This window comes from Pongo abelii, chromosome 4 (assembly GCF_028885655.2).
Source record: "Pongo abelii isolate AG06213 chromosome 4, NHGRI_mPonAbe1-v2.0_pri, whole genome shotgun sequence".
Taxonomy (NCBI): Eukaryota; Metazoa; Chordata; class Mammalia; order Primates; family Hominidae; genus Pongo; species Pongo abelii.
The window spans coordinates 143,010,695-143,153,479 of NC_071989.2; the positions used below are offsets into that span (position 1 = coordinate 143,010,695).

The following is a 142,785-nucleotide window of genomic DNA, read 5'->3' on the forward strand; positions in this document are numbered from 1 at the left end:
TCAGCTCACTGTAACCTCTGCCTCCCAGGTTCAAGCAATTTTCCCTGCCTCAGCCTCCCAAATAGCTGGGATTACAGGCGCCCGCCACCATGCCTGCCTAATTTTTGTATTTTTAGTAGAGACAGAGTTTCATCATGTTGGCCAGGCTGCTCTCGAATGCCTGACCTCAAGTGATCCACCCACCTTGGCCTACCAAAGTGCTGGGAACACAGGCGTGAGCCACGGCGCCTGGCCAAGAGCAATTGTTATAATTGCTATCACCAATAATTTTTTCATATTTCTGTGGCCACACTTAAACGAGTCATCAAATGATTTGATATTGTGTGGATAATACTTAAGATGAAAACTTTTAAAATATGTTGTCCCATCTCAGTTACTTAAATTTACCTTCCTACTATCCCAAAGGTTAGGCAGATGACAAATGCTGTTTTTCTTCTGTCTCTCTCTCTATATATATACATGTATTCTGAGACAGGGTCTTACTCTGTTGCCTAGGCTGGAGTCCAGTAGCACAATCATGGCTTACTGCCGCCTCAACCTCCCAGGCTCAAGCGATCCTCCCACCTCAGTCTTCTGAGCAACTGGGACTACAGGCGTACGTCACCATGACCAGCTAATTTTTTGTATGTTTTTGTAGAGATGGAGTTTTGCCATATTCCTCAGGCTGTTCTCCAACTCCTGGGCTTAGGGGATCCACTTGCCTCAGCCTCCCAAAGTCCTGGGATTATAGGCGTGAGCCACGGTGCCCAGCTCTCCCCAATACCGTAGTGCTGATTACACCGAGAGTGTAAAAACCATTTGAAATACTTAATCATTGTTTTGAGGACACGAACAGTAACATAGCAACTTAGGGGTGGAACAAATTTTAGAAAAAGCATTGTTTACTTATTAGCAAATTATTTATGTTGATTTAACCTGATTTAACCAACTAGACTACTTTTTAAAATCCCTGGGGCCAGGCACAGTGGCTCAGGCCTGTAATCCCAGCACTTTGGGAGGCCAAGGCAGGTTGATCACCTGAAGTCATGAGTTCAAGACCAGCCTGGTCAACATGGTGAAACCCCGTCCCTAGTAAAAATACAAAAATTAGCTGGGCATGGTGACATGCGCCTGCCTGTAGTCCCAGCTACTCGGGAGGCTGAGGCAGGAGAATCACTTGAACCCGGGAGGCAGAGGTTGTAGTGAGCCGAGATTGCACCACTGCACTCCAGCCTGGCAACACAGCGACATTCTGTTTCAAAATAAATAAATAAATACATAAATAAATCTCTGAACACACAGATATTGCTTAAATATCTTGAACCCAGGAGGCAGAGGTTGCAGTGAGCCAAGGTCGCACCACTGCACTCCAGCCTGACCACAGAGCGAGATTCCGTCTCAAAAAAAAAAAAAAAAAAAAGATCTCTGAACACACAGATACTGCTTAAATAGCACAAAGTTCAAAGAAAGCTTGATTTAACCAAATCAAACCACTGTGCCAAGGTCAAAACAAATCAAGATCATTCAAAAGGAGCTGAATAAAAAGAGAGAATTAAACTAATGCAGGTTTGAGATCAGGTTATTTGCCTCTTTGAAGAGTGACCCTGATTTTATCTGACCTCAGAAAGGTTGTTTCTCTTTGAGCTCTATTTCCTCTTCAAAACATTGAGAGGCTTGTGTCTGTGCAATTTTAAAGTGTTTTTGGATCTATAATTTGGGATTTTGTTATAGTGGCTCCAAACTGTAAACAATTTGACCAAAAGTATCATCTTCATCTTAAAGAAGATTTTAACTGGGCGTGGCAGCTCAAACCTGTAATCTCATTTTGGAAGGATGAGGCAGGAGGATCTCTTGCAAGACCTTCTCTTTACAAAAACAAACAAACAAACAAATAAAAACCTAGCCAGGCATAATGGCACACACCTGTAGTCCCAGCTACTCAGGAGGCTGAGGCTGGAGGACTGCTTGAGCCCAGGAGGTTGAGGCAGCAGTGAGCTGTGACTGCACCACTGCACTCCAGCCTGGGCAACAGACTGTCTCAAAAAAAAAAAAAAAAAAAGATATTGTACTTGGATCTTGTACAAAGGAATTGAATTGTTAAATGCTACTTACAGCAAATATTTATTTATTTATTTTTATTTTTTATTTTTTGAGACAGTCTTGCTGTGTCGGCCAGGCTGGAGTGCAGTGGCACAATCTTGGCTCACTGCAACCTCGGTCTCCTGGGTTCAAGCAATTCTCCTGCCTCATCCTCCTGAGTAGCTGGGATTACAGGCATGTGCCACCACGCCCGGCTAATTTTTGTATTTTCAGTAGAGACGGGGTTTCACCATGTTGGCCAGGCTGGTTTTGAACTCCTGACCTCAGGTAATCCGCCCGCCTCGGCCTCCCAAAGTGCTGGGATTACAGTCGTAAGCTACCACGCCCGAGCAAATACATTTTTAGTAAAGTTCTGAGGCAAATGATGAAAACAGGGTTAGTATAAAATTTAGTATTTAGTTATTTGAATTTTTACTGACTGTTTTTAGGCCTGACACAGTGGTTTATTCTTTTTCTTTTCTTAGAGACAAGATCTCACTCTGTCACGCAGGCTGGAGTGCAGTGGTGAGATCATAGCTCACTGCAGTCTTGAACTCCTGGGCTCAGGTGATCCTCCCACCTCAGCCTCCTGAGTAGCTGGGACTACAGGGATGTGCCACCACACTGGCCACGTTTTTAAAATTTATTTAATTAAAAAAAATTGGCTGGGCATGGTGGCTCATGCCTGTAATCCCAGCACTTTGGGAGGCTGAGGTGGGTGGATCAACTGAGGCCAGGTGTTCAAGACCATGGTGAAACCCTGTCTCTACTAAAAATACAAAAATTAGCCAGGCATGGTGGCAGGAGCCTGTAATCCCAGCTACTCGGGAGGCTGAGGCAGGAGAATTGCTTGAACCCAGGAGGCGGAGGTTGCAGTGAGCAGAGATGGCGCCACTGCACTCCAGCCTGGGCAACAGACCAAGACTCCGTCTCAAAAATATATATATATATATATATTTTAAATAGCGATAAGGGAACTCTCCCTGTTGTCCAGACTGGTCTCAAACTCCTGGCGTCAAGTAATCCTTCTGTCTCAGCCTCCCAAAGTGTTTGGATTACAGGAGCGAGCCACCTTGCCCAGCCCGACACAGTGGTTTAGATCTGGCTTTTTTTTGTATGTAATATAACACTTCATAGCAGGCATTTGATATTAAATGAGTTAGGTAAGATGTACTTCACACTGAGGTTTCGAAACCGCGTGGCATGACATTTTAATCAACAGTACAAATCTGTAAAGAAGGGCTTTATCATCAGCACAGAGCAGGAAAAACCTAAATAGAATGAAGGCAGCTAAGATGATTACTCAGTCATTAATTAACTATGTTGTCTAATCACCGCAGTTTCGACCTCCCTTTGGCTTCAAAAGTCAAAAAAGTCTACTTGCAAAAAAAAAGGTCTACTTGCTCTGAAAGCAAGTTTGAGTTCTTTACCTTACTGTAAACTCTTAGAAGAGGAAACAAAACTGCCATTTAAATGTGCTAATGAACTTGAGCGTGACTATGCTGTGAATCAGCGAGTTTCAAAATTAAAATTCCTCTGAGTCCTCCAGTCAAAAGACAAAGGCCTCCTTCTTGGCTTGATCACACTATTAACATGTACACATATTTAACCACCTCTTTTTAAAACCCCTTATAATTTACATCTGAAACAAGAAGACGAAATGTGAATGAAATACTGCGATGAACATTAACCGTCCCAGCTACCAGTGGTGGTACGGTCTCAACAGAGGACGATGACTTCTATGGTCTCAGGTAATCTTCACAAAACCCGAGGAGAGGAACTGTCAGTCCCACCGCACGAAAGCGACTACTGAATCTCAGATTGCCCCACGATCCCGGCTCTGCGAGCGAGGTCACGTTCACAACGGCGGGAATTTCCGTAGCGGTGACACACGGCACTTCCGGCCGGCCGTGAGAGTCGGTGACGTGGCGGCGAGGCCGGGCACGGTCGTCGGGGTCTGGGCACCAGGAGCTGTCAGGTGGCCTCGGGGCAGCCCGGCTGGCAGAGGAGTTCGCCGGCGCGGCGGCGGCTGCGAGCCCGGAGCCGGAAGTGCCACGTGTCCTGATTGCGGCTGCGCGGCCGGCGGCTGACAGGCACTTCCGGCTAGGGCCTCCCTCCTTCTCTCTAGGTTTGGCTGCCGCCTTCTAGCCGGGCGTTCGCGGCCCCGCCGGCCCGACTCTCAAGCCTCAGCTCCCAGGCTAGGCCGTGGCCGCCGGTGGCCTGGGGAGAGTGCGGCGCCATGCCTCGGGCTTAATGCGCCTCCCTCTCTTCTCCCAGTCTTCAGTCTTAAGTCGTTAGCCTCCTCCCTCCACTTTCAGCAGTGGTCTTTCAGCTCTCTTCTTGTGCGCTGTTGTCGACCCCGACCAGCCCCTTCCAACCCAGTCGTCATGTCCCAGCCGGGAATACCGGCCTCCGGCGGCGCCCCAGCCAACCTGCAGGCCCAGAACGGAGCCGCGTTGGCCTCGGGGTCTCCCTACACCAACGGTGAGTGCTGTCCGGGGGAAGGGCGCAGCCTGGCCAGGGCTGACTGACCTTTGCGTGCCACTGCTGCTTGAGGCGACATAGATAGAGAGGGTGACCTCCTTACCGGGTTCTGGCGTGGACGGTGGTGGGAGGCTGGGCCAGGGGACCACGGCAATTGTGCATCTGTAGCCCCAGGCTCGTCCCAGTCTTTCACATTTATTTATTTAGTCGGTCACCAAAACAGCAAATGAGCACCTGCTGTATGCAACGCCCTGGGTGAAACACGGGGGAGAAAATGCCTCAAAACTCGAATATAAGGATCATAGTGTTTGTGTGCCTTCGCCTTCCTTGCCACCTCACCCGAGTCTCCTAGAGAGCAGGATTTGGGGTCTGATTCATCTGGGTTCCGCAGGCCCTGAAGTGGGGTGGGGGTCGTACTCAGTCTGAGTTTCTGGAGATGAATGCATGCTTTTGGCACACCCCTTTAGGGCCTACTCATCTCTCCCAGAACCTTCCCAGAATTGTACCTACCACAGCTGTTCAATGTTTCAGCTGTGGAAAAACCAAATAGAAGGGAGGATCTCCTGCTTGACTTGTAGATGTCTGTACAGCATTTGGAAAGTGGTTGGACACAACTCTCTGAATCTCTGACAGGAGTCTGCATGTACATTATAGTTTGTCATTTAGTGTGAGAATGTCTTATAATTTTATACCTCTTCTAGGATTCCTTAAATCGTCCTGCATTGTGATTTGCTAAGATTATTTCAGTTGTTACTATAGACAAAGACTTTCTGCCGACAGATTGCCTACTTACCAATTTACTTACAAATCTTTGGTTTACAGAAATAAGACTAGTAGAATAATGCTAAAGAACTGAAGTTGCCCATTAGAGTCTAAGATTTCTTGAAGTTGGAGAAAACAGACAGTGACTGAAATCGCTAATTTACATTGTTTTTAGAGAAGACCGCTGTTTTCTTTACAAAGATGGCTCTAAAAGACTTTTAAAAATGTCTGTGAGTAGGCAACTATGTGGGCAGAAGAAAGAATAAGTGGAGGAAAGGCACTGAAAGGGTACTGAGTTAACCATTCTTTCTCAGAATTATGGTAACGGATTATGTGCACTACATTTTATTCTAGAATATTTAGTAACATTTACACTGAGGATGAGAAAAAATATGTTACATGGCTATGGATTTTTCTTATAATCTATAAATTGCAGTTTTACATTAACTTTAAATGACATATCCTCAAATGTGCTTCAACGTTTATATATGAGTGTAGTTGTCATAATATTGAAATGTTAAAGGGATTTGGCCACTGTGGTATGCCGTATTAGAGATATTGTCACTATGTTGATTTGATACAGTCCAAAAGACATTTGTTCCACATCTTCTTTTTTTTTGAGATGGAGTCTTGTTCTGTCGCCCAGGCTGGAGTGCAGTGGTGTGATCTCAGCTCACTGCAACCTCTAATTCCTGGGTTCAAGTGATTCTCCTGCCTCCTTAGCCTTCCAAAGTGCTGTAATTACAGGCCTGAGCCACGGTACCCAGACCTTTTTTTAAAATATAATTTTCATAGTCTTTTTATAAGTTCCATTTCTACAGGGTTGTTTGTTTGTTTGTTTTTTGTTGTTGTTGTTGTTGTTTTTTGAGATGGAGTTTTGCTTTTGTCCCCCAGTCTGGAGTGCAATGGCGCTATCTCAGCTCACTGCAACCTCCTTCTCCCAGGTTCAAGCGATTCTCCTGCCTCAGCCTCAGAAGTAGCTGGGATTACAGGCACGTGTCACCACACCCAGCTAATTTTTATATTTTTAGTAGAGACGGGGTTTCACCATGCTGGTCAGGCTGATGTCAAACTCCTGACCTCCAGTGATCCACCCATCTTGGTCTCCCAAAGTGCTGGGATTACAGGTATGAGCCACTGTGCCTGGCCTCTGCAGGTTTTTTGTATTTTGCCTTTTTGTTTTTTTTTGAGAAAGGGTCTTACTTAAACTGTCCCTCAAGCTGGAGTGCAGTGGCAGGATTACAACTCACTGTCACTCCTGGGCTCAAGCAATCCTCACACCTCAGCCTCCCCAATAGCTAGAACTACAGGTGCATACCACCAGGCCCCATTTTTTATATAAATATATAATATATATTATATATATATAATGTATATATTTTATTATTATTTTTTGAGTCAGTTTCACTCTGTCGCCCAGGCTGGAGTACAATGGCTCGATCTCGGCTCACTGCAACCTCCACCTCCCAGGTTCAAGTGATTCTCGTGCCTCAGCCTCCCAAGGGATTACAGGCATATGCCACCACAACTGGCTAATTTTTGTATTTTTAGTAGAGATGGGGTTTCACCATGTTGGTCAGGCTGGTCTTGAACTCCAAACCTCATAATGATCCGCCCACCCTGGCATCCCAAAGTGCTGGGATTACAGGCATGAGCCACCATGCCCGGCCTAATATAAATATATATGTATATTATATATATAATGTTTTATATATATTTTGTAGAGACAGGTCTCTCTGTGTTGCCTAGGCTGGTCTGAAATTCCTGGCCTCAAGTGATCCTCCTGACTCAGTCTTCCAAAGTGCTGGGATTAGAGGCATGAGCTACCAAGCCTAGCCTGGGTTGTTTTATTGTTCGTCCTGCTAATAATACAGAGAGTAGGGATGTGGTATCAAGTTGGAGAAGAGGATATTTTTCAAGAAGGTGAGAAAATGTTTCAATGCTGGGATCTAGTTTTGCTTAACTATTCCAAAGCAGTAGTTGATGCTTGCATATTCTGTTGAAAACTCTTTTTTTTTTTTTTGGATGAAGTTTCACTTTTGTTGCCCAGGCTAGAGTTCAATGGCTCATTGCAACCTCTGCCTCACGGGTTCAAGCAATTCTCCTGCCTCAGCCTCCTGAGCAACTGGGATTAAAGGCGCATGCCACCACGCCTGGCTAATTTTTGTATTTTTAGTAGAGACAGGGTTTCATCACATTGGTCAGGCTGGTCTCAAACTCCTGACCTCAGGTGATCCGCCCGCCTTGGCCTCCCAAAGTGCTGGGATTACAGGCGTGAGCCACCGCGCCCGGCCGAAAAGTCTTAAGTATTTAATGAAGTTTGCTTAAATTATATATTACAGTATAATTAGATCTTCAGTTTGCTTTTGTTTTTTGTTTTTTAGATAGTCTTGCTTTATTGCCCAGGGCTGGGGTGCAGTGGCACGATGTTGGCTAACTGCAACCTCCGCCTCCTGGGTTCAAGCAATTCTGCCTCAGCCTCCTGAGCAACTGGGACTACAGGCATGCGCCACTATGTCCAGCTAATTTTTGTATATTTAGTAGAGATGGGGTTTCGCCACATTGCCCAGGCTGGTCTCGAACTCCCGAGCTCAGGTGATCCGCTCACCTCAGCCTACTAAAGTGCTGGGATTACAGGTGTGAGCCACTGTGCCTGGCCAGTTTGGTGTTTTTTGTTTTTGAGACGGAGTCTTGCTGTGTCGCCAGGCTGGAGTGCAGTGGTGCAATCTCAGCTCACTGCAACCTCCGCCTCCCAGGTTCAAGCGATTCTCCTGCCTCAGCCTCCTGAGTAGCTGGGATTACAGGTACCTGTAGCACATGCCACCATGCCTGGCTAATTTTTGTATTTTGTTTGTTTGTTTTGTTTTGTTTTTGTTTTTGTTTTTTTGAGACGGAGTCTCGCTCTGTCACCCAGGCTGGAGTTCAGTGGTGCGATCTTGGCTCACTGCAAGCTCCGCCTCCCGGGTTCATGCCATTCTCCTGCCTCAGCCTCCCGAGTAGCTGGGACAATGGGCGCCCGCCACCACGCCTGGCTAATTTTTTGTATTTTTTTTTTTTAGTAGAGACAGGGTTTCACCATGTTAGCTAGGATGGTCTCGATCTCCTGACCTCGTGATCTGCCCGCCTTGGCCTCCCAAAGTGCTGGGATTACAGGTATGAGCCACTGTGCTCGGCCTAATTTTTGTATTTTTAGTAGAGACGGGGTTTCACCACGTTGGCCAGGATGGCCTCTATCTCCTGACCTCATGATCCGCCTGCCTCAGCCTCCCAAAGTGCTGGGATTACAGGTGTCAGCCACCATACCCGTTCCAGTTTTGTTTGTTTGTTTTTTAAAGAGCCTGGGTCTTGCTCTGTCACCCAGGTTGAAGTGTAGTGACTTGATCATGGCTCACTGCAGCCTCGAACCTCTTGGCTGAAGTGATCCTCCCACCTCAGCCTCCTGTGAAGCTAGGACTACAGGCACATGCCCTGAAACCTGGCTAATTAAACAGGTTTTTTTAGAAAACAGAGCTGCACTCTGTTGCCCAGGATGGTCTTGAACTCCTGGACTCAAGTAATCCTCCTGCCTTGGCCTCCCAAAGAGCTAAGATTACAGGCATGAGCCACAACATCTAGCACAGATATTTTTTATATTATAGTCAAAAGACCTCACCAGGTGTGGTGGCTCACACCTGTAATCTCAACACCTCTGGAGGCCAAGGCACTAGGATTTTTTTAGCCCAAGAATTCAAGACCAGCCTGGGCAACATAGTGAGACCCTGTCTCTACAAAGATTTTTAAAAAAATAGGCATGGTGTGGGCCCAGTAGTCCCAGCTACTGGGGAGGCTGAGACAGGAAGATCACTTGACCCCAGGAGGTCAAGACTGCAGTGGGCTACAATTGCACAACTGCACTGCAACCTGGGTGACACAGCAGTATCTTGTCTCAAAAATAAATAAATAGGCTGGGTGCAGTGGCTCACACCTGTAATCCCAGCAATTTGGGAGGCCAAGGCAGGAGGGCTGCTTGAGCCTAGGAGTTCAGACCAGGGTGGGCAACATAGGAAGACCCCATATCTATAAAATTAAGAAAAATTAGTCCAGTGTAGTGGTGCCAGCCTGTGGTCCCAGCTACTCAGGAGGCTGAAGTAGGAGGATCACCTGTGTCCAGGAGGTTAAGGTTGCAGTGAGCCATGATCATGCCACTACCCTCTAGCCTGGGCAACAGAGTGAGAACCTGTCACAAAAATAAATTAATTAATAAAAAACAAAAGACCTAACAGTAGCCTTTTTCAAAAAAAAAAATTTTTTTTTTGAGACAGAGTCTCACTCTGTCACCCAGGCTGGAGTGCAGTGGTGCAGATCTTGGCTCACTGCAACCTCTGCCTCCTCGGTTCAAGGGATTCTCCTGCCTCAGCCTCCCGAGTAGCTGGGACTACAGGCGTGCACCACCATGCTCAGCTAATTTTTGTATATTTAGTAGAGACGGGGTGTCACCATGTTGGACAGGGTGGTCTCAATTTCCTGACCTCGTGATCTGCCTGCCTTGGCCTCCCAAAGTGTTGGGATTACAGGTGTGAGCCACTGCGCCCGGCTGACAGGTTTTTCTGAGTCTTTGTGTATACATATTTCCTTGGCAAAAATTGATAGCGAGACTACAAGACCTTAAACTAATGGATCTTAATCTGATTATCATGTAATAATGCTAAAGGCAAATAATGACTCCCACCATTAATTAGTGCCTTTATTGACTGAATCAACTTGCAAAGGCAGTTAGAAACTGCAGTTTTGTTTTGTTTTGGTTTGGTTTTTCAGAAATGGTCTCACTTTGTCCCCCAGGCTAGAGTACAGTGGTGCAGTCTTGGCTCACTGCAGCCTTAACCTCCAAGGTTCAAGCAATCCTCCTGCCTCAGCCCCTGAAGTAGCTGGGATTACAGGTGTGTGTCACCATGCTCATCTAATTTTTTGTATCTTTAGTAGAGATGGGTTTCACCATTTGGCCAGGCTGGTCTCAAACTCCTGACCTCGTGATCCTCCCACCTTGGCCTCCCAAAGTGCTAGGATTACAGGTGTGAACCACTGCGCCTGGCCCAGGCTTTCCTAAAGAAACTTACAGCTTTTTGGCCAGGCTGGTCTCAAAATCCTGACCTCAGGTGATCTGCCCGACTGAGCCAAAGTGCTGAGATTACAGGTGTGAGCCACCACACCCGGCCACATGAGATTTTTTACTAATGCAGATTCTGGGATCCTTTTGAATCCTATGAAATAGGATTTTACAAAGGTGGGACCTGGGATCTCAATTCGTACCATTATTATAGCAGGTTCCTCTGATTCTGAAGCTGCTGGTTAGGTGGGAAGCACTCATCTGCATTCATTCTTGCCTCTAACTTTCTAATTTAGCTTCTTTACTCACACATCCCAAAATTGTCCTTAATAAGGCCACAAAGCTGGGCGTGGTGGCTCATGCCTGTAATCCCAGCACTTTGGGAGGCCAAGGCAGGTGGATCACAAGGTCCAGAGTTCAAGACCAGCCTGGCCAACATGGTGAAACCTTGTCTCTACTAAAAATACAAAAATTAGCCGGGCGTGGTGGCGTGCGCCTGTAATCTCAGCTACTTAGGAGGCCTCAGCCTCCTGAGTGATTCTCAGCAGGAGAATCACTGGAACCCGACAGGTGGAGGTTGCAGTGAGCCAAGATCACGACATTGCACTGCAGCCTGGGCGACAGAGCAAGAATTCATCTCAAAATAAATAAATAAATAAATAAGGCCTCAAATGGCTTCCTGGTTATTAAGTAGAAAAATATTTTTCAGTCCTCATTTTCCGAGCTGCATTTGATACCTTTGGCTGTTATTTTGTTTTTACAACAATTGCTTTCTTTGGTTTCTAGGATGTCACCAGAAGGGTAGTTATGGTTTTCTTTCTTTTTTTTGGTTGCTATTTCTCAACAGCAGTATTCTCAATATTTCTTCCGTTTCTGATTGTTTTTTTCTCTCTCCTCCTTAAATATTGGTGTTCTTCAAGGTGACCTATTTTTCTTACTCTTATATGCTCCCTGGGTGTCTTTAATTCCCGTGGTTTTAAATCTTATGCATAGATCAATGACTCCCATAATTACATCTTAAGCTGAAACCTATCACTTTGGCTGCAGATAAATATCTTTTTTTTTTTTTTTTTAAGACGGAGTCTTGCTCTGTTGCCCAGGCTGGAGTGAGGTGGCATGATCTTGGCTCACTGCAACCTTTGCCTCCTGGGTTCAAGCGATTCTCCCTTCTCAGCCTCCGGAGTAGCTGGGACCACTGGCACGTGCCACCACACCCGGCAAATTTTTTGTATTTTTAGAAGAGATGGGGTTTCACCGTCTTAGTCAGGATGGTGTCGCTCTCCTGACCTCGTGATCTGCCCGCCTTGGCCTCCCAAAGTGCTGGGATTACAGGCCTGAGCCACCACGCCCAGCGCAGATAAATATCTTTATACTGGACATCTCCACTTAGATTTCTTGGTGGCACCTGAAAATTAGTGTGTTTAAAATAACTCTTCAGTCTCTCTTCCCTTTGCCATTCCCCACCTTTGTTTTTTTCAGACAGAGTCTTGCTCTGTCAACCAGGCTGGAGTGCAGTGGCATGATATCCGCTCATTGCAACCTCCGCCTCCCGGGTTCAAGCAATTCTCCTGCCTCAGCCTCTGAGTAGTTGGGACTATAGGCGTGTGCCACCATGCCTGGCTAATTTTTGTATTTTTAGTAGAGATGGGGTTTCACCATGTTGGTCAAGCTGGTCTCGAACTTCTGAGTTAAGGTGATCCACCCATCTCGGCCTCCCAAAGTGTTGGGATTACAGGCATGAGCCACTGCACCCGACTTTTTTTTTTTTTTTTTTTTTAAAGACAGCTCTCATTCTGTCGCCCTGGCCAGAATGCAATGATGCAATGATAGCTCACTGCAGCCATGAACTCCTGGGCTCAAGTGATCCTTGATCTTTGATCAAGTGGGTGGAGTGGTTCATGCTTGTAATCTTAGTACTTTGGGAGGCCGAGTCAAGAAGATCCCTTGAGCCCAGGAGTTCGAGACCAGCCTGGACAACTTAAGGAGACCCCATCTCTACAAAAAAATTAAAAAATTAGCCAGGCATAATGGTGCATGCCTGTAGGCCCAGCTACTCAAGAGGGGAGGTGGGAGGATCGCTTGAGCTTGGGAGGTCGAGACTGCAGTGAGCTGTGACACTTCAGCCTGGGTGGCAGAGTGAGACCTCATTTCTGAAACACACACACACACACACACACACACACACACACAACCAAAACATATTTTGTAGAGATAGGGACTTGCTATTGCCCAGGCTGGTCTCAAACTCCTGGACTCAAGTGATCCTCCCACCTTGACTTTCTAAAGTGCTGAGATTATAGGCATGAGCCACCGTGACTGGCCTACATTTCTATTCTTTTCTCTTTCTGTTCAAATGAATAAACACGGCCGTCCACCAGGTTGCTCAGGTCAGAAACCTAGGAGTCAACCTAGATTTTTTCCTCTCTTCATCACCCATATTCAATTCCACATAAAATCCCATGAATGCTGTTTACTCAAATCAGTTTTTTAAAAATTTGAGTAATGTATAGATACTAAATATTTCTCTGCCGTCCCAGTGTTAAATTATTTATTTATTTATTTTACTTTTGAGACAGGTTCTCACTCTGTTGCCCAGGCTGGAGTGCAGGGGCATGATCACAGCCCACTGCAGGCTTGATCTCTTGGGTTCAAGTGATCCTCCCGCCTCAGCCTCCCAAGTAGCTGGGACTGTAGGCACGTGCCACCACAACTGGCTAATTATTTATTTTTTTGTAGAGATGAGGTCTCACTATATTACCCAGGTTGTTCTTGAATTCCTGAGATCAAGCCGTGCTCCCACCTTGGCTTTTCAAAGTGCTCGGATTACAAGATCAAGCCAACATGCCTGGCAAAAATTATTTTTATTAAATGTGTATATGCAAACACAAAACTAGATGTAAACTTCATAGGCTTATAGCTATTGTACTGTAGTAAAACCAAACATTAAAAATATCAACAAATGGCTGGGCGTGGTGGCTCACGCCTGTAATCCCAGCACTTTGGGAGGCTGAGATGGCTAGATCACTTGAGGTCAGAAGTTCAAGAACAGCCTGGCCAACATGGTGAAATCCCGGCTCTACTAAAAATACAAAATTAGCCAGGCATGGTGGTGCACACCTGTAATCCCAGCTACTCGAGAGGCTGAATGAGGCAGGAGAATCGCCTGAACCCAGGAGGTGGAGGTTGCAGTGAGCCGAGATCGCACCACTGCACTTTAGCTTGGGCAACAGAGCGAGACTCCGTCTCAAAAAAAAATCAAAAGCAATATAATTCAATTTTAAAACATTAAACAATATGCTACATTTTGTTTGAAACCACAGTTGATTTGATTGTTTTAATTTTGAATATGTTGGAACATTACTTGGGTGACTACCATGCTCACTTTTTCCTTTTTGTTTTTGAGACACGTTCTCACTCTGTAGCCTAGGGTGGAATGCTTGATTATAGCTCACTGAAGTCAAACTCCTGGGCTCAAGCAGTTCTCTTGCCTCAGCCTCCTGAGAAGCTAGGTCTACAGGCATGTGCCACAACTCCTGGCTAATTTTTTAATTTTTAATTTTTTTGTGTGGAAATGGAGTCTCGCTATGTTGCCCAGGCTGGTCTCCTACTCCTGAGCTCAAGTAGTTCTGCTTTGGCCTCCCAGTGTGCTGGGATTACAGGCATGAGCCACCATGCCCAACCTCTACACGATTTTAATAGGGGAAGAGTGGGGTGGGGGAAAGGACATTTACTGGAAAACAGACGACTTATAGGAAGGATAAATGGGCTCTTAGAATAGATATGATTGTTTTGTGATGATATCTGTTTAGGTGTGGTGTGGAAATTTCTCATCTTAGGTCATGAGTCAGATTGACATCTTTCCTGGTTGCCCCTGGGAAGTAGATTATGACAATTGAGTTCTTTTGGAAGGCTCTGTTTTAGGCAGATAAGAGATTTTAGGAACTCAAATGCCTTCTGCTTAAAATAATTTTTATGCCATAGTAGCATATTCTGGACCCCTTCACCGTCACTGACCCATTTATTTTTATTTATTTATTTATTTATTTATTTATTGAGATGGAGTCTCGCTCTGTCATCCAGGCTGGAGTGCAGTGGTGCGATCTCGGCTCACTGCAAGCTCTGCCTCCTGGGTTCATGCCATTCTCCTGCCTCAGCCTCCCGAGTAGCTGGGACTACAGGCACCCGCCACCACGCTCCACTAATTTTTTGTATTTTTAGTAGAGATGGGGTTTCACTGTGTTAGCCAGGATGGTCTCGATCTCCTGACCTCGTGATCTGCCCGCCTTGGCCTCCCAAAGTGCTGGGATTACAGGCGTGAGCTACCGCGCCCAGCCTCACTGACCCATTATTTTGATGGGCTACTTAGTAATGACTTCAGAATTTTAAAAAATTATCCATTTAGTGAAGGTGTTATTATATATTTATTACTACACTTTTTGTGAACTACTTGTAATTGATCCATATACGATTTTCACATAGTGGGGAGGGAGGTCAGAAAAAAAAAATTTCATGTAATAGTTACTCACAATAGGTCTATGATGGTGACTACCACAAAACAAGTTCTTTTGTATGTCTTCCTGCCAGTTGGCCTTATGACCTCATATTCTTTTTTTTTTTTTTTTTTTTTGAGACAGGGTCTCACTTTGTCACAGAGGCTGGAGTGCAGTGGTGTGAACGCAGCTCCCTGTAGCCTTAACCTCCTGTGCTCAGTGATCCTCCTGCCTCAGCCCCAAGTAGCTGGGACTTATAGGCAGGCGCCACCACGCCCAACGAATTCTTACATTTTTTATAGAGACGAGGTCTTACTATTATGTCCAGGCTGGTCTCAAACTCCTGAGCTCAAGCTATCTGCCCGCCTTGGCCTCCCAAAATGTTGGGATTATAGGTGTGAGGCACCATTCCCGGCATCTTTTCATCTTTATTGACCTGTCAAATTTTTGCTTATTTTGTACATTTTGATGGTATTTGGCTTTCACTTGGCTGCACCTGGCTTGAAGGCACCTCTTTAGCGTATTAGCTTGTGATAAGATTGTAAATACAACCTGTTTGCTCACTCCTGTAATCCCAGCACTTATAGAGGCTGAGGCAGGAGGATTACTTGAGCTCAGGAATTTGAGACCAGCCTGGGCAACATAGTGAGTCTCTGTCTCTATAAAAAAAAAAAAAAAAATTAGGCAGGCATGGTGGCGCATGCCTGTAGTCCCAGCTTCTCAGGAGGCTTAGATGGGAGGATCACTTGAGCCCAGGAGGTCAGAGCTACAGTGAGCCATGATTGTGCCACTGTACTCCAGCTTGGACAACAGAGTAAAGTGCTGTCTCAATCAATCAATCCATAAGTAAGTAAATAAAATTGTAATACAAATATGAAACTAGGCCAGGACATCTTGTGGCAACATTGGGCTGTGAGATGGCCTATTTTTATCCAAGTGACCCAACATATGCTTATACATTAATTTTTTACAAATGTTTTCATTTATTGAGACATCTCTGTATTCCCTCTGTTACTTGCTACTGTTTAGTCCATCTTTTTTTTTTTTGTCACCCAGGCTGGAGTGCAATGGTGTGACCTCGGCTCACTGCAGCCTTGACCTCGTGGGTTCAAGTAATCCTCCTGCCTCAGCCCCCCAAGTAGCTAGGACTACAGGCGCATACCATCAAGGCTGGCTACTTTTTGTTTTTTTTATAGGCATGGGGTTTCACCATGTTGCCCAGGCTGGTCTTGAACTCCTGGGCTCAAGCTATCCACCTGCCTTGGCCTCCCAAAGTGCTGGGATTACAGATGTGAGCCACTGCGCTGGCCTTCATTGTGGTTTTGATTTGCATTCCTGTTATGACTAATGATGTTTGTATTTCTCTAATGACTGATGATGTTGAATGTTTTGGCATGTGCTTATTAGCTATCTTCTTTGGAAGTATATTTGAATGTCTATTTAAGTCCTTTGCTTATTTTTTAATTGAGTTATATGTTTTTATTGCTGACTGTAAGAATATATGTTTTACTTTATTTCTTAAAGTATTGCTATATTCGTTGGTAAGACTAATTTTTCCTCCTTTTATTGGAAGGTCCTGTCCAAAATGCATTGCTGTCTTCACAAGAGTCAGTGAGCCAAGGATACAATTTCCAGCTTCCAGGATCCTATCCTCATCCAATACCAGCAAAGACTTTAAATCCAGTCTCTGGACAGTCTAACTATGGTGGTTCTCAGGGATCTGGGCAGACTCTTAATAGACCACCTGTGGCCTCTAATCCAGTGACACCTTCACTTCATAGTGGTCCTGCTCCCCGAATGCCATTACCTGCTTCTCAGAACCCATCTACTACACCAATGCCTTCTGGTAGCTTTCTTCCTGGAGCCAACCTGCCGCCACCTTTGAATTGGCAATATAACTATCCATCCACAGCCTCACAAACAAACCATTGTCCTCGTGCATCATCCCAGCCAACTGTATCTGGAAATACAAGTTTAACCACAAATCATCAATATGTTTCTTCTGGATATCCTTCACTTCAAAATAGCTTCATAAAGTCAGGTAGTATTCTTATAGAAGTGCTTAAAATGTAGAAATGTGAAACTTTTGCTTATTTAGATGTTTGAAATAATACTTGAAACCTGAAAACCATATGGAAAATGTGACTTTTAAAATTATTAGTAGTTTTTTGTTTTTCGGCTTTCCAGCAAAAACCAGAAAGCCTGCTAGACAAATTAAGCAAGCTGTAACACTCATTAGTAGTTTTTTTTTTTCATTCTTTTTTCTTTTTTTTTTTTTTTTGAGATGGGGTCTTGCTCTGTCACCCAGGCTGGAAAGCAGTGGCACAATCTCAGCTCACTGCAACCTCTGCCTCCCAGGTTCAAGCGATTCTCCTGCCTCAGCCTCCAGAGTAGCTGGGATTATGGGATTACAGGCATGTGCCACTGCACCCAGCTAACTTTTTGTATTTTTAGTAGAGATGGGGTTTCACCATATTGGCCAGGCTGGTCTTGAACTCGCAACCTCAGGTAATCCGCCCACCTCAGCCTCCCAAAGTGCTAGGATTACAAGTGTGAGCCACCACACCTGGCCACATTTATTTTATTTATTTATTTATTATTTATTTATTTTTTTGAGACGGAGTCTCGCTCTGTCGCCCAGGCTGGAGTGCAGTGGCGTGATCTTGGCTCACTGCAAGCTCTGCCTCCCGGGTTCACGCCATTCTCCTGCCTCAGCCTCCCGAGTAGCTGGGACTACAGGTGCCTGCCACCACGCCCGGCTAATTTTTTGTGTTTTTAGTAGAGACGGGGTCTCACCGTGTTAGCCAGAATGGTCTCGATCTCCTGACCTTGTGATCCGCCCGCCTTGGCCTCCCAAAGTGCTGTGATTACAGGCGTGAGCCAGTATTTCTTTGAAAAGCATTTAAAATTCTGTATTGGGATCTGCAGGTTGATACTTCTCAGCAGACAGCCTCAAGTTTATGAACTAGTGTAGGCTTCCAAGTGAAATAGTAATATCAATAGTTACCTTTTTAACCTCATGTATGTTTATATGGCATATACTCCATCAGGCTTGTAAATTGTTAATGGCTGAAACTTTATTTTTCCAAGCCTTTGATCAGACATTGGCCCTGGTGAATGCATTTTGGCCTTGTAAAGATTAAAGCTGCTTCTAGAAACTTAAGTTTCTTTGTGGAAATCTTCTGACCTGCAATTACTAGAGCTAAAATCCTTCATGTTACTTTTGTTCTAATTCATTTGATACCATGAGTGAGCATCAGTCACTTGAAATGAATGAATATGGTGGCAAACATCAATCACTTGAATGCATGAATGTGTGGTCCCAGCTACCTGGGGGGCTGAGGTGGGAGAATTGCTTGAGCTCTGGCAGTTGAGGCTGCAGTGAGCTATGATTGTGCCACTGCACTCCGGCCTAGGTGACAGAGTGAGACTTTGTCTAAAAAAAAATTTAAGTGTTAAAAAAAAATGTTATCTATATTATTTTCCGGCTCTATCAAACTTTTATATCATTATCTGTTTTTCTGTTTTGCTTTTCATTTTTTAGAGATAGGCCATCTCTCTGTTTCCCAAGCTGGAGTGCAGTGGCGCAATCCTAGCTCACTGTGTCATCAAACTCCTGGGTTCAAGCTATCCTCCTGCCTCACCTCCCTGAGTAGGCGTGCCACAGTGCCTGGCTAATCTTTTGTTGTTTATTTTTTTGTATAGACAGGGTTTTACCCTGTCGCCCAGGGTAGAGTAGGGTAGCACGATCATAGCTCACTTAACAGCAACATAGCTCACTGTAACTGCTGAGCTCAAGCCATCCTGCTGCCTGGATTTCCTAAAGTTCTGGGATTACAGGTATGAGCCACCTAGCCAGGCCTGCATTATCTTGTTTAATCTTCATAACAGTCTCTTACAGATCTAAAGTATAAGACTTGAATAATTTGCCCAAAGCCACAATAAAATAGTTTGGGAAAACAGTTACTTAAAAACTATTTAAGGGCCAGGCGTGGTGGCTCACGCCTATAATCCTAGCACTTTGGGAGTCCAAGGCAGGAGGATCCACTTGAGGCCAGGAGACCAGGAGTTCAAGACTAGCCTGAGCAAAATAGCAAGACCCCATCTCTTTTATTTTAAATAATTTTATTTAAAAATAAATAAATACTAAGAGTAGGTGTAGCTTCTCTTAAAAAGGTACATTATCAATAATCTGAAATTTATTTAGCTATAATAGAAACCCTCAGAGTACCTTGTCTCCACTACAGATTTGGTGAGAGAGATGTAAATAAGTGCTGAGGCTGGGCATGGTGGCTCACGCCTGTAAGCCCAGCACTTTGGGAGGCTGAGTCGGGTGGATCACCTGAGGGCAGGAGTTCGAGACCAGCCTGGCCTACATGGTGAAAACCTCGTGTCTACTAAAAATACAAAAATTAGCCAAGTATAGTGGCACGTGCCTGTAATCCCAGCTACACAGTAGGCTGAGGCAGGAGAAGCGCTTGAAGCTGGGAGGCGGAGGTTGCAGTGAGCTGAGATTGCACCACTACCTCCAGTCTGGGCAACAAAGCAAGACTCCATTTCAAAAAAAAAAAAAAAAAGTGCTGAAACTTATGAAAGAAGGGGAAATAAAAACATATAAACTAATAAAATGAACCTAAAAAGTAACCTTCTTTTTTCTCATTTGAACCTTCAAAGAACCTTCAAATTCCTCATTTTTTTTCTGTTTTTCCAACTCATAACTGAGAGTTGGTACCTGATAGTCTGATATCAAAGCTGTATCTAGGTTATACTAAGTTTTTAGTTCATATATTAAATTTTCCTGAATTTTTTTAATAGGTCACCTTTAAGTATCATTATACTCATTTAGGGGCTGAGAGGACAGGCTCTGAAACTCTAGCTATCAGTGTTGTAAATAAGAATTATTCAACTTGAAAAAATGTTCATTTTATGAAATATATGATTATCTGTTCAAAAATAGTCTTCTAAAAGCTGTGAAAATCTCTATAAGTTTACTTTTATTCGTTAAACATTAGGTTGTAGGTTGTTACATCTTTGTGGCCAGATATATTTTACATTCTTGTTCATGCTGAGTTGGCAATGTACCTTGCCCCTTTGTTCCTTTGACTTGTCTATACTGCCATAGATATGTGTGACCACTTCTTTGATAAGGGAGTTACATGGCAATAATCTTTGTCTTCACTTTTGTCAACAAGGCACTGGTAGTGTTGTTAGCGGTTGTAAGGTTCAGTAATAGGCAATTTTTCTTTTTTTCTTGTTTTTTTTTTTTTTTTTTTTTTTTTTTTGAGACAGAGCCTTACTCTCACCCAGGCTAGAGTGCAGTGGCGCAATCTCGGCTCACTGCAACCTCTGCCTCCCAGGTTCAAGCAATTCTTCTGCCTCAGCCTCCCAAGTAGCTGGGATTACAGGCATGCGCCACCACACCTTGCTAATTTTTTTTGTATTTTTAGTAGAAACGGGGTTTCACCATATAGGCCAGGCTGGTCCCAAACTCCTGACCTTGTGATCCGCCTGTCTCAGCCTCCCAAAGTGCTGGGATTACAGGCGTGAGCCACTGTGCCCAGCCTAATAGGCAATTTTTCAACTTGATACTGGAGTATTTAACAGTATTGGTGAAACATTTTGAAAAATTTCAGGCTGAGCACGGTGGCTCACGCCTGTAATTCCAGCACTTTGAGAGGCCGAGACAGGTGGATTACGAGGTCAAGAGTTTGAGATCAGCCTCCAGCCTGGCCAATATGGTGAAACCCCGTCTCTACTAAAAATACAAAAATTAGCCAGGCATGGTGGCACGCACTTGTGGACCCAGCTGCTCCCGGAGGCTGAGGCAGGAGAATCGCTTGAACCCAGGAGGCAGAGGTTGCAGTGAGCTGAGATTGAGCCATTGCACTCCAGCCTGGGGGACAAGAGTGAGACTTTGTGTCAGAAAAAAAAAAAAAGTGTTCCTTCTGCCTCGGTCTCCCAAAGTCCTGGGATTATAGACATGAACCACTGCTCCTGGCCCCCCTATTTTTATTTTTATTTATTTATTTATTTATTTTGAGACAGAGTCTCGCTCTTGTTGCCCAGGCTGGAGTGCAGTGACGAGATCTCAGCTCATTGCAACCTCCACCTCCCAGGTTCAAGTGGTTCTCCTGCCTCAGCTTCCCAAGTAGCTGGGATTACAGGTGCCCACCACCACACCTGGCTAATTTTTTGTATCTTTAGTAAGATGGGGTTTCACCATGTTGGCCAGGCTTGTCTTGAACTTCTGACCACAGGTGATCCACTGTGCCTGGCCCAGCCCTCTATTTTTAGGCTTACTCTAAACTTAGTTGATGTTAATGGAACAGACTACGTTGGTAAACAAAATTAACAAAATATTACAAAATTAATAATATTGAAATTTTATTCATGTTAATTTGTACTAGAATATGACACATGGCCTATTGAATCTAATGATCAGTTAATGAAAAATTAATAAACAGGGCTGGCCAGCTACAGTGGCTCACGCCTGTAATCCCAGCACTTTGGGAGGCCAAGACAGGAGGATCACTGGAGCCCCGGAATTCAAGATCAGCCTGGGCAACAAAATGAGACCCCCGTCTCTATTTTATTAAAGTTTAAAATAATAATAATAAAAATAAACAGGGCAATGTATCTACTCTAGAAGTGATTTAATCCAAATTTTATATTTACTCTGCTTTAATAATTGACAGGTAAGAGGCCTGGTAGGGGAGAGTTAGAAATTTGTAAAATATGGTCTGGGCACAGTGGCTCACGCCTATAATCTATCTCAGCACTTTGGGAGGCCAAGGTGGGCGAATCACCTGAAGTCAGGAGTTCGAGACCAGCCTGGCCAACATGGTGAAACCCTGGCTCTACTAAAAATACAAAAAATTTGCCGGGCATGGTTTCATATGCCTATAGTCCCTGCTACTCAGGAGGCTGAGGCAGGGGAATCTCTTGAACCTGGGAGGTAGAGGTTGCAGTGAACTGAGATAGCGCTATTGCACTCCAGCCTGGGTGACAAGAAAGAAAGCAGGAAAGCAGGAAGGCAGGCAGGCAGGCAGGAGAAAAGAAAGAAAGAAAGAAAAAAGGAAGGAAGGGAGGGAGGGAGGGAGAGAAGGAAGAGAGAGAAATTTGTAAAATATGCATGTAGATTGAAAAATTGTAAATTTAGGAAGTTAACATGTTTCTGGTGACTCTTTGGTTATTATAATTTAAATGTAAGTTTGGAAGTTACTCAGCTTTAGTAAAAGGCTGATTTTGGCCATAGTCTTGAGTTCTTAAGTGATGTGTGAAAAACCACTGTTTCCATAGGTTCTTCTGTACCTCCCTTAGTGAATCCACCTCTGCCTACAACTTTTCAACCAGGAGCTCCTCATGGGCCCCCTCCAGCTGGAGGCCCACCCCCAATAAGGGCCCTCATGCCCCAGACATCATCATATAGAGATGTACCCCAGCCCTCACTTAATTCGGCTGTCAACCAAGAAGGTAAGTGAACCAAGAAACAAAGTCAAATCCTCAAGTTTTGACTTAGGGTAGAAAGATGAATATTAGCTGAATTCTGTGCATTAAAATCACATTTTTTCCAGAAAATCTAGTTTTGGTTAGGGATGGGCTACAGAAATTTACAATTTAAAGTTCCTCAGGAATTCCATTGCCATCCGCTGGGCTGTGACTACCATTGGGAAAAAAGCTCTTAGCGTTTTGTTACTTTTTTTGTTGCTATGCAGATTTTTAAAAAATCATGGCTATAAAGTCAGGTGGCTTTTGGGGGTGCATGCAAAAGGAGAATTACTACTTTTCTTGACATGATGTTAGAATGTTAGGAATATCCTTTTAAAATATTGACCCTTTTCATTCAAGATGTATTTTGAGCCAGGCGTGGTGGCTCACGCCTGTAATCCCAGCACTTCGGGAGGCTGAGGCGGGCGGATCATGAGGTCAGGAGATCGAGACCATCCTGGCTAACATGGTGAAACCCCGTCTCTACTAAAAATACAAAAAAATTAGCCGGGCATGGTGGCAGGCGATTGTAGTCCCAGCTACTCTGGAGGCTGAGGCAGGAGAATGGCGTGAACCTGGGAGGCGGAGCTTGCAGTGAGCCGAGATTGCGCCACTGCACTCCAGCCTGGGCAACAGAGCCAGACTCCATCTCAAAAAAAAAAAAAAGATGTATTTTGATTGCCACTATTATCGTAAATGTTAACACATACTTATGAAACTAAATAAAAGTCATTTATACAAGCAGTGGAAAAATACAAGCTTTTGAAATTTGATTTTCCCCTCCCTGGAATCAATGTCAGCTACATGCAGTTTTATATAAGTAAAATATTTTGAAGCATCATCTTGGGATGTAATGGAAATAAGAGTGTTCATTTAAATAAGATATTTTATAAAGTAAGAAATTTGATTTTAGGCTGGGCACAGTGGCTTACCCCTGTAATCTCAGAACTTTGGTAGGCTGAGGCAGGCGGATCACTTGAGGTCAGGAGTTTGAGACCAGCCTGGCCAACATGGTGAAACCCCATCTCTACTAAAAATACAAAAATTAGCCAGGTGTGCTGGCATGTGCCTGTAATCCCAGCTACTTGGGAGGCTGAGGCAGGAGAATTGCTTTTGATTTTAGCAGTAATATAATCGTTGCAGCAAGATGTAGAAAACAGATGAGGGGGTAAAAACATTGCCCATATTATACTACTGAATACAATCAATATTATCATTTTTGTGTTTTCTTCTAGCATTACATTAAGTATTATAAGTAGGGAAAAGAATAATGTTAGCAATGAATAACAAAGCTGTGTGTGGTGGCTCATGCCTTCAATCCTGACACTTTGGGAAGCCGAGGTGGGCAGGTCACCTTAGGTCAGGAGTTTGAGACCAGCCTTGCCAAGGTGGTGAAACCCCATCTCTACTAAAAATACAGAAATTAAGGCCAGGCGTGGTGGCTCACGCCTGTATTCCCAGCACTTTGGGAGGCCGAGGTGGGCGGATCACCTGAGGTCGGGAGTTCCAGACCAGTCTGGCCAACATGGCAAAACCCTGTCTCTACTAAAAATACAAAAATTAGCCGGGCATAGTGGTGGGCACCTGTAATCCCAGCTACTCAGGAGGCTGAGGCAGGAGAATTGCTTGAACTTGGGAGGCGGAGGTTGCAGTGAGCCAAGATGGCACGATTGCACTCCAGCCTGGGTGACAAGAGCAAAACTCCATCACAAAAAAAAACAAACAACAAATTAGCCAGGAGTGGTGGTGGGCACCTGTAATCCCAGCTACTCGGGAGGCTGAGATAGGAGAATTGCTTGAACCCGTAAGGCACTCCAGTGTTGCCCACTGCACTCTAGCCTGGGCAACAGAGCAAGACTCTGTCTCAAAAAAAATAAAAATAATAAAAAATAAAAATACAAAGATTAGCCGGGCGTGGTGGCATGTGCCTGTAATCCCAGCTACTTGGGAGACTGAGGCAGGAGAATTGCTTGAACCCGAGAGGTGGAGGTTGCAGTGAGCCAAGATCACACCACAGTACTCCAGCCTGGGTTACAGAGTAATACTCAGTCTCAAAAAAAAAAAAGAGTGTCAAAATGATGAGGCATTGTCTCATTGGTTGCCACAGTATTACTTTGAAAATCAAGTTACATTAAATATTTAAATAAGAAAATTTTTTTTTTTTTTTTCGAGAGGGAGTTTCACTCTTGTTGCCCAGGCTGGAGTGCAATGGCGCGATCTCGGCTCACCGCAACCTCCGCCTCCTGGGTTCAAGCGATTCTCCTGCCTCAGCTTCCCGAGTAGCTGGGATTACAGGCATGCACCACCCCACCCAGCTAATTTTGTATTTTTAGTAGAGATGGGGTTTCTCCATGTTGGTCAGGCTGGTCTGGAACTCCTGACCTCAGGTGATTTTCCCGCCTCAGCCTCCCAAAGTGCTGGGATTACAGGCATGAGCCACCGTGCCCGGCAGAAAAAAAATTTTATTTATTTATTTTTTTGAGATGGAGTCTCACTCTGTCTCCCAGGCTGGAGTGCAGTGGCGTGATCTTGGCTCACTGCAACCTCTGCTCCCGGCTTCACACCATTCTCCTGCCTCAGCCTCCTGAGTAGCTGGGACTACAGGCGCCTGCCACCACGCCCGGCTAATTTTTTTTGTATTTTTCGTAGAGATGGGGTTTCACTGTGTTAGCCAGGATGGTCTCGATCTCCTGACCTTGTGATCTGCCTGCCTTTCAGCCTCCCAAAGTGCTAGGATTACAGGCATGAGCCACTGCGCCCGGCCCCAGAAAAAAAAAACTTTTAAGAGATAGAGTTTACTCTGTCACACAGGCTGGAATGCAGAGGTGCAGGAGGCTACAGCTGCAGCCTCCTGGTCTGGAACTACAGGTGTGTACCACCACACCTGGCTAATATTTTATTTTATTTATTTTTGAGACATAAGTCTCACTCTTGCCGAGGCTGGAGTTCTGTTTTCCAGGCTGGAGTGCAGTGGAAGGATCTTGGTCCACTGCAGCTTCTGCCTCCCAGGTTCAAGCGATTCTTGTGCCTCAGTCTCCTGAGTAGCTGAGATTACAGGCATGTGCCACCACAACCGGCTAATTTTTGTATTTTCAGTAGAGGCAGGGTTTTCCCATGTTGCCCAGGCTGGTGTGAACTCCTGAGCTCAAGTGATCTGCCTGCCTTGGCCTCCCAAAGTGCTGGGATTACATGTGTAAGCGTCCACGCCTTGCCTACATTTTTTAACAACTAAAAATAATTCACAATATGCCCAGTGTTTTTGTTTCTCCTAAAAGTTTTATTGTGGTTTTCTGTTACAAATTCATGGCTAAAGTCATGTTGGTCTTGAGAACTGGTTAGAAGTTACTGTCTTTAAACCATTAAATTTATCTGCTTCGTGTTAATACAGCTATTGAAGTTAGCAGTTTTGTACTTAGGTGCTAGAGGTTAATGCTGTTCACTGAATTGTCTTCTATTCCTGAATTAGAGCTCATACTTAGTAGAGGTAACTAGAAATAAATATTTAGTTCTCATAAACAGATGTCCCTGGCATTTGTCTTTAATCCTGTATAATTTTGGGAGAAGAGATATTAAGATTTTAATTCTATTTTAGTGGTTGTCCTCTGGACTTAAAGCAGTTGTTCTAATTCATTTATATCATTTTCAAATTAATTTGGATTCCACTCTCTTTGTTAGATATTTTGAAAATAAGGGCTGGGCACGGTGGCTCATGCCTGTAATCCCAGCACTTTGGGAGGCTGAGGCACGCGGATCACGAGGCCAAGAGTTTGAGACCATCCTGGCCAACATGGTGAAACCCTGTCTCTACTAAAATACAAAACATTAGCCGGGCATGGTGACGGGCGCATGTAGTCCCAGCTACGTGGGAGGCTGAGGCAGGAGAATCCCTTGAACCCAGGAGGTGGAGGTTGCTGTGAGCTGAAATTGCGCCACTGCACTCCAGCCTGGGCAACAGAGTGAGACTCCATCTCAAAAAACAAAAAGAAAAGAAAGTAAGGTCTTTGTTCCTCATAATTTTACTTTCCTTTTTTGTTTGTTTTTTTGAGATGGAGTTTCGCTCTGTCGCCCAGGCTAGAGTGCAGTGGCACGATCTTGGCTCACAGCAACCTCTGCCTCTCAGGTTCAAGCAGTTCCCCGTCTCAGCCTCCCGAGTAGCTGATTACAGGCATGCGCTGATTACAGGCACGCGCCACCACGCCCAGCTAATTTTTTTTGTATTTTTAGTAGAGACGGGGTTTCCCCATGTTGGCCAGGCTGATCTCTAACTCCTGACCTCATGATCCGCCCGCCTTGGCCTCCCAAAGTGCTGGGATTACAGGCGTGAGCCACCGCACCTGGCCTCTTTCTTTAGGTAGTTTTGATTTTGATAATTTTTTTTCATTGTGTACTGCTCCTTAGAGGTTTTTAATGCAGCTCTCAAAACTGCTGAAATCTTTCAGATGGTATATAATTTTATAAACTTCATGAAGAACCATCTTTTGCTAGAAGTTATGTTGCTGGAGTAGGTTTTGAAAAAGCCTTGTTATTTGGGCCTTTGGCTTAGGTACAATGTAAGGTGAAAAAAGACTCCAAAGACTCATGTTTCCTTTCCCTGAAGTTGCAGCTAAATTACTTGAAACTATCGTATATGTAAAAACTTGGATTTTTGGTGTTTTTAATAGGCTGTGGTTTTAAATTATTTGTTGTTTAGAAAATTATCTAAAATTTTGGATATTGGTTCAAATCATACAGAGATTGTTATAATCATTCTAACTAAAATCTTGTTGATGAACTTTCTTCTTAGGTATTACATCAAATACCAATAACGGATCTATGGTGGTCCACAGTAGTTACGATGAGATTGAAGGAGGTGGCTTATTGGGTGAGATGCTATGAAAGTTTTTTTTTAATCTCTTTTTTCTGATTATAGAAATAATATGTGGTAATTGTACAAATATATAGGAAACTAAGAGGGAAACTTCATAATCATGTAGCCATACATACTATTAACTTATTTATTTATTTATTTGGACACAGGGTCTCACTCTCTTGCTCAGGCTGGAGTGCAGTGGTGCGATCATGGCTCACTGCAGCCTTAGTTTCCTGGGCTCAAGCAGTCCTCCCACCTCAGCCTCCTGAGTATCTGGGACTATAGACACATATCACCATGCCCAGCTTTTTGTTTTTGTTTTTGTTTTTTGAGACAGTCTCTCTCTGTTGCTTAGGCTGGAGTGCAGTGGCAAGATCTCGGTTCACAGCAGCCTCTGCCTCCTGGGTTCAAGTGATTCTCCCACTTAAGCCTCCCAGTTAGCTGGTATTAGAGGCACCCGCCACCACACCCTGCTAATTTTTGTATTTTTGGTAGAGACAGGGTTTCACCATGTTGGCCAGGCTGTTCTCTAACTCCTGACCTCAAGTGATCTGCCCGCCTTGGCCTCCCAAAGTGCTGGGATTATAGGCATGAGCCACCATGCCCAGGCCCTGGCTAATTTTTGTATTTTTTGTAGAGGCAGGGTTTCACCATGTTACCCAGGCTGGTCTTGAATTCCTGGGCTCAAGCGATCTGCCCATTTTGCCTCCCAAAGTGCTGGGATAATAGGCGTGTGCCACAACATCTGGCTCTATTATTTAACATTTTTTATTTCTATGCATTAGATTTTTTGTTAAGTTTTTCTTCTGTCAGAATTGGGATCATGGATTTATTATTATTATGTTTTGACTATAGAGTACTTTTAGGTGTTTTTTTTTTTTTTGAGACAGGGTCTCTGTTACCCAGGCTCAAGTGCAGTAGCACTGTTATAGCTCACTGCAGCCTCCAACTCCTGGGCTCGTGTGATCTTCCACCTCACCCTCCCTGAGTAGCAGGGACTATCGGCATATGGTACCATGCCAGGCTAGTTTTTTTATTTTTGTAGAGATGTGGGGGTGGGTCTCAGTATATTGCCTGGGCTGGTCTCAAACCCTTGGCTTGAAGAGATCCCTCCTGCCTTGGTTCCCCGATTTGCTGGGATTACAGGCGTGAACCACCTCACACGGCCCATTTAGGTTTTTTTTTTTTTTTTTTTTTTTCTGAGATGGATTCTTGCTCTGTCGCCCAGATTGGAGTGCAGTGGTGTGATCTTGGCTCACTGCAACCTCCAACTCCCTGGTTCAAGCGATTCTCCTGCCTCAGCCTCCCGAGTAGCTGGGATTATAGGCACGTGCCACCACACCCAGTTAATTTTTGTATTTTTAGTAGAGATGGGGTTTAACCACGCTGGCCAGGATAGTCTCTATCTCCTGACCTTGTGATCCACCTACCTTGGCCTCCCAAAGTGCTGGGATTACAGGTATGAGCCACCTCGCCCTGCCAGGATGTTTTAATTAAAGTTGTTTTGAATTAAAATTTTAGTCTGAATACAAAATTTAGTACATGATATGAAAGTAAATTAACTATTCTTTTGTTTTGTTGGTTTTGTTTTTGTTTTTGTTTTTGTTTTGAGACAGAGTTTCCCTCCGTCGTCCAGGCTGGAGTGCAGTGGGCACAATCTCGGCTCACCTCCACCTCCTGGATTCAAGCAGTTCTACCATCTCAGCCTCTCAAGTAGCTGGAGCTACAGGCACATGCCACCACACCCGGGTAATTTTTGTACTTTTTAGTAGTGATGGGATTTCACTATGTTGGCCAGGCTGGTCTCGAACCCCTGACCTCAAGTGATCCGCCCACCTCAGCCTCCCAAAGTGCTGGGATTATAGGCATGAGCCACCACACCCAGCCGATATGAAAGTAAATTAACTGTGCAAACTAGTTTTTGTGTCTACTACTATAGTATAAAATATTAACTAGTGTAAATCTATTAAGATTTTTGGCTGGGCACAGTGGCTCATGCCTGTAATCCCAGCACTTCGGGAGGCCAAGGCAGGCAGATCACCTGAGGTCAGGAGTTTGAGACCAGTCTGACCAACATAGTAAAACCCCATCTCTACTAAAAATACAAAAATTAGGTGGTGTGGTGGCACACGCCTGTAGTCCCAGCTACTCGAGAGGCTGAAGCAGGAGAATCACTTGAACCCGGGAGGTAGAGGTTGCAGTGAGCCGAGGTTGTGTCACTGCATTCCAGCCTGGGTGACAGAGTGAGACTCCATCTCGAAAAATAAAATGATAGGTAAAATGAAATAAATAGATTTTAACCATTGCTATTACTTTGTTACTGGTGTTTGTCTTATTTTACAAATTTGATAAATGAAAGTATTAAATTATCCAAAGAATTTTGGACTTATAATACCTATAACTTATTAGATTTATGTGTTGATTTAAAGCATTCTGGGCCAGGCGTGGTGGCTTACGCCTGTAATCCCAGCCTGGACAACATGGTGAAGTCCCGTCTCTACAAAACATACAAAAACATTAGCCAGGCATGATGGCACACACCAGTCATTCCAGCTACTTGGGAGGCTGACACAGGAGGATCACTTGAACCCAGGAGGTTAAGGCTGCAGTGAGGTGTGATTGCACCTCTGCACTGCAGCCTGGGCAATAGTGAGACCCTTTCTCCAAAAAAAATGTTTTTTTTAAATAAATAAATCAAGTATTCTGGAGTATAAAATAGAACTTAAAAGTTACCTTGTTTCTAGCAACACCACAGCTTACTAACAAGAATCCCAAAATGAGCCGAAGTGTTGGATATTCATATCCCTCCTTACCACCTGGTTATCAGAACACAACACCACCTGGTGCAACTGGAGTACCACCCTCTTCCTTGAATTACCCAAGTGGGCCACAAGCCTTTACTCAGGTAAACTTTTTGGGATTTTCTTTAACCTGTTCCTCCATTTGGTTTAAACTGTATACACATGAAGAAAGTTTTAGGAACATATATTATACATTTTTATAACCAATTAGAATAATAATGGATATTTCATAAAGCCTTTGTCTTTATACATTTTTCCAGAACCAAAAGATTGGCCAAGAAATCTAGATTACACTTTTGTTATTTACAGAGAAATTAACCACTTCCCTACACACTTAATAAAAGTTACTTACTTTAAAATTATGTATCTGTAGACTCCCTTAGGTGCTAATCATTTAACCACAAGCATGAGTGGATTAAGTCTACAACCAGAGGGTCTAAGAGTTGTCAATCTTCTTCAAGAAAGAAACATGCTTCCGTCAACACCTTTGAAGCCTCCGGTTCCAAATTTGCATGAAGACATCCAGAAACTCAACTGTAACCCAGAGTAAGGCTTCAGATGTGACATTATGCACGTTCGAAAAGTTTTCTAGCTTTTTGCAGGGGGCACATCAGGTGTTATGAATAAGCTGTACAAATTATTAATTTATGAAAGTTCTGGATACAGAAGATAGAACTCTTTTACTTGTTTACTTAATAGACATTTGAAAAGTCCTACGTCAAGAAATAGGGATGTAACTCCTGAACTGATTTGATCTTATCAGCTCTAATGAGATTATGATATTCATTATCATTATAGTGGTTACATTCTTTCTTCAAAATCCAAAGTACAGGGATTTGATTCTACATAATCCTTTATTTGCTCTCATTTAAAATTAATTTCATAACAAACATAATACCTTTTCTTCCTAAAAACTTACCATAAGCTTAAATGTATATGATCAATAATTTCTGATAAATTTGGTACCTTTAAATTGTATTTAGAATCTTCAGCAAAACTGAACTTTTAAATAATAGACTTTGCAATTTGGGTCATCACCTAAGTTTAATTTAATTCCAGTGTCAACTAGACTTACAAAACAAAAAATAAGTCATTTGATAGTTTAGACTGTTTTACACACAAGCCAAGAAGAGACTATGTTTTAGTTATAGGATAACCATCCACTCTATTTCTGCATAGGACTTAGATGTAAATATTTAAATGGGATAAAATTTTGAGACTCTATTGAAATATTTCATCTGTAATCTGATCCAGTATTAAAATATATACCTTCTAAATCTTTGTTGTTGTTTTGTTCAAAAATAATCATAGCAGCAACTGATACGTACTTTTACTTTGATATAGGTTATTTCGATGCACGCTGACTAGCATTCCTCAGACGCAGGCCTTACTGAATAAAGCCAAACTTCCTTTGGGGCTGCTGCTTCATCCTTTCAAAGACTTAGTGGTATGTTTCTTTTCTTTTCTTTTTTTTTTTTTGAGACGGAGTCTCCCTCTGTCGCCCAGGCTGGAGTGCAGTGACGCGATCTCAGCTCATTGCAACATCTGCCCTCCATGTTCAAGCGATTTTCCTGCCTCAGCCTCCCTAGTAGCTGGGATTACAGGTGCCTGCCACCGCGCCCGGCTAATTTTTGTATTTTTAGTAGAGAGGGGGTTTCACCATCTTGGCCAGGCTGGTCTTGAACTCCTGACCTCGTGATCCACCTGCCTGGGCCTCCCAAAGTGCTGGGATTACAGGCGTGAGCCACCGCGCCTGGCTCTTTTTTTTTTTTTTTTTTTTTTCTGAGACTGGGTCTCACTGTCGCCCAGGCTGGAGTGCAGTGGCGAGATCTCGGCTCACCGCAATCTCCGCCTCCCAGGTTCGGGCGATTCTCTTGCCTCAGCTTCCTAAGTAGCTGGCATTACAGGCATCTGCCACCACATCCAGCTAATTTTTGTATTTTTAGTAGAGATGGTGTTTCACCATGTTGGCCAGACTGGTCTCGAACTGACCTCAAGTGATCTGCCCACCTCCCAAAGTGCTGGGATTTATAGGCCTGAGCCACTACACCCGACCTCTTTAGTGAAGGTAAATGTCTTTTGTGCAAAATTATCTTGGTGGTGAAAATTTTCTGCAGTGATGCAAGAATTACATATAGAATTTGTTTGATCTATCTTTAGGAAGTCGATGATTGACAGATTACTTACAGTTCAACCAAAAATTTTATTACTAAACACTTTCAAATACTAGGTAAAGTAGGTATATTGCTGGAAAATTCAAAAAGTACTGAACAGAATAGAGGTACTGAGAGAAACTAAATAAATGAATCATACTATTTTAATAGGTTGTGAATTATTTACCCATTAAAGTACTTTACCCTAGTCTCCCCGTTCTGCCATCCTTGCAGTAAAATTTGTTATTTTAAAAAGTTGTTTTAAGCCAGATATGGTGGCTCATGGCCTGTAATCCCAGCATTTTTGGAGGCCAAGGTGGGAGAATTCCTTGGGTCTAGGAGTTCAAGACCAGCCTAGTCCTGGCTACTCGGGAGGCTAAGGTGGGAGGATCACTTGAGCCCAGGAGGTTGAGGCTGCAGTGAGACATGATTGTACTACTTCACTCCAGCCTGAGTGACAGAGTGAGACCCTGTATCCAAAAAGAAAAGTTATTTCAAAAGAAAAAAGAAACTGATCTACCTTTGTCCTAAAGCTCTGTGGCCACATACTCTTGAGGATTGCTGACTTTCCCAAAACACACCTTCTTTTGGTGATAGGATTTTTTTGGTGGTGATAGAATTTTATTGCCTGCATTGATTTTTTTTTTTTTTTTTTTTTTAAGAAGCAGAGTCTTAACTGAGTTGCCCAGGATTGGGTATGAGATCCTTATCTTAAAAAAAAAAGATAAAGGCCAGGTGCAGTGGCTCATACCTGTAATCCCAGCACTTTGGGAGGCTGAGGCGGGCAGATCACCTGAGGTCAGGAGTTCAAGACCAGCCTGGCCAACGTGGTGAAACTCATCTCTACCAGAAATAGAAAATTTAGCCAAGCATGGTGATGCACACCTATAATCCCAGCTACTGGGGAGGCTGAGGCAAGGGAATCGCTTGAGCCCGGGAGGTGGAGGTTGCAGTGAGCCAAGATCCCACACTGCACTCCAGTATGGGCAATAGAGTGAGACTGTCTCAAAAAAAAAAAAAAAAAAAGATAAATAAATAAAACCTTTTTTTTTTTAAAGATGAGATGCTATGTCACTTTGTTGTCCAAGGCACTGGCTCTCAGTTAAGTTGATCAGTGTTCACCTGTCTCAGGGTTTCTGGTAAATCAAAACAAATCTCCCCAAATCTGATAGTCTTACAAAGACCCTTCCCATGTATTTACTGTTATTTATTTATTTATTTATTAGAGACCGGGTCTCTCGTTGTCACCCAGGTTAGAGTGCAGTTCCATGATCATAGCTCACTGCAGCCTTGAACTCTTGGGCTCAAGCAGTCCTCCTGCCTCAGCCTCCAGACAGAGTAAGTGGTACTGTAGGCACTGGCCACTATACCCAGCTAAGACTTTAGAACTTTTAATATGTAGGATAAACTTTAACTAGGAGCGTAATTCCAAAGTTTAATTGGTTATTTAAATTAACCTCACCTTACTTTATTACAGTTGAGAACTAAGTAAGCTTCTTAATGTAACATCAACAAACTTTGTAATAGTTTCATTGGTCATATATTTTAGAATGTTGATTTTTTTTTCTTTGCCATTTATGCCAAAAGTACATTGTAAATTTACCATCTTGGTTTTATTTTTTTTTAACCTATTATTTATTTATTTAAAAACTCTTTTTTTTTTTTTTTTGGTAGAGATGGGCTGTTGCTGTGTTGCTCAGGTTGGTCTCTAGCTCCCGGCCTCAAGTGATCCTCCTGCTTTGGCCTTCCAAAGCACTGGGATATTTTTATTTTTATTTATTTATTTTTTTCCAAGATGGAGTCTTGCTCTGTTGCCCAGGCTGGAGTACAGTGGCGTAATCTTGGCTCACTGCAACCTCCGCCTCCCAGGGTTGAAGCAATTCTCCTGCCTCAGCCTCCCGAGTAGCTGGGATTATAGGCACCCGCCACTACGCCTAGCTAATTTTTGTATTTTTAGTAGAGACGAGGTTTTACCACATTGGCCAGGCTGGTCTTGAACTCCTGACCTTGCGTTCCACCCGCCTTGGCCTCCCAAAGTGCTGGGATTACAGGCATGAGCCACCACGCCCAGCCTATTTTTATTTTTAGAATAGAGACAGGGTCTTACTTTCTTGCCCAGGTTGGTCTCAAACTCCTGGCCTCAAGTAATCCTCCTGCCTCGGCCTCCCACCAGAGTGCTGGGATTTTAGACATAGGTGTTAGCCACTGTGCCTGGCCTGCTATTTTGGTTTCACAATGTGAGTGTTTAATGAGGAAAAAAATGCTTTTTAAATTTTTATCTTATTTTATTTTTTGAGACTGGGTCTTGCTCTGTTGCCCATATTGTAGTGCAGTGGCTCAATCATGGCTCACTGCAGCCTTGACCTCCCAGGCTCAAGTGATCCTCCCACTTCAACCCAACTCACCACACTGGGCTAATTTTTTAAATCTTTAGAGGGTCATGTTTCACTATGTTGCCCAGGCCGGTCTCAAACTTCTGGCCTCAAGCAATCCTTCTGCCTTGGCCCCCAAAGTGCTGGAATTACACATGTGAGCCACTGTCCCCAGCCAATAATTTTTTTTTTAAGACAACTTTTAATGAGAATGGTCTTGGAGCAAAATAGTAGGGTTTAAAATTAATACATTTCAACTACATGGTTTTTGTGTATGGCAGTTTAGATACATCTTGTACTCTAGGTTTTCTCTAAAATGATAATATCCCAACAGTTATTTAGACAGGTTGGATTCATGCTTATGTTTTCAACATGACGATTATTGCCTTTAAAAATTTAATTGGTTTTTTTTTTTCAGCAATTGCCCGTGGTTACCTCCAGTACAATTGTGAGATGCCGTTCATGCAGGACGTACATCAATCCTTTTGTCAGCTTTCTTGATCAAAGGAGATGGAAGTGTAACTTATGTTATCGAGTCAATGATGGTATGGGATGCTTTTTTGAAACATTTAAACATTTCTACTTGAATTGTAGGGAAATCAGATGATACAAATGCACAGTTAAAAAAAAAACCCTTTTATTTACCTGTAGTCAGTCCTTCCACTCAGAGAAAACTACGGGTGACTTTTTTCTGTGCATTTATATTTATAAATAAATTTAATTATTTTTTAAGCAAAAAATAATGATAGTATTACATGGATATCCCATTTTTACATTGTATTGGGTATATAATAAGTGGTATATTTCATGGTATTACTTAAGCCAGGAATTTAAGAAACATTTTTATTTAGAAATTGTCCCACGCCTTTTCTCTAGGGTGAAAGAAAATAAGTCCACAGAATAGCTGCCTAATTAATTCACTGCTGAATGAAGGGAGGTAGGCAGTGCTAGAAGGTTAGTTGAATGTAGTTTTCTCAGTAATTGAGGAGGAGGAGATTTCTCTCAGTAACTATGTCACCGTTTTTATTTGAGGACTATAATGTAATCAACAGGGTTCTGTTAGATTAGAGAAGGAAGTGCGTATGCCAGTATCCACAGTGTCTGTTTGAAAGATTTGAGAAATAGAGGAATATAAGAGTTTTGTTTTTGTTTGTGTTTTTGAGATGGAGTCTCACTCTGTTGCCCAGGCTTGAGTGCAGTGGCACGATCTTGGCTCACTGCAACCTCCGCCTCCCAGGTTCAAGAGATTCTCCTGCCTCAGCCTCCTGAGTAGCTGGAATTACAGGCATCCACCCCCACGGCCGGCTAATTTTTATATTTTTAGCAGGGGTGGAGTTTCACCGTTTTGGCCAGGCTGGTCTAGAACTCCTGACCTCAAGTGGTCTGCCCTCCTCAGGCTCCCAAAGTGCTGGGATTACAGGCATGAGCCACTGCACCCGGCCAAGAGTTTGTTTTTGTTTGTTTTTGAGACGGAGTCTGGCTCTGTCGCCAGGCTGGAGTGTAGTGGCATGATCTCAGCTCACTGAAACCTCTCTGCCTCCCAGGTTCAAGCAATTCTCCTGCCTCCGCCTCCCGAGAACGCACCCGGTCCTGGCCAAGAGTTTTTAAAAACCAGTTTTATTGGACGGGCACGGTGGCTCACGCCTCTAATCCCAGCACTTTGGGAGGCCGAGGCGGTGGATCATCTGAGGTCAGGAATTTGAGATCAGCGTAGCCAACACAGTGAAGCCCCATCTCTACTAAAAATACAGTAATTAGCCGGGTGTGGTGGTGGGCGCCTATAATCCCAGCTACTCGGGAGGCTGAGGCAGGAGAATCGCTTGAACCCAGGAAGCAGAGGTTTCAATGAGCTGAGATCGAGCCATTGCACTCCAGCCTGGGTGACAGAGCGAGACTCTGTCTCAAAAACAAACAAAACAGAGCCAGGTGCAGTGGCTCACGCCTGTAATCCCAACACTTTGGGAGGCTGAGGTGGGTGGATCACCTAAGGTCAGGAGTTTGAGACCAGCCTGGCCAATGTAGTGAAACCCCATCTTTACTAAAAATATAAAAAAATTAGCTGGGTGTGGTGGTGGGCGCCTGTAATCCCAGCTACTCGGGAGGCTGAGGCAAGAGAATCGCTTGAACCCGGGAGGCAGAGGTTGCAGTGAACCAAGATTGCACCATTGCACTCCAGCCTGGGCAACAAGAGCAAAACTCCGTCTCAAACAAACAAATAAAACAAAACAAAAAAAACAGTTTTATTGTTTGTGTGTGTGTGTGGTTTTTTTTTTTTTTTTTTGAGTATGGAAAAGTAAGGATAGGCTAAGAACTTTCTTTTGCATTATAATAATTCTGAAAATGTACATGAAGTATTTAGTTACCTTTAATATCTTTATGTGTAAGTGCTTTAATATACAAAATGAAATTGTAATAAAAGCTAAAACCACTTTCATCTGCAAACCAGACTATTTCCTGAACTATATATAGCTTACCCTTTAGAGTGCATAGGGATTTGAATTTCTAAACAATTAGTAGGAAGACAGATACAATGATAATTCAGGAAATACTCTTTGACCACTAGTGTATTATAAGTGGTAGGTATGATGTTAGGTTAAGTGATGTTCCATAAAGTTCTCATTACTTAATGAAACTCACTAAACCTTATGACCTTGACCTCTGAAATTGTCTTACCATAGCTTCTAGTGCCAGCTAGTGTCTGTACATTTCATATGTGAAATGTTAATATCTTTGTATAATTGTGAAATTTAAGAAAATAGGCCGGGTGTGGTGGCTCACGTCTGTAATCCCAGCACTTTGGGAGGCTGAGGCGGGCGGATCACCTGAGGTCGCAAGTTCGAGGCCAGCCTGACCAACATGGAGAAACCCCATCTGTACTAAAAATAGAAAAAATTAGCCGGGCATGGTGGCACATGCCTGTAATCCTAGCTACTCGGGAGGCTGAGGCAGGAGAATCGCTTGAACCTAGGAGGTGGAGGTTGCGGTGAGCCGAGATTGCACCACTGCACTCCAGCCTGGGCAACAGAGCGAAACTCCGTCTCAAAAAAAAAAAAGAAAACATTTAATGAATCTTTGTCATCTTTTCAAGGAAGAAAGTGGCCAAATGCAAAATATATTAAATTCTTTCAGTTTTTTCAATATGTGTATTGTTAACTTTATATAGTTCCTGAAGAATTCTTGTACAACCCTTTGACCAGAGTTTATGGAGAACCTCACAGAAGACCAGAAGTTCAAAATGCTACTATTGAGTTTATGGCTCCTTCAGAATACATGGTAAACTTTTATTTTTTATTACAGTATACCTATTTTTTATTACCAGGTTTTAAGTAAAACAATACAGCATCCTGTAACAAAATTTTATTTTATTTTATTTTGAGACAGAGTTTCACTCTTGTTGCCCATGCTGGAGTGCAGTGGTGCAGTGGCAGGTTCAAGGCTCACTGCAGTCTCAACCTCCCGTGCTCAAGTGATCCTCCCACCTCAGCCTCCTGAGTAGCTGGGCTGTAGGCACACACCACCACACCTGGCTTATTTTTGTAGAGACAGAGTTTTGCTATGTTGCCCAGGCTGGTCTCGAATTCCTGGGCTCAAGTGATCTGCCCACCTTGGCCTCCCAAAGTGCTGGGATTACAAGTGTGAGCCACTGTGCCCAGCCAAAATTTTATGTTTTTAAATGTGTAAAAGCGTAATACTTGTTTATTGCTAAAGTAATTAATATATAAGTGTATATTTGAAAGGTAAGAGTTTATGTAAAGTCCCATTTAAGTGTCTTATGTGACATTCAGAAATTTCCAATATAATATTGGGCTCATATTTACTTTTTTTTTTTTTTTTTTTTTGAGACGGAGTCTCACTCTGTCACCCAGGCTGGAGTGCAGTGCTGTGATCTTGGCTCACTGCAATCTCTGCCTCCCGGGTTCAAGCAATTCTCCTGCCTCAGCCTCCTGAGTAGCTGGGATTATAGGTGCGAGCCACCACACCTGGCTAATTTTTGAGTTTTTAGTAGAGACGGGGTTTCACCATGTTGGTCAGGCTGGTCTCAAACTCCTGACCTTGTGATCCTCCCACCTCGGCTTCCCAGAGTGCTGGGATTACAGGCATGAGCCACCGCGCCCGGCCAGCTCATATTTACTTATAAGTTACAGTCATTTTTTTTTTCCCTATTGCTTCATTTTTCCTTCATACCAATTTTTTTCTATTAGAAATAATGCTGTGATGAACATCTTCTTGCAAATATTGTTCTTTTCTACACCCGTGAGACTATCTGAGGTCTTGCGTTTTAAAACTAGTAACTATGCCTAATTTTTTTGTTTAATGTTTATTTCTTTTAGAGAGGAGGGTCTCACTTTGTTGCTGAAGCTAAAGTGCAGTGGCACTATCATAGCTCACTGTAGCCTCAACTTCATGGGCTCAAGCAATTCTCCTGCCTCAGCCTCTCAAGTAGCTGGAACTACAGACATGCACGACCATGCCCTGCTAATTTTTTAAAAGTTTTTTAGAGACAGAGTCTCACTATGTTGCTTAGGCTGGTCGTGAATGCCTAATGTTTAATTAGCACTTTACATTTTATAAAGCACTTACACTTGATCAGCACAAACAGTATTCTGAAGTAAGCTAGAAAAATGCTGTTAATCCTCTTTTACAGATATGAAAACAGACTTAGGTTAAGTGACTTGCCAAATTTCACTTAGTAGTAGAACTTGCATAGTAATTTAGGCCTTTTGATTTGGTTACTCTTTCACCATGCCATAATTGTCTCTTGGGAAAAGGGAATATGAAGATAACTCTCAACACTACCTTTTAATATTTTACTGTATTTTGGCTGGGCACAGTGCCTCCTGCCTGTAATCCCAGCACTTTGGGATGCCAAGCTGGACGGATTATGAGGTCAGGAGTTCAAGACCAGCCTGGCCAACATGGTAAAACCCCGTCTCTACTAAAAATACAAAAATTAGCCGGGCCTGGTGGCAAGTGCCTGTAATCCCAGCTACTTCGGAGGCTTAGGCAGGAAAAATGCTTGAAACCGAAAGTCAGAGGTTGCAGTGAGCCAAGGTTGCGCCACCGCACCCCAGCCTAGGCAAAAGAGCGAAACTCAAAAAAAAAAAAAATTAATATATTTTTGTGTCTTTATCTGGGCAGTTAGGTCCATTTTTCTGTAAACTTATGAGGAACCAGTCTCCTCACCACAGAAAAGCTTCTATGTAGAAAACATTTTGTTGGCCAGGAGCAGTGGCTCACACCTGTAATTCCAGCACTTTGGGAGACCGAGGCAGGCAGATGACTGGAGGTCAGGAGTTCGACACCAGCCTTACCAACATGGTGAAACCCCGTCTCTATTAAAAATACAAAAATTAGCCAGATGTGGTGACATACGCCTGTAATCCCAGCTACTCGGGAGACTGAGGCAGGAGAATTGCTTGAACCAGGGAGGGAGAGGTTGCAGTGAGCCGAGATTGCGCCACTGCACTCCAGCCTGGGCAACAGTGCGAGACTCCGTCTCAAAAAAAAAAAAAAAAAAAAAAGAAAACATTTTGTTGCACTTAAGTGGTTGGTAATAGCCATCCACAGAGTTAGGTGTTCCTTTATTGGATTAAAACAAAAAAAAAACAGAAGCACTTGTTCTTTTAAATTTACCTTCCTAGTTTCCCTTTATCATCCATGCTTTGCAAAAATTGCTTCCTTTAAATTTAGAAACTTTCCTATAGCAGAAAGTGTTTGCTCCTTTCTATCTCTTGGGGGGCAGGTTGTGTGGATTTGGCAAGTGATACATGCAAAAATATATAAAAGTACAGTTGACTCTGTATCCATGAGTTCTGCATCTGTGGATTCAACTACCCACGGATCAAAAATGTTCAGAAAAACACAGTAAAAAATATTGTAGGACAGACATGGTGGCTTACACCTATAATCCCAGCACTTTGGGAAGCCGATGCAGGAGGATTGCTTGAAGCCAACAGTTCGAGACCAGCCTGGGCAACATAGTGAGACCCAAATCTCTGCGAAAAATTTCAGGAATTGTGGTGTGTGCTTATAGTCCCAGGTACTTGGGAGGCTGAGGTGGAAGGATCACTTGAGCCCAGGAGTTCAAGGCTGCAGTGAGCTATGATTGCATTGCATCACTGCACTCCAGCGTGAGTGACAGAGCAACACGTTCTCTCTAAAAAAAAATAATAATACAAATTTTAATATACAGTATAGCAACTATTTACATAGCATTTATGTTGTATTGGGTATTATTTTAAAAATCTAGGGATGATTTAAAGTATACAGAAGGGTGTGCATAGGTTATATGCAAATAATACACCATTGTATGTAAGGGTATTGAGCATCCTTAGATTTTGGTATTCGAGGTGGGAGATCATGGAACTAATCTCTTGCAGATACCAAGGGAAGATTGTATACTACATACCCAGTTCTGACTGTGGCTATTTGATGCTTTTTACTGAATTGAGAGCAAATCTTTGGATTTGGAAGTTTAAAATACAGTCTTGGCCAGGTGCGGTGGCTCACACCTGTAATCCCAGCACTTTGGGAGGCAGCAAAGGCAGGTGGATCACATGAGGTCAGGAGTTCAAGACCAGCCTGGCCAAAATGATGAAACCCTGTCTCTACTAAAAAAATACAAAAATTAGCCAGGCGTGGTGGCGCGTGCCTGTAATCCCAGCTACTCAGGAGGCTGAGGCAGGAGAATCTCTTGAACCCAGGAGGCAGGGGTTGCAGTGAGCCGAGATCGCACCACTGCTCTCCAGCATGGGGGACAGGGCAAGACTCCATCTCAAAAGAAAAAAAAAATAGTCTTACGTTTTTATGAGATTTGGCTGTAATTTGTTGTTTAAATAACCAGCTGAAGCTAACTTGTAACTTTCAGAGCTATAATTTCCCTAAATTGTGAAATCCAACAAACATATTGAAAAATCAATAAAACATAAAATATTCAGGTTACCAAATCATTATAAACTAAACACTTTTGTTAGTATAACCCAAGCCAAGCACTTGAACCTTGCTAGTACTCCCAGAATCTCTTCTTTTTTTTTTTTTTTTTGAGATGGAGTCTCACTTTGTCGCCCAGGCTAGAGTGCAGTGGCATAATCTCGGCTCACTGCAACCTCCATCTCTCAGGTTCAAGCGATCCTCCTGCCTCAGCCTCACAAGTAGCTGGGACTACAAGCGCCCACCACCACATCTGACTAATGAGGCTGGTCTTGAACTCCTGACCTCAGGTGATCTGCCCGCCTTGGCCTCCCAAAGTGCTGGGATTACAGGCATGAGCCACCATGCCCAGCCACAAGCCCTTCTGATTACATCTCTTCCCCTTCCTGTTCTAGAGAAAACACTCTTCTGAATTATGGCAATCAGAGACTCATTTTTCTTTTAAGTATACATCTATAAACAATATAGTATAGCTTTGCCTGTTTATTATAATCTCTACTCAATCTGTAAATAATGCTTTTTAAATTGTTTTGCTGTATGTGTACCCAGCAAATAAGTTTAAACTTAATCCTGTTAAATGTACTTAACAAGATCTTTTTTTCTTCAGTTACGACCACCTCAGCCTCCAGTGTATCTCTTTGTATTTGATGTGTCTCACAATGCAGTCGAAACTGGATACTTGAATTCAGTTTGCCAGAGTTTGTTAGACAATCTGGATTTGTAAGTTTCTCAATTCAGCTTAAATATGAAACTAATAATATTTTCTAAATGAATAAGTAGTTTTTGAAATTAAAAAAAACTGTATAATTATGTTCTAAAACTCCACCCAAATCAGTTGTTAATTTAGGCCTCACTGTCTCTTCGAAACATTATTTTTAAACCTATAGTTGGTAGGAAGAATAATGTAATGAACTTCCAGGCACCTGTCACCCAGATTCATCATCTTCAGCATTTTGCTCTTCTTAATCTCATCCTTCCCCTTTCATGCACATACCTTTTCCCACCTTGAGTATTTGAAAGCAAATTTCAGCCAGCGTACTGTTTTACCTATACGTACTTCAAGATTAACTTTTATACCTAACTATAATACTAAAGCATCAAGGAAAATTAGCAGTAATTCCACATATGATCTAATACCTAGTTTATTTTTTGTTCCTAGTTGTCTCAAAAATGCCTTTTTACTGTCAGTTTATTGGAGTAAGAATTTAAACAGTGTACACACATTGCATTTGGTTATCAAGTGTCTTAAGTCTCTTAAAATAACTATTTCCAGTGGTGCTTAGAGACCTAGTGTAATCCATCAAAGCTAATGTGACCTTTCTGTGTAATGAAGTATAGTGCTTGTGTGTGGTGTGGAGGCATATAGATGGCCAAATTTCATCACGAGTGGAGTAACTCCTTCACTTTGGTGAAAAGCTCATTCTTGTTCCTGCCAGCATTTGTATTTTTAATGTTGTAGATTGTGAATGGGGATTGCGAATTGATGAGATTGTCACTGACTCATCCATGCATGAACAAGAGTGAAAAACAGTTTGTTCTTCCCCTTATATAATTGTAGTTCCACATATTTGTAGTTCTTTAAAATAGATGCTTTTGCTTTTCTTTGTTCTTAAATATTAGAGTTTCTGTATCATAATATTTTGAAGCATGCTTTATGACTTAAAATCATCTGCAAAATTTCATTAACACTTTTCAGTATTTTTAACATACTATTTCCTAAGTGATTATATGTAACTTTACATAGCTATACTTGTGGATTATTGTATTATTGCTGTTTTTTGTTTATTGTTTGGCTTACGTGTAGTGTTTTCCCTTTGAGTCAGATATGTTTTCATGGTAAACGTTGGGTGGTTTAAACATTTGTTTGTGTTGGGCCAATTTCTATAACACTGAATTAGATATTTTCATGTAACTCTTAGGACATATTTTATGTGTATTTGTATATGGTTAAAACTTGATAAAGTACTCTTCTGAATTTATTTTTAGGCTTCCTGGCAACACTAGAACAAAAATTGGGTTCGTAACATTTGACAGTACAATCCATTTCTACAGTCTTCAGGAAGGTCTCTCTCAACCTCAGATGCTAATAGTTTCAGATATTGAAGGTATAGATTTATTGAACTACTTTCATAATTTTTCAATTTTAGAAATATTTCTTGATTACTTGACAAATTGGATGTGTGTTGTTTGTAGTATGTCAAGGAAAATCTTGAGTATAAAATCATGATTGTTGGAGTTGTAAGAGTCTTTCAGTTCAATCTCTCATTTTATGGAGGAGGAAATGGGGGTTATGGAGACAACCCACTGAACAAGTTAACAAAAACAAGTTAATGTTAGAACTCAGATCAAGTTTAGGCTTTTTTTCCCCCTTCTTCCCATTTATTCATTCAAAAAGTATTTGAGGATAGACATATAGAGCAAGGAAATAGAATTTAGAGCTCAGAATAAAGCCTAGCATATATAGTCAATTGATTTTTCTTATTTATTTATTTTTATTTATTTTTTTTTGAGATGGAGTCTTACTCTGTTGCCCAGGCTGTAGTGCAGTAGCACGATCTTGGCTCACTGCAGCCTACGCCTCCTGGGTTCAAGCAATTCTCCTGCCTCAGCCTCCCGAGTAGCTGGGATTACAGGCGCCCACCAAGCTTGGCTAATTTTTATATTTTTAGTAGAGACAGGGTTTCACCATCTTGGCCAGGCTGGTCTTGAACTCCTGACCTCATGATCCACCTGCCTCAGCCTCCCAAAGTGCTGGGATTACAGGCACAAGCCACCGCACCCAGCCCATAGTCCCTTTTTCAAGGCACTGGTGTGGGCCTTCTTTTTTTTTTTTTTTTTTTGAGACAGGTCTTGATTGATCTGTCACCCAGGCTGGAGTGCAGTGGCACTCTCGGCTCACTGCAACCTCCGCCTCCCGGGTTCAAGTGATTCTCCTGCCTCATCCTCCCGAGTAGCTGGGACTACAGATGCCCACCACCATGCCCGGCTAACGTTTTGTATTTTTAGTAGAGACAGGGTTTCACCACATTGGTCAGAGACAGAGTTTTACCACATTGCTCCTGACCTTGTGATCCGCCCGCGTCGGCCTCCCAAAGTACTGGGATTACAGGCATGAGCCACCGTGCCCAGCCGACCTTCTTTATGAGAAAGCATCCGCTTTGTGAATGACAGAGCTATTGGTGAGCTGTATTGCTTCCTTATAAAGACAGCATTCTTGTGTGTCGTGTTAGTCAAAAAATTTCTTAATGCCAAGAGTGTATCTTTGGCTGGCTTCCAGAGCCAGCCATTTAAAAAAAAAAAAAGTCAAAGCAGAATTGTAAATTATCTTTAGCCTGAGAAGCATAGCACGTACACAAACCCTTATTCAGTGAGTACAGATCAATATTTTCTTTCCTTTTTTTTTTTTTTTTTTCTTGGAGACAGGGTCTCGACCTCCCTACTAGCCTGGGAGTGCAGTGGTGCGATCTTGGCTCACTGCAGCCTCAGCCTCCCGGGCTCAAGGAATCCTCCCACACAGCTGGGACTATAGGCATGTACCACCATGCCTGGCTCGTTTTTGTATTTTTTGTAGAGACAGGGTTTTACTGTGTTGCCCAGGCTGGTCTCAAACTCCTGAGTTCAAGTCATTCACTTACCTCGGCCTCTCAAAGTGCTGGGATTACAGGCGTGTACTACTGCATCCGGCCCAGATAAATATTTTCTAACTGGGAAGCTGTACCTTTTACAAGGTAGCAGACAAGAAGCAGAAAATTTGCAGTAGATACCTGTATCATTGTGGTTTTTTGGTGGCTCTTTGGACACATGTAAACAGTGCTATAATAGTGGAGGAGGTGGCTTATTTTTAAGGAAGGGGGTGGTTAATTGCATTAGTGTTATATATTTGGAACACTTTTAATTATTACATTTTGTTTAAAATAAATATGTATTTCTTCTTTCAGATGTTTTTATACCTATGCCAGAGAACTTATTAGTAAACTTAAATGAAAGTAAAGAGGTAAGGCACATTTTCCTACTTGACATGTTTAATTGAAATATTGAAGGAATATGTTTTTGAAATGAACTTTAAGTAAAATTTTGATTATTTCTGTGACATTTCTAAGATGTGTAGCATTTTATATTTGCTCTTATAATTAGATGAACAGCTCTTGAGTTCAACCTTGAGCTGATCATTTTTAAGTCTAATGAAGCAAGTTATTTGTAGTAGGGTAGAAAATAAGCGTATTCCATAAAGGAGGAACACCTGAAGGAAATCTGTCTTGCCAGCCATTTGGGAAGTTGGGAGGGTTGCTGAGATAAAGCTTCTGGTCACTACATAGAAGCACATTAGGTAGGCTGCTTTCAGTGCCCTTTGCTTTTCTGATTCACAGAGTGTCATTGGGGTCAGTTCAGAAGAAACTCTTATTACCTGCCTGGAAATTGCCATGAGATAATACAGTGAGAGGTGAACAGAATGTGTCTGAAGGGGGGATGTTGTCTACCCTGTACATGCATATATGCCGTAGGGGTAACATTTTAACTAGCAAGTCTATGGTCTCTGCTGTTGGCAATGGTGACTGTGCCATAGTGCAAAGTATTTTTTTCCCCATTAACTTTATTTGTACAACCTAACCTGTAAAGGTAGTTGTTTTTCTTTTGTAGTGATATTACTAGTTGGCAAAGTTACTGGATATCTTAGATTTGCAACAGGGAAGAACTAAACTCACTTTGGAACTTACAAGAATAAAGTATGTAGAGGTGATGGAGAAGGCCATATTTCATGGCATTAAAATACATCAAATCTCTAAACTGTGATGGTTCTTTTGGATACATTTTGGACTTATAGTCTTGCTGGACTACTGCATGTGCAAGAACTGTAAGGCCCCAACTTTGATTTGTCTTGCTTGCCAATTTATAATGTTGACTTAAAATGGCTTTCTTGTCATTTGACCAACTTCATTGTTTAGTGTCTGTAGATTCTCTGACCATCATCATGACTCAATGTCTTGTCTATTGTATTAGATACTGACTTAATGTGAAATAAATTTTTAATTATGACACTCTTGAGTTTTCTTGCTTTATTTTACAAGCTCGTGCAAGATTTACTGAAAACTTTGCCACAAATGTTTACCAAGACTCTGGAGACCCAGAGTGCCTTGGGTCCTGCACTGCAGGCTGCCTTTAAGCTGATGTCTCCAACTGGTGGTCGAATGTCTGTCTTTCAAACACAACTCCCAACTCTTGGAGTGGGAGCCCTGAAACCACGAGAGGAACCAAACCACAGGTCATCTGCTAAGGTTAGAGAGTCATGAAATGTCTGATAAGGTTTATGCTGGTGTTCCATCCCTGTGACCATAGAACTTGTTTTTTCTTTAAATTTATTTGTCAAATGTTGGGAGGAGGGACTATAAGGAAGTTAACTTTTATGTAGACATTTTTATTTTGTTACATTTTTCTCTACCTGATTCACCTTTCTTTAATTTTTAATATCTTTAGCAGGCCACTAGCAATTCAGCCTGCCTTCAGAGAGATAGTCTGGGAGACTAACAGAATATGCTTGATAGGGACAAAGAGAACCTGATTGACCAGTTAAGAATCGTCTTATTTGGCTGGGTGTGGTAGCTCACGCCTGTAATCCCAACATCTTGGGAGGCCGAGGCGGGTGGATCATCTGAGGTTGGGAGTTTGAGACCAGCCTGACCAACATGGAGAAACCCCATCTCTACTAAAAATACAAAATTGGCTGGGTGCGGTGGCTCACACTTGTAATCCCAGCACTTTGGGAGGCCGAGGCGGGTGGATCATGAGGTCAGGAGATCAAGACCACGGTGAAACCCCATCTCTACTAAAAATATAAAAAATTAGCCAGGCATGGTGGCGGGCGCCTGTAATCCCAGCTACTCGGAGAGGCTGAGGCAGGAGTATGGCATGAACCTGGGAGGCGGAGCTTGCAGTGAGCTGAGATCGCGCCACTGCATTCCAGCACTCCAGCCTGGGTGACAGAGCGAGACTCCGTCTCAAAAAAAAAAAAAAAGGCAAAATTAGCCGGGTGTGGTGGCACATGCCTGTAATCCCAGCTACTCAGGAGGCTGAGGCAGGAGAATTGCTTGAACCTGGGAGGCGGAGGTTACAGTGAGCCAAGATTGCACCATTGCACCCCAGCCTGTGCAACAAGAGCAAAACTCTGTCTCAAAAAAAAAAAAAAGAAAGAAAAAGAATAGTTGTATTTGGTACATTGATGGCCAAGGTGCTTATGTGCACCTTGTTTGCATAAACTTTAAGGTTTTTGAGACCCGTATTTCCCAAAAGATGATGAAAGAGAGACCTGTGTACTATACTGGGTATTGTATCATTCCTGGAGTCAGACTGCCTGTTCTCACTGTTTATTACACTCGGGAGCTTGAAAAATTAATTTCTTTGCCCCTTTGTTTCTTTATATATAAGGTGAAAATAAAGGGTCAGGTGTGGTGGCTTGTGCCTATAATCCCAGCCCTTTGGGAGGCTGAGATGGAAGGATCAGTTGAGCTCAGGAGTTTGAGACCAATCTGGGCAACATAGTGAGACCCTGTCCCTACATAAATACAAAAAAATTAGCCAGGTGTGATGCTGAGAGCCTATAGTCCTAGCTACTCCGGAGGCTGAGGTGAGAGGATCACTTGAGCCCAGGAGGCTGCAGTGAGATCGTGCCACTACACTCCAACTTGGGAAACAACAACAACAACAAAAAAAAGATGGCTGGGTGCGGTGGTTCATGCCTGTAAGACCAGTGCTTTGGGAGGCCGAGGTGGGCGGATAACCTGAGGTCAGGAGTTCGAGACCAGCCTGGCCAACACGACGAAACCCCATCTCTACTAAAAATACAAAAATTGCCCGGGCATGGTGGCTCACGCCTGTAATTCCAGCACTTTGGGAGGCCAAGGTGGGTGGATCACGAATTCAGGTGTTCGAGACTAGCCTGACCAACATGGTGAAACCCTGTCTCTACTAAAAATACAAAAATTAACCGGGCGTGGTGGCACACACCTATAATCCCAGCTACTCAGGAGGCTGAGGCAGGAGAATTGGCTTGAACCTGGGAGGTTGCAGTGAGCTGAGATTGTGCCACTGCACTCCAGCCTGAGCGATAGAGCGAGACTCCGTCTCAAAACAACAACAACAAAAAACAAAAATTAGCCAGGGGTGGTGGTGTGCACCTGTAGTCCCAGCTACTCGGGAGGCTGAGGCATGAGAATTGCTTGAACCCAGGAGGCAGTGAGCTGAGATCACGCCACTGCACTCCAGCCTGGGTGACAGAGTGAGACTCTGTCTCAAAAAAAGAAAAAAAAAAAAAAAAGAAAGAAAATAATGATAGCGGCCAGGTGTGGTGGCTCACACCTGTAATCCCAGCACTTTGGGAGGCCGAGGCACACGGATCATCTAAGGTCGGGAGTTCGAGACCAGCCTGAACAACATGGTGAAATCCCGTCTCTACTAAAAATACAAAAAAAATTAGCTGGGCGTGGTGGCGCATGCCTGTAATCCCAGCTACTCGGGAGGCTGAGGCAGGAGAATCGCTAGAACCTGGGAGGCAGAGGTTGCGGTGAGCCGAGATCGTGCCATTGCACATCAGCCTGGGCAACCACAGCAAAACTCCATCTCAAAAAAAAAAAAAAGAAAAAAAAGAAAATAAAGATAGCGCTTACCTCTTAGGGTAGTTGAAAGGACTAAGTATTACATATGAATTGTTTAGAACAGTTTCCAGCATACTCAACAGTTAATATATTTTAGTTACAATAAAAAAACTTTGCCAACTATGAAATTATTATAGTAGATGTATTTCTTTTTAAAAGTAAAGGGAAAAAAAAGTACAGAAAATTTTTTAAAAAGATATATATTTTTTTCAGATGGTGTCTCGCTCTGTCGCCCAGGCTGGAGTTCAGTGGTGCGATCTCAGCTCACTGCAAGCTCCGCCTCCTGGGTTCATGCCATTCTCCTGTCTCAGCCTCCCGAGTAGCTGGGACTACCGGTGCCCGCCACCATGCCTGGCTAATTTTTTGTATTTTTAGTAGAGACGGGGTTTCACCATGTTAGCCAGGATGGTCTTGATCTCCGGCCCTCATGATCCACCTGCCTCAGCCTCCCAAAGTGCTGGGATTACAGGCGTGAGCCACCGTGCCCAGCCTTTTTTTTTTTTTTTTTTTTTTTTTTTTAAATAAATAAAGCCATGTTGCCCAGGATGGTCTCAAACTCCTGGGCTCAAGCAATCCACCCGCTTTGGCTTCCCAAAGTGCTAGGATTACAGGTGTGAGCCACCACACCTGGCTGGAACTTACAGAAAATTCCTAAGCAGTACTTGCTTCTTAATGAAAAATCAAGTAGTACCACAAAGGAAAAGGACTTTGTAGAATGCCCAGAAATCATTGCAATTGTTGTTAACATCATGATGTATGTAGATGTGTATTTAGATTTTATGACAATGTAATGATTTTTTAAAATGTCTCTTTGTAATTTATTATAAATAGGATATACACATGACACCATCCACTGACTTCTATAAGAAATTAGCCTTGGACTGTTCTGGTCAGCAAGTAGCTGTTGACTTATTCCTTCTCAGTGGACAGTATTCTGATTTGGCTTCTTTGGGTAAGTTCTTCGTAATGATTTTTTTTTTCTGTTAAATGAATATCAAAAAGGTCCTTATATGATAGTGTTCTAAATATAGAACAAAATTAAAGAATATGTATGCCCTTGGGAAAGTTAATCAGTCAGTTTAGTCTATTAAAAACCTTATAGTCTTCTACTCTAAACATTTAGTAATAGAGAAATTTCTATTCTACTATTTAAAGGAATGCAGGCCGGGTATGATGGCTCTTGCCTGTAATCCTAACAATTTGTGAGGCCTATGCAGGAGGATTGCTTGAGCCCAGGAGTTTGAGACCAACCTGGGCAGCATAGGAAGACCCTGTATTTGCAAATAATATGTATATTTTTTTAAATAAAAAACTAGCCAGGCATGGTGGCGCACACCTGCGGTCCCAGCTACTTGGAAGGCTGAGGGGGGAAGAGTGCTTGAGGTGGAGAGGTCAAGGCTGCAGTGAGCCCCATGGTATCACTACTGCACTCCAGCCTGGGTGACAGAATGGGACTCTGTCTCAAAAAAAGGGAATGAAATCTCCTTTCTGACAGTAGTTTACCTTGGAAAGTTAAAGAAAGATTAATTCCAATGTCTTTAGTTACTTTGGTGTGGTAGAAATAGTTAACGGCACAGTTTAAAACAGTGTGTGTTCTCTTCCAGGTTGTATTTCTCGGTATTCAGCAGGTAGTGTCTATTACTATCCCTCTTACCATCATCAGCACAACCCAGTCCAAGTACAGAAATTACAGAAGGAACTACAGAGATACCTTACTCGGAAGATTGGCTTTGAGGCAGTCATGAGGATTCGGTGCACCAAAGGTAGGAATATTTTTTTTTTTGCGTAGGACTAAATAATATTTTTGGTATCAGTAAATATACATGTTTTTATCTAGTCTTATAAGATTGCCCTTCAGAGATACTTTGCCTACTCTGGAATATACAATTAAGAGGAGAGAAGAAACACTGTAACCAAAAAAAAGGGGGACCTATTGAGAATATACTCAAAAGCACTGACTTGTATATTTCTAAATAGAGAATTTTATGGTGTGTGAATTATCTCTGTTTTTTAAAAAAGACCTTATCTCTGGCTGGGCACAGTGGCTCATGCCTGGTAATTCCAGCACTTTGGGAGGCCAAGGCTGGTGGATCGCTTGAGCCCAGGAATTAGAGACCAGCCTGGACAACACTGCAAAATGATGTCTCTACAAAAAATACAAAAACTTAGCTGAGCGTGGTGGTGCACCTCTGTAGTCCCAGCTTCTTAGGAGGCTGAGGTGGGAGGATTGTTGGGGCCTGGCCTGGGAGTCAGAGGTTGCAGTGAGCAGAGATCACACCACTGCACTCCAGCCTGGGCAACACTGTCTCCAAAAAAAAAAGAAGAGGATAGAGTCTTTTTTTTTTTTTTTTTTTTTTTGAGATGGTATATTGCTCTGTTGCCCAGGCTGGAGTGCAGTGGCACAATCTCGGCTAACTGCAACCTCCACCTCCCGAGTTCAAGCAATTCTCCCTGCTTCAGCCTCCCGAGTAGCTGGGATTATAGGTGCCCGCCACCATGCCCAGCTAATTTTTGTGTTTTTAGTAGAGACAGGGTTACACCATGTTGGCCAGGCTGGTCTGGAACTCCTGACCTTAGATGATCTGCCCACCTCAGCCTCCCAAAGTACTGGGATTACAGGTGTGAGCGACCGCACGCAGCCTAGACCGTATCTTTTTTGAGAGAGTCTCATTCTATCGCCCAGGCTGGAGTGCAGTGGTGCAATCACAGCTCACTGGAGTCTCCACCTCCCTGACTCAAGTGATCCTCCCACCTCAACTTTCCTAGTAGCTGAGACTGCAGGTGTGAGCCACGACACCTGGCTAATTTTTTATTTTATTTTTTGTAGAGACTGGGTCTCCCTATGTTGCCCAGGCTGGTTGCAAGCTCGTGGGCTCACACGATCCTCCTGCCTTAGCCTCCCGAAGTGTTAGGATTACAGGCATGAGCCACCACACCCAGCCACAGATCTTGCTTTTAAACTTTTTTTTTTACTTGTGGTAAAATATATATAACATAAGCTTTACCATTTTATCCTTTTTTTTTTTTTTTTTGAGACGGAGTCTCTCGCTCTGTCGCCCAGGCTGGAGTGCAGTGGCACAATCTCAGCTCACTGCAAGCTTCGCCTCCTGGGTTCATGCCATTCTCCTGCCTCAGCCTCCCAAGTAGCTGGGAATACAGGCGCCTGCCACCATGCCCAGCTAATTTTTTGTATTTTTTAGTAGAGACGGGGTTTCACTGTGTTAGCCAGGATGGTCTCGATCTCCTGATCTCGTGATCCGTCCGCCTCGGCCTCCCAAAGTGCTGGGATTACAAGCATGAGCTACCGCACCTGGCCCATTTTATCCATTTTTTAATTGTATAGTGGCATCAAGTACGTTTTCACTGTGCAACTATTTATTTCCAAAAGTGGGAGATCTCTTAGTTTGTACTCTCTTTCTTTTTTTTTTTTTTGAGCCAGAGTCTCACTCTCTCGCCCAGGCTGGAGTATAATGGTGTGATCTAGGCTCACTGCAACCTCCATCTCCCAGGTTCAAGCAATTCTCCCTGCCTCAGCCTCCTGAGTAACTGGGATTACAGGTGCCTGACACTACGCCTGACTAATTTTTGTATTTTTAGTAGAAACGGGGTTTTGCCATGTTGGCCAGGCTGGTCTCAAACTCCTGACCTCAGGTCATCCGCCTGCCTTGGCCTCCCTAAGTGCTGGGATTACAGATATGAGCCACCGCACCCGGCCTGTACTCTTATTTTTAGTTTTTCATTTCTCCACATTATCAACCTGGTGGGTTTTTTTTTTAAGGTGGGTTTTTTTTTTTCCATTGCTGCTGCACAAATTTTTTATTTAAATAAATATTATTGCTCTGTAACGGGGTGTGGAGCACAGATTGAGTTTTATTTAAATAAATATTGCTCTGTAATGGGGTGTAGAGCGGTAATTTTCTTTCTTCTTCTCCTCTCTCTTTTTTCTTTTTTTGGAGACAGAGTGTTGCTCTGTCCCCCTGGCTGGAGTGCAGTGGCACCATCATAGCTCACTGCAGCCTCAACTCCTGGGCTCAAGCAATCCTCTTAGCTCAGCCTCCCAAATAACTGGGACCACAGGCGCATGCCACCATGCCTAGTTAATTTTTAATTTTTTTGTAGAGACAGGGTCTTACTCTATTACTCAGGCTGGTTTCAAACTCCTGGACTTAAGCAGTCCTACCACCTCAGCCTCCCAAAGTGCTGGGATTACAGGTGTGAATCACCACGCCTAGTATAATAATATTCTTTTCAATGGAAAAATTATTTATATGAAATCTATAACAAAGAAAAAAAGATAAAAGATCCACTAACCTGTTCCGTTACACATTGAAGTCTATTGGTCAAACCATGAGCAAGATAGGTCTCTCTTATCTATCCTTCACTATAATTAGAATTTATTAATTCTAATAGTTTTTATTTATTTATTTTTTTTACTTTTTTTTTTTTTTTTTTTGAGATCGCGTCTTGCTCTTTTGCCCAGGCTGGAGTTCAGTGGCGCGATCTCCGCTCACTGCAAGCTCCGCCTCCTGGGTTCACGCCATTCTCCTGCCTCAGCCTCCCAAGTAGCTGGGACTACAGGCGCCTGCCACCACGCCCAGCTAATTTTTTGTATTTTTGGTAGAAACAGGGTTTCACCATGTTAGCCAGGATGGTCTTGATCTCCTGACCTTGTGATCCACCCGCCTCGGCCTCCCAAAATGCTGGGATTACAGGCGTGAGCCACCGCGCCCGGCCTGTATTTTTAGTAGAGGTGGCATTTCGCCATGTTGGCCAGGCTGGTCTCGAACTCCTGACCTCGTGATCTGCCTGCCTTGTCCTCCCAAAGTGCTGGGATTACAGGTGTGAGCCAGTGCGGCCTGCCGCCCTCTTTCTAGAGTGCTTAATTTAATAAAGCTTTGTGGTTAGCTTGCTTAGGTTCCTCTTTTTATTTTATTATGATAAATTCACTACAGATCAAATACATACTCTAGAAAAGTTAACACAGAAAAGATAATGTACAAAAAGATATAAAATGAGAACTCAAGCATAACCTCTGTTCCACTCTACAGTTAATCATATGCCCTTCAGAAACTTTCCCATGGCATTTATAAACATATATTTTGGCCTTAACTTCAAGTAAAAGCAGTGAGGAATTATACCTGGCTTTTTTATTTTTATCACAATATCTTGAAAACCTTTCTATTTTTATATGTACAGACCCACATTCTCCTTTTTCTTTCTTTCTTTATTAATGTTATATATTTCTTTTTAAGAGACATGGTCTCACTATGTTGCCCAGGCTTGCTTTCAACTCTTGGGCTTAAGCAATCTTCCTGCTTCAGCCTCCTGAATACCTGGGATTACAGGCACGTGCCACCATGCCCAGCATTCTTTTTCATCCTGATTAGTGTTTTTAAGTTGGTTTTTATTTCACAAGCAACATGTGCATCTGTTTTTCTTGTAAAAAATAAAAACATTATTGATAAAGCTAAAGTCTTCCTGTATCAGCTTGCATGTGTATGTGACACATACACTTTCACTTCATTTTTATGTAGTTAAAAATGGTATATATCAGAATTTCTTATTAAAAATGGTGTATATCACTTGGTATATACTGAATTTCCTATACATTTACATACTTAGGTACATCTCCATGGAAAACGTATCTTATGGTCGATTTACATAAGTGACATATCGTATGTATTTTTATTCAATAAACCTTGAAGATTCATTAATTTTAGATCATATAAATCCATCACATTAATTTAAACTTCTGCCTATTCTACCTAGTATTCAGCAGATTGGACAAATCACAGTTTAGTTTTTTGTTTGTTTGTTGTTGTTGTTGTTTTTTGAGACAGAGTCGCACTCTGTCACCTAGGCTGGAGTGCAGTGGCGCGATCTTGGCTCACTGCAACCTCTGCCTCCCAGGTTCAAGCGATTCTCCTGCCTCAACCTCCCGAGTAGCTGGGACTACAGGCGTGTGCCACCATGCCCGGCTAATTTTTGTATTTTTAGTAGAGACAGGATTTCACCATGTTGCCAAGGCTGGTCTCGAACTCCTGACCTCAAGCGATCTGCCTGCCTCAGCCTCCGAAAGTGTTGGGATTACAGGCATGAGCCATTGTGCCTGGCCTGGTTTTTCTACTGATACCCATTGAAGGTATTTCTAAATTTTTTTGCTGTGACACACCAGTCTACTTGAAATTTTTCTGCAGGTATGAATTTGGCACTTAAATGAGTATATCTGTAGGACACATTCTTTGATATGGGATTGCTAAAGTCAAAATAAGTATCTAGAATTTTGATAGATACTGCCAAATTATCCTCCAAAAATGTTTTTTGTGTTTCTTTTTGAGACCGAGTCTCGCTCTGTCGCCCAGGCTGGAGTGCAGTGGCGCAATCTCAGCTCACTGCAACCTCTGCCTCCCGGGTTCAAGCAATTCTCCTGCCTCAACCTCCCGAGTAGCTGGGATTGCAGGCGCCTGCCACCGTGTTCGGCTAATTTTTGTGTTTTTGGTAGAGACAGGGTTTCACCATGTTATTGGCCAGGCTGGTCTCAAACTGACCTCAGGCGATCCACCTGCCTTGGCCTCCCAAAGTGCTGGGATTACAGACGTGAGCTACCGCACCTGACCCAAAAATGTTTTTTGAAAATTAGTATCCCCACCTTCATTTCGAAAGGCATCTGTTATTCCTTAACCTCACTAAGTACTGTGTATTGTCTAGATTTCTTTACTTTTTGCCAATCTGATAAGTAACTAGGATAAAATGTAAATATCAGTATGTAGGTATATAAAAATCATTTTGTTACCTTTTTCTCTTCTAGGTCTTTCCATTCATACTTTCCATGGGAACTTCTTTGTTAGGTCAACCGACTTACTGTCTTTGCCTAACGTCAACCCAGACGCTGGGTATGCAGTACAGATGTCAGTGGAAGAGAGTCTTACTGACACTCAGTTGGTTTCTTTTCAGTCAGCACTCTTGTATACATCCAGCAAAGGTAAGTTGTTTGCTTTTTTGGATTTCAAATGTTCACATATTGTCTGGATTTCAAATGTCAAAACAGGCTATAAAATACATGTAGCATATCTTACGTGTGCTAACTTAAAATTTCTATTTTTATTTATTTATTTATTTATTTATTTATTTATTTATTTATTTAGAGACAGAGTCTCACTCTGTCGCCAGGCTAGAGTACAGTGGTGCGGTCTCTGCTCACTGCAACCTCTGCGCGGTCTCTGCTCACTGCAACCTCTGCCTCCTGGGTTCAGGTGATTCTCCTGCCTCAGCCTCCCGAGTAGTTGGGACTACAGGTGTGCGCCACCACACCCAGCTAATTTTTGTATTTTTAGTAGAGATGGAGTTTTGCCGTGTTGGCCAGGATGGTGTGAAATCTCTTGACCTCGTGATCTGCCCGTCTCTGCCTTCCAAAGTGCTGGGATTACAGGCATGAGCCACTGCGCCCAGCCCTTAAAATTTTCATTACCAAAAGCAGTAAACCAACTAAAAAGTTCAAAAAAGAGATTTTTAAAAATTTAGCATATTGTCATTTGAATACGATCCCTGTTCATTTAGTAATAATCTGAATGAAAAGAATTTTATAGTTAAAAAAAATTAAAAGAAGTAGGGTCAGATGTGGTGGTCTGTAAACCTAGCACTTTGGAAGGCTGACTGGGGAGGATCACTTGAGGCCAGGAGTTCAAGACCAGCCTGGACAACATAGTGAGACACTGTCTGTAAAAAAATATTTTTTTAATTAGCCAGGTATAGTGGCACACACTGGTAGTCCTACCTACTTGGGAGGCTGAGTAGGGAGGATTGTTTGAGCCCAGGAGTTTGAGGCTACAGTGAGTTATGATTGTGCCACTGTAGTCCTGCCTGGGCAACAGAATGAGACCTTGTTTCTAAAAAAAAAAAAAAGGATGAAATTTTTAATATTTATGTACTTATTTATTTTAATAGAGAGAGGGTCTTACTATGTTATCCAGCCCTGTCTTGAACTCCTGGCCTCAGGTGATCCTCCCACCTTAGCCTCCCAAAGTGCTGGGTGCTGGGATTACAGGTGTGAGCCACTGTGTCTGGCCAGTATAAAACGTTTGATACTGTCTCTGCTTACTATGTAACTATACTACCTGGTTCTAAATCGAAAAGAAGTTATTTATTTATATATATATATGTGTGTGTATACTTTTTTTTTTTTAAGAGATGGAGTCTCACTGTATTGCCCAGGCTGCACTTAAACTCCTGAGCTCAAGGGATCCTCCTGTCTCTGCCTCTGGAGTAGCTGGGACTACAGGGGTGCACCACTGCACCCAGCTAAGAAGTGATTTTTCCAAGTGACTTTAACATAATCTTTTGTTATATATAGTTGCCCCTCACTGTTGTTTGTGTATTTTCCCCGAAGGCGAAAGAAGAATTCGTGTTCATACTTTGTGTTTGCCAGTAGTTTCGACTCTGAATGATGTCTTTCTTGGAGCTGATGTTCAAGCAATTTCAGGGTTATTGGCCAATATGGGTAAGAGTTGTTATCTGTTATAAATATCTTACAAGTAATAACATTAGGCACATCCAAACAGTTTTGTTTTCCTTTAAATAGTTGGCTTTATAGTTTGAATGTTTTAGATCCCCTGGGTGCCTGCTAAGTAACTATTTGAATGAAAAGATCTGCTGCAGATAATCTTATCTTTTTTGTTTGTTTATTTAAACAAATTTATTGAGATATAATTACATACCATACCACTTCACCCAGTTTAATTGATAATTCATTTGTTTTTAGTGTTTTTACAGAGTTGTACAGCTGTCACCACAATCTAATTTTATAACATTTCTGTTGTCCCAGGAGGAACCTCATGCTCATTAGCAGTTACTGCCCACTTCTTCCTCCCTCCCTTACTGGCCTTAAGTAACCACTAAACTACTTTCTGTCTCTATATGTTTATATATTTGTCTACACTGAACTTAGCTATATCTTTTTTTTTTTTTTTTTTTTTTTTGAGATGGAGTCTCGCTCTTATTGCCCAGGCTGGAGTGCAATGGCGCAATCTCGGCTTGCCACAACCTCTGTCTCCCAGGTTCAAGCGATTCTCCTTCCTCAGCATCCCGAGTAGCTGGGATTACAGGCATGCGCCACCATGCCCGGCTAATTTTTGTATTTTTAGTAGAGACAGGGTTTCTTCATGTTGGTCAGGCTGTTCTTGAACTCCCGACCTCATGTAATCCACCCGCTTTGGCCTCCCAAAGTGCTGGGATTACAGGCGTGAGCCACCGTGCCTGGCCAACTATATCTTATGTAATGGTTAATATTAGTGCTATTTAATACTCTTTTTATGAGAAGCAGTGTACCATAAAGATCATTAGAGTCATGGAATTTGGGATTGAAAACCAGTTTACCACCATACATTTGTTTGCAGCCAAATCATGTGAGCCAATAGAAAACTTACTGATATCTTCACGTATTTATTTCCATCTCAGATACAATTGTCCTCTTGATTTTTTTGGTCCCTTTTCAAATACATACAGCTTAATAACATCATTTTGATTCTTGTGGTCTTTCTACTTGAGGGAAGACTTCAGTGGGTCCATTTTCTTTCTTTTGTTTTTGAAAACAGAGTCTTGCTCTGTCACCCAGGGTGGAGTGCAATGGTGTGGTTCTAGCTCACTGCAGCCTTTACCTCCTGGGCTCAATGGATCCTCCCACCTCAGCCTCCTGAATAGCTGGGATTACAGGCCCACACCACCACACCCAGCTAACTAACATTCATTCATTCACTCATTCATTTATTTATTTGTTTAGAGATGGAGTCTCATTCACCCTCCCAGGATGGAGTGCAGTGGCACAATCTCGGCTCACTGCAACCTCTGACCCCAAAGTTCAAGCGATTCTCCTGCCTCAGTCTCCCAAGTAGCTGGGACTACAGGCGCATGGCACCACACCCAGCTAATTTTTGTATTTTTAGTAGAGGCGGGGTTTCACCATGTTGGCCAGGATGGTCTCGATCTCTTGACCTCGTGATCCACCCACCTCAGCCTCCTAAAGTGCTGGGATTACAGGCGTGAGCCACCACGCCTGGCCCTCAATCAGCTAACTTTAAAAAAAATTTTTTAGAGACAGAGTCTCACCATGTTGCCCAGGCTGATCTTGAATCCTGGGCTCAAGCAATCCTCCTGCTTTGGCCTACCAAACTGTTGGGATTACAGCTGTGAGTCACTACACCCGGCCTCAGTAGGTCCATTTGCTTCAAACTTAATTCTGTCTGTATCAGGAATAGTTACCCACTTTCTTGAATTTCCTATTGGGAAAAATGTTTTACATGGAGCCTGGTAAAGGATTTACCCACACTTTAGTCTTTTATGTTATTAGATGTTCAAGATTGTGACCTATGAAATTTGAAGATCACTGCCTTTATTTTATTTATTTATTTATTTTTTTTGAGATGGAGTCTCGCTCTGTCGCCCAGGGTGGAGTGCAGTGGCGTGATCTCGGCTCACTGCAACCTCCACTTCCAGGGTTCACGCCATTCGCCTGCCTCAGCCTCCCCAGTAGCTGGGACTACAGGCGCCCGCCATCACTCCCGGCTAATTTTTTGTATTTTTAGTAGAGATGGGGTTTCACCATGTTAGCCAGGATGGTCTCGATCTCCTGACCTCGTGATCCACCCGCCTTGGCCTCCCAAAGTGCTGGGATTACAGGCGTGAGCCACCGCGCCTGGCCTATTTTTTTGTTTAAGTTACATTTTTTTGTAACTGTGATTATTATTATTATTGACAGCAGTAACTATTAGATAGATGGGTTTTGTGGATTTTTGATAAATTGTCACAACTTTGTAAGTATTGGTTCTGCTACCATATTGAATGTATTTTTAGTACCACATGGATGGAGTTTATTTATTTGAGAAGTCTTCAATTATGCTTTTTTTTAAGTATTGAAAAAATGTTTTTATGCAGAAATGCGTATAAACAGAGTGTCATGGCAAATGATGAAAATCTGTCTAAATAAGAGGCCAACATGGTGAAACCCTATCTCTACTAAAAATACAAAAAACAAAAAAGAAAACCATTAGTAGGGTGTGGTGGCACATGTCTGTAGTCCCAGCTATAGTCCAAGCTACTCAGGAGGCTGAGGCAGGAGAATTGCTTGAACCTGGGAGGCGGAGGATGCAGCGAGCCAAGACCACACCCCCGCACTCCATCCTGGGCGACAGAGAGAAACTCTGTCTCTAAATAAATAAATAAATAAATAACTCTAAGAGCTCTTTCTGTAAATATAAAAACTCTGGGCTGGGCATGATGGTTTGTGCCTATAATCCCAGCACTTTGGGAGGCTGAGGCAGGAGGATTGCTTGAGGCCAGGAGTTTGAGGTCAGCCTGGGCAACATAGGGAGACTTTGTACAAAAAAAGTGTTTTAATTAATTAAAATTAAAATTTCAAAAGAACTCTGTTTCGAAACATTGTGCATTTCAGGAAACACAGGAAAGCATTGTGTGTTTAATTGCAATGTTTTTCTTTCTCATTGGTATATAAAATGTTGGATTACAATCAGTAGCATAACTGAGGCTCAGGAAGGTTAAGTTACTTGCCAAATCATTATACAGTTAGGAAATAGCAGAGGAGCATTTCAACAGAGGTTGGCTCAGTTCTCCAGACCATGCTTTTAGCTGCTGTGTTTTGTCTCGTTTGTGTATGTAGTAAATTGGAGAGATACTTAGTATAGTTTTAAAAAATTATCTCTTCTATCCTTAACAGTGGACTAGCTAAACTTCTATCATATTTCTTTTTTGTCCTTACCCTCACCTTGCTTAGCTGTTGACAGATCTATGACTGCCAGTCTGAGTGACGCTCGAGATGCTCTAGTGAATGCAGTCATTGACTCCCTTTCAGCTTACCGTTCTTCAGTCTTAAGTAACCAGCAGCCTGGACTCATGGTTCCTTTTTCTTTGCGGCTTTTCCCACTTTTTGTGTTGGCTCTCCTTAAACAGGTAAGAAAAACAGATACAGAAACTAACACAATGATGGCCAGGCACTGTGGCCTACACCTGCAATCTCAGCACTTTGGGTGGCTGACATGGGTGGATTGCTTGAGTCCAGGCATTTGAGACCAGCCTGGGAAACACGGTGAAACCTGGTCTCTGCAAAAAATACAAAAAAGCTAGCCAGGTGTGGTGGTGCACGCCTGTAGTCCCAGCTACTTGGGATGCTGAGGTGGGAGGATGGTTGAGTCCAGGAGGCAGAGGTTGTAGTGAGCCCATATCGCGCCATTGTACTCCAGCTTGGGTGACAGACCCAGACTCTGTCTCAAACAAAAAGAAAGAAACGAACACGATGGAAACATCAAAAGGCAAAATTTTTCTCCTGTGAATCCCTAAACATTGTATATGTAACTTTATGTTGGTTAAATTTTTGACGACAGGGACCTTACCTCTTATTTGAACTTTGAAAAGTTTAATAACTGAAGAAACTTACAGAAAACTGATTCAGAGCAAGTTCCTTGTTCATAAGATGCTTCTCTAAGCAAAGTTTTCAGTGACATTATAAAAAATTCAACTGATAATCAGTTTTCCAGAACAAGAATTGTATATTATATTGCTGGTGCAAGAAGGCACACATGCACTGTGTGTTCTCACTTATATGTGAAAGCTAAAAAATCAAACACACGGAAGCAGAAAGCAGAATGGTGGTTACTAGAGGCTGGGTGGTGGGGCAGGAATGGGGAGATATTGAACAAAATGTACAGTGTTTTAGTTAGGAGAAATAAGTGATAACTATTTGAGGTTATGGATATGTTACCTAGCTTCATTAAATCATTCCACATTGTATACTATATCATAGCATCCCTTTATACCTCATAAATATATACAATTAGAATTTTTCACCAACAAAAAATTTAACTTTTTTTTAAAAAGAGACCATATATGTGATTTTTTTTTTTTTTTTTTTTTTTTTTTTTTTGCTCTTTCCTGTCCCTACAGAATTTCAGCAACATTACACTTCTCTTTTTTTTTTTTTCAGACAGAGTCTTGCTCTGTCACCCAGGCTGGAGTGTAGTAGCACGATCTTGGCTCACTGCAACCTCCGCCTCCCGGGTTCAAGCAATTCTCTTGCCTCAGCCTCCTGAGTAGCTGGGATTACAAGTGTGTGCCACTATGTCTGACTGATTTTGTATTTTTAGTAGAGACAAGGTTTCACCATGTTGGTCAGGCTCGTCTCAAACTCCTGATCTCAGGTGATTCGCCCGCCTTGGCCTACCAAAGTGCTAGGATTACAGGCATGAGCTAGCACATTACACTTCTTAATCTTCTTCTTTTTTTTTTTTTTTTTCTGAGACAGGGTCTCCCTCTGTTGCCCAGGCTGGAGCACAGTGGTATGATCTCGGCTCACCACAACCTCCGCCTCCTGGGTTCAGGCAATTCTCTCGCCTCAGCCTCCTGAGTAGCTGGGATTATAGGCATGCACCACCACACTCCAGCTAATTTTTGTATTTTTAGTAGAGACAGGGTTTCACCATATTGGTTAGGCTGGTTTCTAATGCCCAACCTCAGGTGATCCTCCCACCTCATTCTCCTAAATTGCAGGGATTACAGCCGTGAGCCACCATGCCCGGCCCTTAATCTTCTTTAGATACACTTTCTTATACCTGTATACCTGCACACCTGTTTCCATGATCTGGATTGGACTTCCATATCCTTGTCTTTGAGTTTAAACGTTTGTAGAGTTTTTCTTTGTTTTGTTTTATTTGTAGGGTTTTTCATTTGCTACTTATTATTTACATGTCTCCCCTGCCTGCTCTTTGCCTTCCTCTCAGAAAAGAAGGAAAACTCTGGTCTGGTGGAGTAGGCTTATTTATCCAGTGTCCAGAATTGAATGTCCAAGCTTATTGCCTCAGGATAAACTTCCCTTATAAAATTTTATTTAAAAGCTCGTGTTGGCTGGCCATGGTGGCTCATGCCTGCAATCCCAACATTTTGGGAGGCCAAGGCAGGCAGATCACTTAAGTTCAGGAGTTTGAGACCAGCCTGGCCAAAGTGGTGAAACCCTGTCTCTACAAAAAATACAAAAATTAGCAGGGCATGGTGGCACATACCTGTAGTCACAGCTACTTGGGAGGCTGAGGCAGGAGAATCGCCTGAACCCAGGAGGCAGAGGTTGCAGTGAGCTGAGATTGCACCACTGCCCTTCAGCCTGGGTGACAAAGCGAGACTCCTTCTCTTAAAAGAAAAATTAAATAAATAAAAAATAGATAAAAGCTCATGTTGGCCAGGTGCCATGGTTCACACCTATAACCCAATACTTTGAGAGGCCAAGGCAGAAGGATTGCTTAAAGCTAGGGGTTTGAGACCAGCCTGGGCAAGAAAGAAGAATCTGTCTCTATTAAAAAATTTGTTTAATTTTTTTAATTAAAAAAGAAACAACTCATGTTAGTAAAGCACCTGAAGCAGCATTCCAGATTCCAGAACTGTTCAAGGACTGCTGGCTGGGCACAGTGGCTCATGCCTGTAATCCCAGCACCTTGGGAGGCGAAGGCGGGAGGATTGATTGCTTGAGTCTGGGAGTTTGAGACCAGCCTGGACAACATAGTGAGATTCCACCCCTACAAAAAAAGTTTTTTAATAAGAAAAATAAAGGACTGCTCTGCATCTTTTTTTTTTTTTTTTTTTTTAAACAGTCTCGCTATGTCACCCAGGCTGGAGTGGCAGTGGCGATCTCGGCTCACTGCGACCTCAGCCTCCTGAGTAGCTGGGATTACAGGTGTTTACCACCACGCCTGGCTAATTTTTGTATTTTTAGTAGAGACGGGGTTTCACCATGTTGGCCAGGCTGGTTTTGAACTCCTGACCTCAATGATCCACTGGCCTCGGCCTCCTAAATTGCTGGGATTATAGGCGTGAGCTACCACACCTGGCCTGCATCTTGTATTTTTCCTGAACTCTGGGATTTACTGTCTGTTGTGTGTAGTTTTTTCCAGGTGAGAAGAGCAACTCATTACTTTCTAGTAGGAGTGGCTTTTGAATCTACAGTTCTCACTTCTTTTTTTTTTTTGTGAGATGGAGTCTCACACTGTCATCTGGGCTGGAGTGTAGTGGCATGATCTTGGCTCACTGCAACTTCCACCTCCCGGGTTCAAGTGATTCTCCTGTCTCAGCCTCCAGAGTAGCTGGGATTACAGGCACCCGCCACCATGCCCAGCTAATTTTTTGTATTTTTAGTAGAGACAGGGTTTCACTATGTTGGCCATTCTGGTCTCGAACTCCTGACCTTGTGATCCGCCCTCCATGGCCTCCCAAAGTACTGGGATTACAAGCATGAGCCACCGTGCCCGGTCTCTAGTTCTCACTTCTTTAACTCAAATTATGTATTTCTATTTCTGAGTATAGGTACACAGATTACATAAATATTTAATTTTTTTTTTTTTTTTTTTGAGATGTAGTCTGGCTCTTGTTGCCCAGGATGGAGTGCAATGGCACAATCTTGGCTCACTGCAACCTCCGCCTCCTGGGTTCAAGTGATTCTTCTGCCTCAGCCTCCCAAATAGCTGGGACTACAGGCGCGTGCCACCATGCCTGGCTAATTTTTTGTATTTTTAGTAGAGACGGGATTTCACCGTGTTAACCAGGATGGCCTCAATCTCCTGACCTCGTGATCCGCCCACCTCGGCCTCCCAAATTGTTGGGATTACAGCCATGAGCCACCGTGCCTGGAAAAATTAAATTTTTTTTTTTTTTTTTTTTTTGAGACAGAGTCTCGCTCTGTTGCCCAGGCTGGAGTGCAGTGGCGCGATCTCGGCTCACTGCAAGCTCCGCCTCCCAGGTTCACGCCATTCTCCTGCTTCAGCCTCCCGAGTAGCTGGGACTACAGGCGCCCACCACGACGCCTGGCTAATTTTTTGTATTTTTAGTAGAGACGGGGTTTCACCGTGTTAGCCGGGATGGTCTCGATTTCCTGACCTCGTGATCCTCCCGCCTCGGTCTCCCAAAGTGCTGGGATTATAGGCGTGAGCCACCGCGCCCGGCCGAAATATTTAAATTTTGACATTTAAAAATCTGAGCTCTTCTTTCTCCTTCAGGCCTTTCTTGAAACTACATTCTCTGATCTTCCCCATTTAATATGCAATACCCTAATCCCACCCCATCCCTCACCATCCTGACACTCCTAATCACTCTTACCTCCTGTATTTTTCCTATAGCATTTATCACTGACATACCACATATTTTGCTTATTTTTTATTCTTCCCTTAATAGGATGTACGCTCCATGAGGACAAGGGTTTTTATCTTTTTCATTCATTTTTTTGTCCTAGCAGTTAGAACAGTTCCTAGTATATAATAGACACTCAGGAAATATTTTTTGAATGAATAGATGGAACTTTCCTTCTTCCATTAAAATCTTAAGAGCTTTTATTATCTTCCTTTAATATAGTCAGTGTACTTGTTTTAATATGTAATTTCATTATTCTTTTCTCTCTGCCTGTTTTACTCCTTTCCATCAATTGGAATACTTAAAACCTTACCTATGACTGGCTGGGTGCGGTGGCTCACGCCTGTAATCCCAGCACTTTGGGAGGCCGAGGCAGGCGGATCATGAGGTCAGGAGTTCAAGACCAGCCTGACCAACATGCTGAAACCTGGTCTCTACTAAAAATACAAAACAAACAAACAAACAAAAAATTAGCCGGGCGTGGTGGTGCGCACCTGTAATCCCACCTACTGAGGAGGCTGAGGCAGGAGAATCGTTTGAACCCGGGAGGCAGAGGTTGCAGTGAGCAGAGATCGAACCACTACACTCCAGGCTTGGCAACAGAGGGAGACTCCGTCACAAAAAAAAAAAAAAACAAATCTTACCCATAACTTTTTTCTTCTCCGTTTTTATCTGTGTAAAGAAAATAATAATGGTTAAATATCATAGTTACTTATTAACTCATTTTACTAAGAAGCTTTCCTCATTTGTAGTAGTATTATTTTTTCTTGTTTATTAGTATTCTTTGTTACATTGTTTGTATGGTGGGAGAATCAATGACAGCTGCCATTAATCGTCACCCAGCACTTATGGACCACTTAGTGCAGTATTCTAAGTGCACTACCCCCCAGCCACATACCGGTACCAGCGGGTGGCCTGTTAGGAACTGAGCCACACAGCGGGAGGTGACCAGTGGACGAGGGAGCATTACTGCCTGAGCTCTGCCTCCTGTCAGATAAGTGGCAGCATTAGATTCTCATAGGAGCACCAACCATATTGTGAACTGCGCATGCGAGAGATCTAGGTTGCATGCTCCTTATGAGAATCTAATGTCTGATGATATGAGGTGGAACAGTTTCATCCCAAAATCATCCTCCACCGTGTCCCCACCAGTCTGTGGAAAAATTATCTTCTGCGAAATCAGTCCCTGGTACGAAAAAGGATCACTGACGTAATGGATATCTTTTTGGTCCTTCATGTATGCCTTTACTTTGTCATCTGCAATATAACTTCATCCTTCCTATGGTGTTGCTTGGATTGTTACATCATTATCACTGTCGTTAATATGGTAGATAGAGTGTTTAGATCTATTTTATCAACTAGGAAACAGACACTGTGGAGATCAGATAACTTTGCCATGGTCAGTTAGTTAATTTCAAAAGACTTTTAAGTGGGGCTATACCTACAGTTTAATAGATGTGTGTGACTTCTTAAAAAAAGATACTTTAAAAAAATTAACAGTAAATTTGTGAATTCTCTCTGAAAATATTCTTTTAACAACTGGCATTTTAAAAGTTCTGGATGTATTTTTAAAATATGTTCTTTTGTGGGGAATGGGGGTTTTCTGTTACAGAAATCATTCCAGACTGGGACAAATGCACGTCTAGATGAACGCATTTTTGCTATGTGTCAAGTGAAAAACCAGCCCTTAGTTTACCTTATGCTCACAACTCATCCCAGTTTGTATAGAGTTGACAATCTCTCAGATGAGGTAAGATGGATTGCTTTTTTGTGGCTTTTACTTGAAGATTAGTAAGCCTAATCATAGTCCAGTACAGAAATGAGGAAGGGTTTGTTTATTATTTAAGGCTTTAGCTTTTATTTTATTTTATTTTATTTTGGCTAAGTCTGAGTAAAGAAATTTTAGTATAGGGAAGCTCCTAAAAATAGTGCCTTTAAGTTTCCTAAAATACCATCTGTAGAGCAGATCTAAGAAATGGAAAGATTGTCAAATTGACCAGAGCAACTTACTAATTTATTCAAACAAATCGATCTTTTAACAACTGACATTTTAAAAGTTCTGGGTGCATTTTTACTCACTTCAGCAGCAAATATACTAAAATTGGAATGCTACAGAGAAGATTAGCATGCCCCTTGCGCAAGGATGACATGCAAATTCGTGAAGCATTTTTAGGAACAGAATACCGAACACTGCATGTTCTCACTCATAAGTGGGAGTTGAACAATGAGAACACATGGACACAGAGAGGGAAATATCACACACTGGGGCCTGTCAGGGGGTGGGGACAAGCAGACGGAGATCATTAGCACAAATATAATGCATGTGGGGCTTAAAACCCAGATGACAGGTTGATGGGTGCAGCAAAACACCATGGCACATGCATGCCTATATATCAAACCTGCATGTTCTGCACATGTGTCCCAGAACTTAAAAGTATTAAAAAAAAAAAAAAGTTCTGGGTGTATTTTTAAAATATATTTTTTCTGGGGAATGGGGGTTTTTTGTTACAGAAATCATTCCAGACTGGAACAAGTGCACGTCTAGATCTGAGAGTGAAATTACATCTGAACACCCAGTTCAATGTAACAGTGTCCTTGAATTAAAGAAAAAATAGTTATCTAAGTTGTAACATTGTTTTCCTTTGGTAGAAATTTGCCAGAATTAAAGTCACAAGAATGAAAATGTTAAATCATAATCTTTTTAAAATTGTGATCAAGTTAAGATATATATTTTGGAAGTAATGTTTTGGTTAAAAACTTTTCAGGCCAGGTACAGTGGCTCACACCTGTAATCCCAGCACTTTGGGAGGCCAAGGCAGGTGGATCACCTGAAGTCAGGAGTTTGAGACCAGCCTGGCCAACATGGTGAAACCCCTTCTCTACTAAAGATACAAAAAATTAGCCGGGCTTGGTGGCGCATGCCTGTAATCCCAGCTACTTGGGAGGCTGAGGCAGGAGAACCACTTGAACCTGGGAGGCGGAGGTTGCGGTGAGCCAAGATGGTGCCATTGCACTCCAGCCTTGGCAACAAGAGTGAAATTCTGTCTCAAAAAAAAAAAAAAGAAAGAAAAAACAAGATCAGAAGTTAGTTTGGCTTTATTGGGAGTCACAGTAGCTTAGTTAGATAAGTGATAACTATTTCGTCATTTTCTTTATATTTAAATATGAATAATTGGCTGGGTGCGGTAGCTCACGCCTGTAACAGCACTTTGGGAGGCCGAGGCGGGTGGATCAACTGAGGTTGGGAGTTCGTGACCAGCCTGACCAACATGGAGAAACTCCATCTCTATAAAAATACAAAATTAGCCGGGTGTCGTGGTGCATGCCTGTAATCCCAGCTACTCGGGAGGCTGAGGCAGGAGAATCGCTTGAACCCAGGAGGCAGAGGTTGTGGGGAGCTGAGATTGCGCCATTACACTTCAGCTTGGGCAACAAGAGCGAAACTCCGTCTCAAATAAATAAATAAATAAATAAATAAATAAATAAGAATAATTGTGATTTACCTAAGCAAGGCCCAGACTTGTAGAGGTAACATTCATTTAATTTTTTGTTGTTGTTTAATTGTGACTCCATATTTCCTATATTTAAAACCTTTACTCTTTTACTTAATTCCTCAGGGAGCACTCAACATCAGTGATAGAACCATACCTCAGCCCCCCATTCTTCAGCTTTCAGTGGAGAAGCTGAGCAGAGATGGAGCTTTCCTCATGGATGCAGGCTCTGTAAGTAATTTGACTTATCCTGACCCTCACTGCAAACTACTATACTGTTTTAATTTAGCATTTGGTTTCATTCCCTTTAATATCTCTCTTCTTGAACAGATTTCATATTTTAACCTATATACAGTCTTACACTGATTAATGATGTGTAAGTCATGACTTATATGATGGTGATCCCATAAGATTTATAATGGAGCTGAAGAATTCCTATCATTTAGTATTTACTATGCTATATTTTTTTATTATTGCTTTGGAATGTACTCCTACTTAATTTTTTGAAAAATTAACCTCAGGCGGGTCCTTGAGGAGGTATTCTAAAAGAAGATCTTATTATCATAGGAGATGACATTTCTATGCATGTTACTGCCCCTGAAGACCTTCCAATGAGACAAGATGTGGAGGTGGAAGACAGTGAGATTGATGATCTTGACGCTGTATAGGCCTGGGCTAATGTGTGTTTGTGTTTCAGTATTTAACAAAACAATTTAAAAAGTAAAAGATAAAAAATTTTAAAAATAGGGCCGGGCATGGTGGCTTACGCCTATAATCCCAGCACTTTGGGAGGCCGAGGCGGGTAGATCATTTGAGGTCAGGAGTTTAAGATCAGCCTGGCCAACATGGCGAAAATCTCTACTAAAAATACAAAGAAATTAACCGGGCGTGGTGGTGCATGCCTGTAATCCTAACTACTTGGGAAGCTGAGGCAGGAGAATCGCTTGAACCCAGGAGGCAGAGGTTGCAGTGAGCCAAGATTGCACCACTGCACTCTAGCCTGGGCAACAGAGCAAGACTGTCTCAAAAAAAAAAAATTTAAAATAGAAAAATGCTTATAGAATAATGATATAAAGAATATTTTTGTACAACTGTACAATGTGTGTTTTAAGCTAAGTGTTATTACAAAAGAGTCAAAAAATTAAAATAATTTGGCCAGGCATGGTGGCTTATGCCTGTAATTGCAGCGCTTTAGGATGCCAAGGCAGGCGGATCGCTTGAGGTCAGGAATTCGAGACCAGCCTGGGCAACATGGTGAAACCCTGTCTCTACTCAAAATGCAAATATTAGCCAGACATGGTGGCTCAAGGCTGTAGTCCCAGCAACTCAGAAGTCTGAGGTGTGAGAATCACCTGAGCTGGGGAGGCTGAGGCTTCAGTATGCTGAGATCACACCACTGCACTCCAGCCTGGGCAACAAAGTGAGACCTATTCTCAAAAAAAAAAAAAAAGAAGAAGAAGTTGGCTGGGCCCAGTGGCTCACGTCTATAATCCCAACCTTTTGGGAGGCCGAGGATGGCAGATTCCTTGAGCCCAGGAATTCGAGAACAGCCTGGGCAATATAGCAAAACCCTGTCTCTACTCAAAATACAAAATCTAGGCATGGTCACATACACCTGTAATACCAGCTACTTGGGAGGCTGATGTGGGAAGATCACCTGAACCCAGGAGGTTGAGGCTGCAGTGAGCTGAGATCATACCACTGCGCTCCAGCCTGGGCAGCAGAACAAGGCCCTGTCTCAAAAACAAAATTAAGAGGCTGGGCGCAGTAGCCCACACCTGTAATCCCAGCACTTAGGGATGCCAAGGCGGGCAGATCACCTTAGGTCAGGAGTTCGAGACCAGCCTGACCAACATGGAGAAACCACGTCTGTACTAAAAATACAAAATTAGCCAGGCGTGGTGGCACATGCCTGTAATCCCAGCTACTTGGGAGGCTGAGGCAAGAGAATCACTTGAACCTGGGAGGTGGAGGTTGTGGTGAGTCAAGATCGTGCCGTTGCACTCCAGCCTGGGCAACAAGAGCAAAACTCCGTCTCAAAAAAAAAAATTAAAAGAAGTTTATAAAGTTATAGTAAACTAAGGTTAATTATTGAAGAAAGAAATTTTTTATATATATCTAGTGTAGCCTAAATGTAGAGTGTTTGTAAAGTTTATAGCAGTGTCCAGTAATGTCCTAGGCCTTTACATTCACTCATCACTCACTGACTCACCCAGAGCAACTTTCAGTCTTGTGCACTCCATTCGTGGTAAGTGCCCTATACAGGTGTACTGTTTATCCCTTCTGCCATATTTTTACTATACGTTTCCTATGTTTAGATACACAAATACTTAGCATTGTGTTACAGTTGCCTACGGTATTCAGTACAGTAACATACTATAGATGTTTGTAGCCTAGGTACAGTAGGCTATACCATTAAGGCTTGTGTAAATCCACTCTATGATGTTCACACAATGAAATCACTTAACAACACGTTTCTCAGCATGTATCCCCATTGTTCAGTGAGTGATTCATGACAGTACATTTGTCTGCCACCTTTCCCCTCCATATCCTCCTTGTTTCATGCCAAGCATAAAATGTCTCATCAGGTAAATACTAATTATTATTAATTCAGTTAAAGGCTGTACAAACTCACTAAATATACTTACCTTTTTGACCTTTTAAAATATACTCAGGCTGGGTGTGGTGGCTCACACCTGTAATCCCAGCACTTTGGGAGGCTGAGGCAGGCAGATCTCTTGAGGTCAGAAGTTCAAGACTAGCCTGGTCAATATGGTGAAACCCCATCTCTACTAAAAATACAAAAATTAGCTGGGCATGGTGGCACACGCCTGTAGTCCCAGCTACTCTGGAGGCTGAGGTGGGAAATCGCTTGAACCCAGGAGGCGGAGGTTGCAGTGAGCCGAGATTACACCACTGCACTCCAGCCTGGGTGACAGAGTGAGACCCTATCTCACAAATATATATATAAAATAAAAATAAATGTACTCACTCAACAGACTCACCTTTATGTATGCTACATCTCAAAATAATTTTATTCCTGTCCCTAGGTACTGATGCTTTGGGTTGGAAAAAACTGTACACAGAATTTTCTGAGCCAAGTTCTAGGAGTTCAAAACTATGCATCAATTCCACAGCCTATGGTAAGACTCTTTTATTATAGTGATTATAAAGGGCATTTCAAAGTTGGCAAAAACATGAATATCCCCTATTTTGATTATCAGAAAATAATAACAAAATCATACCAAAAATTTTTATTGATAGGTTTTCATATTGATGGATTCTATGACTCCACTCATAGAATCATTAGGGAATTTATGTATTTAAAAGGCAGATATGCCAGGCGCAGCGGCTCATGCTATAATCCCAGCACTTTGGGAGGCCAAGGCGGGCTGATCATGAGGTCAAGAGATCAAGACCATCCTGGCCAACATGGTGAAACCCCTTCTCTACTAAAAATACAAAAATTAGTTGGGCATGGTGGCGCACACCTGTAGTCCCAGCTACTCAGGAGATTGAGGCAGGAGAATCGCTTGAACCCGGGAGGTGGACGTTGCAGTGAGCCAAGATTGTACCACTACACTTCAGCCTGGCAACAGAGCGAGACTCCATCTCAAAAAAAAAAAAAAAAAAAAAAAAAAGATAGATATGCCAGGCGTGGTGGCTCACACTTGTAATCCCAGCACTTTGGGAGGCTGAGGTGGGAGGATCACTTGAGCCCTGGAGTTTGAGACGACCCTAAGCAACATAGTGAGACCCCATAACTACACAACATTTTTAAAATAGCTGGGCATGGTGGCACACAACTGTGGTCTTAGCTACTTACGAGGCTGAAAGGGGAGGAGTGCTAGGACCTGGGAGGTTGAGGCTGGAGTGAGCAGTGATTGTGCTGCTGCACTCCAGCCTGGGCAACAGAGCAAGAACCTGTCTCAAAAAATAAATAAATAAAAGACAGCTGTGTCAGGATTATAGCTAGGATAAGCACTGGCTTTCAGGCCTTAAACAGAACTACTGGACTAGATGACTAAGCGTTTTAAGTAATGAGTAAGAAATTGTTATATTTTTAATAATACCTGAACGAATCAATTAATTCTTGATGTCATGCTAAAATGAAGGGAAGAACTAAGAGGTTTTTTTAGATGAGGGCTTAGAAACTATGCCCAAGGGGTACCTGCTACTTGTTTTTGTAAATAAGGTTTTATTGGAACATCCATGCCTGTTCACTTATGTATTGTTTATGGCTACTTTGGTGTAACAATGGCAAGGTTGCCCGGGCGTGGTGGCTCACACCTCTAATCTCAGCACTTTGGGAGGCTGAGGCTGGCGAATCACCTGAGGTCGGGAGTTCAAGACCAGCCTGGCCAACATGAAGAAACCCCCGTCTCAAGGCGAGGCGTGCGAATGACCTGAGGTCAGGAGTTCGAGACCAGCCTGGCCAACATGGAGAAACCCCCATCTCTACTAAAAATACAAAATTAGCCAGGTGTTTTGGTGCACACCTGTAATCCCAGCTACTCTCCCAGCTACTCGGGAGGCTGAGGCAGGAGAATCTCTGGCAGGAGAATCGCTTGAATCTGGGAGGCAGAGGTTGCAGTGAGCCATGATCACGCCGTTGCACTCCAGCCTGGGCAACAAGAGCGAAACTCTGTCTCAAAAAATAAAAAACAATGGCAAAGTTAAGTAGTTGCAGCAGAGACCAAATGATCTGCAAGCCTAAAGTATTTACTATATGGGCCTTTAAGAAGTGTGCCTACTCCTGTTCTAGATTATTCGTAGAAAATTGTGGTCCCAAGTCAAGTTGCATTGGCATCACTGAGGGAATTTTTTAGGAAAGCAAAATCTCGGGACCACAACCCTGTCCCAGACCTCCTAAATCATTATCTATAGTTCAAGAAGATGATCAGGTGATTCATATACATGTTAAAATTCAAGACCAGGCATGGTGGCTCACACCTGTTATCCCAGCACTTTGGGAGGCCGAGGTGGGCAGATTGCTTAAGCCCAGGAGTTCAAGACCAGCCTGAGCAACATGGTGAGATCCTCGTCTCTACTAAAAATACAAAAATTACCTGGCAGGTGGCACACACCTCTTATTCCAGCTACTTGGTGGGGCTGAGGTGAGAGAATCACTTGAGCCTTGGGAGGCAGTGGAGGTTACAGTGAGCCGTCATCACACCAGTGTACTTCAGCCTGGGCAACAGAGCAAGACCTTGTCTCAAAATAAATTAAGTTAAATTTGAGAAGTAAGCCGGGCAATGTGGCTCACTCCTATAATCCCAGCACTTTGGGAGGCTGAGGCAGGTGTATTGCCTGAGCCCAGGAGTTCGAAATCAGCCTGGGCAACATGGCAAAACTCATCTCTACAAGAAATACAAAAATTAGCCAGGCATGGTGGCACACACCTGTAGTCCCAACTACTCAGGAGGCTATGGTGGGAGGATCACCGGAGCCTGGAGGTTGAGACTGCAGTGAGCCATGATTATGCCACTGCACTCCAGCCTGGCAACAGAGACCTTGTCACAAAAAAGAAAAAAAAAGTAATTAAAAAAATAAAAATTTGAAAAGTACCATAGACCATACATTAGATATGTAATTAAAGTAATTGGATATTGTTGGTTTTGGTTAACAGACAGACCTTCCAGAACTTGATACACCAGAATCTGCCAGAATAATAGCTTTCATCTCTTGGCTTAGAGAGCAGAGACCATTTTTCCCAGTACTTTATGTAATAAGGTAAGTTGAATTTTCCATTTGCTAGTAGTAAAACAATTTGTTTGTCCTTGCCAGGACCTGACAAGAGTATAGCAAAAAAAAAAAAGGAGAAGAAAGAAAAAGAATTCTCAATAAATAGCAGTAAATCATGCCTTATATCCAATTATTGGAAATACTGAACTTTTTTCATTTTTAATTGACTAATAAGTGTATATATTTATGGGGTACACTGATTTCTTGATACATGTATACACTGTGAAATGATCGAATTAGGCTAATTAACATATTCATCTTCTCAGCCAATTATTGTTTTCTTGTGGTGAGAACATTTAAAATCCATTATTTTGCCTATTTTAAAATATACAATACATTATTATTAACCATAGTCATCATACTGTGTAATAGATCACCAGAATCTATTCATCCTAACTGAAATTTTGTGCCCTTTGACTAACATCTCCTTTCCTTCTCCACAGCCACTTCCTGCCACCTAGCCTCTAATAACCATAATTCTACTTTCTACTTATATGAGTTCAACTTTTTTAGGTTCCACACATAAGTAAGATTGTGTGGTGTTTGTCTCTCTGTGCCTGGTTTATTTCACTCAGCATAATGTCACAAATGACAGAATTTCCTGTTTTTTAAAGGCAGAATAGAAGTCGCCGGGCGCGGTGGCTCATGCCTGTAATCCCAGCACTTTGGGAGGTCGAGGCGGGCAGATCACCTGAGGTTGGGAGTTCGAGACCAGCCTGACCAACATGGAGAAACCCCGTCTCTACTAAAAATACAAAATTAGCCTGTCATGGTAGCACATGCCTGTAATCCCAGCTACTCGAGAGGCTGAGGCAGGAGAATAGCTTGAACCCAGGAGGTGGAAGTTGCGGTGAGCCAGGATCATGCCATTGCACTCCAGCCTGGGCAACAAGAGTAAAACTCTGTCTCAAAAAAAAAAAAAGGCTCAGTAGAATTCCATTGTATATATATACCACATTTGAAAAATCCATTCATTCAGTTATTTCCATATCTTAGCTATTGTGATTAATGCTGCAATGATCATGGAAGTGCAGACATCTCTTTGATATACTGATTTCAATTCCTTTGGATATATATTCAGAAATGGAATTTCTGGATCAACTATTTCTCTTAATTCCACCATAAGCTTTTCCCTTAAACAACTTGAAATTTACATAATCAACCAAGTATTCTCAGAGAAAGCCTCTAGAAGTAACTGTTTATATAGTAAATGTTATTATGGTTATGAGGAAATCAAAAGCCTTCTGACAAGTCTGTTTATTTTACTGCTACATTTTACCTAAATTTTTTTGCTTTTATTCCTAAGGGATGAGAGTCCAATGAAAGCAAACTTCCTTCAAAACATGATAGAAGACAGAACAGAATCTGCATTATCATATTATGAATTCCTGTTGCATATACAGCAACAAGTAAATAAATGAATGAATGAAGAAATTTGACTTAATTATTTCTAAGGAATGTCATGATAGTGCAGAATACCTGGAAATGTGTAATACCTTCTTTTTCTATTATGTTTGTGGACTAATGTGATGATTGAGATGTTCTCACTGTGATTTCAACAACCTATAGCAAATAAAAGACCACAGCAGAGAATCAAACATGCAACTCAAATACTGTATTTTTCAAATCAGAATATAGCAACATATGATTGGATACTTTTTTCTTGCCAATTATGTTTGAGTTGTTATGGATTAAAATAAGACAAGACAATATTGCAGAGGCAAAGTACATTTTGTAAAATAAAGATTTCTGTGTTCTATATGTATATTTCTCATTTTTAATTTTTCTGAATCTTTGGCTGCTACATTTAAAACCTCACAAACCTAAGTGTTGCAGGGAAGTTACAAATTCATTGGTAGTGATGTTTTTAAAATGAAAACAATGGGAAGTAAATATAATGTAAGAAAACTAGAATTCATTCCCCACACGTGTCTTTTTTTTTTTTTCTTTGTTAAGGAAGGGTAAGGATTGTTGACTAAAACTAGAGTAAACTAATTCTAGTATAGCTTGAGAAAAATATGAAGAAACACATTCAGGCTTTAAAATCTGTCAGTATTCTTTATACTTGAAGAACAAAGTCACTTTGATTTGAAGTGAGAACTATCATTAGGTGGTTTTCTGATTTCCTGACGAAGAGTTGGACATACTGTCTTAATCTGTAGTGAAAAGAATTTGAGCTGTCTTCATAAACACTGGGACTGGCAATGATAATAGGGAGATAAGAAACTTTAAATTAATCTTGATCCTTTAAGTGGATTTTATTTGGTGCATTTCTGCTCTGGGTATATAATAAAAGTGGGGGTTTTTGGTGAAATGAGAGTGAAGAAATGAAAGGTTTCTAAAGTGCTATTCAAATACATCAGTAACATTTTTCTAAGGAGTTTAATTGTTAAATTAGAAGTCATTCATAAGAAATATTTATGCTTGAATATGAAAATCTATTAAAGCATAAATGCTGCTGTTTGATTTGGTGGATATTAAGATTATACACATCCAACATATTAAAGTTATGAAAGAAACTTGATTTCTGAAAATCCTTAAGAGACTGCTTTCTTGATTCAGCTAGAGAAATATTATAGTCAAAACTATTGAGTGAATTTTGTTTACAAATAGGTAAATTATACATTTGTATATTTAAAGTGCTGTGACATAGTATCTTTAAGAGTTTGGCTCAGTTTTCACAGATTTTGTCTTAAGAATTTCTTAAATATGTTCATGTATAATACTTGATCAAAATATTTTTGGGTTTTTTGTTTTGTTTTAATGGGTTAGAAAATGTGTTTACAATCTTGGTCTTATATGATCACCAATGGAATAGTAACTTTCAGGTTTATATCAATATGAGCTGACTTTAACTGAGTTGTTTGGGATAGGGAAGAAGCAGTCCCTCTACAGTATACAACTACTGCTTGCCAGCTGGATCAAAATAATCATGTTTTATGAAAATATCTCCCTTAAGCAGTGTTAAGGTTGGTTTGCAGTGTGTAAGTGGCACATTGAACTGGAAGTTTTCTTGAAAGCTGCTTCATCTATTAAGAAGCAATTTTCAAATTGTAGCAAATTATATTATCCCCTCTTTTAAAGAAACAGTCACTATATGCTGATGTTTCTTAAAATAACTAAAATGTTCCTCTTAACATGATTTTAAATGGAGTGATTTGTAGGTCCCTTCTTAGTAGTAAAGAATCTTCTAGAGGGAAACATTTGTACTTTTAGGGATAATCTTCCTTGTGCCTCACTACATCCCTAAGTGGGTATGACTCTTGTTATTACCACATGCTTTATTAGTATATTTCACAAATTTACTTTTAAATATTATTTTAGATACTGTGTAACATGTGCAATTCAGAATAATTTTATAACAGGTCATGAAAAACATAACTTTAGTTAGGATTCACAATATTTGTTTTCCACATAATGAGAGAATGAATGAGCCTTTGGAGATACTGATATAAAGCAATTATTTTTTGCAATGTTGAATGTGTTTTTTAGTTTGATTCTTTTTTTTCCCCCCAATAGGGCACTACCTGCCATATCATCTTATATTACTTTTTGATGTAAAGCAACTAATATTTACACTATGCCATATTTTTTTTAATCATAGTTGTAAATTATGAAAGATCCTTGAATTTTCTACAGATCTACAACTACTAATGTAACAGACAAGGGCAATCTTGGTATTTAAATCTGAGCATGGCAGTTCTACCATAAAAAGTACTCTATTTTTCTAATTTCTAGGATTTTTAAAATAACATTTCTGTAAGTCTGACATACTAATAGTCACTCAAGCAGTACCATTTATTTTAGTTTGCATATATTTTCACTGTTTTTAATTTAATGTATTGAGTCTAATAGACCGTTTTGCAATAATTAGAATAAAGATTTATTTCTTCTAATCAAAGATACATAACAGCTATTATCTAGGGGACCACCAAATGTGATTTCAAAATTTTGTTAACTATTACAAATGTAATCCTTATATAGAAATTTTAATTTTGTAAAGTAGTGTATAATATTGTAATATTAAATTCTTGTTCTCAAATTCAAGTATGTATTGATCTTCAATGTGCTGTGTTAAATCTTGCTTCTCTGAAACGTTGGAGACAAGATTCGTCTTCCTTTTTACAGTTTGTAATTTTCACTGTTTTATTCCTGTAAAAAAAAAAAAAAAAGTCATTTGTAACCCATGCAAACAATCGTTTGATCTGTGCTAACTTATCAACTTGGCTATTCAATAAAGTTAATTGAAAAGAGCTTATATATAGTGACTAGTTATTTAAAGTGATATGAGCCAAGTACAGTGGCCCACACCTGTAATCCCAGCAGTTTGGGAGGCCCAGGTGTAAGGATCACTTGAGGCCTGGAGTTGAAGACCTGTCTGGGCCAGATGGCGAAACCTTGTCTCTACAAAATAGTTTTTAAAAGTAGGCTGGGCGTGGTGGCTCATGCCTGTAATCCTAGCACTTTGGGAGGCCAAGGCAGATGGATCACCTGAGGTTAGGAGTTCGAGACCAGCCTGGCCAATATGGTGAAACCCCATTTCTAATAAAAGTACAAAAACTTAGCCAGGCACGGTGGCGCATGCCTGTAATCCCAGCTACTTGGGAGGCTGAGGCAGGAGAATCGCTTGAACCCTGGCTGAGGTTGCAGTGAGCCCAGATCGCGCCATTGCACTCCAGCTTGGGGAACAAGAGCAAAACTACATCTCAAAAAAAAAAAAAAAAAATAGACCAGGTGTGGTGGCTCATGCCTGTAATCCCAAAACTTTGGGAGGCCGAGGTGGGCAGATCACCTGAGGTCAGGAGTTTGAGACCACCCTGGCCAATATGGTGAAACCCCGTTTCTACTAAAAATACAAAAATCAGCTGGGCATGGTGGTGGGTGCCTGTAATCCCAGCTACTTGGGAAACTGAGGCATGAGAATTGCTTGAACTTGAGAGGCGGAGGTTGCAGGGAGCTGAGATAGCGCCACTGTATTCCAGCCTGGGCGACAGAGCGAGACTCAATCTCAAAAAAAAAAAAAGTGTAATCCCAGTAAAAAAAAAGTGCTGTAATCCCAGCACTTTGGGAGGCCGAGGTGGGTGGATCACAAGGTCAGGAGTTTGAGACCAGCCTGGCCAACATAGTGAAACCCCATCTCTACTAAAAGTACAAAAAATTAGCTGGGTGTGGTGACGGGCACCTGTAATCCCAGCTACTTGAGAGGCTGAGGCAGGAGAATCGCTTGAACCTGGGAAGCGGAGGTTGCAGTGAGCCAAGATCGCACCACTGCACTCCAGCCTGGGTGACAATGTGAGACTCAGTCTCAAAAAAAAAAAAAAAGTGGCGGGGCATGGTGTCTCACACTTGTAGTCCCAGCTATTCAGGAGGCTGAGGTGGGGGGATCCCTTGAGCCTAGGAGTGTGAAGCTGCAATGAACCATGATTGTGCCACTGCATTCCACCCAGGGCAAGAAAGCAAGACCCAGTCTCTTTAAGTAAAAAGTGGCACGAACAACTTGCCAATTACTAAGTAGTGCTATGTTGTGCATCCAAATTATGTCAATGAAAAAACTATTGCTGAAGGTGCTTTAAATAGCCTACATAGATGTCTGGGAGGTCATAAACTGAATTCTTGATGCTTGCTCTTCAAGGATAGCTGGGTTTGAAATTCTATATCAAAGGTTATTTTTCCATTGATAATTTTAAGATATTACTCCATTGTCTTCTGTACCCTCGTGTCATAAGAAGATAACTGGCCAGGCACGGTGGCTCATGCCTGTAATCCCAGCACTTTGGGAGGCTGAGGCAGGTGGATCACCTGAGGTCGGGAGTTTGAGACCAGCCTGACCAACATGGAGAAACTCCGTTTCTACTAAAAATACAAAATTAGCTGGGCGTGGTGGCGCATGCCTGTCATTTTTGTATTTTTAATAGAGACAGAGTTTCACCATGTTGACGAGGCTGGTCTCGAGCTCCTAGCCTCAAGTGATCCACCCGTCTTGGCTTTTATCCTTAATGTCTATAGTTTTATTACTGTTGGTTTGTTGTTTATTTTTTTGAGACAGAATTTCACTCTCGTTGCCCAGGCTGGAGTGCAATGGCGTGATCTCGGCTCACTGCAACCTCCACCTCCCGGGTTCAAGCAATTCTCCTGCTTCAGCCTCCCAAGTAGCTGGGATTACAGGCATGCGGCACAACACCTGGCTAATTTTGTATTTTTAGTAGAGACAGGGTTTCTCCATGTTGGTCAGGCTGGTCTCGAACTCTTGACCTCAGGTGATCCGCCTGCCTCAGCCTCCCAAAATGCTGGGATTACAGGCATAAGCCACCGTGCCCAGCCTGTTGTTTATTTTTTTATCCTGCTTGTTATTCAGAGCACACTTTAAAGATCCTTGTATACAATTCTGAAAAACTCCCAGCCATTTCCTTTTCAAATATTTGAAAACTGTTCTATAAAATTAATTCTTTCTGGAATAAATTTCTATTCCAACTTTTAACTCGGCTGGAAGAATTTAAGTGTTGTATTTCTTCATGTTTGTTGGAATATGGGTTTTCAGGCATATTTGAGTGGAAGTATTTTTATTTTTGTTTTAGTTCATCTCTTTTTGTTTATGCCTACCTCTTATCCAAGGGTTTTATAATTGCCTTTTCCTGACCCCTTTTCCAGAACTAGGACTCATAGTGGTGCTTCTGGGCTCCTATTCTGTAATGATTTGGGGATACCATCATTGCAGTCACCTATAGTGGGAAGTGTAATTGTTGCCCTCCTTTCTGCCTTCTTTCTTTTAAAGCAGAAATCCGAGGCTGTGTAGGTCAATAGCGAGTTATGATTTGAACATTTCGGAGCAAGGACAGGCTTTAAACAGTTTGGTCTGGTCTTCCCTGTCTCATATAGAGCATGACTAATGCCTGTCACCCCATAAAATGTTCTCTTTCTCCTGCTTCTGGACCTGTAGCCCACCAGGCATCTGATTTCAACTCTACACTTCCTTGTGTTTCTGGTTCTTTGATCTGCTGAGATGTTTCTCTCATGGTTTTGAATCAAGCAAGCTATGTTTTGTCTCCTTTTTTATTTTTAACTGTGTGTAGTAGAGGAATCCAAGCATCAACTTACTGCCATAATTGTAACCCCAAAAACTGGATTCTAATTTTATCACTTAATTATTGCTATTCAATCTGTTCAGCTTTGTATCTACAGTTTATTTTAAAAATTACTAATATTAGCCTACCTAAAAAAAAATACTAGGATCAAATACAAATCATACAAAAAACTCACTGAAAATGCCAAGTTTTGACACTTGCTCTAAGAGAAAAATTTCTGCAAATATTCTGGTAAATTTAGTCTAGTACTAAAGTCTGGTACTCAGTGCTAGACTTGGGGCAAAGTGGTACTTTTTTAAAAAAAAAGGAAGGGCCTGGCCAGGTGTGGTGGCTCATGCCTGTAATCTCAGCACTTTGGGAGACCGAGGTGGGCGGATCACAAGGTCAGGAGTTCAAGACTAGCCTGGCCAACATGGTTAAACCCCATCTCTACTAAAGATACAAAAAATTAGCGGGGCATGGTGGCATGTGCCTGTAATTCCAGCTACTCGGGAGGCTGAGGCAGGAGAATCGCTTGAACCTGGGAGGCGGAGGTTGCAGTGAGCTGAGATAGTGCCATTGCACTCTAGCAGGGTGACAAGGCAAGACTCTGTCTCAAAAAAAAAAAAAAAAAAAAAAAAAAATGGAAGGGCCTGCCCTCGTAAAGTCTATAGTGAGGGAGATAGAAATTAGTATGTATGTATGCACATCATGTATCAAAGAATCACATACCACTGAGATGTGCTAGGAAGGATAACTGAAACTACAGGAACCCCAACAGGAAAAGGTTCCCCAGACATTGGTAAGCACATAACATGAAATCTTGACACTTTAACTCTCACCTGACTTAAATGAGCCATCATATATCAAAACATCTATCTAAAGAACTGAAACTTTCATCTGGCTTTTATAGGCTATCTCAAATGAAAAAATCTTTTGTTTACCCTGGGATTATATTTAGACAACTTTGTTATTAAAGGAGAAGAAGGAAGAGACATGTTGTTACTTGTATGTTTAAGAGGTTAGACGCTTTTCTAGGTAGATACCCACAACCCTAAGTTATGTTTGTTTCCTTTAGACCTTGACTACGACAAAAGGAGATTGGACCTCTCTGAATATGAGTTTCTTTCTTATAATTTAACCTTTCTTTTTTTTTTTTTTTTTTTGAGACGGAGTCTCGCACTCTCGCCCAGGCTGGAGTGCAGTGGCGCGATCTCGGCTCACCGCAAGCTCCGCCTCCCGGATTCTCGCCATTCTCCTGCCTCAGCCTCCCGAGTAGCTGGGACTACAGGCGCCCGCCACCATGCCCGGCTAATTTTTTGTATTTTTAGTAGAGACGGGGTTTCACCGTGTTAGCCAGGATGGTCTCCATCTCCTGACCTTGTGATCCGCCCGCCTCGGCCTCCCAAAGTGCTGGGATTATAGGCGTGAGCCACTGCGCCCGGCCTAACCTTTCTTTTTTAGATGTTCACTAATTACGTTCTAAATAGGTCTTCACAATTGCTTTATGATGCCAATTTGAGGGTTTACAACCTAGAGATTATGGAAAAACACTACTATTTTAGATAACTGGTGAGACACTGAGATGGCAGAGGATTGTTTTCTGGGAATTTATTTCCACCTAAAAATTTAACACTCTTACACTCTTAACTAGCTTAGTAGCTGATATATATTAGGCACTCAAATAATTGATGAATGAATGAACAAGGTCAAACATAACTTAGTGAAACTAGAAAGTCCATCCACAATCATAAAAGGTGTCTTTTTATGTTCCCTATTCCCTTCCATTCTTTGTTCAATGCATTTGAATTTTTTATTCTCTCATAAATCATAGTTAAGATTCAATTTTGCATTATATATTATACATATTACTTTAGCATTGTTAGTGTTTGCATAATAGCATATTATTAGCTATTTAATCAATATTTATTATTTTTCTCTCAATATTGGAAATATGAATTAATTCCAAGTTTTCACAGTTATTCATTGAGCATCTACATGTTCATTATTTTTTTCTTTTTTTTAGACAAGGTCTCACTGTCACACAGTAAGTGCACTGACAGGATCATAGCTCGCTGCAGCCTTGACCTGCTGGGCTCAAAGGATCCTCCCACCTCAGCCTCCCAAGTGACTGGGATTACAGGCTATTTTTATTTAATTTTTATTTTTTTATTTTTATTTTTTGTAGTTTTTGTAGAGATGGGGTTTCACCATGTTGCCCAGGCTGGTCTCAAGTGTCTGGGCTCAAGTGATCCTCCAGCCTCGGCCTATCAAAGTGCTGGGATTACAGGTGTGAGCCACCATGCCCAGCCAGTTTTTTGTTTTTGTTTTTGTTTTTTCCTTCTTGTGAATATTTTACCTATGTTAAGTTTTAAGTGATTACTATTATAAATCAAGAGACTTTTTTTAGTTCCTACCACATATTATGAGAATGCTAATTTATCATCAGCATGTTATGATTTGGAGCATGAGTTTGTCCTCATGAATGGGGACTATTTCTTTATATTAGTTGGCAGGATTAATCAGTGTGTCATAATTATCACTTCCTCAAATCGTGCTTCTCCGTGGTGATATCAAACTGCAGTATCACTTAGAAGGATAAGATTCTTAGCAATTCAGCCAGGGTCATGGCAAGGGTGGCACAAACCAATTGGTCTGTGTTGGAAGCTTTCTCCCTGAATTCTTCCTTCAAGTATTAGGGGTTTTGAGTCAGGATAATACTCATGTGCAATGATTTGGCAAAAGAGATGAGGCATGAAAATAATTCACTTTATAGGAGTGCTGAAAACACCAGGTACAGGAGGGCTTCACAAGCCTGGAGAGGCCAAGCGTGGTAGCTCATGCCTGTAATCCCAGCACTTTGGGAGTCTGAGGCAGGAGGACTGCTTGAGCCCAGAAGTTCAAGAACAGCCTGGGCAACATGGCAAGATCCTGTCTCTAAAAATAAAAAATAGGCCGGGCGCAGTGGCTCACACCTGTAATCCCAGCACTTTGGGAGGCCGAGGCAGGTGGATCACAAGGTCAGGAGATTGAGACAATCCTGGCTAACACGATGAAACCCCATCTCTATTAGAAATGCAAAAAATTAGCCAAGCATGCTGGCACATGCCTGTAGTCCCAGCTACTTGGGAGGCTGAGGCAGGAAAATCACTTGAACCCGGGAGGTGGAGGTTGCAGTGAGCTGAGATCGCACTGCTTCCTTCCAGCCTGGGTGATAGAGCAAGAGACTTTGTCTGTAAATAAATAAATAAATAAAAAATAGCCAGATGTGGTGGCATGTACCTGTGGTCTCAGCTACTTGGGAGGCTAGGTGAGAGGATCAGTTGAGCCTGGGAAGTCAAGGCTGCAGTGAGCCCCGTTCGAGCCACTGCACTCCAGCCTAGGCAACAGAGGGAGACTCTGTCTCAAAGAAGAAAAAAAAGCATGGAGACTGCCTGAGCAAGGGAGGCCAGAAACCTTAAACTGCCACTCTCTTAGAGTAGCAGAAATCCTCATCAGTGTCACTCTGGGGTAACATCGGAGAGTAACATTATCCAAGGAGCCAAATGATTTTGTCCCAACCCACGACAACATCCACACATTTATATTAACTCTTTTTTTTTTTTTGCGACGTAGTCTCCCTCTGTCACCCTGGCTGGAGTGCAATGGCATGATCTTGGCTCACTGCCACCTCCACCTCCTGGGTTCAAGCGATTCTCGTGCCTCAGTCTCCCAAGTAGCTGGGACTACAGGCATGTGCCACCATGCCCGGCCTGTTTTGCAGTGTTTATAACATACTAAAAGTTAATATAGGCCCGGCGCGGTGGCTCACGCCTGTAATCTCAGCACTTTGGGAGGCCGAGGCAGGTGGATCACCTGAGGTCAGGAGTTGGAGACCAGCCTGGCCAACATGCGGAAACCCCATTTCTACTAAAATTACAAAAATTAGCCGGGCATGGTGGTGCGTGCCTGTAATCCCAGCTACTTGGGAGGCTGAGGCAGGAGAATAGCTTGAACCCAGGAGGTAGAGGTTGCAGTGAGCCGAGAGATGGCACCACTGCACTCTAGCCTGGGCGAGAGAGTAAATAAATAAATAAATACTGTAAAACAAAATATTCAGTACCATCTAAAATTACATTTATTTCATGAGGTTCACTACTTGGCTTTTGGTTTGTTATACTAAGCTCCATTCTCATTAAGGAGAGGACTATTGACATGTCTCCTATTGAAACTGTTAATTCACTCTGTTTCTTTTAAACTTTGAGTGTTTAAGGGTGTTTAACAACTATACTTGAGAAAATTATTGAAATACAATTTCTGGCTGGGTGCAGGGGCTCACACCTGTAATCCCAGCACTTTGGGAGGCTGAGAAGATTGGATTGTTTGAGCCCAGGAATTTAAGACCAGCAACACAGAGACCCAATCTCTACTAAAAAAATTTTTTTTTTTAATTATTGGGGCTCGGCCGGGCACGGTGGCTCACGCCTGTAATCCTAGCACTTTGAGAGGCCAAAGCGGGTGGATCACAAGGTCAGGAGATCGAGACCATCCTGGCTAACACGGTGAAACCCCATCTCAACTAAAAATACACAAAATTAGCCGGGCGTGGTGGTGGGCGCCTGTAGTCCCAGCTACTCGGGAGGCTGAGGCAGGAGAATGGTTTGAACCTGGGAGGCGGAGCTTGCAGTGAGCCGAGATTGCGCCACTGCATTCCAGCCTGGGCGACAGAGCAAGACTCCATCTCAAAAAAAAAAAAAAATTATCTGGGCTCAATCCTGTAGCCCTAGCTACTCAGGATGCAGAAGCAGGAGGATTGCTTGAGCCCAGGAGTTCAAGGCTGTAGGCTGCAGTGAACTATGATTGTGCCACTGCACTCCAGCCTAGACCATAGAGTGAGACCCTGTGTCTACAAAAATAAAAATTTGACTCATTTTGGAGTTTAGAGGAAGTAATTTGCTAATTTCTGAAAATTTTTCTTGAATTTCTTTTAAGCAGTTTCATCAATTCATTCTTTTACTCTTTTTCTTTTGAGACGAGGTCTGGCTCTATCACCCAGGTGGTTGTGGAGTGATGCAATCATGGCTCATTGCAGCAAACTTTCTGCCTCGTTTTAAATTTTTTAAAATTTCTTGATTTTTTTTTTTTTCTAGAGACAAGGTCTCACTATGTTACCCAGGCTGGTCTTGAACTCCTAAGCTTAAGCAGTCCTCCCACCTTGGCCTCCCAAAGTGTTGGGATTACAGGCGTGAGCCACTGTGCCTGGCCTCTTTTTTTGTTTGTTTTTTTGAGACAGAGTTTCACTCTGTCGCCCAAGCTAGAGTGCAGTGGCGCAATCTCAGCTCACTGCAACCTCTGTCTCCTGGGTTTGAGTGATTCTCCTGCCTCACCCTCCCGAGTAGCTGGGATTACAGGTGTGCGCCACCATGCCTGGCTAATTTTTGTATTTTTAGTAGAGATGGGTTTCATCATGTTGGCCAGGTTGGTTTCGAACACCTGACCTCAAGTGATCCACCCACCTCAGCCTCCCAAAGTGCTGGGATTAAAGGCATGAGCCACCACGCCCAGTCATTTGTTCTGATTTTATTTTATTTATTTATTTATTTTATATATGTATTTTTGAGATGGAGTCTCCCTCTGTTGCCCAGGCTGGAGTGCAGTGGCATGATCTCAGCTCACTGCAATTTCCGCCTCCCAGGTTCAAGTGATTCTCCTGCCTCAGCCTCCCAAGTAGCTGGGATTACAGGTGCATGCCACCCACGTCCGGCTAATTTTTGTATTTTTACTAGAGATGGGGTTTCACCATGTTGGCCAGGGTGGTCTCGAACTCCCGACCTCAGGTGATCCGCCCGCCTCGGCCTCCCAAAGTGCTGGGATTACAGGCGTAAGCCACCGCGCCCTGCCTAATTTTTGTATTTTTAGTAGAGACGGGATTTTGCCATATTGGCCAGGCTGGTCTTGAACTCCTGACCCCAGGTGATCCGCCTGCCTCAGCTTCCCAAAGTGTTAGGATTACAGGCGTGAGCCACCGCTCCCGGCCTTTTTGTTTTTTTCTTTTCTTTTCTTTTTTTTTTTTTTGAGACGGAGTCTCGCTCTGTCGCCCAGGTGGAGCATCTTTAGCATAAGAGGTGGTCATAAAATACAAGGAGAAAAAATAATAGCATGAGAGGTGGTCATAAACGACAAGGAGAAAAAATAAGGTGAAGGGGAATAGGGAGTGTTGGCAATTTAGATAGAATGTGCACGAAAGGCTTCACTGGGAAATTCTAATGTGAACAAAAACGCACAAAACGCGAGGAAAGCGCCTAGAAACACATCAGCCGTGTACTTCGGCGTAGAGAAGTTAAGGATGAGGTACAGGCACCAAGAACAAATCCCAGTGTAAGGCTCCCTTTAAGCGCGGCTCCCAGGGTTACGTATTCCCATTGCCTACAGGCGAGGCCGCGGGTCTGTAAACAAGCGACTGCCGCTGCAACCTCCATTTTGCTTCCTGGCACCAAATCTGGGCTGATCTATTCACTGACATCCCATTCCCGCTCCCGGTTTTCTTTTCTTTCTTTCTTTTTCTTTTTCTCGAGACAAAGTTTCGCTGTGTAGCCCAGGCTGGAGTACAGTGGCGCGATCTCGGATCACTGCAACCTCCGCCTCCTGGGTCCAAGCGATTCTCCTGCCTCAGCCTCCCGAGTAGCTAGGATTAAAGGCGCGCGCCACCACGCCCTTCTAAGTTTTTGTATTTTCAGTAGAGACGGGGGGTGTGAGGGGGGAGGGGTCACCATGTTGGCCAGGCTAGTCTCGAACTCGTAACCTCGTGATCCGCCCGCCTCGGCCTTCCAAAGTGCTAGGATTACAGGCGTGAGTCACCACCCCCGGCCCTGGGTGCCGGTTTTCTTCACCTCCGAGCGAACAGCAGAGGGGGCTGTTGGGTGAGGGCCAGACGAGTTGGGGAGGCACCAGGGCGTCCTGCGCTGCCCTCACTCAAGATGGCGGCCAGAGCCTCGCGCTTGGTCGCGTAGGGCCGTGCGTGAGTGCTTAGCTCACAGGCTCCGGCACCGCGCTCGGGGGCGGGTCTACAGCGGGAAGGGGACGCGCGCCCTGCGGCCTGGCGTCTAGTCATCGCCCTCGCAGCGGCGGCCAACACCACCGCCACTGCCACCCCTCCCAGACTGTGGACGGGAGGATGGAGTCGATGGCTGTCGCTACCGACGGCGGGGAGAGGCCGGGGGTCCCAGCGGGCTCAGGTCTGTCGGCTTCCCAGCGTCGGGCCGAGCTGCGTCGGAGAAAGCTGCTCATGAACTCGGAACAGCGCATCAACCGGATCATGGGCTTTCACAGGCCCGGGAGCGGCGCGGGTAAGAGCCTCGATTTCCCCTCAGTCTCCAGCCCATCACCTTGAATCTTCAGGGTCATTCTTCCCTCTTCCACCTCCACTCCTCTGACCTTTTTGACCAAGCCCTGCTCTTTGACTTCCTCTCTGTCCCGCCCCTTCGGTGATATCCCAAGTTCTCATTCCTGAACCCCAGGATGTTCCTAGTCGCTCCCCCCAATTTTCCCGGGGCCTCGCCGTGAGATTTTCCCCACCCTGCCTGCAGAGCTCTCACTCCCTCTTCCCAGTTACGTTGAACAGCCCATTTTCTCGTTAGCCACTCCTCGCCTTTCTTGAAGGGCTCACGGTGTATCCCCAGACTGTCGTGCCTACTGCTCCCCTTAGGAAGATGGCTTTCCTTCTTAAGGTTCCAAGTGCTTTTCCTTACAGTGCCTTCTCTAGCGTCTACCTTCTTTTGCCTTTTGCTGTGTAACTCTTGTCCGCCCACATCAGCCTGTCTTTACTGAACTGCCCGCTAGTTCATCCTGCGTGTATCAGGGACTCTTGTGGTCATATTCTAGTGTTTGTGTTCAGTGCCCTCAACACTGTCACCTACGGGCCGGCTAGAAAAGGTGGGAAAAGTGAGAGTGAGCATTCTTCAGAGACCCAGCAAGTGCGAAGTGCACACCTGAGAGTTTCCTCTCCTCATCAGGGGATATTGATGTGATTGATGTATGGAGCTGCATTTCTAAGGAGAGCGCCTCATTCCTCCCCCAAACACATGTCCAATGATTTTCTTTAAAAAAAAATTTATTTCACGTGAGTATAATTGAGCAATTAGCACGCCCTAGTGTTATCTAAGTTTCCAGTGTTTCCTTTAGTAATTGGCTTTTAGTCACTGGTCGCAAGCTCCTTATATCTTTGTGACTTTTGTTCTGTAAGGCTTTAGGTGTATAGCTCTGAACTTTTAGACAGTTCAAATGAGAGGTAAGAAAACCATTTCAAATTCTTCTAGAACAATAGAAGAAACGTTTTTCTATCAGGCTATTTATTCTTAAAGCATTATTTATGATCTTACCCGAGGTACTTTCTATATTTTGTTTTTTGCTTTGAAAATTTTATGTCTTTAAAGGTTGTTTTGTTTTTTGAGACAGGGTCTTCCTCTGTAGGCCAGGCTGGAGTGCAGTGGCATGATCATAGCTTACTGCAGCCTCAAACTCCTGGGCTTAAGCAATCCTGCTACCTCAGCCTCCGGAGTAGCTAGGACCACAGGTGTACACCACCATGCCCGGCTAATTAAAAAAAAAAATTGTGTGTGTGGAGATGGGGGTCTCACTATGTTTCCTAAGCTGGTCTCGAACTTTTGGGCTCAAGTGTTCCACCATCCTTGGCTTCCAAAAGTGCTGGGCTTACAGGATTATAGGTGTGAGCCATTGTGCCTGGCCTTTTTTTAAAAACAAAAACAAAAACAAAACACCAGAGTAGTGTCTTAAAACTGCTGAAGTGCCTACTAATGGCTGCCTGACTACATAAACAGTAGCTGTGGGATATGCCACACCCTATGCTCATAGGGCACTGGATTCAGAAATCTAATTTTAAAATATAGATTTTAAAAAGCTTTACTGATTTTATATTTTTAACCAAATAAGCTAAAGCAGGCAATGCAATCATACATCTGGGATATATTATCCATAAAAAGTTGGTCTTTTCAGCTTGCTTCATCTCTGAATATCTTTCCCAGTTTGTCTACTAATCTTATCTCCTACCCACAAAGTTTGGGTTATTTCCTCTGCAGAATACTCATTTTGGGTGATATATTTTGAGGGTGTAGAGGAAGAAACTAGCTTTTTTCTTTCTTTTTTTTTTTTTTTTTTTGAGATGGAGTCTCGCTCTGTCGCCAGGCAGATGCAGATGGAGTGCAGTGGCGCAATCTCTGCAACCTCCGCCCCCTGGGTTTCAAGTGATTTTTCTGCCTCAGCCAGAGTAGCTGGGACTACAGGCAGCTGGGACTACAGACACACGCCACCACACCCAGCTAATTTTTGTATTTTTAGTAGAGATGGGGTTTCACCATGTTGGCTAGGATGGTCTCAATCTCTTGACCTCATGATCTGCCCGCCTCAGCCTCCCAAAGTGTTGGGATTACATTCGTGAGCCACGGCGCCTGGCCGAAACCAGCTTTTCTTTAATGCAGAATCAGTATTTATTTATTTTGATTCAGAGGCTGCTGAGTTCTGGCTGCAACAGCATATTTTAAAACATAAACATGTAAGGTGTTTGCCAGTATGGAATAAATACATAAGACTTTTAAATTTCTTTTCTCAGAAGAAGAAAGTCAAACAAAATCAAAGCAGCAGGACAGTGATAAACTGAACTCCTTCAGCGTTCCTTCCGTTTCAAAGCGAGTAGTGCTGGGTGATTCAGTCAGTACAGGAACAACTGACCAGCAGGGTGGTGTGGCCGAGGTAAAGGGGACCCAACTGGGAGACAAATTGGACTCGTTCATTAAACCACCCGAGTGCAGTAATGATGTCAACCTTGAGCTCCGGCAGCGGAACAGAGGGGACCTGACAGCGGACTCGGTCCAGAGGGGTTCCCGCCATGGCCTAGAGCAGTACCTTTCCAGATTCGAAGAAGCAATGAAGCTAAGGAAACAGCTGATTAGTGAAAAACCCAGTCAAGAGGATGGAAGTACAACAGAAGAATTTGACTCTTTTCGAATATTTAGATTGGTGGGATGTGCTCTTCTTGCTCTTGGAGTCAGAGCTTTTGTTTGCAAATACTTGGTAAGAAAAGATCTGTAAATTATTAACTAACTTAATGGAAAATGCAAAATGTTAATAATTATGAGTGCTTTTGATCCATAGAAGTCATTGCCAGTATTAATATCTACCAGATCCATGTGGCTGTTTGAAGATATATTATTAATTTTGCTATTCATCTCATAGAATGAAGTGTTCTGGTTACAGAGCCTAATAATTACTGTTGGCCCTCCATATCAGTTGGTTCTGCACCCTATGTGGATTCAACCAATTGTGGATTGAAAATATTTGGATTTAGCTGGGCGTGGTGGTGCACGCCTGTAATCCCAGTTACTTGGGAGGCTGAGGCAGGAGAATTGCTTGAACCCGGGAGGCAGAGGTTGCAGTGAGCCAGAATAACGGCACTGCACTCCAGCCTGGGTGACAGAGTGAGACCCTGTCTCAAAAATATATGTATGTGTATATATTTGGGGAAAAAATAACAATACAACAATAACAAATAGTAAATAATACAAATAAAAACAGTATAGCAACTATTTACATTGCATTAGGCATAAAAAAATCTAGAAATGATTTAAAGTATATGGGAGGAAGTGAGTAGGTAATATTTACTGTGCCGTTTTACATAAGGGACTTGAGCATCTATGGATTTTGGTATCAGGAGGAACCTGGTACCAGTCCTCTGCTGATACTGAGGGATGACTGTACTAAAACCCTTTTTTCATTCTACGGACCCTTGTCATTGCTTTGCATATATTAATTCATCTAATCCTCATTCTTATGAACTTGGTATTATTTGAATCCATTGGGAAATGAAGACTCAGAGAGGTTAAATCATTTGCCCAAGGTCACACAGTGGTGCTGGGATTAAGCGGTGCTGGGATTAAACCCTGGCAGTTTCATTCCTTAACCAAAGTGTTAAGTGCTTTACATATATATACTGCATATTATCAATTTTCAAATAATTTGAAATAGTAAAATGCAGTTCCTCTGGTCCCGAATATGAGGTAATTTTCATATGGTTCAGAAGACATTTCAGCATTTCCTAATGTATCATAATGAGTCCATTTTGGCTGTACCATGATGTAGTCATTTTGTTTTATAGTATATTAAAGAATGCAGAAAAGCATAGCTCATAGTTCCGTGTCTTGCTCTGAGGTTTTTCCATTCAGTAGACATTTTAAGTATATGTACCAGGCACATAAATATCCAGATAATTAAAGTTTATATCATTAAGCAAAACAGTTTTTGTAAATCTTTTTTTTTTTTGAGATGGAGTTTCTGTCGCCCAGGCTGGAGTGCAGTGGTGTGATCTTGGCTCACTGCAACCTCCACCTCCTGGGTTCAAGTGATTCTCCTGCCTTAGCCGCCTGAGTAGCTGGGACTACAGGCATGTGCCACCACTCACGGCTAATTTTTTGTGTTTTTAGTAGAGATGGGGTTTCACCGTGTTAGTCAGGATGGTCTCGATCTCCTGACCTCATGATCCACCCACCTCTGCCTCCCAAAGTGCTGGGATTACAGGCATGAGCCACCGCACCCAGCCAAGCATTTAGTTTTGTTCTTGTTGTTGTTTTAGAGATAGGATCTTGCTATGGTGCCCAGGCTAGACTAGAACTTCTGGGCTCAAGCAGTCCTCCTGCCTCAGCCTTCTGCATAGCTGGAAGAATGCCATCTATTTTGAGTGCTGGGCCTTTTCTGTGTGCTTCCTGGATGTCAATTAATTCCCTCTGGGTGATGGAGATGTTACCGTCTCTGTGTTACTGTGTTAAACATCTGTCACTATTTAATACTTTAAATAATTTAAAAGATAAGTTTTTATGAGAGAAGACAGTTTTGGGGACACTAAAAGAATATGAAAGAATTGTATGACTTGAGAAACATATTTTATGTTAGGAAATATTGTATTCACCCTTCTGCAGAAACAAGATTACTTTTAACCATTAAAATTACTATTTTATGAGAGGCTGAGGCAGGAGAATTGCTTGGACTGGGGAGGCAGGGGTTGCAGTGAGCTGAGATTGCGCCACTGCACTCCAGCCTGGGCGACAGAGCGAGACTCCATCTTAAAAAAAAAAGCAATTGCCAGGCGCGGTGACTCACACCTGTAATCCCAGCATGTTGGGAGGCCGAGGTGGGTGGATCACATGAGGTCAGAAGTTCTAGACCATCCTGGCCAACATGGTGAAACCCTGTCTCTACTAAAAATATAAAAATTAGCCAGGTGTGGTGGCAGGCGCCTGTAATCCCATCTACTCGGAAGGCTGAGGCATGAGCATCGCTTGAACCTGGGAGGTGGATGTTGCCATGAACCAAGATCGTGCCACTGCAACTCAGCCTGGGTGACAGAGGAAGACTCCGTCTCAAAAAATAATAATAACAATATTTTCTTACAGCTTTTGCTTGGAATTTTATAGCTGCTGTTTGATTTATTGTGATTTGAATGATTATGTTGGAAATATTTAATTTTATCTTCTATCTTCACAGTCTATATTTGCTCCATTTCTTACTTTACAACTTGCGTACATGGGATTATACAAATATTTTCCCAAGGTAAATTAATTTTTTTTTCTAAATTTTGATGATGTGTTTGGATTGATTTATGACTAGCTAATTGAAGGAACTTTAAAATGTTAGTCCTGCTTACGGTCTGAATCAGTGCTACTCAAAGTGTGGTTTGCCCACTTATCTCCAAACTATGTGTTTGTGTTTGTTATACATTAAGTTCAAAAAATCAGTAATTGGCCAGGCACAGTGGCTCACGCCTGTAATCCCCACACTCTGAGAGGCTGAGGTGGGTGGATCACCTGAGGTCAGGAGTTCAAGACCAGCCTGGCCAACATGGTGCAACCCCATCTCTACTAAAAATACAAAAATTAGCCAGGTATGGTGACGCACACCTGTAATTCCAGCTACTCAGGAGGCTGAGGCAGGAGAATTGCTCCAACCCAGGAGGCAGAGGTTGCAGTGAGCCAAGATTGCACCACTGCACTGCTCCAGTCTGGGCAGCAGAGTGAGACTCTGTTTCAAAAAAAAAAAAAAAAAAGAGTAATTAGAAACTTTTATAGCAATTTGACATTGCCATAACATTGTTATTCTGTTTTACAAAAATATTGGTCTACTGTGGATTGAGGTCCTTCATGAAAAAGTGTGAATAGTACTTGTTTAAGCAAAGTATTAAATTTAATTAGTAAATTTAGTAATTCATTTTGTCTATAATAAAGGAAATTAATTTAAAAATGGATTTGATTATCTCATTGTACTTCATATTGGACACTTAATAGCAGTGCACTTTATCTTCAGTGTTGAGGGCCTGATATTTGCAATAAATATTTGGCCAATATTACAGAACAGAATGATGTTGAGAGTCAATGTTTACCTGGCCTACTTGACTACAGATACATACAGTTTTATGAGGCTTGGCTTGCCTGACATAGACGATAGCCTAACTAGTGTGATCGAATTTTGTGGGAGCTTTTTGCTGAAAAAATTGCTACTTGGCTGTTTGCGTGTTATATTTAACTGGCTGACAGACCTGTGTATGATTTTAATGGATTTGAAGCATTTGTATTTTTGAAGGGTCAAATAGGTCAAATATAAGAAGTAAAAGAGTAAATAACATTGTAATTTTAATTGAAGCATTTGTTTAGAAATTCACCTTTGAGGCCGGGCACGGTGGCTCACGCCTGTAATCCCAGCACTTTGGGAGGCCGAGGGAGGCGAATCACGAGGTCAAAAGATCGAGACCGTCCTGGCTCACAGGGTGAAACCCCATTTCTACTAAAAATACAAAAATTAGCCGGGCGTGGTGGCGGGCGCCTGTAGTCCCAGCTACTCGGGAGGCTGAGGCAGGAGAATGGCGTGAACCTGGGAGGCGGAGCTTGCAGTGAGCCGAGATTGCGCCACTGCACTCCAGCCTGGGCAACAGAACGAGACTCCTCAAAAAAAAAAAGAAAGAAATTCACCTTTGAGGCTGGGTGCGGTGGCTCACGCCCTAATCCCAGCACTTTCGGAGGCTGAGGCGGGTGGATCACCTGAGGTCAGGAGTTCGAGACCAGCCTGGCCAACATGGCGAAATCCCGTCTCTACTAAAAATATAAAAATTACCCGGGCATGGTTGTGGGCGCCTGTAATCCCAGCTACTTGGGAGGCTGAGGCAAGGAGAATCACTTGAACCTGGGAGGTGGAGGTTGCAGTGAGCCGAGACTGTGCCATTGCACTCCAGCCTGGGCAACAGAGCGAGACTCTGTCTCAAAAAAAAAAAAAAAAAAGAAATTCACCTTTGAAACACTGATTGTAGTTTTCCAGTAGCAAAGTTTGGAACCTAAATGTCCACTGAGTGACTACATTAAAAAAAAAAAAATCGGCCAGGCACAGTGGCTCATGCCTGTAATCCCAGCACTTTGGGAGGCCGAGGTAGGCGGATCAGCTGAGGTCGGGAGTTCGAGACCAGCCTGACCAACATGGAGAAACCCCGTCTCTACTACAAATTCAAAATTAGCCAGGCATGGTGGCGCATGTCTGTAATCCCAGCTACTGAGGAGGCTGAGGCAGGAGAATCACTTGAACCCAGGAGGTGGAGGTTGTGGTGAGCCGAGATCACACCATTGCACTTCAGCCTGGGCAACAAAGCAAAACTCCGTCTCAAAAAAAAAAAAAATTATATCAGAATGAAGATGTTCTCAATGTACTGATAATGGTAAGCTCTCCAAGAAATATTAAGAGAAAAAAAAAAACAAAATTCAGAATAGAATCTATACTAATTTCTTTTTGAAAAGAAAAAATAATGTATTATTTGATTTTGCTTATATGTGCATAAACAAACTGAAAGACTATACATGAAATTACTAACAATACTTATGTGTGTGATACAGATGTATATATGGGTACTATGTAAATAGAAGAGAGAAAAGGGAAACTTTATATATTCTCCCAACAAAACAGCATTTTGTTATAGCAGGGTTTTTTGCTTGTTTGTTTTTGAGACAGAGTATCACTCTGTCACCCAGGCTGGAGTGCAGTGGCACGATCTCAGCTCACTGCAGCCTCCGCCTCCTGGGTTCATTCTCCTGCCTCAGCCTGCCAGGTAGCTGTGACTACAGGTGTGAGTGACCACACCCACTTAATTTTTGTATTTTTAGTAGAGACGGGGTATCACCGTGTTGGTCAGTCTGGTCTGGAACTCCCAGCCTCAGGTGATCTGCCCACGTGGGCCTTCCAAAGTGCTGGGATTACAGGTATGAGCCACCGCACCTGGCCTGTTATAGCAGTTTTTAAACACAAAAGTTGGCCAGGCGCGGTGCCTCACGCCTGTAATCCCAGCACTTTGGAAGGCCATAGTGGGCAGATCACCTGAGGCTGGGAGTTCTTGACCAGCCTGGCCAACATGGTGAAACGCTATGTCTACTGAAAATACAAAAATTAGCTTGGCATGGTGGATACAGACCTGTAATCCCAGCTACTCAGCGTCTGAGGCAGGAGAATTGCTGGAACCCGGGTGGCAGAGGTTACAGTGAGCCAAGACAGCGCCACTGCACTCCAACCTGGGCGACAGAGCAAGACTCCATCTCAAAAATAAATAAACACAAAAGTTGAAAGAATTGTGCCGTGAACACCCATTTATATGGTACCAACCACCTAGATTCTACAGTTAACATCTTATTATATTACGTATCTATCAGATTTTCTTTTATTTTTCAAACCCAAGATAATCTCTGTAAAGTTTTTCCATCAAATTTTTCTTGATGCATTTCAAAGTATGTTGTAGGTGTACACATCAGTATACCTCACCCCTCTTACGTAACACTGACTTACAATTTACTGTTTTAAGGTTCTTTAGGTAATTTTTTTTCTTTTTTTTTTTTTTTTTTGAGACGAGGCTCTGTCACCCAGGCTGGAGCGCCATCTCGGCTCACTGCAAGCTCCGCCTCCCGGGTTCACGCCATTCTCCTACCTCAGCCTCCCAAGTAGCTGGGACTACAGGTGCCCGCCACCATGCCCGGCTAATTTTGTTTTGTATTTTTAGTAGAGACAGGGTTTCACCGTGTTAGCCAGGATGGTCTCGATCTCCTGACCTCATGATCCGCCCGCCTCGGCCCCCCAAAGTGCTGGGATTACAGGCATGAACCACCATGCTCGGCTTTTTTTTTTTTTTTTTCTCGAGACGGAGTCTCGCTCTGTCACCACACTGGAGTGCAGTGGCACAATCTTGGCTCACTGCAACCTCCACCTCCCAGGTTCAAGCGATTCTTCCACCTCAGCCTCCCGAATAGCTGAGACTACAGGCACGCGCCACCAAGCCCAGGTAATTTTTGTATTTTTAGTAGAGACAGGATTTCACCATGCTGACCAGGATGGTCTCTCTTTTTTTTTTGAGACGGAGTCTTACTCTGTCACCAGGCTGGAGTCCAGTGGTGAGATCTCAGCTCACCGCAACCTCCGCCTCCCAGCTTCGAGCGATTTCCCTGCCTCAGCCTCCCAAGTAGCTGGGATTACAGGCATGTGCCACCACACCTGGCTTATTTTTTTGTATTTTAGTAGAGACAGGGTTTCACCATGTTGGCCAAGACAGTCTTGATTTCCTGACCTGGTTATCTGCCCACCTTGGCCTCCCAAAGTGCTAGAATTAGCTGGTCTCTGGTGTCCATCTCTTGACCTTGTGATTCGCCCACCTCCGCCTCTCAAAGTGCTGGGATTACAGGTGTGAGCCACCGCGCCTGGCCTTTTTTAGGTAAAATTTTAAGGTAAAATTAGTTCTGAGGCCGGGTGCAGTGGTTCACACCTGTAATCCCAGCACTTTGGGAGGCCGAGATGGGCGGATCACCTGAAGTCAGGAGTTGAAGACCAGCATGGCCAACATGGTGAAACTCCATCTCTGCAAAAATTTGCTGGGCATGATGGTGGGTACCTATAATCCCAGCTACTGGGGAGGCTGAGGTGGGAGAATCGCTTGAACCCAGAAGGCAGAGGTTGCAGTGGGCCAAGATTCTGCCATTGCACTCCAGCATGGTCAACAGAGCGAGACTACATCTCAAAAAAAAAAAAAAAAAATTAGTTCTAATATGAAGAGTAGGGTACCAGCGTAATTAATTGATTGCTTGAAATGCTCGTCTTAATTGTACCATTTAATACGTTTGACATCCTGTGAAACCCATACCTGTTTCAAGGTTTATAACTTCGCTGTCACCCCAGGAGTTTCTTTCATGCTCCTTTCTAGGCAGTCCCAGTCCCTATACCCCAAAGAACTTTTTCCCACCATAGATTAGTTGTGTCTGGCATAGTAATTCATATAAGTGGGATCATTCTTGATTTTACTTTTTTGTGCAAGCCTTCTTTTATTCTGCATGATATTTTTGAGATTTATCCATGTTGTTGGATAAATCAGTAGTTAATTCCTTTTTTTCTTGGCTCATTAATACTCCATTGTATGACTATATCCATTTATCTAGTCTCCTGTAGATGGACATCCTGGTTGTTTTCAGTTTTGGGGTTATTGTGACTAAAACTAAGAGCTTTCTTGTATGAGGCTTTTTGTGAGCATAAGCTTTCATTTCTCTTAGGTAACTATAGGGGTTTTTTTGTTTGTTTGTTTTTATTTTCAGACGGAGTCTTGCTCTATCACTCAGGCTGGAGTGCAGTGGCATGATCTCGGCTCACTGCAACCTCTGCCTCCCAGATTCAAGCAATTCTCCTGCCTCAGGCTCCCAAGTAGCTTGGATTACAGGCATGCGCCACCACGCCTGGCTAATTTTTTTGTATTTTTAGTAGAGACGAGGTTTCACCATATTGGCCAGGCTGATCTCGAACTCCTGACCTTGTGATCCACCCACTTCGACCTCCCAAAGTGCTGGGATTACAGGCATGAGCCGCCACGCCCGGCCAACTATAGGTTTTTATATTTAAAAATATTTTAAACCATATGATTGGATTTTGTGATAACAAAGAAAAATTCAGCTTTTAAGCTCTTAAAAAATGAGACTAGAAAATTAGTAAGTAAATGTTCTCTCTTCCACCAGAAGTATACTGAATTGTTCAGTGATACCCTATTGGATGTGTAATCAAGTGTGGATTCCTTTGCATAACAATTAGGGCCCCACATTCCTATAAGTCTGTTACAAATTACTCATTGTTCTCCTAGCATTCTTCTGCCTCTAACTTGTCCTGAGACTTAACCCTTCAAAAAACTTTCACTTCTGCCAGTCTAAATCCTGCTCTTCTTTGAAGGTCTGTTTTTAGTTGTTGTTTTTGGAGACAGGGTCTCACTTTGTCATGTGGGCTGGAGTGCAGCGGTGCAGTCTCAGTTCAGTGCAGCCTCAACCTCTTAAGAGATCCTCCCACCTCAGCCTCCTGAGTAGATGGGACTACAGGCTCATGCTCAGCTAATTTTTGTATTTGTTGTAGAGACAGAGTCTCCCTATGTTGTCCAGAGTGGTCTTAAACTCCTAAGCTCAAGCCATCACCCAGCCTCGGCCTCCCAAAGTGCTGGGATTAGAGGCGTGAGCCACTGCACTTGGCCTGAAGGCCTGTTTTTAATTTTACTTCCTCTGAAGTCCTCCTTGTGCTTTATTTACATAAAACACTGGAGTAATTTATATCTCCTGTGAGCTCCTATGTCACACATTATCCATGTCAGTCATTTAGCAGTTATTTATGTCCTGTCTAGTAATATTTTTCTTGTTTTTATATGTACTGTTGTATATATCATAAATTGTTATTTATGTCATGCTTCCAAGATGACACTTTTTAAAAACTTTTAATAGCAAGACTGGGCCAGACGCAGTGGCTCACACCTGTAATCCTGACACTTTGGGAGGCCGAGGCAGGCAGATCACGAGGTCAGGAGTTTGAGACCAGCCTGACCAACATGGTGAAATCCCGTCTCTACTAAAAATACAAAAATTAGCTGGGCGTGGTGGCAAGCACCTGTAATCCCAGCTACTCAGGAGGCTGAGGCAGGAGAATCGCTTGAACCCGGGAGGCGGAGGTTGCAGTGAGCCGAGATCGTGCCATTGCACTCCAGCCTGGGCAACAGAGCGAGACTCCATCTCAAAAAAATAAATAAATAAATAAAGCAAGACTGATGTCTGCTATTGCCTAGCAGTTTGATGAGTTACATATTATATGCTCAGTAAATGTTGGCATATTACTAATTGTTTTAAAACATCATTAACAGTTTTTAAATCCTTTCGGTTAAAAACAGCAGTATTGATCATGTTTGTATAGAGCTTAATGTAGTCTGCTGAAACTTTGAAGATTAATTTGAGTCTTTCTCTACACAGAGTGAAAAGAAGATAAAGACAACAGTACTAACAGCTGCACTTCTATTATCGGGAATTCCTGCCGAAGTGATAAATCGATCAATGGATACCTATAGCAAAATGGGCGAAGTCTTCACAGATCTCTGTGTCTACTTTTTCACTTTTATCTTTTGTCATGAACTGCTTGATTATTGGGGCTCTGAAGTACCATGAAGCCTGTAGAACTGAGAAGGAGAAGCTTACAAAAAAAAAAAAAAATCTTCTATATTGTAGTGTCTCTAAAGGAGGCAAACTGGTTTACACCTTCATGTAATTCTTTTACTTTAGGGGTTGTAAAACTACTTTATTAGAAATAGAATGGCAGATTCTCTGATTTAAAAGGGCTGAGTTTGTATTATTACTGATATGAAGAATAGAGTACCAATGTCATTAATTGATTTTTCTTGTTTAATCAGAATTCCTATTCTGTACCTTTCCTTTAACTTCTCAGATTTGTAATTCTTCTTTTGGGAGCTGAGCTAGTGCTTTTAGGAGAACAGATAAACGTGGTCTCAGCCAGCCCTAGAGACTGCTTCTTGTATTTGTGTCATTCTGTCCTGAGAAATGAAGTCATCTGAAAAATAAAATGAAAGAAACTGAATTGTCTAATGTTAAGTCTGCACATTGTAACTTTTCTTGTTGAGTTAGTATCTTAATTTTTACTCCAGCACAAGTATTTAATCAAAGAAATGATTCATACATGTGAAATTGGAAGGTATTTATAAAATTTTTATTGCCATATACCAGACTCAGAGTTGGAACTTTTTATTACATTTGAGTTTCACTTTTTACATTTGAGTTTCACTTTTTAGAAGTATGTTTTAAGCAAGCAAAAACAAAATGGGATGCAAAGAATTGAGGCATGCAACCCAATAGCATAAATGTCCTTTTCCCCCCCAAATATGGTCTAGACGAGTTATTATAAACATTGTTTTTATTTTTTTGAGACAGAGTTTCGCTCTTGTTGCCCAGGCTAGAGTGCAATGGCGCCATCTCGGCTCACCGCAACCTCCGCCTTCCTGGTTCAAGGGATTCTTCTGCCTCAGCCTCCCAAGTAGCTGGGATTACAGGCATGCACCACCACGCCCGGCTAACTTTTGTATTTTTAGTAGAGACAGGGTTTCTCCATGTCGGTCAGGCTGGTCTCGAACTTCTGACCTCAGGTGATCTGCCCACCTCGGCCTCCCAAAGTGCTGAGATTACAGGTGTGAGCCACTGCACCTGGCCTTATAAATCGCCTTTTAACTAACTCAGTAACTGCCATATTTTGATGGGTTGCTTTCTTAAAAGAATATAAGACTAAAATGTTAATGTCACTTGGTGTCACATTTCCTTACAGATTTTTGTATAGTCCAATTTGGTTAATCCTTGTGAGATTAAAAACACATACACTTTTTAAAAAATTACTTATTAAGTCTTGATTTCTGTCATTTCATTTTGAACCAGGGTAATGAAGAATAAGTATAATTTAAGTCTATTCTTCTGATTTGGGTGAAAGATTGTAAGCACACATTTTTCCTGATTCCATAATGAATCTAGTATCTAAAGGGTTGTAAATCATCCTTAAAGTTGTCACTTCCTTAATCCCTGAGAAGATACTAGTGGTCTTCAATTGCACATTGCACATGTTTACTCTTTTGCTGCTTTTTTTTTTTTTTTTTTTTTTCCCAAACCGTGTTTACCGCTGTTGTCCAGGCTGGAGTGTAGTGGTAGCACAATCATGGCTCACTGGAGCCTTGATTGACCTCCTGGGCTCAAGCAATCCTCCTGTCTCAGCCTCCCAAGTAACTGGGACCATTAATGCCTGGCTAATTTTTTGATTTTTTGTAGAGAGAGGATCTTGCCATGTTACCCAGGCTGGTCTCGAACTGGGCTCAAGCAGTCCTCCTGCCTTGGCCTCCCAAAATGCTAGGATTACAGGTACGAGCCATTGTGCCTGGCCTACTTTTGTTTCTTAAAAAAAAAAAAATCCTTTAGCCAGCTGACACATGCAAAATTTTAGTAATTGTAGATCATTATCAAATTTGTATTTTGAAAACAGAAGATACCTGTATCTATTGGTGCCATTTTTTCTCTTTAACTGATAGGCAACTCCCTGATCATTTGCTTGCATTTGTTGAATAATATCAAGTAGAAATTAAAGGTTTTTTTTGTTTTGTTTTGTTTTGTTTTTTCTGAGACAGAATTTCGTTCTTGTTGCCCAGGCTGGAGTACAATGGTACAATCTCGGCTCACTGCAGCCTCTGCCTCCCAAGTTCAAGCAATTCTGCCTCAGCCTCCCGAGTAGCTGAGTTTACAGGCATGCACCACCACGCCCAGCTAATTTTGTATTTTTAGTAGAGACAGGGTTTCTCCATGTTGGTCAGGCTGGTCTCGAACTCCAGACCTCAGGTGATCTGCCCGCCTCGGCCTCCCAAAGTGCTGGGATTACAGGCATAAGCCACTGCGCCCGGCCTGTTTTGTTGTGTTTTGTTGGACAGTTTCACTCTGTCACCCAGGCTGGAGTGCAGTGGCATGATGTACAACCTCTGCCTCTCAGGTTCAAGCAATGCTCATGTCTCAGCCTCCTGAGTAGTGAGTAGCTGGGATTACAGGCATTGCCACCATGCCTGGCTAATTTTTGTATTTTTAGTAGAGATGGTGGTTTCATCATGTTGGCCAGGCAGGTCTCAAACTCCTGACCTCAAGTGATCTGCCCGTCTCAGCCTCCCAATGTGCTGAGATTAAAAGTGTGAGGCCGGGCGCGGTGGCTCATGCCTGTAATCCCAGCACTTTAGGAAGCCGAGGCGGGCAGATCATGAGGTCAGGAGATCGAGACCATCCTGGCTAACACGGTGAAATCCCATCTCTACTAAAAATACAAAAAATTAGCCAGGCATGGTGGCGGGCATCTGTAGTCCCAGCTACTCGGGAGGCTGAGGCAGGAGAATGGCATGAACCTGGGAGGTGGAGCTTGCAGTGAGCCGAGATCGTGCCACTGCATTCTAGCCTGGGCAACAGAGCAAGACTGTGTCTCAAAAAGAAAAAAAGGAAAAAAAAAAAAAAGTGTGAGCCACTGCAGCCGACCTGAAAGTTTCTTTTTTTTGAGACAAGGTCTCACTATGTTGCCCCTGTTGGAGTGCAGTGGCATGGTCAGGGCTCACTGCAGCCTTGCTTTCCTAGGCCCAAGCAATCTTCCCACCTCAGCCTTGCAAGTAGCTGGGACCACAGGCATGTGCCACCACCCCTGGCTAATTTTTGTTTTGTTTTTTTCAGAACAGAGTCTCACTCTGTCGCCCAGGCTGGAGTGCAGTGATGTCGATCTCGGCTTACTGCAACCTCTGCCCGCCCCCCCGCGCTGGTTCAAGCGATTCTCATGCCTCAGCTTCCTGAGTAGCTGGGATTACAGATGCATGCCACCACATCTGGCTAATTTTTTGTATTTTTAGTAGAGACAGGTTTCACCATGTTGGCCAGGCTGGTCTCGAACTCCTGGCCTCATGTGATCCACCCACCTTGGCCTCCCAAACTGCTGGGATTACAAGCGAGAGCCACTGCGCCTGGCCTGGGAATTGAAGTTTCTTAGTGTTTGGAATAGTTTAAAACGTTTTTTATTTGGAAATTTCTGGGTTTTGAAATGTATATGGATTGGCTGGGCACCATGACTCATGCCTGTAATGCCAGCACTTTGGGAGGCCGAGGCGGGTGGATCACTTGAGGTCAGGAGTTTGAGACCAGCCTGGCCAACATGGTGAAATCCTGTCTCTACTAAAAAAAAAAAAAAAAATACACAAAGTTAGCCAGGTGTGGTGGCGGGTGCGTCTGTAATCCTAGCTACTCGAGAGGCTGAGGCATGAGAATCACTTGAACCCGGGAGGCAGAGGTTGCAATGAACTGAGATCGCACCACTGCACTCCAGCCTGGACAACAGAGTGAGACTCTGTCTCAAAAAAAAAAAAAAAAGTATATGGATTAAAACTAGAGGGACAAGGATGGTTGTTTAGAGGTGACATCTTGACCATGTTACCTAGTAGTTTTTTTAGTTCAATTAGTTGTGTAAATGGACATGTGTCATCACAGTTGGCACTAAAAACAGCAAGAGGGTTATCAGATATTCAATACTGGGTTAGTAAGTCAAGTTACAGTCAAAATCTGCTGCTTTGGAAAACAGGTTAGTTTACTGAAAGTGATGTATTAGAACACAGACTATAGTCATTTCTTTCACCTGTCTAATAGATAAAATCTTCCAGCCTCACACCTGTAATCCCAGCACTTTGGGAGGCCAAGGCAGTGGATCACCCGAGGTCGGGAGTTCGCGACCAGCCTGACCAACATGGAGAAACCCCGCCTCTACTAAAAATACAAAATTAGCTGGGAGTGGTGGCTCATGCCTGTAATCCCAGCTACTTGGGAGGCTGAGGCAGGAGAATCACTTGAACCCAGGAGGCAAGGTTGCAGTGAGTCGAGATCGCGCCATTGCCCTCCAGCCTGGGCAACAAGAGTGAAACTCCATCTCAAAAGAAAGAAAAAAAAAAAACCTTCCTCCAGGACAGACTTGATGTGAATTTACTATAAATATATTGTGGCGGAGTGGGCGTGGTGCACATCTGTAATCCCAGCACTTTGGGAGGCCAAGAGAGGCAGATCGCTTGAGACCAGGAGTCCAGGAGTTTGAGACCAGCTTGAGCAACATGGCGAAACCCTCTCTATGAAAAATACAAAAGTTAGCTGGCGGGGTGGTGTGTGCCTGTAGTCCCAGCTACTAGCTACTTGGGAAGTTGAGGCACAAGATTCGCTTGAACCTGGGAGGAGGTTGCAGTGAGCCGAGATCACAGTACTGCACTCCAGCTTGGGCAACAGAACCAGGCCCTGTCTCAAAAAAAAATAATAATATATATTCTATGTTATAATATATATACTATATTAGATTAATATAATATTAATATAGAATATTGAATATGTATTATATATATAAGAAATATTTAAGCCAGTTAGAATTGTCTTGTTAATGTGTTATCTTAAAGGGGAGTTGGAAATAAAGTATCTTGAAGACAGCTCTGGCCTAAGTGTCAGATCTCTGCACTCTAGTTCCAGGTTAGATTCCAACAAGGTTAGTAATCTAGGACGAAATATGTTTCCTGAGTCTCAGTTTTGTTACTTAAAATCAAGAAGTTTGAGTTTGTGATTTTAAAAATCTATAACATTAATTCCATGATTCTTTTTATTATTATATTTTGAGACAGAGTCTCGCTCTATGTCACAGGCTGGAATGCAGTGGCACGATCTTGACTCACTACAACCTCTGTCTCCCGGGTTCAAGTGATTCTCATGCCTCAGTCTCCCGAGTAGCTGGGATTAGCACGCACCACCACACCCAGCTAATTTTTGTATTTTTAGTAGAGACAGAATTTCACCATGTTGGCAAGGCTGGCCTTGAAGTCCTGCCCTCACGTGATCCACCTGCCTCAGCCTCCTAAAGTGCTGGGATGGCAGTCATGAGTCACTGCATCTGGCCCTAATCCTGTGATTCTAAGCAATATTCAAATTGTGTTAATTTCAAAAATTAAGGACTTATTTCCATTCACTTCTGCATGGCCTCATCCAGTTCCATGGCTTCAAATACTGTGTATTATACATTCTATTAAATGCTGAGGACCCATATCTCTCCCGCTTCTCTTTGTAGCTGTTATTTCCTGGACGTCTAGTAGGCACCTCAAATATCACATGACTGAAACAAAATCAATGACTTTCTCTGTTTCCTCCACCAAATCTGTTGCTCCCATGCCTTTCTCATCTCCACAAATTCACCACAGTCCACAATAGCTCTGTTGAAAACCTGGCAGTCATCTTTTATTCCTTCCTTTCCGTCGTAGCTCACATCCAGTTTATCTATTGGCGCTTTGAGAGCTGCTTCCAGAATACATCCAGATCTGATCACTTCTCAGTCTTCACTGTTTAAGCCACTGGTGGTTTTCTATGCTTTTTAGGCTGAAATCCACATTCCCTACCTGCAGCCCACATCCAAACAATTTACAGGGGGATTCCTAACCCTCCTTGGTGTCCATCCTGTCACTCATTAATTAGCTCAGGCCTTCTTACCCTTGGCATGGACTACCAGACCCTCCAGTCTCTATCCCTCTTCAGTGCTTCTCAGCAGCTACCACAGGTGGGCAGCAAGCCACTGGGGGCGTGGGGAGCATAAACTCATCTTGGAGTGTCACTCGTTGGTTTGCTTTTTTTTTTTAATCAACTATGTTGAGGTAAAATTTACATACAGTAAGTCATGTACAGTTAAAGGGTACAGTTCAGTGAATTTTGAAAAATGTGCAAATCTATTCAATGACCACTAAAATCAAGATACAGAACTTTTCCATCATCTTTAGGTGTAAGAAAGTAAAATAGTACAGAGGCAAGTAAAGTAAAAATGTGAGCCTTTGTCCAACTCCATTATAGCTTTTTGCAAAAACAACTCAACATGGCCGGGCGCAGTGGCTCATGCCTGTAATCCCAGCACTTTGGGAGGCCGAGGCGGGCAGATCTCCTGAGGTCGAGAGTTCAAGACCAGCCTGACCAACATGGAGAAACCCCATCTCTACTAAAAATACAAAATTAGCCGGGGTGGTGGTGCATGCCTGTAATCCCAGCTACTTGGGAGGCTGAGGCAGGAGAATCGCTTGTACCGGGGAGGTGGAGGTTGTGGTGAGCTGAGCTCGCACCATTGCACTCCAGCCTGGGCAACAAAAGCAAAACTCTGCCTCAAAAAAAAAAAAAAAAATTCAACATTTCTGTGTGTGTTGCATGAGACAATACATATACATTTTTTTGGTGCCCAAACTCTCGAATAATGTTCTCAATCTTGACTGTACTTCAGAATTACCTGGGAAGCTTAAAAATTCCCAGCGCACAAGAAGCACTCCCGGCCAATTAAATCAGAACATAGGGGTGGAACCCAGGCTTCTATTTTATTTATTAATATTTTAGAGATGAGATTTCTCTGTGCTACCCAGGCTGGAGTCATCATAGCTCACTGCAGCCTCAAACTCCTGGGCTCAAGTAATCTTCTTGCCTCAGCTTCCCTGGCTCAAATGATCCTCCCACCTCAGCCTCCCAAGTAGCTAGAACCACAGGCGTGCCAGCACACCTGGCTAATTATTTAGCTTATTTTTTGTAGAGGGTCTCACTATGTTGCCCAGGTTGGTCTTGAACTCCTGGGCTCAAGCCATCCTCCTGCCTCGGCCTCCCAAAATGCTGGGATTATAGGCATGAGCCACTATGCCTGGCCCTTTTTTTTTTTTTAAGCTTCCCAGTGCAAGCAATGTTGAGAACTAATCTTTTGCCAAAGTATTTTTAGCTCTTTGTTCTCTACTAGGTTAACACCTATCAGGTCTTCAAATCTCACCTCAGAGTTCACTTCCTCGGGAAACGTTTTTTCTGAATCCCTCTCCAGTGGAGTCTCCTTGCTGTATTACATCTGCTTGTGTTTTTAGTCAAGTCTATCATTATTATTATTTTCTTTGCAGAGACGAGGGCTACGTTGCCCAGGTCTTGAATTCCTGGGCTCAAGCGATCCTCCCGCCTCAGCCTCCCAAAGTGCTGGGATTTCAGGCGTGAGCCACTGTGCTGGCTTTAGTCATCTCTGTTTCCCGGGCTAGACTGTGAGCTCCGCAGGATCTAGCACAAGCCTGGCATATGACAACACATAAATAAATGAGTGAATGTATACATGAATAAAGAGCGTGTATGGAGAAAGTTGCCGCATTATTTAGCGCAAATTAAGGCAGACATCAGCCTGCCCAGGACGCCTCTTTGGCTCTGGCGCGAAACACCCCCACGGGCCGGCGAGCCTGAGGCGCTACGCCCCACCGCACTAATCAGCCGGGCGTGGTGAGGCGGCCGGGAAGACTGGGCGGGGCGAAGGCATCACCTTTCGATGGGGCCGGCGCTGTGCGCCCTCCAGTCGAGGTGGGGCGCTGTGGAAAAGTGGCAGCTTCCGGTCGGCTTTTCTCTTCCTTCGGCTGCCGGCGCCAGCACGTCCTGTTTTCGTTGGCCGCGCTGGGATGGCCGCCGCAGCTGTAGCTGCTGCAAGTGCTTAGCGCTGGTCTTTGCCGGGCGTTGAGGGCAGAGCAGTCTCCTTGTTTGTTCGGTTCGCCTGTGCGTGATACTCAAGGGCACCAGCATTCCCGCGGTCGGCAGCATGGGTCGGGAGTCACGGTGAGGCAGAGCGCCGAGGGGGCTAGCGGGCGAGCGGCTTCTTGGGGTCGTGAGAAGAGGCGGGAGTTGAGGTGGCCGCCGGGCCAGGCCTGGCGCGGCCCCACGTGCGGCCAGCGTTGCCCCGCGGGCATTGGAAGGGCTGGGGGACCTCGGCTGAGGGAATGGTTGTGTTTGGGCCAGCGACGGCTTCCCCTGCACTACCATCAGAGGGTTCGAGCCCCTGGAGCGGGAACAACCCTCCAGGACGTTAGTGATTGGGCACCACATCCCGCCACTTCAAGGGAGCCTGCCCTGATTACTTCAGTCAGAAGTGATCCCAGTTGGATTGCTTATTGCTTCGCGTTTCCAACATTTCCTCGATTCCTGTCATTCTGTATTTTAGTTCTTTGTGCGCGTATGATCTTTTCCCAAGTTACTTGAAAGGAGCGTGTGGGCAGACATGTTTACCGCATCGACAGCACTGTACACGACTAGGCTTTTACTGGGCTACGATAAATACTTGTTGCGTGGGCATTTACTTCGCAAATAGATTTCGTATTTAAGCAGGTAACTTTGTTACCTGCTTTTCTGTCCTTTTGAAGTTGTGGACTGTGAGCTCGTATTAGAACTCATTAGATCTCATCACAACTTTAGATTGTTGATAGATTGTTAGGAACCTTGAGATTTTTATATTAAAAATGACTATTTGCTATGTATTTAGCAATGACTGAAAGATATTTTATGTCTAGGAACAATGAAGGCTTTTGTTTTTAGTGCTAACAGTTCTTTGTTAAGGTACAATTAACAATCAGGGAAATGGACAAAACGTAAGGGTAAAGCTTGATGAAATTTAGCAGATATATAAACCGTGTAATCATCACCTGGATGAAGATAAAAAATATTTCTTTAACTACAGAAAATTCGTGTGACGGTGTTTTAAATCTCCGGAAGGCTGTCCAGACCAGAAATCTGGAAGTGATATTTATTTGACTCATTCTTCTCTCTCACTACCCACAGCCTGTTAGATTCTACATCCTTTCCCCATTTTGGTTGTCCCTGACTTAATTGAGGCCCTAATTATTTATTGTCCAGACTACTACACCTGTTTTAAATTGATTATTCTCTGAATTGATTGTCTTCCTCTCTTGCTCTCCTAATTGTTAGATCCCTCACACTACAGCCAGAGTGACACTTCTGAAGTAGAGATAAGATCATGGCATGCCCCTGACTTAGTCTCCATTGGTTTCTACTGCTTCCAAGATGAAATTTAAACTCTATGACAGCCTTCAAGGCCTTTCACAAGAAGGTCCATTCTAGCCCGTCAGCCTTCTCCTTTACCTCTCTGTTGTGCATGGCCTGTGCTCTAGGTTTGTTGAGAGAATCGTGAAAGGCTCAGAGGTGGGAAGGCACAAGGTGTTAGAGAAATAGCTAAAAAGCCCAATTTTTCTGCATGTGTAGGTTTCATGAAGAGTTTTTATCTTTTTTGAGAAGTGGTAGGAGGTAAGTCCTGAATAGGACTTGGGCCCAGAAAGCGGGTGGATTGTAGATTTTGAAGATCAGGATTTGTTTGTGAACCTTTGAAGATTTTGAGTAAAAAGTGTGTAATAGAATCAGAATTCTCCTTAGCAGCAATGAGCAAGATTTAATGGAAAAGTAATAGAAACAAGAAGACCACAGTCTTTAAGAATCTCCTAGGTAGATATGTCTGATATAGAATAGTGACAGTTGGAACTCGTGGAGGTAATATAATGTGAAGGGAATTACAGAGGTGAAATTGGTATTACTTGGTTGTTTTTTTGTTTTTGTTTTTGTTTTGAGACAGAGTCTCGCTCTTTCGCCCAGGCTGGAGTGCAGTGGCGCAATCTCGGCTCACTGCAAGCTCCGCCTCCTGGGTTCACGCCATTCTCCTGCCTCAGCCTCCCGAGTAGCTGGAACTACAGGCGCCCGCCACCGCGCCCGGCTAATTTTTGTATTTTTTAGTAGAGACGGGGTTTCACCGTGTTAGCCAGGATGGTCTTGATCTCCTGACCTCGTGATCCACCCGCCTCGGCCTCCCAAAGTGCTGGAATTACAGGCCTGAGCCACCGCGCCCGGCCTGTTTTTTTGTTTTTGAGACAGGGACTTGCTCTGTTGCCCAGGCTGGAGTGCATTGAAACAATCTTGGCTCACTGCAACCTATGCTTCCCAGGTTCAAGAGATCCTCCCACCTCAACCTCCCGAGTAGCTGGGACTACAAGCGTGTGCCACCACGCTCTGCTAATTTTTGTGTTTTTTGTAGAGACAGGGTTTCACCATGTTGCCCAGGCTGGTCTCAACTCCTGAGCTCAAGCTTTCTGCCCACCTTGGCCTCCCAAAATGCTGAGATTACAGGCATGAGCCGCTGTGCCCAGCCAATTGGTGTTTTATTTATTGTATCGAATGAGAGCAAGAGAAAAATATTGATGATAACTAATGTTTTGAGCCTAGTGACCGGAAGTTGGTATGATTAATGGTTTGGGGAGGGAAGGGTAACAAGTTTGGGTTTCTACAGGTTGAACTTGAGGTGCTTGAGAGGTAATTAGGTGCATTCATCTCCTAGTGATCTTATTTAGGTTTATAGCTTTAAATAGCCTTTTCACACTAATGGCTGTCCAGTTTATATTTATAGACAAACCTCTTCCTTGAACTCCAGGCTAATATTTCAACTATATACTACATATCTCCACTTGGATACCTAATATTCTGATCCACCTTCTCCCTAGATCTATTCCTCCCTCAGCCTTCCCATCTTAGTAAATGGCAACTGAGTGATTTCTCTCTTGCTGTCACACTTGACATTTAGTTAATCATTAAATCCCATCAGTGCTACCTTCAAGATATCCAGATTTTGATATTTCTCAAAATCTTTCCACCTTCCATTTTGATCTATGCCACCGCTATCTCATGCCTGGATGATTGCTATAGTGCTGGTCTTTGATAATCCTGCCTATTCTTTCTCCTTTTGTCCTTGCCTCCCTTTGTTTGGTTTGTTCTCTCAGCAGCCAGACTAATACTTTAAAAACATTAGGCCAGGTGCAGTGGCTCACACCTGTAATCCTAGTATTTTGGGATTACATTAAGTGGAAGGATTGCTTGAGCCCAGGAGTTCGAGACCATCCTGAGCAACATAGCAAGACTCCATCTCTACAAAAATAAAAAATAAAAATAAATAAATAGGTGGGCATAGTGGCACACGCTTTTATGCTTTTGGTCCCAGCTACTTGGGAGGCTGAGGTGGGAGGATGCTTGAGGCCGGGAGGTTAAGACAATCCTGAGCAACATAGTGAGACACTATCTCTACCCAAAAAAAAAAAAAAATTGGTGGGCGTGGTGGTGTGTGCCTTTGGTCTCAGCTATGCTGGAGGTTGAGGTGGAAGGATTGCTGGGGCCCAGTAGGTCCAGGTTACAGTGAGTGGCAATTGAGCTGCTGCATTCCAGCCTGGGCGACAGAGTGAGACCTTGTCTCAAAAAAGAAATGTAAAAAAATGATAAAAAGGCTGCATGCGGTGGCTCATGCCTGTAATCCATCCCAGGACTCTGGGAGGCTGAGGCAGGTGGATCACCTGAGGTCAGGAGTTCCAGACCAGCCTGACCAACGTGGTGAAACTGCCTCCTCTACTAAAGACACAAAATTGGCTGGGCGTGGTGATATAGGCCTGTAATCCCAGCTGCTTGGGAGGCTGAGGCAGGAGGATCGCTTGAACCCGGGAGGCAGAGGTTGCAGTAAGCTGAGATGGTGCTATTGCATTCCAGCCTGGGCAACAAAGTGCAACTCTGTCTCAAATAAAATAAAATAAAATAAAATAAAAATAATTAGCTGAGTGGCCGGGCGCAGTGGCTCACGCCTGTAATCCCAGCACTTTGGGAGGCCGAGGAGGGTGGATCACGAGGTCAGGAGATCGAGACCATCCTGGCTAACACGGTGAAACCCCATCTCTACTAAAAATACAAAAAAAAATTAGCCTGGCGTAGTGGCGGACGCCTATAGTCCTAGCTACTCGGGAGGCTGAGGCAGGAGAATGGCGTGAACCCAGGAGGCGGAGCTTGCAGTGAGCCGAGATTGCGCCACTGCACTCCAGCCTGGGCAACAGAGCGAGACTCCGTCTCAAAAAATAATAATAATAATTAGCTAAGTGTGGTGACGCATGCCTGTAGTTCCAGCTTCTTGGGAGGCTGAAGTGGGAGGATTGCTTGAGCCTCTGAGAGTTGAAGTTGCAGTGAGCTGTGATCACACCACTGCACTCTATCCTGGATAATAGAGTGAGGCCTGTTTCTAAAAATAAAAATAAAAACATTAACGAGGTTGTGTCACTCCTCTGCTTAAAGTCTTCCAGTAGATTTTCATCTTGGTGTAAAAGACATAGTCCTTATATAATGGCCAGTAAGGCCTTCCAGGTTTGGCTTCCCTGCAGTTTTTCTGACCTCGTCTTATGGCACGCTGTGTCACTCTTTCAACACTAGCCACAACTGGCATCCTTGCAGTTCCTTGAACGCACCAGTCAAGCTTCCTCTTTAGGGACTTTGCACTTGTGCCTTTTGCGTGGAAAATTCCCTGTATATCTACATGGCTCCTTTATTTCCTCCAAGCCTCTGTAACAAATGTCATATTTATATTGTATATAAACATATTATATACAGTGTTTGTTTCTTCACTTGTCTGCCATCTTTTCCTTTACCAGAGTGTAAGCTGCCTGGAGTTCAAAGGCAGGAGCTTGGTCTGTTTTGTTCACTGTCCTTGCCTCTCTTTCAAGACAGATTTTCCACCTCTACATGTGTCTGTGCTGAAGTAGAAGGGTTCATTTTTTCCCTCCTAATTTTAGAAAAATTCATAAAAAGTTCTTTGAGTGTTAAATTTGTCTGCTGAAATTATTTTTAGAAAAAATGTAATAAAATATAATAGAAGCTAATGGTGTTTGCTGAACCTAATCTTTGACTTATTATTATTCTAGCCACTATCGAAAACGATCGGCATCCCGGGGTCGCTCTGGAAGTCGGTCTAGAAGTCGCTCACCCTCAGACAAAAGAAGTAAACGTGGAGATGACAGACGGTCTAGAAGTAGAGATAGAGATAGGAGGAGAGAGAGGTCTCGTAGCAGGGATAAAAGAAGATCTCGGTCAAGGGACAGGAAGCGTCTGAGGTAAGACATTAATTAATTTCCAAAGGACTAGTGATAAATTGGGCCTTCTCAGCTATAGCAGGCTTCTTGAAAAGTATGTTTTCAACTGGAGTTTGGTGGCCCAATTGCAGGCCCTTTTCTTTATCCCCAAGTTGTTTGATTAGACCGAGAAGGATGTGCCTACAAAGACTATCAAACAGTGTTTTTTTTTTTTTATATGTTTTTTGAGACAGAGCCTCACTCTGTTGCCCAGACTGGAGTGCAGTGGTATGATCTCAGCTCACTGCAACCTCCACCTCCTGGGTTCAAGCGATTCTCATGCCTACGCCTGCCAAGTAGCTGGGATTACAGATGTGCACCACCACACCTGGCTAATTTTTGTGTTTTTAGAAGAGACGGTGTTTTGCCATGTTGGCCAGGCTGCTCTCGATCTCCTGGCCTCATGTGATCCTCCCACCTTGGCCTCCCAAAGTGCTGGGATTACATGTGTGAGCCACCGTGTCCGGCCATCAAACAGTGTTTTTAGTTTGGAAACTTTAGCCTGTATTTCCTGCAACCCAAAGATATCCCTTGAAGCCCTCTGAGGGACATACAAAATGAAGTAAAAAGTAAAGTAATAAGTTGTATTCAAGAGGGTTCTATTCCAATTCTGTTCCAGGAGAGCTGACCGAGGTGTTAATTTTCCTTCCTTTTTTTTTTTTTTGGCCACCCTTGTTGAAATTTGTAAAATTTCCTTCCTCTCTCCCTCCTTCCCTCCCTCCCTTCCTCCATCTCTCTCTTCCTCCCTCCCTATCTCCCCTTCCACTCTCTCTCCCTTCCTCTCTCACTGTTTCTCTCTTTCTCTTTCTTTCTTCATTTTGCTAAACAGTGTGTTTAGAGCAGCCTCTAAAGCAGACAGAAAAAGGAAACAAAGCAGACCCTCTCCAAGCCTCTTAAACTATTTTAATGAGCTGTCATAGATTTAAACTAAAGAGCACCTTAATTTTTTTTTTTTAATTTAATTTTTTTTTTTTTTTTGAGACAGAGTCTCACTTTGTCACCCAGGCTGGAGTGCAGTGGCACAATCTAGGCTCACTGCAACCTCTGCCTCCCGGGTTCAAGTGATTCTCATGCCGCAGCCTCTTGAGTAGCTGGGATTATAGGCGTGCTCCATAATGCCTGGATAATTTTTGTATTTTTAATAGTGACAAAGTTGGCCAGGCATGGTGGCTCACGCCTGTAATCCCAGCACTTTGGGAGGCCGAGGTGGGTGAATCACGAGGTCAGGAGTTTGAGACCAGCCTGGCCAACATGGTGAAACCCCGTCTCTACTAAAAAAAAAAAAAAAAAAAAAAAAAAAAAATTAGCCAGGTGTGGTGGTGCATGCCTGTAATCCCAGCTACTTGGGAGGCTGAGGCAGGAGAATCGCTTGAACCCAGGGGGCGGAGGTTGCGGTGAGCAGAGATCATGCCATTGCACTCTAGCCTGGGCAAGGAGCAAAATTCTGTCTCAAAAAAAAAAAAAAAATTAGTCAGCATGTTGGTGCATGCTTGTATTCCCAGCCGCTTGGGAAGCTGAGGCAGGAGACTTGCTTGATACCTGGGAGGTGGAGGTTGTAGTGAGCCGAGATGGTGCCACTGTGCTCCAGCCTGGGAGACAGATCAGGACTCCATCTCAAAACAGAAAAAAAGAAAATAATCTTCTGTGCACACTACACCCAACCAATTAAAAAAAGCTTTTCATAGAGATGGGGGTCTTAACTGTGTTGCTAGTGGCCTCCGAAAGGGTTGAGACTACAGGTATGAGATACCATACCTTGCCCAGTTTCTCATTAAAATAGGAAAGGAAGACAAGATTGTGTTGTGAGTGGATCACAGAAAGAATTTAACTTTTTCCTTTTCAGACATTGGAGTACGTTGTTGTTACATAGGATTCAAGGAAAATATTCACCCGTGACAATGTGGATAGTGCTAACTAATTCATTTTCACATTTTGTGGTCCTAGGAACAATTTCACACAATTAATTCAAGTACTTAAGTGAAAATGGTTATTTAACATTTGATCTTTGACTTTTGGGTGTGAAAGTAGAATCACAAAATTTTAGAGCAAGAGGGATTTGAAAGATGTCTAGTGAAGTCTCCGTATTTTGTAGGTGATGAAACTGAGACCCAGAAAGTTGGAGATCTGACCTGTATCATGTCATTAGTTACCAGGAGTAGCAGGATAAAAATTCTTGCCTCTTCATCTTCAGATCAGTGATCTTTTAGTAGACCCATTATGCCCATCCTTATACTTAGGTTTAGGCTATCTGAAACTAGGTATTCTATCTTAGACCATCGATTTTCAATCGATGTTAGTTACAGATGTATTATGTTTTTTTCACAGACATCTTTATGAAATTAGTATTCTCTGGCCTGGCATGGTGGCTCACGCCTGTAATCCCAGCACTTTGGGAGGCTGAGGCAGGCAGATCACCTGAGGTTGGGAGTTCGAGACCAGCCTGACCAACATGGAGAAACCCCATCTCTAAAAATACAAAATTGGCTGGGCATGGTGGTACATGCCTGTAATCCCAGCTACTCGGGAGGCTGAGGCAGGAGAATCACTTTAACCCAGGAGATGGAGGTTGTGGTGAGCTGAGATTGCGCCATTGCACTCCAGCCTGGGCAACAAAAGCAAAACTCTGTCTCCAAAAAAAAAAAAAAATTAGCAGGGCATGGTGCTGCATGTCTGTAATCCCAGCTGCTGGGGAGGCTGAGGCAGGAGAATCACTTGAACCCAGAAGGTGGAGGTTGCAGTGAGCTGCAATTGTGCCACTGCACTCCAGCCTGGGTGACAGGTGTGAGACTTTGTCTTTAAAAAAAAAGAAAGAAATAAATTAGTATTCTCATTTTTTTCGTTGAGCACTTATAAGACTTGGCTTTTACTTCATTGAGACCTCCGCCTTTAATAATGGTAGTGATTAAGATTCTTTCAATGTGGGACAGAATCCTAATATGAAATAGTAGCTCCATTTGGTCATAGAATAAATGAAAAGTGTCCCCCTTTCAGACGTTCCAGAAGTAGAGAGAGAGACAGAAGCCGAGAGCGAAGAAGATCTCGAAGTAGAGACAGGAGACGCTCAAGGAGTAGAAGCCGGGGCCGGCGATCCCGATCCTCTAGTCCTGGAAATAAAAGCAAGAAAACTGAGAATAGGTAATGTTATCATTGGGCTGCATCTATAGTGCAGACTGGGGACTGCTTCCCTTCTCTGTGCCTTTCTTTTTTTTTCCTTTAAGTTTATATTTATAGAGAATTAACTGCATTTGGCTCCTACCATGAACTGTTGGCAGTGTTTTGTTTTAATTGGTTATAATGTTTATAATTCAACTGGAAAATAATAGATTCTGTCAGTTTTAACATTCAATACATTGTATTCTTACTTAATACATACTATTGATCAGAAATGTATTTTATAGACATCTTTGTAGAAACTCTGTCGTTTTCTTTTCAGACAGGGTCTCACTCTGTTGTCCAGGCTGGAGTGAAGTGGCAAGAACATAGCTCACTAACCTTACACTTGTAAACTCAAGCCATCCTCTCACCTAGGCCTCCAAAAGTCCTGGGATTATAGGTGTGAGCCACTCTGCCCATTCTGGAGGTTCTATTTCAATTAAAAACAAAATATAAATTCAGAAAAAGTGAGCAAAATACAAACATATAGTTTATTAAGGTTGGGCGCGGTGGCTCATGCCTGTAATCCCCGCACTTGGGGAGGCCGAGGCAGGCAGATCACGAGGTCAGGAGTTGAAGACCAGCCTGGCCAACATGGTGAAACCCCGTCTCTACTAAAAATACAAAAATCAGCTGGATGTGGTGGCACATGCATGTAATCCCAGCTACTCGGGAGGCCGAGGTGGGAGAAATGCTTGAACCCGGGAGGTGGAGGTTGCCGTGAGCTGAGATCGCACCATTGCACTCCAGCTCTGGGCCACAGAGCAAGACTCTGTCTCAGAAAAAACAAACAAAAAAACATGTAGTTTATTAAGTCATTATAAAACAAACATCATATGCCCACCATCAAAGTCAAGAAATAAAACATTGTCAGTATCACATGAGTCCTCCATTTATCTTCTCTAACCTAACTCTCTGCCTCGTAGGTGAAACCACTGTTGACTTTTGTGCTAGTAATTTTCTTCATTTCCTTATCGTTTTATACCTGCATTTGCATCTGGAAAAATAATTTAGATTTATGTTTTCTTTTTATCTTTACATGAATGGAGTCATGTGTTCTTTTGTGTCTTTGCTCAACATTGTTTGAGATTCACGTGTTACTTCTAGCAGTAGTTCATTTTCGTTGCTGAGTAGTATTCTGTGGTATAAATATCCCATAATTTTGTGTGTGTGTGTGAGCAACAAGGCTGTTTATGTCAGCTGGGTGCAGGCAGGCTGAGTCCGAAAAGAGAGTCAGCGAAGGGAGATTAGGGGTGGGGCCGTTTTATAGAAAAGGAAGATTAGAAAAAAGAAAGACTCAGCGATGCTTGGGGTTGGGACTGAGGGGACAGATGGGAGGGAAAGAAGGAAGATTTGGGATGAGTTGCGTGGGAACAGAGACTAGGGAAGGACCGATGTGTAAAAGAATGTCTGGACGTCAGGCACCTCAGACCGTTTGCCCATTTTACGAATTGGTGAGATGTTCCTTGGGCTGGTCGGTCTGAGGACCCGAGGTCGTAGGTGATCTTTCTCACGGAGCAAAGAGCAGGAGGACAGGGGATTGATCTCCCAAGGGAGGTCCCCTGTTCCGAGTCACGGCACCAAATTTCACGCACGTCCGTGTGAAGAGACCACCAAACAGGCTTTGTGTGAGCAACAAGGCTGTTTATTTCACCTGGGTGTAGGCGGGCTGAGTCCTAAAAGAGAGTCAGCAAATATCCTATAATTTATCCATTCTGCTGAAGATGGATGTTTGTTTTAACTTTTGGGCTATTAGCTTTTGTGTGTGTATCTCCTGGTATATATACGCATAACTTTTTCCTAGTGTGCATTTCTAGGAGTGAAAGTGCTTGGTTGTAGAATAAACATAGCTTTATTTTTAGTAGTTAATCTCAAATTGCTTTTCAAAGAGTTTGTGCTAATGATACTTCTACTACCAGTGGATGAGAATGCTGTTACCCCATACCCTTTTCAGTATTTGGAATTGTCAGTCCTTTAAATTTTTACCAACTGGATAGATGTGTAATAACAATATTGTTATTGTTTCAATTTGCATTTCCCTGATTAATAATGAAGTTGGAGTTGAATACTTTTTTTTTTTTTTGAGACAGAGTCTCAGTTTTTTGCCTAGGCTGTAGTGCAGTGGCACAATCTCAGTTCACTGCAAGCTCTGCCTCTGCGGTTCAAGCAGTTTTCCTGCCTCAGCCTCCCGAGTAGCTGGGATTACAGGTTCCCGCCATCACGCCCAGCTAATTTTTATGTTTTTAGTGGAGATGGGGTTTTGGTATGTTTGCCAGGCTGGTCTCGAACTCCCGACCTCAAGCGATCTGCCCGCCTCGGCTTCCCAAAGTGCTGGGATTACAGGCGTGAGCCACCGCGCCCAGCCAAGACTTGTCTTAAAAGTTACAGAAATTAGGCCGGGCGCGGTGGCTCATGCCAGTAATCCCAGCACTTTGGGAGGCTGAGGTGGGCGGATCACCTGAGGTTGGGAGTTCGCGACCAGCCTGACCATTGTGGATAAACCCCGTCTCTACTAAAAATACACAATTAGCTGGGCTTGGTGGCGTATGCCTGTAATTCCAGCTACTCGGGAGGCTGAGGCAGGAGAATGGCTTGAACCCAGGAGGCGGAGGTTGTGGTGAGGCGAGATCGCGCCGTTGCACTCCAGCCTGGGCAACAAGAGTGAAACTCCTTCTCAAAAAAAAAAAAAAAAAAAAAAAAAAAAAAAAAAAAAAAAAAAAAAAAAGTTACAGAAATTAAGACAATGTGCAATTTGTTTAGCAGTGGACAAACAGATTAGTGAACCATGTAAAGAGCCTAGAAAGGCATCCATACACATGGTAATTTGATAGATGACAGAGGTGATGATGTAATAAGTGGAGTTTTTTTTTACAGCCGAAGTCTTGTTCTATCGCCCACGCTGGAATGCAGTGGCACAATCTCGGCTCACGGCAACCTTCGCCTCCCGGGTTCAAGTAATTCTCCTGCCTCAGCCTCCTGAGTAGCTGGGACTGCAGGCGTGTGCCAACATGCCCGGCTAATTTTTTGTATTTTTTAGTAGAGGTGGGGTTTCACCGTGTTAGCCAGAATGGTCTTGATCTCCTGATCTCGTGATCCACCTGCCTCGGCCTCCCAAAGTGCTGGGATTAAAGGCGTGAGCCACCATGCCCGGCCAGAAAATTTTTTAAATTGCTTTAGGGATGTCTAGTATCCTTTTATGAAATAAGACTGCCTATCTTATTCTGTGTTCAGAAAGCAATTCCAAGCAAAGACCAAATTAGATGACAAAATTCTAAACCTTTTAGAAGTTTGTACTAGAGAGTATCTTCTTCTTCACCTCTAGGTATCTTACATCAAATCTGGAAGGATTTCTAAACTACTTTAAAAAGCACCAATTATAAAGGAGAAAAAAGATTGACTAATTTGATTACATTAAAATTAAGAAATTTTATCCATTATGAGATGCCGTAAGTTGGGGTGCATAAACAAGTTGGGTTTATTCCAAGAATGGCAGGTTATTTTAACATTAGAAAATCATTAGAAGTCCGGGTGGAGTGGCTCACGCCTGTAAGTAATCCCAGCACTTTGGGAGGCCGAGGTGGATGGATCACGAGGTCAGGAGTTTGAGACCAGTCTGACCAACATGGTGAAACCTCGTCTTAACCAAAAATAAAAAAATTAGCCAGGTGTGGTGCACACCTGTGATCCCAGCTACTCGGGAGGCTGAGACAGGAGAATCGTTTGAAACCGGGAGGTGGAGGTTGCAGTGAGCCGAGATTGCGCCAGTACACTCCAGCCTGGCCAACAGAGAGAGACTGTGTCTCAAAAAAAAACCCCAAAAATCATTAGAACATTAGAACTTTCGAAATGCATGTCCCTTGGGATTTTAAATGTTACTACATATATATATTATCTTGCAGAATATTAAGATATTGGTCTATTTCTTCATTTATCACATTTTAACTATCCTACCTATAAACAAACTATATTGTTTGTATGTAGTATGTTCAGTTTTTCTTGGGTTGAATTTCCAAATATTTAGTAATGCTTCCCATTAGTGTCATGGGATTAATTTTTTTCATTATATTTTCAAGGTTTTTTTTTTTTTTTTTTTTTAGGCAGAATCTTGCTCTGTCGTCAGGCTGGAATGCAGTTGTGCAACATCAGCTCATTGCAACCTCTGACTCCCTGGTTCAAGCTATTCTCCTGCCTCAGCCTCCTGAGTAGCTGGGATTAGAGGCACGTGCCACCATACCCAGCTGATTTTTGTATTTTTAGTAGAGACGGGGTTTTTTTTTGGGTTTTTTTTTTTTTTTTTTGAGATGAAGTCTTGCGCTTGTCTCCTAGGCTGGTGTGCAATGGTGCCATCTCGGCTCACTGCAGCCTCTGCCTCCCGAGTTCAAGCGATTCTCCTGCCTCGGCCTCCCACCCCCGAGTAGCTGGGATTACAGGCGCCTGCCACCAAGCCCGGCTAATTTTAGTACTTTTAGTAGAGACAGGGTTTCACCTTGTTGGTCAGGCTGGTCTAGAACTCCTGACCTCATGTGATCCACCTGCCTCGGCCTCCCAAAGTGCTGGGATTACAGGCGTGAGCCACTGCGCCCGGCTGAGATGGGGTTTCACCATGTTGGCCAGGATGGTCTCGATCTCCTGACCTCGTGATCTGCCTGCCTTGGCCTCTCAAAGTGCTGAGATTAGAGGCATGAGCCACCGTGCCCAGCCTCCAGGTGTTTGTTAATGGAATATGAAAACACGGTTGACTCTTAGAAGTTTATTTCTTACCTAAATATTGGAATACAAGTCTAAAAAGTGTACTTAAGTATTTTTTGTTTTAATTTAATAGAGACGAGGTCTCACTGTATTATCCTGGCTGGTCTCGAACTCCTGGGCTCAAGTGATCTTCCTGCCTTGGCCTCCCAAAATGCTGAGATTACAGGCATGAGCCACTATGCCTGCCCCAAGTTTTTTTTTTTTTTTTAAAAAAGAGACAGGGTCTCACTTTGTCACCCAAGCTCGAGTGCAGTGATGGGATCATAGCTGACTGCAGCCTCGAACTACTGGGCTCAAGTGATCGTCTTGTCTCTGCCTCCTCAGTAGGTAGGATTGCAGGTGCACACCACCATACCCAGCTGATTCTTAGTATATTTTGGAAAGACTGGATCTTGTTATGTTTCCCTGGCTGATCTCTTTAACTCCTGTTTTCAATTGATCCTCCTGCCTTGGCCTCCCAAAGCGCTGGGAATATAAGTGTGAGCCACCTCACCCCACCTGTAAAAGTATTTTAAGGCTGGGCGAGGTGGCTCATGCCTATAATCCCAGCACGTTGAGAGGCTGATGTGGGCAAATCACCTGAGGTTAGAAGTTCAGGACCAGCCTGGCCAACATGGGGAAAACCTGTCTCTACTAAAAATACAAAAATTATATGAGTGTGGTGGCTGGCACCTGTAATCTCAGGTATTCGGGAGTCTGACAGGAGAATCCCTTGAACCCGGAAGGTGGAGGTTGCAGTGAGCCGAGATCGCGCCATTGCACTCCACTCCAGTCTGGGCGACAGAGTGAGACACTGTTTCAAAAAAAAAAGTGTTTAAAAATGAGTGTTTCTAAGTACAAATGAATGACATTTCTCTTGTCTCTTTTATTTTTTTGGTAGATCTAGGTCCAAAGAGAAAACTGATGGTGGGGAAAGTTCTAAAGAGAAGAAAAAAGACAAAGATGACAAGGAGGATGAAAAAGAAAAAGATGCTGGCGTATGTTTATTAACTTAAAAATAATTTCTTTCTTTCTTTCCTCTTTCCTTTCTTCCCTTTCTTCCCTTTCTTTTCTTTTCCTTTCTTTCTTTCTTTCTCTTTCTTTTCTGTCTGTCTTTCTTTCTTTCTTTTCTGTCTGTCGGTCTGTGTCTTTCTTTGTTTCTGTCTGTCTCACTCTGTGCAGTGGCACATTCTCGGCTCCTGAGTTCAAGCGATTCTCCTGCCTCAGCCTCCCAAGTAGTTGGGACTATAGGCATGCGCCACCATGCCTGGCTAATTTTTGTATTTTTAGTAGAGATGGGGTTTCACTGTGTTGGCCAGGCTGGTCTTGAACTCCTGACCTCGTGATCCACCCGCCTCGGCCCCCCAAAGTGCTGAGATTACAGGTGTGAGCCACCGTGCCTGGCCATCAAACTTGTTTCTATGGGCCAGGCGCGGTGGCTCACGCCTGTAATCCCAGCACTTTGGGAGGCCGAGGCGGGTGGATCAGGAGGTCAGGAGATCAAAGCAATCCTGGCTAACATGGTGAAACCCTGTCTCTACTAAAAATACAAAAAAAAAATTAGCCGGGCATGGTGGCGGGCACCTGTAGTCCCAGTTACTTGGGAGGCTAAGCCAGGAGAATGGTGTGAACCTGGGAGGCGGAGCTTGCAGTGAGCCGAGATCGGGGCACTGTACTTCAGCCTGGGTGACAAAGTGAGACTGTCTCAAAAACCAAAAGAAACTTGTTTCTATGCCAACACATTTTTTTCTTTTTAATGCTGTAACCTTTATTTTAAAATAACCAGATGTGAAAGATAAAAAAGGAAGATTCAATAATATTTACCCCTGTGGGAAAATTTTCTGAAAGAAGTTGCACATCTATACACAATATCTGTTTTTACATACAAAGTGTGGTCTTACCATATAAATATTATCAATTGCCTTCCAAAAAATTTGTATAAATTTAGACTTAAGGCTGGGCACAGTGGCTCATACCTGTAATCTCACCACTTTGGGAGGCCAAGGCAGGTGGATCATCTGAGGTCAGGAGTTCGAGACCAGTCTGACCAACATGGTAAAACCCCGTCACTACTAAAAATACAAAAATTAGCCGGGCGTGATGGCACATGCCTGTAATCCCAGCTACTTGGGAGACTGAGGCAGGAGAATCACCTGAACCTGGGAGGCAGAGGTTGCAGTGAGCCAAAATCACACCATTGCACTCCAGCCTGGGCAACAAGAGTGAAACTCTGTCTCAAACGTGAAGGCCAGGCATGGTGGCTCATGCCTGTAATCTCAGCACTTTGGGAGGCCAAGGTGGGTAGATCATGAGGTCAAGAGATTGAGACCATCTTGGCCACCATGGTGAAACCCTGTCTCTACTAAAAATACAAAAATTAGCTGGGTATGGTTGTGTGTACCTGTAATCCCAGCTACTCGGGAGGCTGAGACAGGAGAATGGCTTGAACCCCGGACTTGGAGATTGCAATGAGCTGAGATCCCTCCAGTGCACTCCAGCCTGGTGACTGCGAGACTCTGTCTGAAAAAAAGAAAAGTAGACTTAAGAATTTAGACATGAGGTCAGGTGCTGTGGCTCATGCCTGTAATCCCAGGACTTTGGGAGTTCAAGCAATTCCCCTGCCTCAGCCTCCTGAGTAGCTGGGATTACAAGTGCATGCCACCACGCCCAGCTAATTTTTTGGTATTTTTTGTAGAGATGGGATTTCCCCCTGTTGGCCAGACTGATCTTGAACTCTTGACCTCAGGCAATCCGCCCACCTCTGCCTCCCAGAGCACTGGAATTACAAGCATGAGCCACCGTACTTGGCCTATTCATTTTTTTGAGACGGAGTTCTGCTCTTGTTGCCGAGGCCGGAGTACAATGGCATGATCTCAGCTTGCTGCAACCTCCGCCTCCTGAGTTGAAGCAATTCTCCTGCTTCAGCCTCCTGAAGGAGGAACTACAGGAATGGGGAACCATGCCCAACTAATTTTTGTGTTTTTAGTAGAGACAGGGTTTCACCATGTTGGCCAGGGTGGTTTCCAACTCCTGACCTCAAGGGATCCACCAGCCTCAGCTTCCCACAGTGCTGGGATTACAGGTGTAAGCCACCATGCCTGGCCATAAACTTGTATTTTTTTAATAACACAGAGTCTCCCTTTGTTGCTGAGGCTGATCTCAACTTCCTGTGCTCAAGGGATCCTCTAGCCTCAGCTTCCCAAGTAGCTGGGATCACAGACATGTACCATGTGCCTGGCCACAAAATTTCTTTATCATGTTGATGTCGTTTATTTTCTAACTGTTAATAGAAAATTGCTTTTCATAGAGGCAATTTTGGAGGAGTTTAGGGGATTAAAATTGAGAATAACTGGGAGACTTTGCTTGCTAATTACTTTAATTTCTATTGTTAGGAAGAAATAAAGTTTATGTGTGCATAATGCTTGTAAGTAAAATGAGATTAATTTATGGTGTTTGAAATCTATCTTTTGGCTTTCTTATTTGAAGATGCTTTTTTTGTGATTTCATTTTGGTAATATATTTGTGTGTATATTTATAAAGGTGTGTGATCTAAGTCTACCCTGAGGAGTTTGTATATATGCCTTTTTTCCCCTTCTTTATACTTTGAAGAACTTACTGGAATGTCACTTGGAGCAAAATTATTAAATTTGGTTTTGCTTTTTATTTTCCCCCATCTTTTTCTTTCTTTTATTCCCCCAAGAACTTTGACCAGAATAAGCTGGAAGAAGAAATGAGAAAGCGAAAAGAAAGAGTAGAAAAATGGCGAGAAGAGCAACGTAAAAAGGCTATGGAAAACATAGGAGAACTGAAAAAGGAAATCGAAGAGATGAAACAAGGGAAAAAGTGGAGTTTAGAGGACGATGATGGTATATTTTTTAGCCTAATAGCCTGTATAACACCTCATGTAGAATATTATATGAATAATATTTCATAAGGGGTTTTTAATCTTTTTTATCGTTGAAAACTATGCATGGTATGCTATTTACCATTTTCATCATTTTCAGGTTTCAATTCAGTGATAAATACATTTGCAGTGTTATGCAGTCGTTACCACTGTCTGTTTCCATGACTTTTTCGTCATTCCATGCAGAAATTCTGCACCTTTTAAATAACTCCATGACACCTTTTCTCGCTACTTCTTGTGACCTTTGCTCTATTTTCTGTCTCTGAATTTGTTTAGTGTAGCTACCTCACATAAGTGGAATCATAATAATAAATATTTGTCTTTTTGTGTCTGGCTTGTTTCACTTAGCATAATGTCTTCAAGGTGCATGTATGTTGTAGCATGTTGGAATTTCCTTTCTTTATATGGCTGAATAATATTTCACTGTATATATATGCCAAGTTTTGTTTGTTCATTCACCTGCCGTTGGTTAATTTGGTTGTTTCCACCCTTTTGTTATTGTGAGTAATGCTCCTGTGACCATTGGTGTATAAAAATCTGTTTGAGTCTCTGTATTGAGTTCTGTGAAGTATATACCCAGAAGTGGAATTGAGATTATAAAAGCTCCTTTTAATATTTATATTGTAATTTGAAATATAGAATTGTGTTTAGTAAGCATCACTGATTTTACTTTAGAATGAATCGTTGAGTGTTATTGGACATAGCCAGTAAATAGCTCTTTAATATACCAATGTGAACGTTAGTAAGGAGAGTAAATTAAGGGCATGCTTTCAAGTGCCTCCTCTGATTTTTCTTTTCTATTTTATGTTTTTGGAGATAGAGTTTCATTCTGTTGCCTAGGCTGGAGTGCAGTGGCACAGTCATAGTTCACTGCAGCCTCGACCTCCTGGGCTTAAGTGATTTTTTCTGCCTCAGCTTCCAGAGTAGCCACCATGCCTGGCTAATTTTGTCTTTTTCTTTTTTCTTTTTTGACAGAGTCTTGCTCTGTCACCCAGGTGGCACTGCAGTCTCCGCCTCCCAGGTTCAAGCTATTCTGTTGCGCCTCAGCTTTTCAAGTAGCCGGGATTACAGGCATCTGCCACCATGCCTGGATAATTTTTGTGTTTTTAGTACAGGTGGGGTTTTGCTATGTTGGCCAGGCCGGTCTTGAACTCCTGACCTCAGGTGATCCTCCCACTTTGGCCTCCCAAAGTGCTGGGATTACAGGCGTGAGTCACCATGCCCAGCTAATTTTGTCATTTTTTGAAGAGCCAGTGTCTCAATATGTTACCCAGCTAGTCTTGAGCTCCTGGGGTCAAGAGAGCCTGCTGCTTTGACCTTTCTCAGTGCTGGGATTACAGGCAGGAGCCACTGTGCCTGGCTGCTGATATTTCATAATTTAGGATGCAAACATTTCCCTTCACATCTGATTTTGACTTTTGAGATTTTAGTAAAGTAGAAGATTGTAGAATTTTATAGGAAAATGGGATTTAGGTCCATTGTCTGGGAAAGTTACAAAGAATGGTTTAAATAGATTCTATCTATAAGTAGTCATGACGTCTTTTTTTTTTGCTCTATTGCCCATGCTTGAGTGCAGTGCCATGATCTCGGCTCACTGCAACCTCCGCCTCCTGGGTTCAAGAAATTCTCTGCCTCAGCCTCCTGAGTAGCTGGGATTACAGGTGTACACCACCACGCCCAGCTAATTTTTTTGTATTTTTAGTAGAGACGAAGTTTCACTACATTGGCCAGGTGGGTGTTGAACTCCTAACCTTGTGATCCTCCCGCCTTGGCCTATCTTTAGTAGAGATGGGGTTTCACTATGTTGGCCAGGCTAGTCTCAAACGCCTGACCTCATGATCCGCCTGCCTCGGCCTCCCAAAGCAGTGGAATTACAAGTGTGAGCCATCATGCCCAGCCAAGTAGTCATGATGTCTTAATTCTAGACAATCTAATCTTTTTTACGTAGCTGAGATATGCTGTCTTCTGTGATTGAAAGAAAAATACAGTTGACCCTTGAACAACTTGGTAGCTAAGCACACCAACCCCCACACAGTGAAATATCCATATATAACTTTTTACTCCCCAGAAACTAAGCATTACCTGCTTACTGTTCACCAATAACATGAACAGTTGAATAACACATACTTTGTATGCTTTGTGTATTGAATACTGTATTCTTTTAATATGGTAAGCTGGAGAAAAGAATGTTATTAAGAGAATTAGAGGCTGGGCACGCTGGTGCATGCCTGTAATCCCAGCACTTTGGGAGGCCAAGGCAGGTGGTTCACAAGGTCAAGAGATCAAGATCATCCTGGCCAACATGGTGAAACTCCGTCTCTACTAAAAATACAAAAATTAGCTTGGTGTGGTGGCACACACCTGTAGTCCCAGCTACTCGGGAGGCTGAGGCAGAAGACTCGCTTGAACCTGGAAGGTGGAGGTTGCCATCAGTGAGCCGAGATGGTGCCACTGCACTCCAGCCTGGCAACAGAGCGAGACTGTCTCGAAAAAAAAAAAAAGAATTACGAGAAAGAGAAAATATACTTACTGTCCATTAAGTTGAAGTAGATCATCTTAAAGGTCTTCATCCTTGTCGTCTTCGCATTGAGTAGGCTGAGAAGGAAGAAGAGGAGGAGGAGTTGGTCTTGTCTCTGGGGTGGCAAAGGTGGAAGAAAATTTATTTCCATGTGGACCCACGCAGTTCAAACCTATGTTGTTCAGGGATCAACTGTAATTGAAAATGTCATTTAGCTGGGCGCAGTAGCTCACGCCTGTAATCCCAACATTTTGGGAGGCTGAGGTGGGTGGATCACAAGGTCAGGAGTTCAAGACCAGCCTGACAAACATGGTGAAACCCCATCTCTACTAAACAAAAAAATTAGCTGAGTATGGTGGCGCGCGCCTGTAATCCCAGCTACTCAGGAGGCTGAGGCAAGAGAATTGCTTGAACCCAGGATGCAGAGGTTGCAGTAAGCTGAGATCACGACACTGCACTCCAGCCTGGGTGACAGAGCGAGACTCTGTCTCAAAAAAAAAAAAAAGGCCAAGCGTGGTGGCTCACGCCTGTAATCCCAGCACTTTGGGAGGCCGAGGCGGGTGGATCACGAGGTCAGGAGTTAGAGACCATCCTGGCTCACGTGGTGAAACCCCGTCTCTACTAAAAATACAAAAAATTAGCCGGCATGGTGGCGAGCACCTGTAGTCCTGGTTACTTGTCAGGCTGAGGCAAGAGAACGGTGTGAACCTGGGAACGTGGGAGGCGGAGCTTGCAGTGAGCCGAGATTGCGCCACTGTACTCCAGCCTGGGTGACAGAGCGAGACTCCATCTCAAAAAAAAAGTCATTTAGCAGAGAAAGTTTGTAGTTCTGCATCCAGCTGTATAGCTGTAAAATCTATTATTGGAGATCACCTTTTTTGGCATAATTAATCTTTTGACCCTTTTACAACCAATTTATGTTTTATTCATATTTATTTTGTCATTGTTAATATTCAGAAGTAATACATGCTTCATGTAAAAATGGAAAAACCTCAGAATGTGAGCATTTGAACTGCTGGATGGCTGGAGTAATTGGAAAAGTGGTGTTTGGGCAGTGGGAGAAAAGGTTAGAGAGGTGGGGTGTGGTCTGATTGTGAAATACTGCATTTTGAAACAGATGTTTAAAGAATGTGTATTCTGGTATTTTAGATGATGAAGATGATCCTGCAGAAGCTGAAAAGGAGGGAAATGAAATGGAGGGTGAGGAGTTAGATCCATTAGATGCTTACATGGAAGAAGTGAAAGAGGAAGTAAAAAAATTTAACATGAGAAGTGTAAAAGGTGGTGGGGGAAATGAAAAGGTATGGAATTTCTTATTTTTAAAGATTTCTGTTTCCTCTTGGGTAACTTGAGTTCTCCATTGCATTGTCCTACTGATTTGCATGACTTTATAAAGCTAACAGTTTTCTTTCTCCTCATCTGAGAGATGGCAGTACTTTTTCTAAGTACCAGAGATACTGGTGAATTTTAGCTATAAGTGTTCTTTCAAAAGTCACTCTTTTAACACCATCAACTTTGTTTAATATCTTTGCTTACATATTAACCTTTTTAATAAGTTCTCTGGAGACTTCTCTAGCACTCCTGTCTTTGATACTCTTTTTTTTTCTTTTTTTTTTGATACAGAGTCTCTCTCTTGCCCAGGCTAGAGTGCAGTGGTGTGATCTTGGCTTATTGCATCCTCCACCTCCCAGGCCCATGCAGTCTACCTACCTCAGCCTCCCAAGTAGCTGGAACTACATGTGTGCACCACCACGCCTGGCTAATTTTTGTATTTTGGTAGAGATGAGGTTTTACCATGTTGCTCACACTGGTCTCGAATTCCTGGCCTCAAGTGATCCACCTGCCTCGGCCTCCCAAAATACTTGGATTACAGGCATAAGCCACCATGCCCAACTGTGTCTTTGATACCCTTGATGCCCCTCACTTTATTCTATTTTTCCTCTTTTTCATAGCATTTATTACATTTTGACAAATTATATAATTTTTTTGTGTTTACAGTATGTCCCTTCTCCCTTCTAAAATGTAAGCACTCTAAGGGCAGGGCAGTGACTTTTACCTGTTTTATTTGTTGATTTATTCAGGCTCCCAGTACAAGCCCCTGGCTTGCCTAGTGATTGGAAAATACCATTTAGTAGTATTTTGTTTTATTTTATTTATTTATTTATTTATTTATTTCTGAGATAGAGTCTCGCTCTATTGCCCAAGCTGGAGTGCAGTGGCGCAATCTTGGCTCACTGCAACCGCCACCTCCCGAGTTCAAGCGATTCTCTTGCCTCAGCCTCCCAAGTAGCTGGGATTACAGGCGCCTGCCACTACGCCCGGCTAAATTTTGTATTTTTAGTAGAGACCGGGTTTCACCATGTTGGTCAGGCTGGTCTCGAACTCCCGACCTCAGGTGATCCTCCTGCCTCGGCCTCCCAAAGTACTGGGATTACAGGTGTGAACCACCGTGCCCAGCCTAATTTTATTTTATTTTATATTATTTTAATTTATTTTTTTGAGATGGAGTGTCGCCTTTGTTGCCTAGGCTGGAGTGCAGTGGTGTAATCTCGGCTCACTGCAACCTCCGCCTCCTGGGTTCAAGTGATTCTTCTGCCTCAGCTTCCTGAGTAGTTGGGATTACAGGCCCTTGCCACCAGGCCCAGCTAATTTTTGTATTTTTAGTGGAGACGAGGTTTCACCATGTTGGCCAGGCTGGTCTTGAACTCCTGACCTCAGGTGATCCACCTGCCTTGGCCTCCCAACATGCTGGGATTACAGGCATTAGCCACTGCGCCTGCCCTATTTTATTTTTTTTGGGATGGAGTCTTGCTCTGTTGCCCAGGCTGGAGTGCAGTGGCACTATCTCTGCTTACTGCACGCTTGCTTCCCAGGTTCAAGTGATTCTCCTACCTCAGCCTCCCGAGTAGCTGGGATTACAGGCGCCCACCACCATGCCTGGCTAATTTTTGTATTTTTAGTGGAGACAGGGTTTCACCATGTTGGCCATGCTGGCTTTGAACTCCTGACCTCAAATTATCTGTCCGCCTTGGCCTCCCAAAGTGCTGGAATTACAAGCGTGAGCCACCACACTCAGCCTTTTTTTATTTTTTATTTAAGAAAATGTTTTTTAGAGACAGGGTCTCGCTGTGTTACCCAGGCTGGAGTGCAGTGGCATGATCATACCTCATACTCCTGGGCTGAAGCGATCGTTCTGCTTCAGCCTTCTTAGTAGTTAGGACTACAGGCATGTACCACCACACCTGGCTAATTGTTTATAGAGATGGAATCTCACTGTGTTACCCAGGCTGGTCTCGAACTCCTGGACTCAAGTGATCTTCCTGTGTTGGCCTCCCAAAGTGCTGGGATTACAGACATGAGCCACTGTACCTAGCCTAGTAGTAGTTTAAAAATACATAATCATGCCGGATGCGGTGGCTCATGCCTATAATCCCAACATTTTGGGAGGCCGAGGCAGATGGATCACCTGAGGTCAGGAGTTAGAGATCAGCCTGGCCAACATGGCAAAATGCCATCTCTACTAAAAATACAAGAATTAGCTGGGTGTGATGGCAGACACCTCTAATCCCAGCTACTTGGGAGGCTGAGGCAGGGGAGTAGCTTGAACTGGGAGCAGTTAGCCTAGATCACACCACTGTACTCCAACCTGGGAGACAGAATAAGACTCAGTCTGAAAAAAAAAATATATATATATGTGTGTGTGTGTGTATATATGTATATGTATATATGTATATGTATATGTGTGTATGTATATGTGTATGTGTGTATATATGTGTATATATGTGTGTGTATATGTATATATTATATATATATTTACATATATTATTATAATATATATATATATAATTGCCTGAGTGTGCTGACTCACGCCTGTAATCTCAGCACTTTTGCAGGGGCTGAGGTGGGTGGATTACCTGAGGTAAGGAGTTCGAGACCAGCCTGCCAACATGATGAAACCCTGTTTCTACTAAAGATACAAAAATTAGCCGGACATAGTGGCGGGTGCCTGTAATCCCAGCTCCTGGGGAGGCTGAGGCAGGAGAATTGCTTGAATCCAGGAGGCAGAGGTTACAGTGAGCTGAAATCATGCCATTGCACTCCAGCCTGGGTGACAAGAGCAAAACTTTATCTGAATAAATAAATGAATAAAGTATGTATAAGTATATTATATAAAATTATTTATAATACAGTAAATGATAAATGGATGTATTATAAAATATAATTATATTATGCTTAAAATTTTATACAAATTAATGAGAAAAACAGGCTATTGTTTATCTTTTCATTTAATAACTCAGTTGGCTCAATGCCCTGGCTCACACCTGCAATCCCAGAACTTTGGTTGGCTGAGGCTGGTGGATCACTGGAGCCAAGTAGTTCAAGACCAGCCTGGGCAACATAGCATGACTCTTTCTACCAAAAAACAAACAAAATTAACTGGGTTTGGTGACATGTCCTTGTAGTCCTAGCAACTCAGGAGGACTGATGGGACGAATCCTTGAGCCCAGAAATTTGAGGTTACAGTGAGCTACTATCACACCACTCAAGCCTGGGTGACTGAGACCATGTCACTAAAAAAAGAAAAAAAACTAAAGATGAAATTGTGTCAGTTATTGTGTGCTTCAGCTGTCATATAACTTGTGTTTCAGCTTTGCAAAATATTCTATATTTGTTCTTTATTTTAGAAGTCTGGGCCAACGGTCACAAAAGTTGTCACTGTTGTGACAACCAAAAAAGCAGTTGTGGATTCTGATAAGAAGAAAGGTGAGCTGATGGAGAATGACCAGGATGCCATGGAGGTGATTTTTCTTAATTTTGACTTTGTTTATGATACTATCCTGGAAGTATTTATTAGAAAGCATTCATGGAGATGTGCTTTTCATTTGTGTGAGCTAGGAGAAATTCCCAGAATTGAGAGACATTCTTGCTATTCTTAGTAGTATAATAGTATCTAGTTAAATATCTGTTTAGTGGAACATTCTGATGTCTTTCATTCCTAACTGTATGATCTTTCTGCCCCTCATCAGCTCACTTCAGGCATACAATATGGAGAGAAAAAAAATGGAGTAACAGAATGAATTAACTTTCTTTCCATTAACACGTATTGTAAAGATTTATATAGTAAAAACAATAGCAAAACCTTATTAGAGCTGTCTGTGATGATTACTGTTTTAGCTTTGTATTGGCATTTTAACCTTCTAAAGGCAAAGAAAAAAAAACTAAGTTGAAAAATTCTTCAGGAGCTGCTTGATACGTTTCTGATTCAAGGTGACATACGTTATTTGAGGTGATTTTAAAATTATGAGGTTTAAGTGTGCTGGAGCACTATAAAAATCTTGTGGGTCAAACAGTGTGTCGTAGAAAGTAGAAAAATTAGAGTAGTTTCTAGGAGAGGAAGATTTGAAAAGCTAGGAGTATTGCTTCCCACAAGGGGAAAATAGTAATGAACTTAGCGCTTTAATTTTTTCTTTTAAACTATAGTATTCTTCAGAGGAGGAAGAAGTTGATCTTCAGACAGCCCTTACAGGGTATCAAACAAAACAGCGAAAGCTTCTAGAACCAGTTGATCATGGAAAAATTGAATATGAGCCATTTAGGAAAAACTTCTATGTTGAAGTTCCAGAACTAGCAAAAATGTCTCAAGAAGGTAAAATTCCATTTTTTCATTTACTGGTTATAAGGGAACAGAAGAGGATACATTTCACATTGCTCAAGAGAAATGTGGATAGTGTCTGATGAAGGAGGGTGTTTTGGAAATATTTTTAAAATGAATCAAAAATTAATTGGCTAGCTGTGGTGGCTCACGCCTGTAATCTAAGCACTTTGGGAGGCCGAGGTGGGTGGATTGTCTGAGCTCAGAAGTTCGAGACCAGCCTGGGCAATACAGTGAAACCCTGTCTCTACTAAAATGCAAAAAACTAGGCCGAGCACAGTGGCTCACACCTGTAATCCCAGCACTTTGGGAGGCCGAGGCGGGCAGATCACGAGGTCAAGAGTTTTGAGACCATCCTGGCCAATATGGTGAAACCCTGTCTCTACTAAAAAAATACAAAAATAAAAAAAATTTTTTGTTTTGTTTTGTTTTGTTTTGAGACAGGGTCTCACTCCATTGCCCAGGCTAGAGGCTGGAGTGCAATGGTGCAGTCATGGCTCGCTGCAGCCTTGATTTCCTACCACACCCCCCATTCCCACCCCAGGCTCAGGTGATCTTCCTATGTCAGCCTCCCGAGTAGCTGGGACTACAGGCATGTGCCACCACACCCAGCTAATTTTTGTACTTTTTGTTGAGACAGGGTTTCACCATGTTGCCCAGGTTGGTCTTCAAGTCCTGGGTTCAAGTGATCTGCCTGCGTCTGTCTCCCAAAGTGCTAGCTGCTAGGATTACAGGTGTGAGCCACTGGGCCTGGCATAAGAGTTAAAGTTTGTTAATCTTATGCCTAATTGAAAAGTAGAAGACACCAATAGAACAATATTTAAGAACTTTTAATCTGGGTTTTGTTTTGTAGAGGTAAATGTGTTTCGATTGGAAATGGAGGGCATTACAGTTAAAGGAAAAGGTTGCCCCAAACCAATTAAATCCTGGGTCCAGTGTGGAATTTCCATGAAGATCTTAAATTCCCTCAAAAAGTAAGTGGTTGGTGATTGTTTATGTTTTCCGTGTCTTGCTGCTCAAAATAGTCCTTCCACACCAATGTCTCCCTGAGTTACATTTTTACTCTAAAAAAAACCTTACGTTTTAAAAAACTTTCATTGAGATAATTTACATATCAAAATTTACCCTTTAAATTATACAACTGGTTTTTGTTTTTTTGTTTGTTTGGTTTTTTTTGAGACAGAGTCTTGCTCTGTTGCCCAGGGTGGAGTGCAGTGGTGCAATCTCGCTGTGCTCACTGTGAACTCAGCCTCCCGGGCTCAAGCAATTCTCCTGCCTCAGCCTTCCGAGTAGCTGGAACTATAGGTGTGTGCCACCATAGCTGGTTAATTTTTTTTATATTTTTAGTAGAGACAGGGTTTCACCATGTTGGCCAGGCTGGCGTTGAACTCCTGACCTCAGGTGATCTGCCTGCCCCGGCCTCCCAAAGTGCTGGGATTATGGGCATGAGCCACCATGCCTGGCCTTTTTAATTTTTTATTTATTTTTTTCTTTTTTGAGACAGAGCCTCCCGCCTCTGTCCGTCAGGCGTGCATTGGCACAATGCACTGCAACCTCTCACTGCAATCATCTCACTGCAATCATCTCACTGCAACCTCTGCATCCCAGGTTCAAGCGATTCTCATGCCGTAGCCTCTTAAGTAGCTGGGATTACAGGTACCCTCCACCACACCCACCCAATTTTTGTATTTTTAATAGAGACAGGGTTTTGTCATGTTGGTGAAGCTGGTCCAAACTCCTGACTTCAAGTGATCCCCCCACTTTGGCCTCTCAAAGCGCTGGTTAAATTATGCAACTTGGCTGGATGCTGTGGTTCACGCCTGTAATCTCAGCACTTTGAGAGCCAAGAGGGGCAGATCATGAGATTAAGAGATCGAGACCATCCTGGCTGACATGGTGAAACCCCGTCTCTACTAAAAATAAAAAAATTAGCTGGGTGTGGTGGCGCATGCCTGTAGTCCCAGCTACTCAGGAGGCTGAGGCAGCAGAATCGCTTGAACCTGGGAGGTGGAGGTTGCAGTGAGCTGAGATCATGCCACTGTACGCCAGCCTGGTGACAGAGAGAGACTCTGTCTTAAAAAAAAAAAAAAAAAATTATGCAACTTACGGGTTTTTTTTTTTTTCTTTTAGACAGAGTCTCACTCTGTCACCAGGCTGGAGTGCAGTGGCGCAATCCCAGCTCACTGCAGCCTTCGCCTCCCAGGTTCAAGCGATTCTCCTACCTCAGCCTCCTGAGTAGTGAGATTGCAGGAACGCCCCACCATGCCCGGCTAATTTTTGTATTTTTAGTAGAGACGGGGTTTCACCATGTTGGCCAGGATGGTCTCGATCTCTTGACCTCATGATTCACCCGCCTCAGCCTCCCAGAGTACTGGGATTACAGGTGTGAGCCACCGCGTCTGGCCAACTTAATGGTTTTCAGTGTATTTTTGTAGTTGTGCAACTATCACAATAGTCTAATTTTTGAAAATTTTTTTGAATTTTTTTAAATTTTATTTTATTTATTTATTTTTTTGAGACAGAGTCTCACTCTGTTGCCCAGGCTGGAGTGCAGTAGCATGATCTCGGCTCACCGCAACCTCCGCCTCCCGGGTCAAGTGATTCTCCTGCCTCAGCCTCCCAAGTAGCTGGGACTACAGGTGTGTGCCATACCACGCCTGGCTAATTTTTGTATTTTTAGTAGAGACGGGGTTTCACCATGTTAGTCAGGCTGGCCTCAAACTCCTGACCTCGTGATCCGCCCGCCTCAGCCTCCCAAAGTGCTGGGATTACAGGCGTGAGCGTCCATGCCCGGCCTTTTTTTTTTTTGAGATGGAGTTTCACTCTCGTTGCCCAGGCTGGAGTGCAGTGGCTCGATCTTGGCTCACTGCAACCTCCGCCTCTTGGGTTCAGTGATTCTTCTGCCTCATCCTCCCAAGTAGGTGGGATTACAGGCATGTGCCACCACATCCAGCTAATTTTGTATTTTTAGTAGAGACAGGGTTTCTCCATGTTCGTGAGGGTGGTCTCGAACTCTCTACCTCAGATGATCCACCCACCGCGGCCTCTGAAAGTACTGGGATTACAGGCATGAGCCACCATCCCCAGCCTTTTTTTTTTTTTTTTTTATTTAAAAAAAGAGATGGGGTGTTGCTATGTTGACCAGGCTGGTCTCCAACTCCTGGCCCCAAATGATTCTCCCATCTCAGTCTCCCAGAATGCTGGGATTTCAGTCATGAACCACTGCGCCCTGCCTAATTTTTAAATTTTTCATTATCCCAAAAAGAAACTTTTGTCCATTAGTAGTCAGTCTTCTTCCCTCTCGCCACCCCTGGGCAACCATTAATCTTTTTGTCTCTAGAATAGATTTGGCTATTCCTACCATTTCATGTAAATGGGATCAAACAATATATAGTCTTTACTGCCTGGTCTTTTTCACTTTACATAATGTTGTAAAGGTTAGTCCATATTGTAGAATATGTTAGTACTTCATTCCTTTTTATTGCCAAATAGTATTTTATTGTATGATATATACCACCTTTTGGAAGTTTATTTTTATGGGAACACATAGGACCTGTCTGGGGCCCAGCAATCTCAATTCTTACCTTTTCTTCCTTTGGTTTTCTTTTTAAGGCATGGCTATGAGAAGCCCACGCCCATCCAAACCCAAGCTATTCCTGCTATAATGTCTGGACGAGATTTGATTGGCATTGCCAAAACAGGAAGTGGAAAGACCATTGCTTTTCTGTTGCCCATGTTTAGACACATCATGGATCAGAGGTCATTAGAGGAAGGAGAGGGGCCAATAGGTACAATTCTTTTCATTAAACTATTTTTCAAATAACAGCTTTGTTGTCAAACAGAAAGACCTTATAGTTTATAATGTTCTTAATTATGACAATGAAGGTGTCTTTATGTACATTTTCTTTATCAATTTGGCACTTTGGGGCTGATTTCCCCTTACCAGCAGGTGGAGTGAGAATCTTCAGAGCTCTGGAGTGACATCTCAGAAGTACAAAAACAGCCTCTCCTGGCACAGCTCAGTTTTTAAACTCTGACTTGGCAGGTAGACTCCTTGTGCATCTATCTGTTTATTTATATTGAGGTTTGTTAGCCCAGTATCAGTGGATATATAAAAGCAACATGGAAGATATGCTAGGGAAACATATTTTCCTAGGTAGTTTTTGGCCTTAACAGGCTATAATGCCAGCACTTCATTCAAGATTACTTGTTTAGATTCTGGTTTCTTGATTCATCTTGGCAGAGATAACTCTTGGAAAGTTGAGTAGGGTTTTGGAAAGTTGTTCAGCTTCTCTCTTAGGAACACGGGGCATAGTATATCTCTCCTCTGTCTGTGCCCCTCAGACCAAGGTTGTTTCTGGAAGCAGCAGTATGGCTTCTGTGGCACAGTGAGTCACTTGATTTTCTTTGTTCTGTGATTTGCATTAGAAAACTATTTGCATTCTTTTGAACCAAGTATTTTCCTGAGGGTTGGATGAGGCATTTAACTGTCATTTATCTTCTTTTAGCATGTTTTTAAAAATCTGCTTATATTTATCCTTCCCCACAACCTCTGCTGTTATACAACTTTTGAAATAGTTTTCAGGGATGCATAACAAAACAAAAATTAGGTGAAACAATCTGAACTTTATTGTAAAGGTTAAATTGAACACTTTAAAGCATAGCCGTAAGAATTTTGGTGGTTAGGCTACTGATGTATTTATCCTTCCAGCTGTCATCATGACTCCAACTCGAGAACTGGCTTTACAGATTACTAAAGAGTGTAAGAAGTTTTCCAAGACTTTGGGACTTAGAGTGGTCTGTGTTTACGGAGGAACAGGAATCAGTGAGCAGGTAGTTATATAAGAAACATTCATGTTTTCCATTCTTTTCTCAAGTTGGATGATTCAATAAAGTAAAAGAGTGACTTTTAGTTTTTTGAATAGTGATTGCTTATAAAATCATTTAAAAAATGAAGTATAAAAATAATAGTAAGAATTAGTTATTGTATGCAGGATGAATATACCTTTGGAGATGTAATGTACAGCATGGTGACTAGTTAATATTATATTGTATGCTGAAAATTTGCTAAGCCAGTAGATCTCACATCATGTTTTTTTTTTTTTTTTTTTTGAAATGGAGTCTCGCTCTGTCGCCCAGGCTGGAGTACAGTGGCACGATCTCGGCTCACTGCAACCTCTGCCTCCCCGGTTCAAGCGATTCTCCTACCTCAGCCTCCCAAGTTGCTGGGACTACAGGTGCCTGCCACCACGCCTGGCTAATTTTTGTATTTTTAGTAGAGACAGGGTTTCACCGTATTGGCCAGATTGGTATTGAACACCTGACCTCAGGTGATCCTCCTGCCTCGGCCACCCAAAGTGTTGGGATTACAGGCGTGAGCCACTGCGCCCAACCAATCTTACATATTCTTACCACAAGAGAAAATATTGGTAACTATGTGAGGTGATATGTTAGCTTGATTGTGGTCATTATTTCAGAGTGTATATGTATATCAAACATGTTGTACACCTTAAATATATATAATTTTTGTTAATTATGACCCAATATAGTTGTGGCAAAAAAGAACATTATGTTAATGCTATATTAGAATTTTTGAATCATTTTTACATAGATTATCCCTCCTCCCTCTTCCCCTGCCTGAGAAGGCAGATTTTCTTTTTCATTTTACATATGAGGAAATATTCAGAAAGATTTATTAAGTTGACCAACTAGGTTAATACGTTCTAAAGTTTGTCCTGGAACCTAGGTCTCTGATCTCTGAGCATTTGTTTTCTCTAATCTATGCTGACATCTTTAAAAAGTGATGGTGGCCAGGCACGGTGGCTCACGCCTGTAATCCCAGCACTTTGAGAGGCCAACGCGGGTGGCTCACGAGGTCAGGAGCTCAAGACCAGCCTAGCCAACATGGCGAGACCCCCCGTCTCTACTAAAAACACAGAAATTAGCCTGGCGTGGTGGTGCCTGCTTGTAATATCAGCTACTCGGTAGGCTGAGGCAGGAGAATCACTTGAACCTGGGAGGAGGAGGTTGCAATAAGCTGAGATCACGCCACTGCACTCCAGCCTGGGAGACAGAGCAAGACTCCATCTTGGCGGGCGGGAGAAGTGATGGTGATTACTGGGATGCATTAATATCAGAGGTGTTTTGTTGGTGGTGGTGGTGGTGGTTTTTTGTCTTTTTTTTTTTTTTGGTTGTGTTTTATTTGAGACAGCGTCTTACTCTGTTGCCCAGGCTGGAGTGCGGTGGTGTGATCTTGGCTCACTGCATCCTTGACCTCCTGGGCTCAAGCCATCCTCCCTCTTCAGCCTCCTGAGTAGCTGGGACCACAGATGCATGCCACCACACCTGGCTAGTTTTTGTATTTTTTTGTAGAGACGAGGTTTTGCCAAGTTGCCCAGGCTGGTCTCGAATTCCTGGGCTCAAGCAATCTGCTTGCCTCGGCTTCCCTTTGTAACACCTCCAAAAGGTAATAGGCATGAGCCACTGTGACCAGCCCTTCAGCTGTCTTCTAAAGAGTGAAATAGTTTTCAGATATTTTGCTTAACTAGAAGAAGGCAAAAAAGTAGGTTCTGTGATTGGATAAGTTTTGGAAATGTTGGAGTATAAAAAGTTAAAACCACTTTCTTTCCTGTAAGACTTCTTAGTTCTTAATAAGCTAATGTATATTGTGTTGCTAGATAAATGGGATAAATTAAGTGACGTTTTCTGAACTTAACTACAAAACTGTTTCTTAGGAGTATTGTTACAAGAACACACTTCAAGAATATTTGCTTTTGTTAACTCCAGTGCTATTTTAATTACTTCAACTTACTTCATTTTCTAAGTTTATCTTTATGATTTTTCATGACTATAGTTTGTAGAAATACACTTACAAAAATAACATGGTACATGCCTGCACGTTGTATTTATATAAATGCCAAACAAAAGTTTTATGATGTTAAGGGACTTCTGGTATTTTCCATTCCATTTCATTTAAAAAATGCTGGTTGTGGTTGAACACTATGGCTCATACCTGTAATCATCACAGCACTTTGGGAGGCTGAAATGGAAGAATCACTTGAGTCCAGGAGTTTGAGACCAGCCTGGGCAATGTAGTGAGACCCCATCTCTTAAAACAGTAAATAAATTAGCGAGTGCCTGTAGTCCTAGATACTGGGAGGGTGTGTGGGGTGGTGGGGGGAGGGGCTGAGATGGGAGGGTCACTTGAGCCCAGGATCTAGGCTGCAGTGAGCTATGATGACACTGTGGCACTGGGCAACAGAGCCTGGGCAACAGAGTGAGACCCTGTCTCAAAAAAAAAAGCTGATTATGACTGTTAAAATGATTTCATGATTCACTAATGTGGCAACCCTCAATTTGAAAAACACCAGTCTATGTAGTCACTTAGAAATTTGTTTTTCTGAGGCAGGGTCTTGCTCTTGCTCTTGCTCAGGCTGGAGTGCAAGGATGTGATCATAGCTCACTCCAACCTTGAACTCCTGGGCTCAAGAGATGATCACTTTTTTTTTTTAAACTGCTTTCTTAAGTTCCTTTCTTGGTTTTGAGGGATAGTGGCAAATCAAATTTGCAAAATTCTCTAATTTTTATTTGTTTCAAATTTATGGCACTATGTGGTCACGTTGTTGCTATTTCTTTAGTAGTGCCCCGAGATTCAAAATAATTAAGCAGGAAGCTTGGAAGTTTTCTAATTAGACTAAGCAAGAACTAAATGTAATATTTTTTAGTGTTTAAGTAAGCATTAGTGATAGACTATAAAGTTTCATCTTTTTTATTAGATTGCTGAGCTGAAAAGAGGTGCTGAAATTATTGTTTGCACACCCGGTCGAATGATTGACATGTTAGCAGCTAACAGTGGTAAGTCAGGGGTATTTTTTTTGGTGTCTTTTATTTTTGAATTCTTTACATTTTTTTGTTAAAACAGATGCAAGAAACCAACAAAAGGTTTCTATATTTCTTCTTAAAGCTGCAGTATCTTAAAATTTGTAGCCTGTAGTCCCAGCTACTTTGGAGGCTGAGGCAGGAGAATAGTTTGAACCTGGGAGGCGGAGCTTGCAGTGAGCCAAGATCACACCACTGTACTCCAGCCTGGGTGACAGAGTGAGACTCTGTCTCAAAAAAAAAAAAAAAAAAATTGTAACAAGTTGATTATTATAAGCATTAATGATATTTTTGCAATTTAAAATTTTTTTTCAGAAGTAACTCCATCTGATCATAACTTGGATTCTTAATCCATTTTTGGCCTGGCTTTGCTTAGTAAAAGAGTGGGGTAGTAGCCTTTTCTTTATTACAAAATTTAGACTTTTTCTCCACATGAGCTAGTATTTTCTTACGATACTACATAAATTAAGATATTGCAGCTTCAAGAAATTTTATCTTTTGTAAATATTGCATGTTTGTAGCTCAAATGTTATGCTTTGTTAAATTATTCCCTATCAAAACTCTTACTAAACTGTTGACATTATTTAACTTCTGTGGAGAAAGGCCCTTCAAGATTTATAGAACTGGGCTTCCGAGACTTAAACCATCAAAGGTAGGTAATTTAATGCTGTTCCCAACCTTGCAAAAC

General features: G+C 42.8%; 3 protein-coding genes, 1 non-coding gene and 1 pseudogene across 9 annotated transcripts in view; 4 read left to right on the forward strand and 1 right to left on the reverse strand.

The window, feature by feature from the left end:
- The first annotated feature begins 3,178 nt into the window (after positions 1-3,178).
- Positions 3,179-78,775, forward strand: SEC24A (SEC24 homolog A, COPII coat complex component). Of its 3 annotated transcripts, none has more exons than XM_002815893.4 (23): positions 3,179-4,542; positions 16,451-16,918; positions 22,177-22,350; positions 27,149-27,226; positions 29,959-30,119; positions 30,389-30,561; positions 31,360-31,462; positions 34,959-35,085; positions 37,704-37,813; positions 42,078-42,190; positions 43,457-43,575; positions 45,409-45,464; positions 46,537-46,743; positions 49,948-50,068; positions 50,721-50,879; positions 55,925-56,098; positions 57,503-57,613; positions 60,899-61,074; positions 66,899-67,036; positions 68,904-69,008; positions 71,828-71,920; positions 74,407-74,510; positions 75,829-78,775. In XM_002815893.4, the coding sequence occupies exons 1-23, from the start codon at positions 4,446-4,448 to the stop codon at positions 75,941-75,943; spliced, it is 3,282 nt and encodes a 1,093-aa protein (XP_002815939.2). In that variant the 5' UTR covers positions 3,179-4,445; the 3' UTR covers positions 75,944-78,775. The 3 variants fall into 3 exon arrangements, with proteins under 3 accessions (XP_002815939.2, XP_054412542.2, XP_009239339.2); XM_054556567.2 differs by having other exon boundaries at positions 75,137-76,283; XM_009241064.3 differs by lacking the exons at positions 46,537-46,743; positions 49,948-50,068; positions 50,721-50,879; ... (6 more) ...; positions 74,407-74,510; positions 75,829-78,775 and adding an exon at positions 45,838-46,513.
- Positions 17,052-17,111, reverse strand: LOC112133596 (U7 small nuclear RNA). The gene has a single exon (XR_002915230.3). It is a non-coding gene; the product is annotated as a U7 small nuclear RNA (small nuclear RNA).
- LOC112133544 (U6 spliceosomal RNA) lies at positions 67,358-67,457 on the forward strand (annotated as a pseudogene).
- Positions 78,776-88,001: 9,226 nt separating the features above from the next.
- Positions 88,002-101,521, forward strand: CAMLG (calcium modulating ligand). 2 transcript variants are annotated; one of them, XM_024247671.3, is made up of 4 exons: positions 88,002-88,908; positions 91,188-91,648; positions 94,112-94,177; positions 100,903-101,521. In XM_024247671.3, exons 1-4 carry the CDS (start codon positions 88,737-88,739, stop codon positions 101,092-101,094), a joined length of 891 nt encoding a protein of 296 aa, XP_024103439.1. In that variant the 5' UTR covers positions 88,002-88,736; the 3' UTR covers positions 101,095-101,521. The 2 variants fall into 2 exon arrangements, with proteins under 2 accessions (XP_024103439.1, XP_054412544.1); XM_054556569.2 differs by lacking the exon at positions 94,112-94,177 and having other exon boundaries at positions 88,315-88,908.
- Positions 101,522-108,813: 7,292 nt separating this feature from the next.
- The window catches only part of DDX46 (DEAD-box helicase 46), a 71,428-nt gene continuing 37,456 nt past the window's right edge, over positions 108,814-142,785 (forward strand). For all 3 annotated transcript variants that reach the window (XR_008525744.2, XM_024247270.3, XM_024247271.3), the window contains exons 1-12: positions 108,814-109,110; positions 114,057-114,245; positions 117,255-117,398; positions 123,046-123,142; positions 125,845-126,010; positions 129,716-129,867; positions 133,252-133,365; positions 134,048-134,213; positions 135,073-135,193; positions 137,832-138,007; positions 138,931-139,052; positions 141,995-142,073. Coding sequence is in view for 2 of the 3 variants with exons in the window: in XM_024247270.3 (XP_024103038.1) it covers positions 109,094-109,110; positions 114,057-114,245; positions 117,255-117,398; positions 123,046-123,142; positions 125,845-126,010; positions 129,716-129,867; positions 133,252-133,365; positions 134,048-134,213; positions 135,073-135,193; positions 137,832-138,007; positions 138,931-139,052; positions 141,995-142,073 (1,543 nt within the window). In the remaining variant the exon portion in view is untranslated. The remainder of the gene's footprint in view (positions 109,111-114,056; positions 114,246-117,254; positions 117,399-123,045; positions 123,143-125,844; positions 126,011-129,715; positions 129,868-133,251; positions 133,366-134,047; positions 134,214-135,072; positions 135,194-137,831; positions 138,008-138,930; positions 139,053-141,994; positions 142,074-142,785) is intronic.

What these genes read in the sequence shown, in the direction of transcription:
- CAMLG (XM_024247671.3), top strand. Translation starts at nt 88,737, where the DNA reads ATGGAGTCGATGGCTGTCGCTACCGACGGCGGGGAGAGGCCGGGGGTC. An exon ending in CAGGCCCGGGAGCGGCGCGG is followed by an intron (nt 88,909 to 91,187) that starts GTAAGAGCCTCG and finishes TTCTTTTCTCAG; the next exon opens with AAGAAGAAAGTCAAACAAAA. An exon ending in CTTTTGTTTGCAAATACTTG is followed by an intron (nt 91,649 to 94,111) that starts GTAAGAAAAGAT and finishes CTATCTTCACAG; the next exon opens with TCTATATTTGCTCCATTTCT.
- SEC24A (XM_002815893.4), top strand. Translation starts at nt 4,446, where the DNA reads ATGTCCCAGCCGGGAATACCGGCCTCCGGCGGCGCCCCAGCCAACCTG. An exon ending in AATAGTTTCAGATATTGAAG is followed by an intron (nt 43,576 to 45,408) that starts GTATAGATTTAT and finishes TTCTTCTTTCAG; the next exon opens with ATGTTTTTATACCTATGCCA. An exon ending in CATCAATTCCACAGCCTATG is followed by an intron (nt 71,921 to 74,406) that starts GTAAGACTCTTT and finishes TTTGGTTAACAG; the next exon opens with ACAGACCTTCCAGAACTTGA.